This window comes from Giraffa tippelskirchi, chromosome 8, assembly GCF_054371585.1.
Source record: "Giraffa tippelskirchi isolate mGirTip1 chromosome 8, T2T-mGirTip1v1.2.pri, whole genome shotgun sequence".
NCBI lineage: Eukaryota > Metazoa > Chordata > Mammalia > Artiodactyla > Giraffidae > Giraffa > Giraffa tippelskirchi.
Genome location: NC_137282.1, coordinates 58,061,227 through 58,174,393, shown reverse-complemented (window position 1 = coordinate 58,174,393; position 113,167 = coordinate 58,061,227). Strand labels below are relative to the sequence as shown.

General features: G+C 48.6%; 2 protein-coding genes and 1 long non-coding RNA gene across 3 annotated transcripts; 1 reads left to right on the top strand and 2 right to left on the bottom strand.

Moving 5' to 3' along the window:
- Positions 1-24,048: 24,048 nt before the first annotated feature.
- Positions 24,049-38,462, bottom strand: LOC145517362 (uncharacterized). Its single transcript, XR_014061995.1, has 2 exons — positions 38,414-38,462; positions 24,049-28,366 (listed from the first exon to the last, which is right to left on the bottom strand). It is a non-coding gene; the product is annotated as an uncharacterized LOC145517362 (long non-coding RNA).
- LOC145516501 (tetrapeptide repeat homeobox protein 2-like) lies at positions 29,998-30,688 on the bottom strand. The gene is given in 2 exon segments (XM_081517730.1): positions 29,998-30,300; positions 30,302-30,688. Coding segments are annotated over 2 exon segments (690 nt in total).
- A 2,039-nt stretch (positions 38,463-40,501) lies between the features above and the next one.
- On the top strand, positions 40,502-95,643 carry UBE2QL1 (ubiquitin conjugating enzyme E2 QL1). The gene is made up of 2 exons (XM_081520980.1): positions 40,502-41,376; positions 94,301-95,643. Exons 1-2 carry the CDS (start codon positions 40,582-40,584, stop codon positions 94,430-94,432), a joined length of 927 nt encoding a protein of 308 aa, XP_081377106.1. The 5' UTR covers positions 40,502-40,581; the 3' UTR covers positions 94,433-95,643.
- The last annotated feature ends 17,524 nt before the right edge of the window (positions 95,644-113,167 follow it).

Genomic DNA, 113,167 nt, shown 5'->3' with positions numbered 1-113,167 from the left:
CCTCCACAGAAGCTCCTATCAGTGCTTTGAAATTGATATGGCGACTTACTTTCCTGGCACAAGCACCAGTGAGCAGGAAATCTCGGCCACAAAGCCCATTCCTCTTTGACCAAGTCCCAGTCAATAGGCTGCCTGCCTCCCTCACCCTCAAGGTCAACCACATGACGGCGGAGTTACAGAAATATAGCGATGTAACTCGTGACTCATGACGGCCAGGGCTGGGCGTTCGCCCCGGAGGTTACATAGCTGTGGTCACCTCGTCTGCTCAGCCGGGTCCCTCTCAGAGAGGCCGTCTAGTCTCTGGCCTCCTGCCCCTTCTCGATTCCAGCAGCCCCAGGAATGCCTGTTCCAAGCCAAGAGCTTCCCTGGAAAAACACAGGTTTACAGCAGAGCCAGCTGTTCTGGGCAGCGATCTGGTTCGGCAGGACGACCAAAGGCAAGGTCAGACAGGAGCCGGCGGTGAGCACAGGCCCTTGGCTCCCACTCCTTCTCTCCCCCCATCACTCTCCCCGCCTTAATTTTGTTCTGTGTTCACAGGGTCCTCTTTTAATAAAGGCAATCGAGTCTAAAGAGAACAGAGGATTTATTTAAATGTCAACCCAGGAAACTCTCAGGAATGAGCTGGCGGTCATAAGGAAGAAAGATGTGTGTTTTCACATGAAGGAACTGTAGACTGAAAAAAATACATGCAATCTAAAGGTTGAGAGTTCTGTTTTCTTTGGTGGGAATTTTTAGGACTCAGGCCCAGGAGGCAGCATCTCAAGTGATCCTGAGAGAACGGCTCCGAGGAGGTGAGGGGAGGAGCTAGGTTATAGAGAAGTTTTGCAGCAAAGGACAGGTAGTCTGAATATCAAAAGATTATTGGTAATTAAAGGAAACCATATATCCCAAGTTAAGGAATTTAGCACTTTCCTATTGTATGGAAGATGCAGGAGTCTGGGCTCACTGAAAGCTTTCCTTTCATAGGCATCTCAGCTCTCTGGAGCCAGTATCCTGTGTTTTTCACATCCTGAGCTTCCTTTGCTGTTGTTGTTGTTCAGTCCACTCAGTCGTGTCCGACTCTTTGTGACCCAATGGACTGCAGCACACCAGGCTTCCCTGTCCTTCACTATATCCCAGAGCTTATTCAAACTCATGTCCATCAAGTCGGTGATGCTATCAAAACATCTCACCCTCTGTTGCCCCCTTCTCCACCTGCCCTCAATCTTTCCCAGCATCAGAGTCTTTTCCAATGAAGTGGTCAAAGGATTGGAGCTTCAGCTTCAGCATCAGTCCTTCCAATGAATATTCAGGACTGATTTCCTTTAGGATTGAATGGTTTGATCTCCTTGCTATTCAAGGGACTCTCAAGAGTCTTCTCCAGCACCCCAGTTCGAAAGCATCAATTCTTCAGCACTCAGCCTTCTCTATGGTCCAGCTCTCACATCCATACACGACCACTGGAAAGACCATAGCTCTGACTCTGCTCACCCAAGGGAGTGCCTGTAGTCTGACGGCTGCTCGATGGCAGGTATTCTCCTTCCCGAACGTCCTCAGGGCTCACTGGTTCACGTCGGAGGGCTGGAATCACCGGTGACTGCAACATCCTTGTTTACTGATGTGGCAGGAAACCCTCCATCTCTCAGAATGGACACCATTCCAAGCACTGGTCTCCTTCTGAGCCTTCTCTCGAGCCACAAGTCAGCAGAGCCTGGGTACTCTGCACCTTCTGCCCCCAGCACCTGGAGGCCAGGAGAGAGCAGTGGCATGGTGGGGAGAGGGGCAGAGGGGCACGCCAGCCCCTTGATAAAAAGGATCCTGCAGAGGGAATAAGTCAACTGCCCAGGCCCTCTAATTTCAGATCCTTGGCTGATCTTACAGAGAAGTTCATTTCTTCCCCCCACACCCCCATCCAGTGACCCCTGTGAGGATTTCACATGGGCGTGTCTAGAATGGATCCCTCTCAATAGTCCAATTCCAGAGCAAGCGGACTTGAGGAAAAAAAAATCAGACCAGACTCTCGGGACCGGTTAAGCAGAAGTGGATACAGACCGTGGTCTCTGTGTGACTCTGATAAGACAGTGGGACGCCCACAGCATCACCAGCCCTGAGTGCTGTCCAGGCACATGCTCTGCCTCCTCACCCGGGACACCACCAGCTCACCACAAGCCCCGGGCTGACCCTCCCACATGAGTACCAGCCTTGTTTCCTTTTCTGCCTCCAAGAGAGCAAGGCCACAGCCAAGGCCATGTGGATCCCATGGGGGTAAACAGTGCTTCCTCTCCTGACTCAACAATAAGTCAGTATCATGAATAAAAGCTGCTGCATTGGAGGATTTTATTTTATTTTTCTCAGGGGGGTGAGAATATACCCTGAGAAAACCATAATTCTAAAAGACACACGTACCCCGATGTTCACAGCAGCACTGTTTACAACAGCCAGGACATGGAAGCAAGCTGGATGTCCATCAACTGATGAATCGGTAAAGGAGCTGTGGTGCATCTAGACAATGGAATATTACTCAGCCATAAAAAAGAACGAACTTGAGTTGGTTCCAGTGAGGTGGATGAACCTAGAGCCTGTTATACCGAGTGAAGTAAGTCAGAAAGAGAAAAATAAATACTGTCTATTAATGCATATATATAGACTCTAGAAAAATGGTATTGATGAATCTATTTGTGGGGCAGCAATGGAGACATGAAATTAAAAGACCCTTGCTCCTTGGAAGGAAAGCTATGACCAACCTAGACAGCATATTAAAAAGCAGAGTTATTACTTGGCCAACAAAGTCCGTCTAGTCAAGGCTATGGTTTTTCCAGTGGTCATGTATGGATGTGAGAGTTGGACGGTGAAGAAAGCTGAGTGCCAAAGAATTGATGCTTTTGAACTGTGGTGTTGGAGAAGACTCTTGAGAATCCCTTGGACTGCAAGGAGATCCAACCAGTCCATCCCAAAGGAGATCAGTCCTGGGTGTTCATTGGAAGGACTGATGTTGAAGCTGAAACTCCAATACTTTGGCCACCTCATGAGAAGAGTTGACTCATTGGAAAAGACCCTAATGCTGGGAAGGATTGGGGGCAGGAGGAGAAGGGGACAACAGAGGCTGAGATGGTTGGATGGCATCACAGACTCAATGGACATGAGTTTGAGTAAACTCTGGGAGTTGGCGATGGACATGGAGGCCTGGCATGCTGCAGTCCATGGGGTCGCAAAGAGTCAGACACGACTGAGCGACTGAACTGAACTGAACTGAATAGAGACAAAGATGTTGAGAATGGACTCATGGACATAGTAGTGGAAGGAGAGGGTGGGAAGAATGTCAAGAGTAGCATCAGCTTATATACACTATCATGTATAAAATGGATAGCTAGTGAGAAGTTGGGAGATTTTAAATCAGAGAAAAATCCAAAGCTCCCTGGGAAGAGCTCAATTAATAGCTTCCAGACCCCAATCTCTTTTTGATAACACTGTTGACATCCCATGCAAAAACCTAATAGGAAAAAAAATGCACCTAAAAAGGTTAGATTTTCAACAAGATTGTTCCCAGCATGAGTAACTGAAATAATTGATAGACAGAAAGTGGATTTGAACTGTCACAACCCAGCCCCCCAGATCTGGAGAGCCTTTTAAAGAAGTAAACTTCTGTTAGCGAACGCACTCAAGTGTAAATGATCTCAACAAGCAGGCTTTTGACACCGAAGAGGGAGTTTAACAATAGTTTGTGACAGGTAAGTTTGAATGTGCAGAATTGGAGAAGATAACATTTCTCCACTGTTTCTGTAATTACAGCTTTGAGAGAGGAGGTTGTCAGTTCCACCTCATTCAGGAAACTGTCTTGTGATCTCTCTGTTAATTAAGACTGTCTACCTATTGTCAGGCTTCCCTGGTAGCTCAGCTGGTAAAGAATCCGTCTGCAATGCAGGAGATCCTGGTTCGATTCCTGGTTCAGGAAGATCCACTGGAGGAGGGATAGCCTACCCATTCCAGTATTCTTGGGCTTCCCTTGTGGCTCAGCTGGTAAAGAATCTGTCTGCAATGCAGGGGACCTGGCTTCAATTCCTGGGTTGGGAAGATCCCCTGGAGAAGGGAAAGGCTACCCACTCCAGTATTCTGGCCTGGAGAATTCTGTGGACTGTATAATCCATAGGGTCACAAAGAGTCGGGCACGACTGGGCGACTTTCACCTCCACCTGTTGTCAGAAAGGCTCTTCCTCATTTCCCAGCCTTGCGGGAGATCTCAGGCTGGAGTGTTCAGTGCAGTTCTCCAAAACCGGGCGCAGAGGACAGGCCATTGACTCGGACTCACGTAGCCCACTCATGCCTTTGACAAGAAGTCCCTTTCAGCATGAGAGCCACAGCATGTTCATGGCATGATCCCCTGGGAACCAAGCACCAGTGTCTGTCATGGTCATCACTGAACGAGAACTGTTTGAGCCGCTGATTTTTTCATCACCTGTTGTCTGCAAAGGGATAAGGTCTGGGAACATCTGGACCCACCTCTCATAAAAGCTCTGCTCAGGAACTATTCCAGAAGGTCTGTATAACTATCCCCCCTCCAGCGGGTAGAACATAGCATCATTCTTGCCCCACCAAGCTGTGCGCTCAGCTCCACGACCCTTGATTCCAAAAGACAGAATATGGGAAGGGGAGGGAATAACATTATGGTGGAGAAATCTGGGAATGTCCACTCCTCATGATCAGGGTTATCCCGACCAGGGATGTCATGTCCATATCGGGTGCCCTGATGTGATGGGCTACAGGAGACCTCCCCTTCCTGGTGTGGTTCCCCCAAATATCCTCAATATCGACATGAGAGAAAACCTCCAAGAAGCTAAGTTGAAGGACATTCTACACAATTTCTAGGCTTCTCAGTTGGCTCCGTGGATAAAGAATCCACCTACACTGCAGGAGATGCAGGTTCGATCTCTGGGTAAGGAAGATCCCCTGGAGGAGAGCATGTCAACCCTCTCCAATGTTCTTGCCTGGAGAATCCCATGGACAGAAGAGCCTGGAGGGTTACAGTCCATGGGGTTGCAAAGAGTCAGACACGACTGAGCAACTGAGCACACACCTCACACAACGACTAATAAAATCCAGCAGGGGCTCCCCAGGTACCCAGCTGTGTTTAACAATACCCTAAAGGACCCCCGGACTCGCAGCTTTATAAACCCAAGGGATCTGCTGAGAATGTTGGCCCCACGCTATTAAAAGCATATCAATGGACTATACTTACAGCTCATAGCCTACTGGGCATGATATTTGGTGGATTCTGATAAGAACCCTCAAACAATTAACTCCAGCCCCAAGTCAGGATGGACACCATCCCAGTGGATGCAGACTGGTGAGACCCACGTTATTCTTCCCATGTGTGGTCTGGGCTGGTTGCGTGGCGCTATTACCTGGCGGACCCATGCCAGCTGGCCGTGTCTGCTCTCAGCCTTCACTGAGGAAGCCAGAGAGGGACCCGCATAAACTATGAGTCTCTCCCACCATCCTGTGATGTGGTCCCTCTGAATAGGGTACATTCCATCAGCTGTGTCCTTGACAGATCCCAGCGAGGAATGGGGCAGGATGGAGGGAGAGAGAGGAGATGTAAATTCTCATAGCGAAGAGCATCACCTTTTACTTGAATTGAGAGTTTAAAAAACGTTCTCCCATGTGTGTGGCACCACGGAACTTCCTGTGTAATGCCACCAAACACCCACCCATGGAACACAGATTCCAGTTCTTCCTCCTCCACTGCCCAGTGCCGGCGGAGGACCGAGAGGAGCTGACCCACCCCCGGAAGATGACACTGCTGATGCAGATGTTGGTACAACAATGAACAGCTAAGCAGTTTTAAAACTGACAATGTTGAAAGAAAAAAAAAAAACACAGGAAGATTGGACAATCTTGCCAGAGGAATAGCTGAATGTCAGCGAGGAAAAAGAACCCTGAATAAACCCAAAATATGTTTTAAGGAAACCCTGAAAATGCCTTCTGCATAACATTATCTCCCGCTGCTAGCACTGCCAATTTTTAGTTTTCTCACTATTTTTATTTTCTTGAGAAATGATCACTTTTATAAATAGCTTTCTGAATGTCAAACTAACTGCTGAATAATTTATCTCGCCTTATCCCGAATAACTCGTATTGTTCAGTCACTAAGGCTTGTGTGACTCTTTGCAACCCCATGGACGGCAGCGCACCAGGCTTCCCCGTCCTTCACCATCTCCTGGAGTTTGCTCAGATTCATGTCCACTGAGTCAGTGATGCCTTTCAACCACCTCATCCTCTGTCATCCCCTTCTCCTCCTGCCCTCAATCTTTCCCAGCATCAGGGTCTTTTCCAATGAGTCGGCTCTTCACATCCAAAGTACTGGAGCTCCAGCTTCAGCAGCAGTCCTCCCAATGAATATTCAGGACTGATTTCCTTTAGGATGGACTGGTTTGACACCTTGCAGTCCAAGGGACTCTCAAGAGTTTTCTCCAATACCACAATTCAATAGCATCAATTCTTTAGTGCTCAGCCTTCTTCATGGTCCAGCTCTCACATCCATACATGACTACTGGAAAGACCATAGCTTTGACTAACTTAATCCTTGCTTAATTTTCTTGGACATCATGAAGGGGTGGGGGAAAGGGATCATCAATGGCTGGAATACGGTCATCTCTTTGAATGTCCTGTTGGCTTTGGCCGTTCAACAGTGACAGCCCATGGCCAAATGCAGGTAAGATAGATTGAAGCCACCAAGGATCAAAGACAGGAGCCATGGGAGTGCTTCCTCTGTAGCGACAGTGAGCCTGTGACTCTGTTCCTCAAGGAGCAGAGTGTACATCGACCTGGTCTAGGGTACTGTGGACATTTGTCTACTTGGATGTTCTGGTCTCCTTTGTAGGGGCTGCAGAACCAGCCTGTGGCCTGGATGAAGTCCAGGAGACTTAGCTTGACCTAGAAGGAGGTTCTGCATGGGCGTGCTGTAGTATTTGCATCACCTGGTGTATTAGAGATCCACTGGCTGGATCAGGAGTTGGGGTGGAAGAGGGACAGTGACCCATGAGTTAGCACACCCTTGGGGTCACTTGGATACACCTTCATGGGTGAGGACTCCTGGTCTACATCCCTGGTTCTCAAACCTGGCTGAACATTAAAAAAAAATTTTTTTAATTGATGTGTCTATGGAGTTTATGGTCCATTGACATGGCATGTGGGATGGACACCAAGGTTTTCAAAACTCCTCCAGTGATTCTTATGGGCAGCAAAGTTGGGGGCTACTGGTCCGGGACAACCCAGAAGCTCTGAGTCCACGTCCTGTGCCCACTCATGCATTGTGGGAATCCTACAATGTCTTCTCGAGCCAAAATACTCCTTTTCTCCCGAAGGTTGTTGTAAAACAGGACTTATTCTTCTCCTGTATGTCAGAATCTTTGGAGGAAGTCTCAGAGATTTTCATTTAATTGCTTTTAAATTATTATTTCTTATGTCATTCTATTGTGCAACCAAGGTTAAGACGCAAGGGTTTATAGACGCATTCCACCTCCTCATCTGGAAGGATTTCTCCTTTCCCAAGACCTTGAGTCATCGCAGAAATGGGCTTGGTGGTGTGATGCTGTGGTTTGTAATGGATGAGCTGGGAGGTTGGGAGGACACATATGGTGATGGTAGTGCTCAGTCACTTCAGGCATGTCCAGCTCTTTGTGACTCCATGGACTCAGCCCGCCCGGCTCCTCTGTCCATGAAATTCTCTAGGCAACAATACTGGAGTGGGTTGCCATTTCCTCCTCCAGGGGATCTTCCCACCTGGGACTGACATATATACATTACTGCACATCAAACAGATGACAAATAAGAACCTACAGCATAGAACAGGGAGCTCAGCTCAATACTCTGTGATGACCTATATGGGAAAAGAATCGAAAAACATTTATGTGTATATATATAACTGATTCATGGTGCTGTACAGCTGAAGGGGACACAACATTGTCAATCAATTGTACGTCAATAAAAAGAAAAGAAAGAAAGAGATACTTGAGCCCTGGTTCTGGCACAGAGCTCCTGGAACCCTTGGCGAGTCCTGTGTCTGTTGTTCTGTTAATAAGATGATTTTGGAAAGCAGTAAGGAGGAGGGCGGGTGGGCAGGGACTCAACCTTTCAGAGTGCTTTAGATGGTGGACTTTGAGTCCCACCCCCAACTCACGGGAACAGGGGCTGGAGATTGAACGATGTAGCCAATCCTTCCTCTGTAATGAAGCCCCCATAAAAAGCCTGGGGTGGGAGGGCTTCTGGGTTGTGAACAGGTGAGAATCCAGAGACACTGGTGGTCAGATGCCCAGTGCCCCCTGCCCCTCCTCCGCGCCTTGTCCTCCGTGTCTCTGCCATCTGCCTCTTCCCAAGGTCTCTCCTTTTATAACGCACTGGAGAGCCAGGAAGTAAGATGTTGCAGCTCTGTGAGCCGCTCTAGCGAATTAGTCAAACCCAAGGAAGGGGGGGAATCACCGGACCCACCATCTATAACCGTAGGTAGGTCGGAAGCACAGGTGAGCGGGCCTTGGAAGTGGCCGAGGAGGGGGTGGGTCCTGTAGGAATGAGCCCTGAGTCTGGGGGACTGGACTCTGTCTCCAGGTGGGACCCCCAGCTGGTAACACAGAACTGCTTTCGTGGTGGTGCAGGGCGCTCCACACCCGGCAGGCAGAGTTAGAAGGGTCAGGTGGGAACTCCTGCCGGAACACAGCGGACTGCTTGGAACACAAACCTCTGTCAGAACACGGAGAGACTGGGAACGGAAGGGGGTCGGAGCTGGATAAAATACAAGTCGAAAACAGAAGACCTGGGAGCTCTGTACAGTCTCCTTTAAACAAACACATTGTTAAAGGAGACTGCTCAATATGCCAACTCATTCAAGTCCTGTTCCATTAAAAATAAACTCCTGTCTACTCTCCGCAGTAGTTTGAGACCCTTTGGCTCCTATTTGTTCACAAACCCACTCTCCTGAGTGGCATTTTAGATGAGCTCTGGGTTCCTGCACCTGCCTTGGGACCCGGGCACATCAGAGACGCCTGAGTGACACCTTCTAGGATCTCAGCTTCCTGGGCTGCCTCTCAGCAAAGCTCTTCCCTTCAAGGCATCCTCGATTGTATAAAGAAACGAAAAGATGCATCTCTTCCCCTTTAATTTAAGGAACATCCTTAATTAGGGCAATTTGATTAAAATCTTTTAAATAAATAATTCCAAATTTCATTTTAATGTAACCAGTTTCAAAGTAATTAAAATGCTCCAGAAGATGCGAATCACCCAGAGAAAATATCAAGGCCTCCATTTAAATTTGTAAAACAAGTGTGCAGATTCCTACATAAAATCATCTTGACTCAGCTACCACTTCCTCCAGGAAGCTCTCTGTGACTTACCCCCAAAGTAGACAAAGCCCTTGCTCGAAGGCTTCCCGACTCTCTGGACCTTTCTCCCTGTCACTCAGCATCCCCAGCCATTGATCCCCAGCTGATCGACCCCTCTCCATCGGCCGAGGATGTAGCCTTCTGGGTGGCTCTGTCTTGCACCCGTGATGCTTGGCCCAGTGGCTGGCGCAGGTAAACAGAGAGCTCTTCCTCAGGCTCCAATGAGCCTGTGCTCTTTCTCTCATCTTGCAGCCTCCTCCAAACAGTCGAGATGCCCAGCACTCGAAATCAGGAGGGATTCAGGAAAGTTCATCACCCAGCAGGGAAACTTAGCCCCAGGAGCAGGAGAGATCCTGTCACTTCAGCAGGGCAGCTGCAAAGCCCGGCAGGGCAGCTCGGTCTGGTTTATTCCATCCTGGCTCACTATCACTCCAGGTGATCAAACACAAAGCAGGGGACATGCCACAATTCGGAAGATCAAAGAGCCCCAAACAAGACGTTAATAAATGCTACCACGCCAAGGGAAGCCCTGGAGAAGGGCAGGAGTGATTCAAAGCTGAGGCTCTTCCTCCTGATTCCCTGGGACTAACTGTGTCCCAGGAATCTCTGGTCAGAGTTACACTTTCAGCATTTGTCCTGGACTGAATTGTGTCCTCCAAAACTCACAGTTTGAAGCCCCAGCCCTCCATGTCACTGTACTTGGAGGCGGGGCTTCTAAGGAGGTGAGGAAGGTCAAAGAGATCAGAGGGTGTGAGCCTGATCCAGGGATGTTCTTCATGGAAGAAGAGACACACAGGTGGTCTCTCTCTCCCTTCCCCCATCTTCCTCTCTCCCCTCATCTCTGTCTGAGCACACACAGAAGTGGCCATGTGAGGACACAGCAGGAAGCAGCCATGTGCAAGCTGAGGAAGGCGGTCCCACCAGACCCAGACTTGACCTCAGACTTCCAGACTCTAGAACATTCAGAAAATAAATTCCTGTTGTTTCAGCTGCCCTGTCTGTGATTTTTTTTTTTTTTTTTTTGGTTAGGAGAGCCCTAGCAAACTGATACAGCGTCGTTCATTTCTGCTTTATCAATAACTCTGTGTTTGATTTCATCATGCAAAGCTGGGAAAATAAACAAGATGACCACCTTTGGAAGGCGGAACCGTCCGGGGGTGAAAGGTGTACTTGGCTTCCTCAGTGCTCCAGCAGGAGACCTTGTGTGTTGGCAGCTCAGAGTTCACTCACATATGGCCCTAGGTCTTCCGTCCTTGCCAACTCCTTTACTCTCTTTCTGTAACCCAGAGGTTTGCCACAGGGGGCAATGTGTCCCTCCACAAGGTCACTTGGTAGTATCTGCAGACACTTCTGGTCCTCACAAGGGAGGCAGTTGCTGTAACATCCAGTAGCTATAGAACCAGAAGGCTGCTAAACACCCTGCAATACAGGGAAGGCCACCAAAGAACAAGCTCGCCCCAGGGACGATCGTGCTGAGAAACCTGCCTGCTCGCCCCCTGCCCCAGACTTCAATTCTAAGTTGTCACAGTGTTTTCAGATCCCACATTCATTCATCCAAACCAGTCATTATCAGTGCAAGAATGTAAATAATTATGAAACCAAAAGAAAGTCGTGGAAGAAAATAGAAAGCAAGCAAATAAGTCAAGATTAACCTTCCAGCTGGCACTGACTAACCTTAAACCATCAGTCTTATCACCCCATCGTGCAAATAAAACATCAGAGGCCAAATAAAAAGAGAATTCTTTCTTCACTCGCTTGTCACCTTGGCATGGTTTCTGACGGGTCTCATGTTTAGAACGGTGGCGGGAGCCTGTACGAACTTCGCCCTGTGAATCCAATGTCAGCTGACAGAGAGGCGTGTAATTATACCTGCGGGAGACTGAGTTCACTTTCCCAGCTTCACGTTTTATAATTTAATAATTTCTCATATAATTAGACATTGTTACGACACGTGATGTCACCGACACTCAGAACTCTTCTTGGGGGGGATTTTTCCATGCCTGTGCTGCACCCAAACGCTTTCCCAGTCCTCAAGATGTTCAGATCTTTTTATAGATCTCACTAATAAAAACAGAGAAAGAAATAGCAAGGCAGCTGCTAAAGGGGCCTCTTTACTGGGACTGTCTGGGTCCTCATGGTGATTGAGCGCCATGATGTTTACGGAGGTAACACTTATCTTCTCCTGGGCATCGTGTGGCTGCTATAGTGGAAATGGTCCCCACCTTGGGCAACATCTGGCAGATCAGAGGACTGATTCTTGCTTTTGTGGTGCCCCAACCACTGTCTGTGAGCTTCCTGGGGCTGTCATAGCAAAGTACTAGCAACTGCAGAGGCTTAAACGGCAGAAATGCATTGCTCAAAGGGGTGGAGGCCAGAAGTCCTAGATCAAGGTATGGACAGGGCCGAGTTCCCTCTGAAGGTGCTAGCGTGCTCCAGGCCTCTCCGCAGGACTGGTGAATGGCCACAGTGGCCTCTGTGTATGCTCCTCTCAGCATCTAAACGTCCCCCTTTTATGAGGACTCCAGTCATATTGGATTGGAACTCACTCTAATAATCCCTGCTACGGACTGAATGTTTTCAGTCTCAAAGTCATGTCCAACTCTTTATGCACACACACATGCATCATGCAAGGACTGCAGAATACCAGGCTTGTCTGTCCTTCACTAGCTCCCGGAGCTTGCTCAAACTCATGTCCATTGAGTCAGTGATGTCGACAATCTCATCTGCTGTCATCCCCTTTTCCTCCTGCCTTCAATCTTTCCCAGCATTCAAGTCTTTTCCAATGAGTCAGTTCTTCCTATCAGGTGGCCAAAGTATTGGAGTTTCAGCTTCAGCATCAATCCTTCCAATGAATATTCAGGACTGATTTCCTTTAGGATGGACTGGTGTGATCTCCTTGCAGTCCAAGGGACTCTCAAGAGTCTTCTCCTATGGACTGAATGTTTGCCCCTAAACTGATATGTTGAAGCTTTAGTCCCCAGTATGATGGCATGAGGAGGTGGGACCTTCAGAAGGTGATTAGGTCACCATCGTGGAGCCCTCACAAATGGGATTAGTGTCCTTACAAGAGGACTTCCTCAGGTGACATTAGTGGTTGGTAAAGAATCCACCTGCCAATGCAGGAGACCTGGTTCAACCCCTGGGTTGGGAAGATTCCCTGGAGGAGGAAATGGCAACCCACTCCAGTGTTCCTGCCTGCAGAATCCCATGAACAGAGGAGCCTGGCCAGCTACAGTCCATGGGGTCGCAGAGAGTCAGACATGAATGTGGACTAGGACTTTCACTGTCTTTCTTTTCTAAAGATCTCATCTGTAGGGAAGCTCCCATTCGGAGGCACTGCTTACATTGGTTCGTTCCTTGAGAAATGTGCTCAGGGTGTCACGCTTGTTGAGGGGCCACAGAACGCAGGCCTTGGGCAAAGTCCTTCATACACGTTTTCAGAGTGAATCCCTCCTCAACCCAAGGGGTAGGTTGAATTTACTCCCACTTGTACAAAGCAGACACTTAAATGAGCTGATCCACCATCACAGCTGGGCATCGTGCACTCAGGCTATGAATAATGTCTGACCAACTCTGAAGGCCACGCCCTTTCCCAGTCCAACCTGCTGCTCCCAACTGTTTCTCTGCATCCTGGTAGTTAGATAAATCAGCTTTAATTTAGCTCTTCTAAGGATCTGAGGGTCTTTGGAGCCCCTAGAGAAATCCCCTGTGTCACTCATGTGTCACCAGGAAATTCGCTTCCATGATTCTATATTTTCAACAAAGGGAACAACTACAGCCTTCCATTTTTGCATGATTTTTCTAAGTCTTGTCAGTAGGGTATCAGAGAGCCAGCAACTGATTAGACAGAATTTCTTGCCTTTGAGACAGGAAGCAGCTCTGCCCAGCTCCAGGTGGTCAGTTCATGCTGTAATGGCAGTGACAACAGCTCCCAGGTCAGTGGCCACCATCACAGGGGCATCGGATGGAGGGGCCCTCAGGACCTGGACTGATGTCAGGACTCAGCGTGATGTCATCGCTTCTTCCTTCCTTGCATCTGCAGGTTCGCCTGTCTCCCCACTCCCACCCCCGCCCCACGAGCCAGCCCAGCCTAATCATGACTTGAAAGACAGAGTGTGTACTTTGCTCCACAAACCAAGACGTTCACCTCCTGCTGTTTTAAAACATGTCCATGATGTAATGCAGGAGACCCTGGTTCGATTCCTGGGTCAGGAAGATCCCATGGAGAAGGGATAGGCTCTCCACTCCAGTATCCTTGGGCTTCCCTAGCAGCTCAGTTGGTAAAGAATCCGCCTGCAATGCAGGAGACCTGGGTTTGATCCCTGGGTTGGGAAGATCCCCTGGAGAAGGGCAACCCACCCCAGTAAGTATTCTTGCCTGGAGAATCCCCATGGACAGAGGAGCCTGACAGACTACAGTCCATGGGGTCACAAAGAGTCAGACACAACTGAGCGACAAAGCGCGCACGCGCACACACACACACACACACACACACACACAATGTAACACCATACTGACAAATGGAAACTAACTGTCCTGAGAGCTGGATGTATTTCATGGGACAGACGTAGCCAGTAGCGGACTTGTGGTGATCGGCATGTTCTTATAACAAAGAGCCCTCTCCCCGGCCCCCAAGGCTCTGTTCACCATTATTCCCATCTCCTTACTCCTCCTTCATTTTTCACCACCTCCCACAAAAGCGTGCTGCATTATTTTTTCTCACCTTCTGTTACAGATTAAATTGTGCCCCAGAAAAGATAAGTGCAGTCCTCACAGTGCAGGACAGGGAAGCCTGGCATGCCATAGTCCATGGGGTCGCCAAGAGTAGGACACGACTGAGCGACTGGACACCACCACCAACGACAACCCCTAGGAGCTGTGAATGTGCCCTTGGGCGTGATAGGTTTCCTGGTAGCTGTGATCAGGTTAGGAAGAAGCCATTAGGGTGAGTGCAAGCCCAAAGAGCAGGGTCTCAGAAGAGGAGAAGCCACGTGAACACACAGACTCGCGGGCAGGTCTCCCTGTGGAGACAGAGGCAGCTGGAGAGAGGCAGCTGCAAACCTCGGAGCCCCAAGGATTTCTGGGAGCCACCAGGAGCCAGAGGAGGTGAGGAAGGATTGACCTAGAGGATCAGAGGGAGCTCAGGCCTGTCGACATCTTGGTCTCCTATGTCTGCTCCCCCAGCAGAACATTATATTCCTTCCTGCAGCCAAATACCTCGCCTGTTATGAGTCAGTCAGGGTCCGGGGCAGTCTCAGACCACTTAAATAAAGTTCATCAGAGAACTTCTCCTAGTGGTAAGAAGCTGAGTTCATTTTAAACAAAAGCAAACAAACGAAAAACCTCCTTTAAAATTAAATGGGGCTCAGCGGTAAAGAATCTGCCTGCCAATGTGAGGGACCCAGGTTCATTCCCTGGGTCAGGAAGTTCCCCTGGAGGAGGAAATGGCAACCCACTCGAGTATTCTTGCCTGGGAAATCCCATGGACAGAGGAGCCTGGTGGGCTGCAGTCCAGGGGGTCGCAAAGATTCGGACAGGACTGAGCATGCATGCATGCAAAACCGAATGATTTCTGTTTTATGGGCAGAACACAATGTTCCCACCACTTCCTGCCTGGCTGCTTTGTTGGGAGCTGGGACTTGTCATGAGCTCATGCTCGGGGTTGTGGAGTCTCCAAAGGGTACCTGGGATGCCGGCACAGACCAGCAGCGGGTAGACTGCTGCCGGATCCTTGGTGGGACAGGGTCCGAGGGCACCCTTATCACCAGCCAGCTGGAGGCCCCTTCTCTCCTTCAGCACTTTGCTGAGTTATTGCCAACCAGCCTGGCTCAGCTTCTTCCATTAAGAAAAAGTACTCACTGGGGAGAGGTCTCATGGGCCATGAAAATGATTATGGACTCAGACCTGGAGGATCAAGGAGGGACAAAGAGAAGGTCAAACGGAAAACAGGCAAAACCTGTAATATATATGGTCACCCACAGCAATGCTTCTCCATCTCTCCCTGGACCCCCTGATGCTAAGAAGGCTTGGTTCTATGCAACACATGTGTAGCTATCAATCTTCTTTAAAGATGGCCATTAATTGCCCACAGTTTCAATCTAGAGGACAAAACAGATGAGGGAGAGAGTTCTGATTAATTCTGTTGCTAAGAATCTTCTGAATATTCATTGGAAGGACTGGTAATGAAGCTGAAGCTCCAATACTTTGACCATCTGATGGGAAGAGCCAACTCAAGACTGGAAAAGACTGTGGCAAAGACTGAGGGCAGGAGGAGGAAGGGATGACAGAGGATGGGATGGTTTGATGGCATCACCAACTCAATGGACATGAGTCTGAGTAAGCTCCGGGAGATGGTGATGGACAGGGAGGGCTGGCGTGCTGCAGTCCATGGGGTCGCAAAGAGTCAGACAAGAGAGAGCGACTGAACAAAGAAGCTGCTAACAGTTACCAAGCTGCCATCTCTGTAGCTCCTCTTCTCGGTGGAATTCCCATCTCAAGTCCATGGTCACCAGGGCAGTGCCCAGCAGCTCATTGCTCTGCCCAGCTGGGCATGTGAGTCCTGTGGGGGACCCTCTACACCCTCTGGAACCACTGTGTCTGACTCACCAGAGAGGCCTGGAGAACACACCAGGAGTGATCCTGTGCCGACACTTTACAGGACCACTGTGTCAAGCAACACAGACCACCCCTCTCAGAACCTGCCCTGGGACCAGCGAGTCACCTCTGGGCTTCCAGACCCAGTGTATAGCCCTGGGGGAGGACACTGTCCACTTGGGGCCACATTGGCTCCAGCTGCTCAACCGGCCACACTGGCCACTTAAGTCAGTGTGCATAGCACAGAGGGTGACGGTTTCCCGCTTGTCTTTCCAGACCAGCAAGCCCAGCCTGGCTAGAGGTGACACTGGGAAAGCAGTCAACTGCCTGAATCTGAGCCTCACCCAGGAGGCTCTGTGTAACTGGCCCTGGGGAAGTGAGCATCAGTTTAATTCCAAGATAGCCCCACACACCCACTCCCATGAGCCTGTATGTAGGTTAATATGGCTGAACTAGAATATTAACCCCTGCCATTCCGGCGTTGCAGTCTATACTTTTCTTTTAATTATAAAAGCCTAGCATAGTCTACCACATTTAACAAATACTTTTTGAATGCATGCATGAATGAATGAACAAATGAAACCTTATCTGACCTCCTGAGGTTCAGAAGAAGAGTTTTAATTTTTTATTTTTTTTAAATTTATTTATTTTAATTGGAGGCTAATTACTTTACAATATTGTAGTGGTTTTTGCCATACATTGACATGAATCAGCCACGGGTGTACATGTATTCCCTATCTTGAACCCCTCTCCCATCTCCCTGTCCATCCCATCCCTCAAGGTCATCCCAGTGCACCAGCCCTGAGCACCCTGTCTCATGCATCGAACCTGGACTGGCGATCTGTTGCACATATGATAATATACATGTTTCAATGCTATTCTCTCAAATCATCCCACCCTCGCCTTCTCCCAGAGTCCAGAAGACTGTTCTATACACCTGTGTCTCTTTTGCTATCTCTCATATAGGGGAAGAAGAGTTTTAAAAGTGATCTGCCAATTCTGAGACATAAAGATGAAGGTTACTTTCCTGCTCGACAGTGATTCAGTAGAATTTGTTATTTGGCAGGAAAAGGGCAATGCTCTATGAAAAGTGAATAATAAGTTTTTCACACCTGCAAAATTGCCTCACAGCAGACCTTGTTTGACCCAAATAAACCAAGAGTAATTTGACTTTGGAATTAGATTAAATAAGGAGAGTTGCAGACATAAGCCACAACTTAGAAAATGGAAGCAAATGGAAATTGATGAGTAAAAGGAGTTTCTAATAAACCATTTGCAAGTGTGACGGGGACAGTGAGCTGCCTGGGCCGTGCTGGAACTCGTTAAATTTCCTCATTCTTTGTATAGCAAAAGCTCTGGTTAAATGACGTCTTATTTATCAAGCGTCAAACAAACAACATCTCATTAAATTCAACTCTCGGCTCAAACATTTACACAGTAGGAAAAGCAATCTTTCAGAAAATTAAGAGATTGAGAAATAATTTTGAAATTACGTAAGTAATGAAGGAAAGCCTGTGTGTGTGTGCGTTCTTAGTCGCTAACTTGTGTCCGACTCTTTGCAACCCCATGGACTGTAGCCTGATAGGCTCCTTTGCCCATGGGATTTATCCAGGCAAGAATATTGGAGTGGTTGTCTTTTCCTCTTCCAGGGGATCTTCCCCACCCCGGGATCGGACTGGCCTCTTCCGTGTCTCCTGCCTTGGCAGGTATTTCTTTACCATTGAGCCACCTGGGAAGGCCAGTGAAGAAAAGCAGCAGTAGCCCAGTGTAGGCGTCCCAAAATCTTCATGGAATGAGGTCTAGCAGAGACTTTCAGCGACACACAGAAATGAGGGCCTTATACATGCATAAACAGAGGCTCAGCACAAAGACATCATTGACTGGAAGAACATGGGGAAATATATTTGCAAAGGAAAATAGTAATAACAGCCTCCTATTTACTAAGCCATTTTTTTTTACTTCGTAAGAAAATACATTTTTAATAATGTTCTCACGTTAAGCTACTTTTTTGTTAAAAAGATGCTGTGTTAATTCATATGCTGCGGTCGTCTGGATTAACATGACCTTGAGAACAGGAAGGAGGTCTTCTTTCTCCTGACCTCCATGTGCAAGCCCTATGCCTAATGCCATTTTACTGTAGAGCATACGTCCGGAGTATCTTCCACTAATCGTATCATTTATAATAACATAAAAGCAGGTAAAGAATCCGCCTGCAATGCAGGAGCCACAGGAGATGCAGGTTCAATCCCTGGGTCAGGAAGATCCACTGGAGAAGGAAATAGTAACCCACTCCAGTATTCTAGCCTGGAGAATCCCATGGACAGAGGAGCCTGGTGAGCTATGGTCCATGGGGTCACCAAGAGTCAGACACTACGGAGCACAGTCACCACATGTGTGTTTGTCAGGCTTTATCGCTGTCGTGTCCGACTCTTTGCGGCTCCTTGGACGGTAGCCCACCAGGTTCCTCTGTCCATGGGGATTTTCCAGGCAAGAATACTGGAGTGGGCTGCCATGCCCTCCTGTAGGGGATCTTCCCAACCCAGAGATTGAACCCAGGTCTTCCACATTGCAGGAGTTTTCTTTACTGTCTGAGCCACCAGGGAAGCCCACATGTATATATAATATATACAGATAGTACTGCATAATATTTGAACAAAACTAGTGGAGGTGATGGAATTCCAGTTGAGCTATTTCAAATCCTAAAAGATGATGCTGTGAAAGTGCTGCACTCAATATGCCAACAAATTTGGAAAACTCAGCAGTGGCCACACGACTAGAAAAGGTCAGTTTTCATTCCAATCCCAAAGAAAAGTAATGCCAGAGAATGTTCAAACTACTGCACAATTGCACTCATCTCACACACTAGCAAAGTCACGTTCAAAATTCTCCAAGGCTTCAGCAGTATGTGAACCATGAAATTCCAGATGTTCAAGCTGGATTTAGAAAAGGCAGAGGAACCAGAAATCAAATTGTCAACATCCGTTGGATCATCAAAAAAGAGAGAGAGTTCCAGAAAAACATCTACTTCTGCCTTATTGACTATGCCAAAGCCTTTGACTGTGTGGATCACAACAAACTGTGGAAAATTCTTAAAGAGATGGGAATACCAGACCACCTGACCTGCCTCCCGAGAAACCTGTATGCAGGTCAAGAAGCAACAGTTAGAATTGAACATGGATCAATAGGCTGGTTCCAAATCAGGAAAGGAGTATGTCAAGGCTGTATGTGGTCACCCTGCTTATTTAACTTATATGCAGATTACATCATGAGAAATGCTGGGCTGGATGAAGCACATGCTGGAATCAAGATTGCCGGGAGAAATATCAATAACCTCTGATATGCAGATAATATCACCCTTATGGCAGAAAGTGAAGAAAAACTAAAGAGCCTCTTGATGAAAGTGAAAGAGGAGAGTGAAAAAGGTGGCTTAAAGCTCAACGTTCAGAAAACTAGGATCATGGCATCTGGTCCCATCACTTCATGGCAAATAGATGGGGAAACAATGGAAACAGTGACGGACTTTATTTTCTTGGGCTCCAAAATCACTGCAGATGGTGACTGCAGCCATGCAATTAAAAGACGCTTACTTCTTGGAAGGAAAACTAGGACCAACCTAGACAGCATATTAAAAAGCAGAGACATCACTTTGCCAACAAGGTCCATCTAGTCAAACCTGTGGTTTTTCCAGTGGTCATGTATGGATATGTGAGAGTTGGACCATAAAGAAAGCTGAGCGCCAAAGAATTGATGCTTTTGAACTGTGGTGTTGGAGAAGACTCTTGAGAGTCCCTTGGACTGCAAGGAGATCCAACCAGTCCATCCTAAAGGAGATCAGTCCTGAGTGTTCCCTGGAAGGACTGATGTTGAAGCTGAAACTCCAATACTTTGGCCACCTGATGGGAAGAGCTGACTCATTGGAAAAGACCCTGATGCTGGGAAAAATTGAGGGCAGGAGGAGAAGGGGATGACAGAGGATGAGATGGTTGAATGGCATCACCAACTCAATGGACATGAGTTTGAATAAAATCCGGGAGTTGGTGATGGACAGGGAGGCCTGGCGTGCTGCAGTCCATGGAGTCGCAAAGAGTCGGACACGACTGAGTGACTGAACTGAACTGAGCTGAATATATAAATACTATATGTTATAAATTATAACTATTTATACTTAAATGTAATTATTTCTATTATGTTTAATTAGTATTAATAACCATAATAATTCTGTATGTATATATTAAATCTTTAAATATATATCACATTGGAGACCCTAAAGTCTCTTTGAACTTGCCTTTTTAGATAGGCTGTTGTTAAAAACAAATGCATTATTTTATAAATAAGTTCATTTGTATCATTTTTGTAAGACTCCGCTTATAAGCAATATCATAAAATACTTCTCTTTCTCTGTCTGACTTACTTCACTTGGTATGATAAATCTCTAGATCCATCCATGTTGCTTCAAATGGCATGATTTCATTCTTTTTAATGGCTGAGTTGTATTCCACTGTATATACACACCACATCTTCTCTATCTATTCTTCTGTCAACGGACATTTAGGTTGCTTCCGTGTTTCAGCTATTGTAAACAGCGCTGCAATGAACATTGGGGTGTCTATATCCTTTTGAACCATATTTACAAAACAAAAACAAACTCAAAGACTTAGAGAAGAACTTACAGTTACCAGCCGGGAAGGGTGGGAGGATGTATAGAAAGGGAGTTTGGGACTGACACGTACACACTGCTGTATGTAAAACAGATCATCAAAAAGGACCTGTTGTAAAGCACAGAGAACTCTACTGGATAACTCTGCTCATAACAACCTAAATGGGAAAAAAAATTTGAGAAAGAATAGATATATGGATATGTATAACTGAATCACTATGCTGTTCACCTGAAACTAACACAACATTGTTTATCAACTATGCTCCAATATAAAATAAAAAGTTAAAAAAAAAAAGCAGATGAATTCAGCTTAGGAAATGAGCAGCCCTGGGGCAGCTACATTGAGAAACACCTAACCTTGTTTCAGCTACCACCTCGGGGAACTCTCCTTGAAGACAGGGTAATATCTTCAGGATGACTTCAAGGCTGTCTCTATTTACATATTTCTAGTTTAACACTACTTTCCTACCTGAATAATTTAATGTCAGTCTCGAGCCTGAATATTTTTACATTTTCCTATTACAAAACTCAGCAAACCCTAGACTTTTAACAAGGCTGTTTGCACATGCCCTCGTGACCTCAGAGTCAGTGACGTCTGTAGATCATCAGCAGATGAATCATTATTCCACTTTGCAGGTAGATTGCTTCTACGTCACAGACACAGCTCTTGCGTGTTACTTTTAAAAATATCTCACTCTGGTTGCACGCCTGGGCTGTTCGTCCTTGCTTCTGCATTCCCTTGGAGAGGTTCCCAGGCTGGAGGCCCAGCAGGGCTGGGCTAGACTCCAGAGTCTCCTGCAGCCCAGGGCTCATCCACTAGGAGATGGGGGAGCAAGCAGCTCCTGGCTCAGGAAGCTGACGCCCCTACCCCTCAGGTGCCAGCCTCCCCTCCCCCATGGTGCCAGCCCCCTCCCCCATGGTGCCACCCCCCTCTCCCATGGTGCCAGCACCCTCCCCCATGGTGCCAGCCCCCCTCCCCCACGGGTGCCAGCACCCTCCCCCACGGGTGCCAGCCCCCCTCCCCCAGGGTGCCAGCCTCCCCACCCCCACATGTGCTAACCTCCGGTCGGCAGGCCGCTCCTCTCCCTGTACATCTCTGTCCCCTTCCTTCTCTTGTTGTTGTTCAGTCGCTCAGTCGTGTCTGACTCTTTCCGACCCCATGGACTACAGCAGGCCAGGCTCCCTTGTCCTTCACTATCTCCCAGAGTTTGCTCAAACTCAGGTCCTCTGAGTCAGTGATGCCATCCAACCACCTCATCCTCTGTCGTCCCCTTCTCCTCTCGCTTTCAATGTTTCCCAGCATCAAGGTCTTTCCCAATGAGTCAGTTCTTCACATCAGGTGGCCAAAGTGTTGGAGCTTCAGCTTCGGCATCAGTCCTTCCAATGAATATTCATGGTTGATTTCCCTTAGGGTTGACTGGTTGGATCTCCTTGCTGTCCAACCAACTCTCCAGAGTCCTCCAGCACCACAGTTTGCAAGCATCAATTCCCTACAGAGCCCCTAAGACCTGACCCTTCCCCCCTTCAACGATAGAGCATGGGGACCGAAGAGAAAAGAATACTGGGCATGACTGCCCACGTTAGGGGAGAAGAGCACAGACGGCCCCCTCTGCCCTCCACACCCTCCATCAGCACACTCCCCGGGCTCCAGGTGCACACCTCAGGTGCCAGGTGCTCTGCTGGGCACTGAGGGCTGCAGGGGAGAAAGTGAGGCCTCAGCTCACAGGCAGGCAGTTCATCACCCACGTGAAACAAGCAGAACCACCTGTTACAGCGACATGAATCTAAACAGCAGGATGAAGGGAGCCCTGCAGGACTCAGCTCCCCTCCCAGCCCAGCTGTCCCAGATTCCACCTGGGTGGTCCCAGAGCCCCAGCACCACCTCCCGGGACAAGTCCAGGGGAAGCTTCAGCAGTCCTAGGAAAAGGGAAAATGTGAGCCATCTGGGGCTGGGGGTCAAGCCATCTGCCTGAGGGTTGTAAGGAAAGACAGAAGGAATGGCCAGGAAATAGTTTCACATATTAAGGTTCCAAGGGCTTCCAGGTAGTTTAGCTGGTAAAGAATCCGCCTGTAATGCAGAAGAGCCCAGTTCAATCCCTGGGTAGGGAAGATCCCCTGGAGAAGGGATAGGCTACCCACTCTAGAATTCTTGGGCTTCCCTGGTGGCTCAGACAGTAAAGAATCCTCCTGTAATGCAGGAGACCTGGGTTCAATCCCTGGGTTGGGAAGATCCCCTGGAAGAGGGCATGGCCACCCACTCCAGTATTCTGGCCTGGAGAGTCCCCATGGACAGAGGAGCCTGGTGGGCTGCAGTCCATGAGGTCCCAGGGCCACTGTGCAGCAGTCTGGACACTAAATCACCACACAGGACAGTGTTTTAGGACAAATGAAATGTGTGCTCCAGCTGTCTTAAACGTGAGCCTTGCAACGTGAGCCAGTGCTTTGCAAACTAGCTGGAGAAGAAGGTTGGAACTAGAATCCAGGGCCATGCAGAGCAGGCCAGGACTCTGTGCACAAGGATCCCGGCCCTATGCAGGGCACCGCGGAGGCTCATTGGGCCAACACACTAGTGCAAAGGTGGGGGTGGGTATATTCCTTTACTAGGGCGGCCCCAACAAAGCACCATGTGTTCACAGTTCTGGAGGCTAGAAATCCACGGTGAAGGAGTCGGCAGGGCTGGTGTTTTCTGAGGCCTCCCTCCTGGGCTTGCAGATGGCCGTCTTCTCCCAGAGTCCTCACGTGGTCCTACCTCGGAGCCTCGGGTCTGTGTTCTAATCTCCTCCTCTTCTAGGGACACCAGGCCTGTTGGATTAGGCTCCACCCTCATAACCTCATTTTACTTTAATTGCCTCCAGAAAGGCCCATCTGAGGTACTGGGGGTTAGAACTTTAACACATGAAGCAGAGGGTTACAGGACCCAACTCTGTCTGTAACGGGTAAAAATTGTGAATGTATGTCTTGGGGTAAGGGGATGTCGACTTAAAAAATAGTCCCTACAGGGGATGACAGAGGGTGAGATGGTTGGATGGCATCACCAACTCAATGTCTCTGTATTAACAAGCAGAGACATCACAAAGGTCCATCTAGTCAAAGCTGTATTTTTTCCAGTGGGCACGTATGGATGTGAGAGTTGGACAATAAAGAAAGCTGAGCACCGAAGAATCGACGCTTTTGAACTGTGGTGTTGGAGAAGACTCTTGAGAGCCCCTTGGACTGCAAGGAGATCCAACCAGTCCATCCTAAAGGAGATCAGTCCTGAATATCCATTGGAAGGACTGATTCTGAGGCTGAAGCTCCAATCCTTTGGCCACCTGATAGGAAGAGCCAACTCATTGGGAAAGATTGAGGGCAGGAGGAAAAGGGGGTGACAGAGGATGAGATGGTTGGGTGGCATTGCTGACTCAATGGACATGAGTTTGAGTCGCAAAGAGTCAGACATGACTTAGAGACTGGACAACAACAATATTTTATTCGGTGGGAATGTTTAGGACTTTAAGCCCAGGAGACAGCATCTCAAGTAACTCTGAGAAAACTGCTCCAAGGCAAGGGGAGGGCAGGGAGGAGTCAAGTTATAGAGAAGTTTGCAACAAAGGGCAGGTCGTCTGAATGTCAGAGTGTTTTTGTGAATGAATGAAAACCAGACATCTCAAGGTAAGGAATTTAGTGCTTGTCCGTGTATGGGAAGAGGCAAAAGAGTCTGCGCTCACTGAAATCATTCCTTTGATTTGCCTCTCAGCTACCTGGGGCCAGTACGGCAGGTACTGCTCTCCTTCCTGTGTGCCCTGGAGGGCTGGAGATTGTGACATCCTTGTTTATTGACGTGGCAGGAAACCCTCCATCTCTCAGGGAGGATACGGGCTTCTCCCCATCCCCAGCCATGCTCAAGCAGACATTTTTGGCTAATTCAAATAACTGGCATCCTGTGTGGCACAGATAACTAAGAAAGGTGAGCTGAGGTGTGTCAGGGAGCTGTGAGCCTCTGGTGTGGGGGGCATCTTCCAGCACAGAGAACAGAAGCGGAGTAGGGGCAGGGATAAGGGACTGGGCAAACCTAGCACATGGAGGAATTTGTGAGAGGCAGGGGACCACCACGGGACCACAGGGTGGAAATAAGAGCTGGATCCCACCTCTCCTCCTTAGCCCAGAACCAGCCCTGCTGGGCGATAGAGGCCAGTAGTTCAACACACACATTTGATGTGAGCGAAATGTCAGAGCAACCAAGAAGGATCCACACCTCAGCTTCAGGGGTTCCTCCCCCTCTTGAAAAATATAGTCACAAAAATGTTCTGCCCTGCAAGACAGCAGTCTACGTATAAACTCCTCGATCCAAAACCCCAAACGTTGTTTATATAATGAGTTTGAAAATAAAAGAAAAATATTAGAAGCCCTTCTTCATGAATTCTGATAAGGCTATTATTCTGTTCGGAGGCTTCCTAATTATAAAGCTGCACAATAAACCCCAATTCCAGCAGAGTTATTCTTCTTTATCAGGCAGATGGTAATTGCTTTCAAAATATATATATATGTGTGCACGACTCATGGCTTATCTACTTAAGCTATCTGTTTGGAGGAAGTAATATCTATCTTCTTAAATTGCCTAATTTCTTATTCTGCAGAGGCTCACTCAGAATAAAATCTCTTTTCAAGAAAATATTGCTGTCTAGATGAAACAGCAGCACTAAAACTATAGAATATTTTCTCAGAAAAGATGAGATTGCAAAGTGATAGATTCAGAGGGAGGTCTCATAAACGTTTGCTCCCCAGCTAAAGTGAATGCAAAGAACAGCAAGGAGGTTTGAGTCTGTTCATACACATGGGCAGGTTGGGAGAGGGGTGGCTTCTGGGCTCATCCAGACCCCTGGAAGCAGGTGGGGGAGTTGTAGGCATTTTCGGAGTAATCCAGTGTTGATTACCCCCAGGATCACAGATGACCATCTTCTTTCTTCAAAAGTGACTTGACACTGAGTGGTCCAGCCATAGATGGAGATAATGCTTTCCTCCCTATAAGATGTTTCATGGCAACGAACACTTTATGATGTGTTGAGGGGGTGGCGGTTACATTGCACAAGCAGGAGATGGTGTAGGACACAATTTTAACACAGCAGACCAAAGCCCATTGAAAAAGAGCAAAGTCAATTCAGCATCATCTATAAAAGAAAACCATGGCTTCCCAGGTGGTGCTAGTGATAAAGAATCCAGCTGCCTGGACTTCCCTGGTGGTCCAGTGGCTAAGACTCTGAAGTCCCAATGCAGGGGGCCTGGATTCAATCCCTGGTCAGGGAACCAGATCCCACGTGTTGCAGCTAAGTGTTCACATACTGCAACTAACAATCCCCTGTTCCGCAACTAAGACCTGGTGCGGCCAAATAAATAAACAATTTAAAAAAAAAGAATCCACCTACCAATGCAGGAGATATAAGAGACTCAGGTTCGACCCGTGGGTCAGGAAGATCCCCTGGAGGGGGAAATGGCAACCCACTCTAGTATGCTTGCCTGAGAAATCCCCTGATCAGAGGAGCCTGGTGGGCTACAGTCCATGGGGTCGCAAAGAGCTGAACACACTAGTGCACGTACACACATACACACACAAAAGAAAATCACAGGAATCGACTAGCCTGGATTAAGACAGGACAAACAAGAAAATATCCCAGGGCCTTGTACATAGGAAGGATAAGCATGGTTGTGCAAACCTTGAACCCTCCCAGGGCTAAATAATAATTTACTCTGGGCGAGTCACCTGCTCTCTGGGCAGTGGGGGCTCGTGCTGCCCTGGAGCCATTTATGCTGAGACCAAAAGTACTGGAATTGCTGGAAGATGACCTAGGGAGCAAGAACCAGAAAGTTCCATGAGACATAGCGGCCACAGTCAGACGGAAATGTGTACCATCTCTGCTTTAGAACAACAAACAGGCCAATCTGTTTTTTGTTTGTTGGCTCGTGAGCCAGTGTCAACAGAGATCCAAGTCTGGGGCAAAGAGAAAAATGCTGCTCACAATATCCACGAGCACTAAAACATAAAACCTTCTCAAGTAGGAAAACAGGACATTTGAAATGTTTTCCAAAAGAGTTCCTGTTACTTCAAAAAGAGTTCATGAGCTTACTATAGATTCTTCCCATCAATGCCTGTATATATGCTACAGCCCACTCACACACCCCGTGGCCAAAACACATCAATTTCTTGCAGAAATACTCATAATTAAATCTTACATGTTAACAAGCTAAAGAACAAAATGAAACCCAAATGTGGGTTACAGAGGTAGAGTGGCATCTCAGAGTCATCCGGGGCAATTCAGACATATCATTCACAGACTTCACCCCTGGTCCAGTGGTTAAGAATCTGCTTGCCAATGCAGGGGACACGGGGTTGATCCCTGGTCTGGGAAGATTCCACATGCTGCAGGGCAGCGAAGCCTGAGAGCCGCAACTCCTGAAGCCCATGGTCCACAATGAGAGCAGCGCCTGCAAAGAGAAGCCGGAGCACTGCAACTTAAGAGTAACCCCCGCTCTCTGCAACTTACTCTCAAGAGTCTTCTCCAAAACCACAGTTCAAAAGTATCAATTCTTCGGCGTTCAGCTTTCTTTATAGAACAACTCTCACATCCATACATGACTACTGGAAAAACCATAGCCTTAACTAGATGGACGTTTGTTGGCAAAGTGATGTCTCTACTTTTTAATATGTTTTCTAGCTTGGTCATAACTTTCCTTCCAAGGAGTAAGAGTCTTTTAATTTCATGGCTGCAGTCACCATCTGCAGTCATTTTGGAGCCCCAAAAATAAAGTCTGACACTGTTTCCACTGTTTCCCCATCTATTTCCCATGAAGTGATGGCACCAGATGCCATGATCTTAGTTTTCTGAACGTTGAGCTTTAAGCCAAGTTTTTCACTCTCCTCTTTCACTTTCATCAAGAGGCTCTTTAGTTCTTCTTCACTTTCTGCCATAAGGGTGGTGTCATCTACCTATCTGAGGTTATTGATATTTCTCCCGGCAATCTTGATTCCAGCTTGTGCTTCCTCCAGCCCAGCGTTTCTCATGACGTACTCTGCGTATAAGTTAAATGAGCAGGGTGACAATATACAGCCTTGACTTACTCCTTTTCCTATTTGGAACCAGTCTGTTGTTCCAAGTCCAGTTCTAACTGTTGCTTCCTGACCTGCCTACAGGTTTCTCAAGAGGCAGGTCAGGTGGTTTGGTATTCCCACCTCTTGAAGAATTTTCCACAGTTTGTGGTGATCCACACAGTCAAGGGCTTTGGCACAGTCAATAAAGCAGAAATAGATGTTTTTCTGGAACTCTCTTGCTTTTTCGATGATCCAGCGGATGTTGGCAATTTGATCCCTGGTTCCTCTGCCTTTTCTAAAACCAGTTTGAACATCTGGAAGTTCGCAGTTCACGTACTGTTAAAGCCTGGCTTGGAGAATTTTGAGCATTTTTTACTGGCGTGTGAGATGAGTGCAGTTTGCGGTAGTTTGAGCATTCTTTGGCATTCGTGATCTTCATTCTGTCTCAAATAGTCGCAGCCTCTGTGGCAGAATGTTCATGTCATGGATTCACTGAACTGCTTTCCCTGACAATCTGCTTCGGTCTGCTCTTGTCTTTCAGGAATGCCTCCACATTTCAGGTCCACTGAGGATCCTCTTTCTTGTTTTCTAGCAGTTATGCTGGTGAGAGTGGAAAACAGTGCAACCAACTTGGAAAAGAGTTTAGTAGTTTCTTGCAGAATCAAACATAGATCTAGCCTTTGACGTACTCCTTGTCATAATCTGAAAGAAGTGAAAACATACATTTAAAAAGACTCACATTTCGGTGGGCACAGAAGCTATATACACAGTATCCAAAGCTGGAAACAGCCCCGAAGTCCTTCGATAGGAAACCGCATAAACACGCCGGGGTATATCCATTCCATGAATACTGTTGTCATTGTTCAGTCACTCAGTCGTGTCCGACTCTCTGCAACCCCATGAACTGCAGCACGCCAGGCGCCTCTGTCCTTCGCTATCTCCCAGAGTTTGCGCAAACTCATGTCCATTGAGTCAGTGCAAGGCATGCTACTGATCAAGAAAACAAACTACCGATACAGGCACGACATGGATGAATCTTACCATGAGACCATATATTGATTATATATCAACTGACAGAAGCCAGACACAAAAGAGGACCTATTGTATGATTCCATTAATATAAAGTTCAAAAACAAGCAAAGCCACTTTATGGTAACAGATACCAGAACAAAGGGTGCCTTTGGTGGAGGCTTAGGGTGGGCTTGACACATCATGGAGTGATGGTAATAGTCCGTATCTTAACTGAAGTCTAAGCTACACAAGTGCATACACGCTTGAAAACCCACTCAGTCATGCAGTAAAAATCTGTGCACTTCACTGAATGCAAATGAACCCTCTACTTCAAAAAGTTTGAAAATAAGATACTATTTGTGAGTACCAAATTTGCAGAGTTTATTTATTTATTTTTTTAAGTTGTTATGAATTTTTTTTAATTGAGTCAGGTCCCTAAATACAAAATAAATCTATCCACAGAATCCTATATACAAGGATGGGGAACACATGTACACCCATGGCTGATTTATGTCAATATATGGCAAAAACCACTACAATATTGCAAAGTAATTAGCCTCCAATCAAAATAAATAAATTAAATATATATATATACAAAAATATGAAAAAAAAGAATCCTATATACAGAACACAGATTTTAAAATAAAAATTTAAATTCATCTAAAATATCAGGTAATCACAAGACAAAACACTAGAAATAAACCTACAGAAATAATAACACTTAGCAGAGAATCTTTGTAAACAACCAAATGAATGATTAATAAGTAATATACCTAGATTGGAAAGCTCAGTATTGTAAAGATGGCAATTAGCTCCAAAACTATTTATGGATTTAATGCCCCCCTTTTTTATTCACAAACATTTATTTGAAACTACAAGTAAGGATAGAGACAAGTAAAAACAAAAATCTCTAGACATCAAGGGAAGGTAAAGATTTAAGGCAATGTTAATTAAATTCCCTATGAGGCTGGTGAAGGTCCTATAGCAAGTTCCCACGACTGTGAAACAGACGCTGTGAACAATAATTCCACCTCTGACATAGAAATTCACAAAAAAACCCAGGTGCGCCTCAAATACTGACGAGGACGGGGACATTCGGAGCTTCGAGACCTGAGATGGCCTCATAGTAACACAAAAAAACGTCCCCTCCAAAGGCTGGATCAAGGGAGGTGCGGTCCTTTGCGGACAGTAAACCAGATGTGAAGACCAAGCCATCACACCTTCCCGCGTCCCCATGGGCACCACATGCAGACTCACAAGGTCCTCATCCCCTTTGGCACCTCGGGGTCTGCAGGACTTTGTGAGGACAGATGACCACGACCCTATAAATTCATGAACTGCCGGGGGCCTGTGTCATTCTCATCCGCAAAGCTATCTCCCATTTGGTACCCAGACGTCGGGGAGGAGAGCTCCTGGGATGAGAACATCAGGGCACAGTTGGGAAGCAAAAGAGGCTCTGGGCGGTAGTTCGGGACGTAGGGGTCCTGAGGCCAGTCCGGGCCTGGGGCCGGGGCTGGAGCAGCCGGGCCGTACACGTGGACGCCTTGTGCCGGGACCCACGTGGCCCAGCCGCAGCTGGAGACGCCAGGCTCCGGAGCTGGGAGCACCCGCGCGGGGCCGGGGGGGAGGAGGGCGGCTGTAGAATCCAGGGCCGTCTGGAAAACGGGGGTTCGCAGCTGTGGCAGCATATTCCGGAGCGGGAGCCCGAGTCCGGGAGGCTCCGGGGTCCGTGGGCTCAAGGCCGGCCCTCTGGTGTCCGCCATCGGCCTGTCGTCGCTCCAGACGGGAGCGTTGGGTCCTGCGGTTCTTGAACCACACCTGCACTCTGCGCTCGTCCACGTGGAGCCTGGCCGCCAGGCGCAGGCGGGCCTGGTAGCTCGGGTACTCGTTCTTCAGGAAGGCTTCTTTGAGCGCCTCCAGCTGCTCTTTGCTGTACACCGTGCGCTCCTGCCGCTGCCTGTTTGGGGGCGCTGATCTCCCCGTGAGGCTCATGATGGACCCCGGTTCTTGCATCCTCCTGCTGTTTTGCTGTCGGAGTTTGAGGCTCTGCTCCAGAGTTTATTTTTAATTATTTTTTTCAAAGCTGACATGAGAGCACTAACACATTTATTGTCCTGCACTGCTGGGAAGATAAACAGCAAAAAGGGTTCAGAAGATCCCATTATATTCTAATGCTTTGAAAATGCATAGGATAAATATAATACACGTTCTCAGTTTCAGCTAATTACAATATTTCACTCACCACCCCTCAGCTGTGTCAGGAAGCAGGACTGACTTTCTCAGAATACTGTATTTGGACCTATATTTAAACCTAATATTTAAGGTAACAGTGAATAGAGACACGCCACCTTGACACACAATATCAGCTGTCATTTTACACTCTCATACAACCAGAAAGTAACTGTCTTTGCCTCCAGAAAAGATAAAAAGGGCAGGAAGAATGAGATGATTATCTCTGGAAACCTCTCCAGGACCAAGCAGCTTCTTCTTCAGAAAAGAATGCATGACTCATTTCATCAGTCAAGCATGCCTTCAACTGCCAAGAGGAAATCTAAATTCTATAATTACAAAAGCCATCTCAAGCTCTTTCTTCTCTGCCCCAAAAGCTAAGTATAGCCCAAGAGGAAGCCTTCGGCGACCGTCGTGGCGATGGTTCACGTGGTCTTCCAGGGGGTCCACACGCCGACCCCTCTGGATGGGACCACCTGACCTTTGGAGGTCATGAACAGACAAAGGCGTAGGGATGTTCTGCCAGCTCCTGAAAGATGTGGCGGTGAGGGCAGAGGGGAAGCAGCTGCGGCAGCGATGGGGACTGCCCTCTGCAGCCATTCCAGCACTCACACAACTCTGGGGGGGTGAGCAGCTAAAACCCAAGGGCCACCCCCCTTCCTGGCTTCCTCAGCACCCCTGTGTCTTCTTTGGTTTCTCAAACACCCCAGTACCTTTGTCACCAATTTTCTGGATTAAATATCAGCTGTTGAAACACTTGGCATATATCTGTGTTCCTGATTTGTTGTTGTTGTTATTCAGTAGCTAAGTCATGTCCAACTCTTTGAGACCCCATAAAATGCCAGCCTTCCCTGTCCTTTACTATTTCCTGGAGTTTGCTCAGACTCATCTCCACTGAGTCAGTGATGCCATCCAACCATCTCATCCTCTGTCACCCCCTTCTCCTCTGGCCCTCAGTCTTTCCCAGCATCAGGGTCTTTTCCAATGAGTCAGTTCTTCACATCAGGTGGCCAAAGTATTGGAGCTTCAACAACAGTCCTTCCAATGACTGTTCAGGACTGATTTCCTTTAGGATCGACTGGTTTGATCTCCTTGCTGTCCAAGGGACTCTCAAGAGTCTTCTCTAGCATCACAGTTCAAAAGCATCAAATCTTTGGTGTTCAGCCTTCTTTATGGTCCAACCCTCACATCCATACATGACTACTGGAAAAACCATAGCTTTGACTAGATGGACCTTTGTCAGCAAAGTGATATCTCTGCTTCTTAATATGTTGTCTAGGTTTGTCATAGCTTTTCTTCCAAGGAGCAAGCATCTTTTAATTTTATGGTTGCAGTCACCATCTACAGTGACTTTGGAGCCCAAGAAAATAAAGTCTGTCACTGTTTCCACTTTTCCCCCTCCTATTTGCCATGAAGTGATGGGACCAGATGCCATGATCTTAGTTTTTTGAATGTTGGGTTTTAAGCCAGCTTTTTCACTCTCCTCTTTCGCCTTCATCAAGAGCCTCTTTCGTTCCTCTCCACTTTCTGCCGTCAGGGTGGTGTCGTCTGCGTCTCTGAGATTGGCACTCTTGATTCCAGCTTGTGCGCTCCTGGTTGGACCCGGACTAATACAGGATTAGCACCAGGAGTGAGTCCAAAGATTGGGATGACCAGATAACAGCTTTGACTTGAGCGCAGTGATGGAATCAACGCTGGTGGAAAATGGAAAACTGGTAGTTAGTGCAAAGCAGCAGCATCAGTTCTGTCACGTTCACCACCCGTGCTGCCTGAGATGTGGGATGCACTAGAAAGGAAGGTTTGGGGAGAGCACACAGCTGTTGCACTTGACCCTGACGGTAGAGACACTGATGACAGTGCAAAGGCAGGAGATGGGGGGCTCTGCACAGTGGGGAGACAGCTGGGGGAAGGAAACCAACATCCTCAGAGATCAGAGTGCTCAGCTCAAGAAGAGTCAGAGCCGGCAGGACACTCCACCAGAACAGACCATCATAACTCTTAGAGTTGCAGGACTGGCACAGCTGAAACCAGTTTCCAAAGCTGCTTCTTGAGGCTGCAGAACCATAAAGGACACTGAATTCACAGCCTTGCTAGCACTCGGATGTGAGAGCCTGGTCGCGGATTGGGAAGAAACGGAACCTGGATGACTGAGACTAGCCCATCTGGGTGACTCCAAAAGCTTTGACAACCTAGAACCCTAACTGCCCTTGCCTGTCGAGGGAGCTTCACCACACCTGAATAAGGATACTAGCTCCTACACCTGGAAAGTGTTAGTCGCTCAGTCATATTCAACTCTGTTTGAGCCCGTGGACTGTAGCCCACCGGGCTTCTCTGTCCATGGGATTCTCCAGGCAAGAATACTGGAGTGGGTCGCCATTCCCTTCACGGGATCTTCCTGACCCAGGGATCAAACCCAGGTCTCCTGCATTGGCAGGTAGATCCTTTACCATCGGAGCCACTAGGGAAGCCATTCTATGCCTGGAGGCCCCATGTCAATCACACCCAAGGACGTCCTTCCCAACACTCATCTGCCACTCCTCCCTGCCCCCAAACCAGAGCCCAGCTCACCCCAAGGGAACAAGTGCCAGGTCTGACCCGAGAGGAGGGAGCCTGTACTCTGGGAGAGAGCAGCAAAGCCCTGCCCTGTTATGGCACAACCTACGGCATGAGGATGAGGTATCTGGATAAGGCATCAGGCCTGGGGATCCGAGCTCCCTCGCCACCACCTCCTGTGACTCTGGCTAAGAGCCTCACTGCTGTGACTTCAGATATCTGTGCTGTAAAATGATAAGCTGAGTTTTCAATTAAATAATAAATTCTTCCGCAGCCATCGTGGGTCTTGAGCAAGTGCAGAGCACCGTATGGAATATTCCTTGATGTCCTCAAGCTCTTTCCTTTAGAGCTTTCTAGAGCAACTTTCTAGGGAGTGCTCAGAGGGTGATAAAGATGTCCTCCCCAGAACCCCAGCTCCAGGAGGGCAGGACTCCTGCACTTGGTCTCTGCAGTGACTGCATGCAGTAGGTGCTCATAGAACAATGGTGCAGCACCATCTGTCCAGGGTTGACTCTTGGCTTCACTGACCATTCACTGCATCATTTTGGACCAGGTACTTAATTTCTCTGTAAAGTAAGGCTAAACATGCTGCCTACTTAAGAGCTGTTAGGTCCCATCACTTCATGACAAATAGATGGGGAAACAATGGAAACAGTGAGTGACTTTACTTTTGGGGGCTCCAAAATCACTGCAGATGGTGACTGCAGCCATGAAATCAAAAGATGCTTGCTCCTTGGAAGAAAAGCTATGACCAACCTAGACAGAGTATTAAAAAGCAGAGACATATTCCATTGTGTATATGTACCACAGCTTCCTTATCCATTCGTCTGCTGATGGACATCTAGGTTGCTTCCATGTCCTGGCTATTGTAAACAGTGCTGCGATGAACATTGGGGTACACGCGTCTCTTTCAATTCTGGTTTCCTCGGTGTGTATGCCCAGCAGTGGGATTGCTGGGTCATATGGCAGTTCTATTCCCAGTTTTTTAAGGAATCTCCACACTGTTCTCCATAGTGGCTGTACTAGTTTGCATTCCCACCAACAGTGTAGGAGGGTTCCCTTTTCTCCACACCCTCTCCAGCATTTATTGCTTGTAGACTTTTGGATAGCAGCCATTCTGGCTGGTGTGAAATGGTACCTCATTGTGGTTTTGATTTGCATTTCTCTAATAATGAGTGATGTTGAGCGTCTTTTCATGTGTTTGTTAGCCATCTGTATGTCTTCTTTGGAGAAATGTCTGTTTAGTTCTTTGGCCCATTTTTTGATTGGGTCGTTTATTTTTCTGGAATTCAGCTGCAGGAGTTGCTTGTATATTTTTGAGATTAATTGTTTGTCTGTTGCTTCGTTTGCTATTATTTTCTCCCATTCTGAAGGCTGTCTTTTCACCTTGCTTATAGTTTCCTTTGTTGTGCAAAAGCTTTTAATTTTAATTAGGTCCCATTTGTTTATTTTTGCTTTTATTTCCAATATTCTGGGAGGTGGGTCATGGAGGATCCTGCTGTGATTTATGTCGGAGAGTGTTTTGCCTATGTTTTCCTCTAGGAGTTTTATAGTTTCTGGTCTTACGTTTAGATCTTTAATCCATTTTGAGTTTATTTTTGTGTATGGTGTTAGGAAGTGTTCTAGTTTCATTCTTTTACAAGTGGTTGACCAGTTTTCCCAACACCACTTGTTAAAGAGATTGTCTTTTCTCCATTGTTTAAAAATAATACATTTGAATTGGTTCTATTGAGATGGATGAAACTGGAGCCCATTATACAGAATGAAGTAAGCCCAGAAAGAAAAATACCAATACAGTATACTAATGCATATATATGGAATTTGAAAGATGGTAACGATAACCCTATATGCAAGACAGAATAAGAGACACAGATGCATAGAACAGTCTTATGGACTCTGAGGGAGAAGGTAAGGGTGGGACATTCTGGGACAATAGCATTGAAACATGTATATTATCATATGTGAAACAGAACACCATTCCAGGTTCAATGCATGAGACAAATGCTCAGGGCTGGGGCAATGGGATGACCCAGAGGGATGGGATGGGGAGGGAGGTGGGAGGGGGGTTCAGGATGGGGAACACGTGTAAACCCATGGCTGATTCATGTCAATGTATGGCAAAAACCACTACAATATTGTAAAGTAATTAGCCCCCAACTAAAATAAATAAATTTATTAAAAATAAAAAATAAATAAATAAATAAATATTATGCTTATGAAAATAAAATAAAATAAAATAAAAATACTCAGGGAAGGCAGAAAAAAATAAACCAGGGAGAAACAAATGCAAGTAAATGTAAAAAAATAAAAAAATAAAATAAAAAGCAGAGACATTATTACTCTGTCAACAAAGGTCCATCTAGTCAAAGCTATGGTTTTTCCAGTACTCATATATGGATTTGAGAGTTGGACTATAGAGAAAGCTGAGCACTGAAGAACTGGTGCTTTGGAACTGTGGTGTTGGAGAAGACTCTTGAGAGTCCCTTGGACTGCAAGGAGATCCAACCAGTCAATCCTAAAGGAAATCAGTTCTGAATAGTCATTTGAAGGACTGATGCTGAAACTGAAACTCCAATACTTTGGCTACCTGATGCGAAGAACTGACTCATTGGAAAAGATCTTAATGCTGGGAAAGATTGAAGGCAGGAGGAGAAGGGGACAACAGAGGATGAGATGGTTGGATGGCATCACTAACTTGATGGACATGAGTTTGAGTAAGCTCCAGGAGTTGGTGATGGACAGGGAAGCCTGGCGTGCTGCAGTCTATGTGGTCACAAACAGTCGACATGACTGAGTGACTGAACTGAACTGATGAAGATTAAGTGAATTAAGATTCAGATCACATAGTGCTTGAGATGACATGCAATATGAATTGCCATGTAAGTGTTGGCTTTGATGATTGGTTGAAAAAAGAATGTCATCGTAGGTCATGTGACTGGTGACATCAGAGATCAACACTATGCTGCCTTGCAGTGAATTCTTTTAGCAGAAAAATGTTTTTGAATTTTGGTCATGATCTCAACACTTCCATTCAAGGGAATAAACAACGTGCATGACTCAGGGGTTGCATCTTGAACTGGTCTGGTTGATGCCTTTTTGAGACTAGACTCCAAAAGAAATAGGACCAGCTGGAAAAACTGGGACACAGCCCTTTGGGACAAAACAATACATGGTCAAACCCAGTTCTGCATCTCTTTATAAAAATCGCCACTGGAGGTTTATAAAAACCCGACATGACATGACTGATTCGAATGCTCACGGGAGCGTCATTGGCAGGTAAGACGCAATTCCCAGACGACCGATGAGGACTGTGATGACCAGCTTCCCTTCCTCCCTCCCTTTCTTCCCTTTGAGGCAGACTGGCCTCGGCGCTCTCTGCAGAGATTCCCTAGCCATTCCCCTCCCCACACCATCACTGCTTCCGAATGAAGAAGGAACTAGGGACCCGCAGTTGTCCTTAGAGATTATTTTCTTTTGCTAAATGCTCTCAGTTCAACCGTCCTAATGGTGCAAAGTTAATCTCTTATAAGGTAATTTTTAAAAACTTGCTAACTTTTTTTTCATTGTAACTGCAACGTATTCCTTTTCAGAGTATTGGAAAATCAAATAAAAGAGAAAAAATTTCACAACAAAGTGTAACTCTACACACTGCTAAGCTGGGTAGTTACCCACTCATTCTTCTAACATAGAACTTTCTAGAATCTCCTGGGATAAGAAGGCAAGGGTCCTTCTTCCCACTGCTGCCTTTACCATGCAGTCACTGAAGCAAGTCTCTGGGTCCATTGACTAGAGGGTTGAGGGGAGAGTAAGGTGAGAATACCTACCTGTACTAATGTAATAATTGTTACCATTTCAGTTTTCCTCCTTCAGTCTTTCTTCCTACACATAGCTTTATGTAGCTGTGGCTATAGTGTGGATCTAACTTTTCACTCTGCTTTCTTACTTGAAATTACTAAGTACATCATAAATGTTCTCATTTTGATATATAATCTTCATAGCTATAACGTTCTCGCTGCATACATAATATTCTCTCAAGTGGATGATGAATAATTTACCTTCCATTCTCCTGTTATAAATTTAGGTTGTTCCCAGTTTTTAACTAAGATTTGCCTTTAGCCTTTTAAAGGTCAGAGATGAAGGTCAGGAAGGAAATACGTACGATGACCACAATCTCACGTGTCAGTCAGCCCTGCTTTAGCCTCTTGCTTCAGCATCAGTATTTTATTTTCAAAAAAAAAAAAGCTGCATTCAGAGAATAAATTATATGATCACTCTAACAATCTTCCCAATCAGAAATAAAGGCCTTACAGACAGCTGCCTGGGATTTCAGTTAAACCATTCCCACACCACATAGGATGACACCCCTGCTTCAGGTAAGAAACATTTCTCTGAGGCCTCCCTCCAAGGTCCGCTAGTCTGTGGGGATGACAATCACACCTGCAGAGAGTTTCTCACTTCAGCTCCAGAGCAGAACCACTGCAAGGTACCATCTGGGGCAGCTGGTCAACCCTAGCACAAGACTCAGGGACACAGGGTCAGGGTGTAAGTCCCAGCACAGGGCTGAGCTGGGCCAGCTGCTGAGCTTCTTTGAAACAGCTTCTTCATCAATAAAATGGGTCAGATAAAACCTGAGATGGCTTCTCTGGCCGCAAAATGATAAAACATGTAATGCTTGCCTATTCCCAACAAGATCACCTCCGGATCTTCTAACATTCCGTCTTCCCACAGGTTAAATGAACTCAGCATATTTACAGACGGACCCTGTCATCTTCCTGCTCCACTTCTCTTTAAAAATCAGAGCTGGATAGAATGGGGGTCACAAAAATGTCCAGGAGACCCGGACAACTACATTGCACCGAGTTACAGCCGAGACTTGGTCAGCAGCCACTGGTCTTGCCTGGGCAGAAGTTCTGCCCGGTCCCACCCACTGGAAAAACAGCCTCCACGGAGACCCACCTTTGTGCCTCGTCTCCGATCCAGGGACCATGTCCCAGGGTGCGTGCACTTGCCACAAGCCAGCGAGGACTGGCCAGCACCCTGCTCTGCTGGGAGACAACCCCAGAAAACGAAGCCGCAGACCATCCCATCTGTACTTATTTCCGCGGTGGGCTGAAGAGTTATTTTTCACTGTGAAGATTTTTAACAATTTGGAAAAAATGAAAATGGTAAAGACATTTGGAAACAATCGTCACGGTGACATCAGAATGAGCACGCTGGGCAGATGAATTTAGAGGGTCCTCGAGATGGATGAAAGCCAAAACAGAAACGGCGGCAAAGTCTGCAGTCAGCCCTGAGCCGTCTGGGTTTTCGGAGGGGATTCCTCCTACTTTCATAGCTCAGTCGGTAAAGAGACTGCCTGCAACGCAGGAGACATGAGTTTGATTCCTGGGTCGAGACAGACATTTCCTGATCCCCTGGAGCAGGAAATGGCAACCAACCCACTCCAGTATCCTTGCCTGGAGAATCCCATGGACAGAGGAGCCTGGCAGGCTACCGTCTACGAGGGTCGCAAGAGTTAGGCACGACTGAGCGACTAGGCACACACACAGTTCCTACACCGCGGCGCTCGCTCATCACCACCCCACCCGGTTCCCCGTTGCGCAACTGGGCCACGTACACCAGACCCGGACCGTATCTCTGCAAACATTGCCTCCACGGTTCCTCTAGTTGGTCCAGCTTTGGGGGCTTTTTGCTTTAAATTTCACCAGATAAAAATAATTTTCAATGGGTTCGAGGCAGAAAGAGACGGGAAGATGAAAGCGCCCAAGTTGAGGGAGGCTTCCCACCCTTCCCGCTGCCGGTCCGGAGGTCGCCCGCGGGTACCGGAGTCCGGGGCCCGCCCGGAGCACCCGCGGGCGCCAGCGTCGGACGCAAAAGCCAGTGCTCAGAGGTCCCTTCCTTCCCCTTTCGGAACGCAGGGCACCTCTGGCGTGGCGGGGAGGAGAGGAGCCAGGCAGCGACGCAGGGGTCAATTCATGAAACGGTCATCTTCTGAAGTCCTGACTTGGGGAAGGGGGGCTATTCTTTAGGGGGTTGCGGCGCGCACGCTTCCCGAGTGCTCCTTCCCAGGCCCCGATTCTTTGATCGGTCTTTGGGAAAGCTCTGGTTCCGCAGACCCGGGCCCCGGATTGCCGTGTGAGACCCCAGGCTCCATCTGGGACAAGGCAATCAGTAAACAGGTTGCTTTCCTTCCTTTCTCCGACGCCCCCTTCCCCTCCGGATTGTTCGAATCAGGTGAAGCGAGGTCGGAGGCCCGGCCGGCGGCAGAGCCTGGATCCCGAGGGCGGAAGGACTGGGGTCCTCCGAGACCCCGAGTGCGCGCCCACACACGCCCCTTGTGTCCCTACTTTGCATCCTTGTTCCGCGTCTGCCCGGCCCCGCGCGCGGCGCCCCCGCAGCAGGGGGCCCGGCGTGGCCGGCGCGCGCCGTTGTCTCCCCCCAGCGGCCGTGCGCCCGTATCCGCCGGAGCCGGGCGGGCGGCTGGGCGGAGCTGAGAGGCTCGGCGCTGGCAGGCCCACGGCCCCGCCCCGCGCCCTCCCGCCCGGGCCGGCAGGACCGCCCCCTCCGCGCCGCGCGCCGCTCAGAGGGAGCAGCCGCCTCTGCAATGTCAGCAGCCGCAGCGGCAGCGGCGGCGGCGGCAGAGACGCGAGCGGCAGCGGTCGGAGCCCCGCGGTAGCGGCCCGCGCAGCACGGCACGGCCCGGCGGGTGCGCACGGCCCGAGCCCGCAGCCCCCCTCGCTGCCTCCGGGGCGCGGCGGCCGGTTCTGCGCGCCCCGGCGCGGCGCTCCGACTCTAAGCCAGCCCCGGCTGTGGCCACGCACAAAGGACCGCGGACGCCGGGCTCCGGGGACCGGCCGGGGGGGACGGACTACCGCGCCGCGCGCCCTCCACTCCTCCGCTTCCCCGGCGGCCGGAGCCCGAACCCGAGCCGGCCCCATCATATGACAGCAGCGACCCAGCGGCCGGCGAGAGCGCGTGCTGCCCGCTTGCCTACGCCACGGCCGCCGGCGCCGGGGGTGGCCCGCGCCGCGCCCCGCTGAGTGGTCGCCGGTCGCCGCCCCGCGCGCCCCTCGGGCTCCGGGCGCCGGAGCCGAGGGGAGCCCCCCGCCCGCGCCGAGTCTAAGATGGCCACGCTGCTCCGCAAAATCGGGCTCATACGCCTGCACAACCGGGACACCGAGGACCCCAAGCACCACCACAACAACCACCGCGCCGGCGGCGGCGGCGGCGGCCAGCAGAGCGCGGCACTGCGCGGCAAGGGCGGCGCCAAGAGCGGCGGCCACAAGCCCCCGCAGCAGCCGCACCCGGCCGGGGGCGCGGGCGACGCCAGCCCCGGGCCCGGCAAGGGCAAGGGCAAGCGCGCGGCGGAGCTGGCCCCGCGCGACAAGGCGCCGCCGCCGGCGGCGGGGGCGGCGGGGGCGGCGGGCGCCGGGGGCCCCCGGGAGCGGGGAGCGGGCGCCAGGGCGGGGCCGGGCCCGGCGGCGGCGGCGGCGGCGGCGGCGGGCGGCAGCCTGGTGCCCGCGGCGCGCCAACAGCACTGCGCGCAGGTGCGCAGCCGGCGCCTCATGAAGGAGCTGCGGGACATCGCGCGCCTCAGCGACCGCTTCATCTCCGTGGAGCTGGTGGACGAGAGCCTGTTCGACTGGAACGTGAAGCTGCACCAGGTGGACAAGGACTCGGTGCTGTGGCAGGACATGAAGGAGACCAACACCGAGTTCATCCTGCTCAACCTCACCTTCCCCGACAACTTCCCCTTCTCGCCTCCCTTCATGCGGGTGCTCAGCCCGCGCCTGGAGAACGGCTACGTGCTGGACGGCGGCGCCATCTGCATGGAGCTGCTCACGCCGCGCGGCTGGTCCAGCGCCTACACGGTGGAGGCCGTCATGCGCCAGTTCGCCGCCAGCCTGGTCAAGGGCCAGGTAAGCGGGCGGGCGGGCGGGCGGGCGGCTCGGGGGGCGCGCGGGGCGGGCCCCTCGGGCTCCCGGGGCGCGCAGGGCGCCCTCGAAACCTGCCTCCAAAGGGGAGACGTCCCCCGGGCGCCTCCGCTCGACTTGCCTGAGCGTTTTCTCCCTTGCCCGCCTTTCCATCCGTCTCTCCGGGTCCCCGCCTCTCCAGAATTCGGGTTCTCCCTCCCGCACACCCTCCTGTCTCTCCTCCTCTGTTCCTTCTCGAAGATCGTTCCTCGGGCTCTTCCCGTCCACCTCCGGTCCTCGCCTCTAACCCTCTGCCTCCATGCGCTCCTGCCTTTTAACCCCTTGCCCCTCTACCATCTCCGTCCCCTCCCTCCCTCTCTGCTCCCTGAATCCCCCTCTCTCCTCCCCTTCCATCCCACCCCCCCCAGCCCATCCCACCCACCCAGGTCTCCTTCTCCGAGGCCTCCCCATCCCCTGTAGCCATAATCTCCCGGAAGGTGAAACTTTATATGGACCTCAGCATCTAAATGTCCAGCCCAGTTTATCGCCCCCTCGCCCGCCACACACACAGAGCCCCACCCCCCAATAGCTCAGGGATGCCCTGCGAGTTGGGGAGGGGGGGTGGTTCTCTGCAGAGGGCCAGCTGCCTGCTGCCGAATCTACCGGCCCTGCTTCGTCCTGACCAGCATCTAATGCAAGGTGAAAATTCTGCTCTTGACAAATTTCGCTGGAGAGGCAGAGGTGTGCTGTGAGTTGTTCTGTAAGTGACAAGGCCAGACTCCCTCCAGGAAACGCCTGGGACCTGCCTCTCACCAGGACCATCAGCTCCCCAGAGATCTAGCTCTCTCTCTCAGACCTGTGAACTTCCTTCTGTTTCCTCATGCCCCCAGGGCTTAAATCCATCATCAGGGTTAAAGATTTTTGACTACTGAAATCAGGGGCAAGCTTGAGGTCTGAGTCTTCTCGCCTACTGCCCCAGATGGCAGCTTTACTGCAAAGAACCCCCAGAGAACCTGAGAGCAGAAAAGGAATGAACCTCCCGAAATCCCTTCCCCTAGCTGCAGGCAGAGGAGTGATGGTTTTCTCTTCCCACGCTATATGCTCTTGATCATGTTCAAGTTGGCTGATAATTTCCTAAACCACTATTGAACATTACTTAAAAAAAAAAAAAAAAGCATAGTTTTATGTGGGTGTGTTTTAGATGTATGGAGAATCACTGTTTCCTTTAGGAGACCCCGAATGACCTCGATGTGATCTTTCTACAGCCAGCATCTTAGAAGCCATCAGTCCCCTGTCACCTGCCTCTTCAGGATCTTTCACACTAATCAAATAATGCTTGTTCTGCCAATTTCACTAGAGGTGGAGCCCCTGGGATTCCACGCCAATTGCCTTGGCACTTAAGTCTTGACTGAGGTCTGTTTTCACCAAGTAACTATCCTGCTAGTCCAGCTTTCCGGGGGTTTAGCTTCCGCTTGTCTCTCCAGTTCGAAACAGTATGGATGTGGCAGCTTTAGAAAGGCGAGGTTTAACGCTTTGACATCAGAAATTCACCCTGAAGCTTGTGGTTTAGTGCTGGTTCTGATGTAAAGAGCCTGTGATGGGATACAAGCCACGGGAGGAGTGGGGGGCGTTTATATTAACAGTATTCGTACAAATGATGGGGAAGAATTTTTCGCAGAAATGCATCTGTTATTGGTATCAGAAAGCTCTGCTAATCAGAACTCTCTAGAACACTCTCTTACCATCTTTTATCCTTCGCGGGGATGACTTTGGGGACCAGGGGCAGAGGAATATCATTTTGCCTTATAATCATAGAATGATAGCATTTAGATTTGGAAACGATCCCAGAGGTCACGTGGACCTCAGCTTGCATTTTGAAAGATGCAGGAAAATAAAGATTTCAAATGACAAGTAAGGACTTTTTTCTAAGAAGAGATCTATCTTAGTACATTATTAATAAATATTTTCCATGCTCACATCAGTGCTGTGAATGATCGTTCTGTTGGTGCCTGGGCACTTCTATTAAATTGGGCAAGTCCTTGGGTATATATTTCTTTTCTCTGTAATCCAAATTGAGAATCTTCATACAGTTGGCAAGCTAGAGACCTCATTGTTGAAAGTAATTATCAACATTTTTATTTATTAGTTTCAAAATCTTAGTTGAACTCAGGGCCTCCCCCACCTAGCATATTATGTTATACTACCTGTTCTAAAGTCTAGTGTGTAAAATGTCTGAAAGGAAGAGGAGCACTCAGAAATTTATAAAAATACCAATTCAGTTCCTTTGCACTTTTCCTGCTGACTTCAACATCCAAAAGAGAGTCATGTAGGATACTCACAGACCACTCGAAATGCAGTGTAAGGACCGGAGGAATGGTCGCTCACCAGTGTCTCAGGCTTCTGTGCAGGACAAGGTCCGGGTAGTGTTTGGGGGCCCTGTGTGTTAGGTACCTTTCCTGCTTTTGAAAATTTCCTACCTACAGGTTGTTCATCGCACGTACCTTGGTTACCAAATTATTTCCATAGTTAAAGGTAATAGGCTTTGGGAAAGCAATCAAAATACCTGATGAGGTTTTCAAAGAGAACCAAGAGTGCTACCAAACCAATCATTACTCTAAAAGGCAGAACGGTTCCATTCTAGTTACCTTCCTCCCTCTGTTGGCACTTTCTTTTTTCAGGATTTGGGTTTTTTACTCGACAATGTTAGAAAAACCTCCTTTTCCTCTTTCGCAACTACTAAGCTTAACTTTCTGAATTGGGGATACCCTAAAGTCAATTTTGGTTCTCTGCCTTTAGACACATCATAAAATACTTTTAGCATAGCATAGCATAGTGAAGTCACTCAGTCATGTGTTACTCCATAGCCTGTAACCTACCAGGCTCCTCCGTCCATGGGATTTTCCAGGCAAGAGTACTGGAGTGGGTTGCCATTTCCTTCTCCAGGGGATCTGCCTGACCCAGGGATCGAACCTGGGTCTCCCACATTGTAGGCAGATGCTTTACCGTCTGAGCCACCAGGGAAGACAAAATACTTTTAAGGGTCATATTAAATAGAAGAGATTGGTCTTCTTAATCAACTGATCATATAAAGAAGAGATCTGCTTCACCATTTTGTGTTGAGCATTAAATGTTTGGGTTTATCACTCAGTGTGACAGATTAGTCATTTCACGTTACCTAACTCTTGGGGGCCCCATGTTATCATCATCTCTGGTGTGCAGCTTTAGGAATTTTGTTTGTTTTCAATTAACTTACCAAATATTTCTTCTGTATATATTCTGTGTAGAGATGATGACATACAAACCTTGCCTGTTTATTACCAAATCCTCTTCTGACTACAAAGAGACATTTTAGGTAACTCTTTGTTTGTGGAATTGAAAATCTCCATGCCTTGGAGGGTCCTACCTAGGCCATGCCCTGTGTGTACTGGGTCTCACTCCCCGAATAATTGATGATTCTACAGATGCTCTCTACTTGCCCTTGTCTGAGCAGAAGCCTCCCCAGAGTGACTTGCTGTTGTTGTTCAGTTGCTCAGTTGTGTCCAACTCTTTGTGACCCCATGGCCTGCAGCACACCAGACTTCCCTGTCCTTCACCATCTCCCAGAGCTTACTAAAATTCATGTCCCTTGAGTCAGTGACGCCATCCAGCCATCTCATCCTCTGTTGTCCCCTTCTCCTCCCGCCCTCAATCTTTCCCAGCATCAGGGTCTTTTCAGGCGAGTTGGCTCTTCACATCAAGTGGCCAAAGTACTGGAGCTTCAGCTTCAGCAGTACTGGAGTCAAAGTGGCTACAGGGAGCATTAAGTCGGGGTTCTATTTTCACATCAGTGCGCCTCCTGAGTGTCCCCTTTTTATTTAGTGAGACATTACCCTGGGCAGGGGAACCAGATGGCACTTGAAAGAGAGTTTCTTACTCCTCCTCTGTCCCCTTGGTGCCAACCACGGGACTCAACCCAGCAGGAGGTCGATGCATTGACAGCAGTGGCAGCTAGCATGTACTGTTTGCTCTGTGCCAAGCTCTGGGCAGCTGAGCCTTAGGGCGATCAGCTTACCTGGTTCCGCTGTTCCGGTGGTCACTGTACAGGTGAGGGAACCTCAGCTCCTCACGGTCAGGGGAAGTGAATGCAGCTTTGTCTGCTAATGCCAGCACTGACCGCGAGGCTCTGAGCACCAGCCGCTGTTGGTGATGGTTGTCTGTGATGGCAGAGCTAGGCCCCGGGTGTCTCCAGCCAGTGGTTGGATATGACCTATGTGGTCATCATTTATGTCCACAGAGGACAGGGACACAGCCAGCCGTCAGCAGAAGAATGAGAACAGCTGGACTGAAACACCTTCAGTCCTTAGTGTTTGAACTAGAAATAGGTAAGCGATTCTGGGACAGTTGAGTTTCCTGACAGCAATCGTTTCTGGAATTTTGGAACACAGCAAAGTGGCAGGTGTCCAAACTTGTGAACGTGTGAAGAAGGAGCAAGCCCTGCAGATCGGCTTTGTTTGATGATAAAGTGCATCTCGGAGGTTGACTTTAGGGCTTCAAGGATTCTGCATCGTGGGTGTTCCTGAGTCTTGCACACACACACAGAGCCCATCTTCAGGACTTCTTCCAAAGTACTAGGCTTGGAAATAGCTTTTTACTTATCACTGCACCATCTCCATGGCTTCCCAGGTGGCTCAGTGGTAAAGAACCCATTTGCCAGTGCAGGAGTCTCGGGTTCAGTCTCTGGGTGGGAAAGATCCCCCGGAGGAGGGCATGGCAACTCACTCCAGTATCCTTGCCTGGGAAATCCCATGGACAGAGGAGCCTGGCGGGCTACAGTCCGTGGGGTCACAAATGAGTCAAACACAGCTCGATGACTAGAAACAAGCAAACACAATCTCAAAAAGTAACGAAGGACAGCCCTGTGGGTTCCGAAAGTGTATTGGCTCCTGAGCTATCGTAATTCACACAACATTCTGAAAGCGCCATATTGGGTTTGCTAAGGCTCTGACCCAAAGTACCGCAGTCTGGGGCGCTCAAACAACAGGCGTTTACTTCTCGCTTTCTGGAGACCAGAAGTCTGAGACCAAGGTGACAGCAGGCTTGGCTTCTCCTGAGGGGAGGAGGATGTCCTCAGCTCTCCTGCTTGGCTCGTAGACGGCCGTCTGCTCGCGTGTCCTCGCGTGGCCTGCCTTCTGCCTCTGTGTCCTCCCCTCCCCTTCTTGTAAGGACACTGGTCTTACTGGATCAGTGAAAGTGAAGGTCGCCCAGTCGTGTCTGACTCTTTGCAAACCCTTGGACTATACAGTCCATGGAATGCTCCAGGCCAGAATGCTGGAGTGGGTAGCCTCTCCCTTCTCCAGGGAATCTTCCCAACCCAGGTCTCCCACATTGCAGGTGGATTCTTTACCAGCTCAGCCACAAGGGAAGCCCAGGAATACTGGAGTGGGTAGCCTATCCCTTCTCCAGAGGATCTTCCTGACCCAGAAATCGAACCCATGTCTCCTAGCATTGCAGGCAGAGTCTTTACTAACTGAGCTATGAGGGAAGCCTGTGTGTTACTGGATCAGGGCCCACACTAATGACCTCAGTTTGACATGATCACCTCTGTAAAGACCCTCCACACACGTTAGTTACCTTCTGAAGTGCTCGGGGGTAGGATTCCATCCTATGCGTTAAGGTGGGATCATCACACAGCCCATAACAAGCCCAAACAGGAATTTCTTAACCAGTTCAACCTCTCAGTTTCTCCCGAGGCTGTTGCTGGTTTTCAGAGTAACATAAATGAAGCCCACCTGTGTCCACACAGGACCGCACTCAGGGGGGCCAGCTGGGGACAGAGATGGTGGCCCCTTCAAAGGGAAGCTGGGAGAACCGGGCATGTAAACAGTGACAGCCGGGGCGTGGGTCATGCCACGTGACTCACCCAGGAGAGCGGATTTGTGTGTTTCGGGGCGGGTGTTGGGGGTGGGTTGTCTTATGAGTCACTGTGTCGTTGTATTCTGTGCCCACGTGTAGGTGACAGAGGTCATCACCCATGCCGGATGACTCTGCGGCTTGAGGGCTCCATGTGTTCGATGGTTCAGAGGAAAAAATAGCTTGTTCCGCTATCAAGTAGGGCGGGCGGGAGGCAGCGGACCCGGCTCTGCATCCTAAAATAGTCCCCCGCCAACTTGGCGAGCTCCCACACGCCGGCTCCGCAGCGAGGCTGCTCATCCCGGGGCTGACGGTGCAGTTCATAGCAGTAATAACTCACTTTACCGTGAGTTGTAGCCTTTTGAGGATCAGCACTTACAAAAAGAGGATGTAAATGCCTTTCCGTTTACTTGTCTGATTTACAGTAAAGGGTGTGAAAGGTTTGCTTTCATTTTTCAGGGTCAGGAGAGTTTAGGGGCTTTTGTGTGGTTTTTAGTGGAACGTGCCAATGCAAACAAGAAGTTTGGTTTAACCCAGAGTCCTGCCCTTTCTCATCCCCAGGAACAGGCATGTGTGGGTGCAGGTTTGGAAGGAAAGCAGCCTCAGTGATACCACTCTGGGGGCAGTGAAGGGACCAGACAAATGACTTTCATGTCTACTTAAAAGAAAAAATTAAGAAAAAAAAAAAAAACCCAGCCACTAATAGTGGGTTCTTTGAGCCACTTCAAATCTTGAATCCTAGATTCTTACTGGGTTGATGAGGTGGTGGGAAGGGCTCCGCCGGTGTTTCAGTGGTAAAGAATCTGCCTGCCAACGCAGGAGCTGAAGGAGATGCTAGTTCAGTCCCTGGGTGGGGAAGATCCCCGGGAGGAGGGCATGGCAACCCACCAGCATTCTTGCCTGGAGAATCCCATGGACGGAGGAGCTTGGTGGGCTACAGCCCATAGGGTTGCAAAGAGTCAGACACAACTGACATGACTTTGCACACCCACGCATGCAAAGGAGTGGGGAGATGGGACGGGATGGGGGAGGGGTGACTCCTGTCCCCTCTGCGGGAGGTCGTCAGCCCCGGGTTCATCAGATGCTCTGGGAAGCCTTTCAGTTACCCCAGTGGTGATGTGTGTGCTCATTCGCTGAGCAGTGTCTGACTCTTTGCGACCCCACAGACTGTAGCCCGCCAGGCTCCTCTGTCCATGGGATTCTCCAGGCAAAAATACTGGATTGGGTTGCCATTTGCTCCTCCAGAGGATCTTCCCGACCCACACCTCCTGCATTGGCAGGCAGATTCTTTACCACTGTGCCACCTGGGAAGCCCACATTATTCCAATGCCAGGTCCCCATCCTCAAAGATTCAGATTTCTCGTGGATAAGATCAGGCCCTAGTAGAGTCCTGCTGGAAGATCTACTTGATTGTAGTGGACGACCAGAGCTGGACCAGAACTGCTCATTTATTCCACATCCATCATCTGTGGTCCCTCCTCCCACCAGCAGCCAGAGCTTCAGGCAGTGGTGGGTGTAATGAACTCTTTACCTGCCCCCCTCCCACCTTGCTTGAACTCACTGTCCTGTGTCCACCCTGACCAGCCCTCTGAAAGCCCTACTTGTGTAGAGGAAGCCATCACATAACCCAGGCCTGCCTCCCTGGACTAAGAAGTGGAAACACTTCCACCCTTCCAAAAAGGGAGTGTGAGTGACAGGAGAGTCCTCACCTCGGATCAGACACAGCTCCGAGGGCTCAGGTGCAGGACCACCCAGAACTGTGGATAACTAGCTGGTTCATGCACTGCATGCTTTGAGTGCCCACTCTGTGCCAGGCACACACTGGGCACACAGTGAATGAAATTTGTGGAAAGTGCCCATCACCAAGAACTATCTGTCGTGTCTGACCAAGGACCCCAGATGGAGACCGTCAGGGGAAGAAACAGAATTGGGACCAACCAGGTGGCGTTGGTTAGGAGAGGAGGGCAGGGGGGGATCTGGGAGCTGGAGGAAGTGGCCAGAAGGTGCCACTCCCTACCTGGCAGGTCTGGGTGTGGTCTAGCTCCTCCTTCCTGTCTCCCAGCCTGGCTTCTCCCCACCCTGCCCCTCTGTCTCCCTACAGGTATCTCATCCCCTGCTTGGGTTCCTGCGGTGCCCCGTCCAGCTTCTCTGTCCCCTTCCATCCTCCCTGCTGGCGTTGCTCTGGTTCCTCTAAATCCTCACCTGGCTTTCTCACGCCCTTGGTTACGACCATTATGGAATACATCCAAACCCCCAATCACCGCCCGCCCGGGGTGTGGCTCTTCCCACCAGGGCCCCCCTCCCAGGGCACACCGGCAGGTCTCCCCCTTTGCTGAGCTCACAGGCCCACCCCCATCTGGAAAGCTCCCCCATTCATCAGTTGAGCCCCTTCCATCCTCCAAAACTCTGCTGAGATGTCTGAGCTCCCGCAGAAGATTCCTCCATCATCCCTCCAATAACACGAGGGCTCTGTTCTCTTAATACCTCCGTGTGGCCAGGAAAATGTTGATTTCTACACTGGTCCTGCTAGACTGTGTTACCTATTTGCAGCTCTGTTTCCCATTACCATCACCCAGTTCCCAGCATATCATATGTGCCGAACAAATGTGTCCGTTACGTTTGCTCACTTGAGCGCACACCCCATCTGCTCCGCCCGTGGCTGTTTGAGAATCCAGTACAGTTGTGGACTGGCCAGGTGCTCCCTGTGGGCCAGCCACTGTGCAAATGCTTTAGTGGGCCATGTGATTAAGTCTTTGCAACCACCCATGGCGTAGGTGCTATGGTTATTCCCATCTTACAGAGGAGGAAACAGGCTCACTGAGGTTGAATCTGTGCCCGAGGCAGATGGCTAGTAAAACGGCAGCGCTGAATTGAAACATGTATATTATCATATGTGAAACAGATCGCCAGTCCAGGTTCGATGCCTGAGACCGGATGCTCAGGGCTGGTGCACTGGGATGACCCAGAGGGATGGGATGAGGAGGGAGGTGAAAGGGGGTTCAGGATGGGGAACACATGTACACCCATGGCTGATTCATGTCATTGTATGGCAAAAACCACTACAGTATTGTAAAGTAATTAGCCTCCAACTAAAATTAAAAAAAAAAAAGGGCAGAGCTGGGATGTCACAGGCACTCTGTCACAGCCACCTGGCTCCCATGGGCTGTCACATTGGCAGGTGGCAGCCCCCTCCCCCGCCCCGACCAGGTAGCACGGTCAGCTTGGTGGTTCCTACTGGGTCCCCACACTCCTCAGGGATAGCTTTGCAAGAATATTGGGCTTGGTTTTGCTACAACTCAGAATCAATACACAAGGGGTGGGATGATGTATCCATCAAATCTAATCTAAAATTCTGTAGTTTGTGGTACAGAATTATCCACAAACTTGAACAACTGTATTGGCCCAAATTCAACAGTCAGCAGCTTGTATCTATTATGTGAAATGGAAGAATATTTTAATTCTTCCAAACTATAGGAGAGAGATAATTATTGCTGCATTATTTCTTCTATACACAAAAGGGAAAGACATTTTAAAGATTCTGAAAATACTGGAGAAAGAAATGCTTTCTGAACCTAATGGTTACATTGGTAAAGCCACACAGGTTGAAGAAATTACTACTTTAAAAATAGTTTCTGTAAAATAATAATTCTCCATCACAATATTTAGCAAGTATCCCCAAGATTTTTTATTACTATTAAGAGTTCTTGATGAGAGAAGGAAATCCTGTCTTTTAATGGATTAGATTACATTTTAAAAGTGTATTCAGCTCACTTGGGAATTGAAGGAGAAATTTCCCAGAAAAATATTGTTAAGGGGGTACTTGCCATTTTTTGATGGTGAAAATCAGACATTTCCAAACATCAGAATATGAAATTACAAAATGTATTATATGGTGATTATAATAAAAAGCAGCTATTCTTGTTTTGTAAAGTTGGTCATTTTGTGCGCTCACACACATACACACAATAATTGCTTTTGCCTTACCAATACATATGAATGAGGGTGATTTTGACTATCAGGCTGGGAGCTGGTTTTGCTTCCCAAGAGACACCAGCTAGCAATTGCATGTAACTGTACAAAATAAGCTTTCATTGCAGTGAGGATTAACCTGTGTCGGTCTTCCACAGTTAGAGGCATACCCTACCCCTCTCTGCTCCCCTGCCAGTGGAAATATCATGAAGGAAACCTGAAACTGAATTTGTTACAAGCTTAAATTAATTGTAACAAGATGACATGCGCTTTTACAATGTAACTTTTAAAAGTCATCCGAATACTAAATTAATCATAATTTACTTTGTACAAGAGGACTGAGCCTCAGGGAAGCTTCCTCTGTAGGGTGCATGTGTGGGGACACACTCCCCTGAGGTCGGAGCCTCTCCACCTTGGCCTAGGGAAGGCAGAGCCCCGCAAATATGCAGGTTAGGGTCCTCAGGAAGCCCTTCATCCAGTGAACACCTGAAACTAATACAGATGAGCTGCCCATAGTGGCCCCTGTGGTCCTTCCCCTCACAGAACTGCTTGTTTTTCCTTTGATCACTTTTATAATGCATATTAGGAAACATCGTAATCTTAGCCCATAAAAGACAAAGTTTCTCTATAAGGATCAACCAGTAAAATTACATAAAGCATAAAGGAAATTATTTTAATTCATAACTAAAACTAATCTAATAAAAAGTGACTTCGAACTCTACTGGATTGAATTACAGTGATTTTTGTTTCGGTAATTTTATTTAAAAGGAGATCCTGGCATCCGCCTTTTCATAGACAAGAGAGATGGATGCCTTTTGGTTATTCTTGCAGATCAGAGAAGGAACTAGAGGCCCCAGGAGCCCCTTCCTGCAACCTCAAAACCCACGAGGCCACCCTTAGCATCTGTGGACATCTGGAGACCCCTCCTCAGAACAGGGCATCAAATGCATAAAATAAAATTCACAGGAAAACAGAAATATAGTTATCACCTTTTTAAAATGATGAACTAAAATATGAAATTAAAAAGCATGACTTTATTAACACATTTAGTATCAAGACCTAGTTAGTGGGGTCCAGTGGCTAAGACTCCATGCTCCCAATGCAGGGGCCCAAGTTCGATCCCTAGTCAGGGAGCTAGAGCCCACAGCCAAATAAATAAATAAAAATAAATATTAAGAAGAAATCTATTTATTGTCCTAAGTGGACATAGAAACTGATGATACGTCAAGCTATCTACAACTGTCATTGGAAGGACTGATGTTGAAGCTGAAACTCCAATACTTTGGCCATCTGATTCAAAGAGCTAACTCATTTGAAAAGACCCTGATGCTGGGAAAGGTTGAGGGCAGGAGGAGAAGGGGATGACAGAGGATGAGATGGTTGGATGGCATCACCGACTCAATGGACGTGAGTTTGCGTGAACTCCGGGAGTTGGTGGTGGACAGGCAGGCCTGGTGTGCTGCAGTTCATGGGGTTGCAAAGAGTCGGACACGACTGAGCGACTGAACTGAACAACCGTCACGTGAGTTTTAAATGTCTGGGATTTCTCTTGGTAACAAAATGAAAGCAATGCTAAATCTGCTTTGCTTTGTTACTTCCAAGCACAACTAAATGAAGTGCTGAACTGCAGTTAGGAGTTAATGAAAATAAGGACAGCTTTTGCATCTAAGTTTATGTTCCCTTGCGGATGCATGGGCCCTGGGAACCCGTGGCTCTAGGTGTTGACAGCTGTCTTGGGAAAGAACTTAAATCTTACCATGCAGCTCATGGCCAGAACCTTTGGGGGTGAGGTTCAGGACCCCAGGATGTAGCTCAGTCATAGTCTTGTTGGGTGGGGTTGGGATAAAACCATGGACCTCAAGCGGGGGCCAGCCGCACCCCAGCCCCTCCTCCCAAGCCTGCTTCCCACCTGAGCCTCAGTTGCCTCACCTAAAAATAGGCACAAAACCTCACATCACAGGTGTATTATGACGCTCAAAGGAAATGATGGCCTCAGGTGCCTTGCATACAGGAGGTGATCAATAGATGCTCCTTCTTATAAAAGTAGAATTTTATTGAAATAAATACTTAAGAAAAGTACAACCGAAGATCCAGAATTGGTTTTACATTCAATATCCATCATAGGAAGCAATCTGCTTTCATAAGTATTAGTGTTTCAGAGTGACATTGACATTGAGTTGGTTCAATTTTTTTTTTTATATATTTGACCATAATTTTATAATATTCACAAAAATCACAGTGTAGCCTCCTCTTTGCCCTTTCAGAACTGTCACCTGTCCTTGTGGACTATTGTCATCACCTGTTGACTCTTCATCATCAAGTCATTTTTTATTGTTAGGAGTTGATTTCTGATAAAAACCCTGATTGTGTTATTATCCAACACAAGAGCTGCTTTTTCAGCTTTACAACCTTGCTCTCCAAGAACCCTATTTGTTAGCAGTATCTTTAAATTACCTTAATTTCTGCTGCTGCCAAGTTAGAAAATCACATTGAAGAATATAATTATTTCACACATTTATCTTCTCTCAATCACACCTTGGTACCCTTCCATATTGTTGAGATGCTTTCTTTATTACAGAATATGAAGTCCACTTGAAAACTTTTGGGCTTCCATTTTGTTTCAAGATGAAAAGCTGAGTCAGAAATCAAATTTTAAATATTTTCAAATGCTGTGGTTTCCAGTAGTTATCACAGGTCACACAGAATGAACATAAATTGCCTCAGTACAACTGAAAGAGAGTTTCACTTAGTCAGTGGTCCTTTGCCTGACTGATACCTTTAGGGAAAGTCTTTTTTTTGTTTGTTTGTTTTTTTTTAGAATGTATATACATGTATATTTGTGTATATATATATATATGTATATATAAAAGAATAAGTATACATATGTATTTATATATATATACACAATATGTATATACATTCTTTTCCCTCATTGGTTATTATAAAATATTGATTGTAGTTTCCTGTGCTATATGTTAAATCCTTGTTTTTTATCTGTTTTAACTGTGGTGTTGGAGACGACTCTTGAGAGTCCCTTGGACTGCAAGAAGATCCAACCAGTCCATCCTAAAGGAGATCATGTGACAAGGGCTCGGGGCCGGGGCAGTGGGATGATCCAGAGGGATGGGAGGGGGAGGGAGGTGGGTGGGGGGTTCGGGAAGGGGAACACATGTAAACCCATGGCTGATTCTTGTCAATGTATGGCAAAAACTATTACAATACTGTAAAGTAATTAGCCCCCAAGTAAAATAAATAAATTTATAAAAAAAAAAAAAAAAATAAAGGAGATCAGTCCTGGTTGTTCATTGGAAGGACTGATGTTGAAGCTGAAACTCCAATACTTTGGCCACCTCATGCAAAGAGTTGACTCATTGGAAAAGACCCTAATGCTGGGTAGGATTGGGGGCAGGAGGAGAAGGGGACGACAGAGGATGAGATGGTTGGATGGCATCACCGACTCGATGGACATGGGTTTGGGTAAACTCCGGGAGTTGGTGATGGACAGGGAGGCCTGGCGAGCTGCGATTCATGGGGTCTCAAATAGTCTGACACAGCTGAGCGACTGAGCTGAACTGATATGTAGTAGCGGTATCGATGCTAATCCCAAACTCAAGGAAAAGTCTTTCTTTGATGAAATTCATGAGAAGTGTAGTTGAAATGTTCAACCTACCTATGTATACAATATATTACAATAATTGGAGGATAATCAGCAATAAACTCCAATCTTCTCTTATTGCTTAGTCAGCTAAGGCTCTGAGCATTGGCCTGGAAACTGGGGTAAGGCTTCCTGCATTTGACAGAAGAGTGACTAGATGTCTTCAGGATTTTTTCCAACTCTTAAGACTCAGATGAATGGAACCACTATTCTCACAAGGAGAGGGAATAGTATATGGTTCATTGGTCCTCCAGGATTTTTATGTTGTTTCTGTTGTACTCCCACTGATTTCCCCCAAGGTTAGCAACACTGAAATCTGAAATTTAACCTCTGGATCACCAGAGACGTGAAACACCCTTTTGTCCCCAGGGGCTCTCAGCTTGCAGGGTGCATCAGTCCAAGAAGGGGTGTGAGCTGCTTCGTGGAAGTGGAGTCTGTAACAACATATAAATCAGTGTGTGGGCCTGGGTGGTGCTGCCATAACTACCCCTGTAGGTTGGTAACGTTTTCAGCACCGTAGTCAGCAAATAAAAACGATTCTACCCAGCACTGCTCAGATTGTTTATTTCACGGGCATTTATGCCTGTTTTCCCCTCCTGTAAACTCATTATCTGGCTATCATTGAACCTCCTAGTTGAGATCATTTCAGTTGCCCTACCCTAAGAAAGGCTTTGCTGGTGGCATTAGTGGTAAAGAACTCACCTGCCAATGCAGGAGATGAGAGCTTAGGGTTCAGTCCCTGGGTTGGGGAGGTCCCCTGGAGGAGGAAATGGAAACCCACTCCAGGATTCTTGCCTGGAGAATCCCATGGATAGAGGAGCCTGGTGGGCTACAGTCCATAGGGTCGCAAGGAGTTGGATGTGACTGAAGCGATTTAGCATGCACCCCAAGGAAAAATATCAGTGGTCCTCAATCTACAGCTTGGCCCCAACCATGTACCACTTAGAGTCTCAGAGGACAGCCGATCACCCCATTCAGATGAGGATGAGCCTAGCAGCTGTTGGTCAACCCTGACTTGATTGCCTTTGTGGCCAGGATGCTGCACAAGATCAGGCGACCATTGTTTAACCTTTTCAGGGGGTTTGAAGAAGGGATAGACGGTCTCATGCCACCTCTGTGGCCAGGAGAAACCCAGGGTCTTCAGAACTGGGTCTTGATCAGCGCCCAACCCAGAAAGACACCCATAGCCCAGAACTCTGAACTCAAATGTGGGAGGAAGTGTAGGAGGGATACAGCCAATGGGAGGAGGTAAGAGCCACGGGTCTGCGCGGAGGAAGGAGTGAGCATGCTGGCCAGCAGAGGGTCTCTGATGGAGGTGGACAAGCCAGATCCCCACCCCAGAGCAGTGCATGCATTCAGCATTGCTGCTTACAGAGCACTTCTACTCATGTGGCTTCCTGGGGATCTGAGATAAGAGGAAGTTCACCCTGAGGAGCAGGACAGACTGGCAGACCCAAGGGTACAGTAAATGCCTGTTTTCTTGAGCTCCCAAGGGCAACATGATTGAACCAGACCATTACTCCTCAAGTGGTGACTGGAGGCTTAGTGATAATTTCCAAGAGGGATCTCCTTTCCCTATTGTCTCATTCTGTAGCATCATTAAGTAGGTGTTGTCAAATATTCAAGTTTGAGGACCACTAATTAGAAAGATCACTTCTTAACAAATAGATGGGGAAAAGTGGAAACAGTGACAGATTTTATTTTCTTGGGCTCCAAAATTATTATGGGCTGTGACTGCAGCCATGAAATTAAAACACACTTGCTCCTTGGCCAAAAAGCTATGACAAACCTAAAGTGAAAGTGTAAGTCGCTCGGTCATGTCCAACTCTTCGCAACCCCATGGACTATACAGTCATGGAATTCTCCAGGCCAGAATACTGGAGTGGGTAGCCTTTCCCTTCTCCAGGGGATCTTCCCAACCCAGGGTGGATTCTTTACCAGCTGAGCCACAAGGGAAGCATGACAAACCTAAAGAGCGTATCAAAAAGCAGACACATCACTGTCCCTACAAAGGTCTGTGTAGTCAAAGCTATGGTTTTTCCAGTAGCCATGCCCAGATATGCGCTGGACCATAAAGAAAGCTGAGTACCGAAGAAATGATGCTTTTGAACTGTGGTGCTGGAGAAGACTCTTGAGAGACCTTTGGACTTCAAGGAGATCAACCCTGAATATTCACTGGAAGGACTGATGCTGAAGCTGAAACTCCAATACTTTGGCCACCTGATGCAAAGAGCTGACTCATTGGAAAAGACCCTGATGCTGCAGAAGATTGAAGGCAGGAGGAGAAGGGGACGACAGAGGATGAGATGGTTGGGTGGCATCGCCAACTCGATGGACATGAGTTTGAGCAAATTCTGAAAGATAGTGGAGGACAGGGAAGCCTGGCGTGCTGCAGTCCCTGGGGCTGCAAAGAGTCAGACACAACTTAGTGACTGAACAGCAACAATAACAATTCGGAAGAAGACAGTCTGCCAGGAAGGGCTGGACAGATTTAACTTGTTATAGGACTCCTCATGGTAAAAGACCACCCTGCTAGTGTGCCTTGTCCAGAATTCCTGTGGGTCGATCCCCAGAGTCAATGGAAACTTTCATACTGTGCCGTTGAATTAAGTTGTCCCAAAAGGTTAAGGGAAAAGTTAAGGTTTTTGCCACAAGGAAACAGTTCTGACATGTCAGCTTTCTAAACCTATGGTGAATTTCATAATTTGTTTGATTTTCATAAAAACAGTGCAGTGTTATTAACTAGTTTTACAGGTCAAGCATAGTTTGAGTGATAAAAAGAAAGAATTTTTCCTAAGTCATCTTTCAGAAGTGTGAATGTCTAAATCACCCATTCATTTGCTCCTTAGTATTTCCCTTTCTTTTTCATGTTATTTTCTCTACATAATTACAGTGAATATTGGTGCATTGTACCCAATCTTCATTTTCCCCATTTCCTGCTCGTCTCATTTATCCCACTACTCTCTGTGAGGCTTTTACATCAGTAAGTCACAATATTTACAGATAGGTAGCGTATTAGAGAACATTTCAGAATGCTCTAGGAGGTTTCACTCTGAGATTGGCTGAGTGAATCCTTTAAAACGTATTCCTTGCAAACCTTAAGCATGTACTGTGTGTTAAGTTTAACATACAGTGATTCCAGTATTATTTTGACTTAATAAAACTTTTACTGTTGTACAAACCAGAAAATGTACAGCAGACAGTCTGGGGAAAGGGTCTGGTAGCGACTGGAAGAGGAGAGAAGGCCACCAGTGAAGAGAAGGGTGGTTTCCCCCGTGTTGGGCCTTGGGTAGGGCACCCCTCCATTTCATTATGCTGCCTGTTGCTGCTGCTGCTAAGATGCTTCAGTCCTGTCTGACTCTTTCCAACCCTATGGACTGTAGCTGGCCAGACTCCTCTGTCCATGGGATTCTCCAGGCAAGAATACCGGAGTGGGTTGCCATTTCCTCCTCCAGGGGATCTTCCCGACTCAGGGATTGAACCTGTGTCTCTTACATCTCCTGCATTGGCAGGTGGGTTTTTTACCACTAGCGCCACCTGGGAAACCCTCTTTATGCTGGTAGAGACTGCAAGATTACCCATTCTGACACTGCCCTGGCCTCAAGCCATGATCCAGCCAGGGGAACCAGATGCCAGGCCTTAATCCAAAGATCTCCTCAAACCCAGTTAGGCTTAGTTAGCATTTGTATTATGATTTTATACTGAATTTTTTTTCCAGAAGATTCTAAGTTTTTTTTAATCAAATCTGTGGAATCTCAGGATAAAGCGGAGTTGGGGAAACACCCTCACCTGTAGACCCAGATTTCAGTGATGCTTACTGAGCTGTGATGACATTTGGTATTCCCTTGGCATGCAACCAAATTCTCTCCCCAATATAGCATGGTTTAAAATCCTGTGCTAGGAACACTGAAGGGCTTCCCTGGTGGCTCAGACGGTAAAGAATTCAACTGCAGTACAGGAGATCTAGCTTCAGTCCCTGGTTTGGGGAGATCCCCTGGAGCAGGGAATAGCTACCCACTCCAGTATTCTTGCCTGGAGAATCCCATGGACAGAGGAGCCTGGTGGGCTACAGTCCTTGAGGTCACAGAGAGTCAGACACAACTAAGCACAAGGCACAAGCATAGGAACCAAAGCTACGAGAGACTCGAAATCCTGCATCTCACGGAATTCCAAAGTCAAGGTGGTGAGCCATCTCATCAATGGGAAATCACCCCAGTCAGTTCCTGTAGGACTGCTCAGCACGCAGACTGCTCGTGTTTGTAGGGCTCTGAAGGCCTTTATCAGAAGCAGCTGATTTCACCATCCCCTGTGTGAGGGTTCTTGTCCAATTCTGGCTGCCTTTCTTAGTCGGAGCTGAACAGGATTGGTTATATGAGAGTCAGAACAAACTCCTGCCAGCCCTCCCCGAGGGCTCGGAGGCTCTGGGGTCTGCGAAGGCGGACTTTGCAGGCCTTCCCGCTAGGCTGCACAACCCCACCCCAAGTGCGCACGCAAGCCTCAGGTCACCCTGAGTCAGATGCTAGCACCCCCCCAGTGGGAGCATCTCCCCAGAGGAGGAGTACCTTCCGCCAGGAGGGAGCACTTTGGTGCAGCTCCCAGGGGGCTTGTGGGGCCATGGGGACTAGCCCAGCCCTTCCCCATGGTACACACCCCACAGCTATTACAGAATGAAGTCGAGTTGGTGACCTCCCAGTACCCAAGACCGTGAATCCTCAAAGAAAGATTAAAGGTGTTGAGTGCGCTGTAATTACAGTGTCAGTAAAGTGGACATTTTTAGCAACAGACGCTCCATCAAGATGGAGTTTCTGGTTGACACTGAGTATCGAAATAATTTCACCCCCTGCAGTGTGAGCCTCCCAGGTGATTTGAATTTTTTGTTTCTCCTCTAAACACTGAATGTACTGATCCTGGTGTCTCAGTAAATGAGAATTCCTCTTACGAGCTTCTTAATCACGTGCCCTTGAAGAGTCCTCATTCGATTTGCCAGAAAGCCCACCAGGGGGACGCTCATGAAGGCTAGTGTTTAGAGTCCAGGAAAGAGTGAGCGAGCAGCCTGCCACTGTCCTCAGATGATCAGTCCACACGGAGGGCTGGCTCTTTATTTGGTCAAGTAAGATTACTGTGAAAGAGCTTCCCTGTAAACATCTGTTTGTCTGCGGTCCTAGCCTGATTGGGGTTTCTATGAGGCCAGATAAATGCATTCTGTCCTCTCCCCCTCCTTCCTTTCCTTACTAGAGCCTGCACTGGGCTGTATTGGTATGGGAGAGCTGCTGCAGCCACCAAGTGCCACAGTCTGGGTGGCTACGCAGCAGACGTTTATTTGTCACAGTCCTGGAGGCTGGAAGTCAGATCACGGTGTCCGCCGGGCTGGTTTCCTTGGAGGCCTCTCTTCTTGGTGTGTAGACGGCCGTCTCCTCCCAGTGTCCTCACGTGCGTGTCCCTCTGTGTGTGTCTGTGTCCTGATCTCCTCCTCCTGGTAATATAGCACGTGAAGTGAGTCACTCAGTCGTGTCCCCATGGACTATACAGTCCATAGAGTTCTCCAGGCCAGAATCCTGGAGTGGGTAGCTGTTCCCTTCTCCAGGGGAATCTTCTCAACCCAGGGATCGAACCCAGGTCTCCAACATTGCAGGCAGGTTCTGAGCCACAGGGGAAGCCCAAGAATACTGGAGTAGCATAACCATGTTTATTTAAGAATGTATTCCAATTTCAAATGGCACTGTTCAGCAATGCAAAGCCGCAATTACGTTTGCACCCACGTAATACAAGACACTGGTCAGGTGGGATAGAGCCCCTCAAGTGACCTCACTTTCCCTTGCTTAGCTCTGTACAGACCTTGTCTGCAGACAGTCACGTTCTTAGGTCCTGGGGGTGACGGCTTCCACATAGAAATGTTGGGGGACACGGCTGAGCCCGGAGCAGGGTCTTTCTTTCACATCGTATTGGCTTTGGCCACTTGTTCTCTTCTCATGACGCAGATTTCCGGTTTCCCGTCTTCCTGTCGTTGTCCGGGGGCCCCAGCACCTCGTCCGTGGCTGCCTCCAGGCCCCTGGAGTGAGTGTCTGGATGTTTCTCATCTCACAGGCCCTGTTCCTCCTGCAGCATCCCATGCACACGTTCCTCCTCATAGGCAGGAAGTTCCTGTTTTCTTCACTTTTTCAGAATGCCTTGCTTTTTTTACTTTCCGTAAAGATCATAATTGCCTTGATTTTTTTTTTCATGCTTTTCTTCTCTTCCTGAAAGATTCTTTCTGGCCCTGTTGGCTGCGGGCTTCTCCCCCTACTTTTATCAAAACCAGGGATTGGGGGCTCACCATGTCCCCTGGTGCTCACCCCAGCCCCCTGTTATTCTCACGCACCTGTGACTTTTGACCCCCTTTTCTTTTCACAATGTTTATACATCTCCCCACCCCTGCTCCCACATGGCTCCCACTCCTCCGCTTGGTCCCTGCTTGACCAGAATGTGCTTTTCCCTCCTGTCTGTCCAGCCATCACTGCCTCCCTTGTCCCCATCCACCCTGGACCAGCCCCTCATCCTGTTTCTCTCTGGGTCAGGGTTTCCTCTCCTCCACTTCGCCCAAGTGCTGGGCCTGCTTCTCTTTCTGAGCATCTCAGTCAGCCCTGGGAGCAGGTGTCTCAGAAAAGGGGTGCTGTGCTCTGTGCATCTGTCGTGGGGGGGGAGCGATCTGCAGAGGCAGAGGACCATGGGCAAAGCCAGGGCAGAGCGTTTGGTCGGTAAGGCAGTGTAGACATGCTGGGTGGACCGAAAGGGAGAGATGCTGATGGGCTGATGATTTATTTGAAACAACAGCTTGAGATTCAGCCATCCTGGAAGGCCATATTAATGGACCAATTGAGGTCAAAATTATAGTGAGTATGCTTTAATCACATTGATTTTTATGCTGATACACCCAAGTCATTGCATTTGTTTTAATCAAAAGTAATATTTATCATTCTAGATATCTTGACCAAACTTAGATGTAGGATGCTTTCTGAAAACCCTCATTTCCATTTTTATGGTAATTCTATTCACTCAGTCTATGAGAAAACAATTCTTCACTGGTAAATTTATTGATCGTGTCTGAAGCAAGCCCCTAAGAGTTTGAGGAGATACATCAGATGCAGGGTTTATCAGGGAGAACTGTTTATTCAACCATTTGCACTGTGCATGCATTCTTGTTTTATTCAAAAATAGAGAAATTCATTAAAAGATCCCCAAGTATCTCTACCAGCCTGAGAACAGGCTAGGACAACCCTTCTTGGTGACAATTCCTGGCAGAAGCGAATATAATTTACACACAGAGCCACGCTTCTCCTCCCAGTGTCCTGAATGCCTCGTTCAGCTCCAGGCTGACTAAACAAGCCCTCCCATCTCTGGTTCTCTTGAAGCGTGGAACTCTGTAGGGCAAGGCAGGCTTGGTTTCATCGCCAGCATTGACAGAGGTCAGGAACACTGTTCAGACTCTTCCTGAATGAATTTCTTCAACCACAATTATGTTCGTCTGCGTGTCCAGATGAAATGCTTTGCAGATGACAGACACTCAGCGTCTTCTCCACGACTGATTGCCAAGACCAACTGACCCCAGATGTTACACAAGCAGAGGGATTTTTCCGTAAACTTCACAAATATCAGAGTCTAACAAAATGTCGTAAGACTGAACCTTTAATACATATAATCCAAGTTGTCTTATAAAATAAAAATTCATGTTTAAAGTATTACGGTAATTTTCTTACTCAAACAGCATACACTTAGATATTTACATTTTAATTTGGGGATGATATTGCTGACTTTCACAGGATCATAGTTAAAATGATCTGTGGGCTTTTTTTCCTTCCACTTAATGCAGTTAACCACAAAAAGCCAATTAAATGAAAAACAACAAATGGGTGTTCTCTGTTGCAACCAGCTTTGATCTTTCCCCATGATATCATGATTTATTAGAGAAGTAGATGGCTCTAATTCAGTTCAATTTAACAACAGTTATTGAGTTGGAGTCAAATGCCCTTCTGAGATTAAAGTAGGACCAGGAAATGTTTTATTTTTTATTTTTAATTTATTGTAGTGAAATATGGTTGATTTACAATGTTGTGCTAGTTTCTGCTGTACAGCAAAGTGATTTACATGTATATATACATATATTCTGTATGTATATTCTATTTCATATTCTTTCCCACTATAGTTTATCAGAGGATATTGAATATAGTTCCCTGTAGGACCTCGTTGTTTATCTGCCCTATGTATACTAGTTTGAATTGCTAATCCCAAACCCCCAATCCATCCCTCCCTCATCCCTCCGCCCCTTTCGCAACCACAAGTCTGTTCTCTATGTCTGTGAGTCTGTTTCTGTTACACACATAAGTTCATTTGTGTTGTATTTATCCCATAGGGCTTCCCCAATAGCTCAGTTAGTAAAGAATCCACCTGCAATGCAGGAGACCCCAGTTCAGTTCCTGGGTCGAGAAGAGACACTGAAGAAGGGATAGGCCACCCACTCCAGTATTCTTGGGCTTCCCTTGTGGCTCAGCTGGGAAAGAATCTGCCTGTAATGTGGGGGACCTGGGTTTGATCCCTGGGTTGGGAAGATCCCTTGGAGAAAGGAAAGACTACCCACTCCAGTATTCTGGCCTGGAGAATTCCATGGACTGTATAGTCCATGGGGTCACAAAGAGTCGGACACGACTGAGCGACTTTAGCTTCAGATCCCACATATAGGTGATATCATATGGTATTTGTCATTCTCTGTCTGACTTACTTCATTTAGTATGATCATCTCTAGATCCATCCTTGTTACTGCAAATGGCATTATTGTTTTTATGGCTGAGTAATAAGCTGGTTTTAGAAAAGGCAGAGGAACCAGAGATCAAATTGCCAACATCCGCTGGATCATCAAAAAAGCAAGAGAGTTCCAGAAAAACATCTATTTCTGCCTTATTGACTATGCTAAAGCCTTTGACTGTGTGGATCACAATAAACTGTGGAAAATTCTGAAAGAGATGGAAATACCAGACCATCTGACCTGTCTCTTGAGAAACCTGTATGCAGGTCAGGAAGCAACAGTTAGAACTGGACATGGAACAACAGACTGGTTCCAAATAGGAAAAGGAGCACGTCAAGGCAGTATATTGTCACACTGCTTATTTAACTTATATGCAGATTACATCATGAGAAACACTGGGCTGGAAGAAACACAAGCTGGAATCAAGATTGCTGGGAGAAATATCAATAACCTCAGATATGCAGATGACACCACCCTTATGGCAGAAAGTGAAGAACTAAAGAGCCTCTTGATGAAAGTGAAAGAGGAGAGTGAAAAAGTTGGCTTAAAGCTCAACGTTCAGAAAACTAAGATTATGACATCTGTTCCCATCACTTCATGGCAAATAGATGGGGAAACAGTGGAAACAGTGTGAGACTTTATTTTTGGGGGGGCTCCAAAATCACTGCTGATGGTGATTGCAGCCATGAAATTAAAAGACGCTTACTCCTTGGAAGGAAGGTTATGACCAACCTAGATAGCATGTTTAAAAGCAGAGAGATTACTTTGCCAACAAAGGTCCATCTAGTCAAAGCTATGGTTTTTCCAGTGGTCATGTGTGGATGTGAGAGTTGGACGGTGAAGAAAGCTGAGCGCCGAAGAATTGTTGCTTTTGAACTGTGGTGTTGAAGAAGACTCTTGAGAGTCCCTTGGACTGCAAGAAGATCCAACCAGTCCATCCTAAAGGAGATCAGTCCTGGTTGTTCATTGGAAGGACTGATGTTGAAGCTGAAACTCTAGTACTTTGGCCACCTCATGCAAATAGTTGACTCACTGGAAAAGACCCTAATGCTGGGAAGGATTGGGGGCAGGAGGAGAAGGGGACGACAGAGGGTGAGATGGTTGGATGGCATCACCGACTCAATGGACATGGGTTTGGGTAAACTCCGGGAGTTGGTGATGGACAAGGAGGCCTGGCGTGCTGCGATTCATGGGGTCGCAAAGAGTCGGACACAACTGAGTGACTGAACTGAACTGAATATTTTATTGCATATACGAACCACATTTTCTTTATCCATTCACCTGTGGATGAATGGGCTTCCCAGGCGGTGCTGGTGATAAAGAATCTGCCTGCCAATGGAGGAGACATACGAGATGTGGGTTTGATGCCTGGGTTGGGAAGATCCTTTGCAGGAGGGCATGGCAACCCACTCCAGTCTTCTTGCCTGGAGAATCCCATGGACAGAGGAGCCTGGTGGGCTACAGTCCACGGGGCCTCAACAGTCAGACACGACTGAAGCGACTTGCACAGCACAGCGTCTTCTTTATCCGTTCATCTGTCGATGAGCACTTAGGTAGCTTCCGTATCTCGGGTATATAAATAGTGCTTCTATGATCATAGGGGTGCGTGCATCTTTTCAAATTAGAATTTTCATCTTTTCCAGATGTATGCGCAGGAGTGGGATTGCTGTATCATATGGTAGCTCTATTTTAGCTTTTTAAGGAACCTCCAGGCTGTCCACCAGACTGCCCTCCAGAGCAGCTGCACTAATTTGCACTTCCACCAACAGCGTAGGTGTGCTCCTTAGTCCAGGAGACATTTTATGAGACTCAGGCAAGAGCCCAAGTCGGTCCATGGCAATCAGAGGCCAACAATGAGTGAGCTGCCGAGGGGAGCCAAGATTCAGGTGTGTTTCTGTGCCCAGCGCTGAGTCCAGAGATTCGAAGGTCCTTACAAGCTAGCACACAGCCTGATGCCTGTGTCCCGTACCTGAAAAGCGACCTCTCAGAAGACTGCCGTTCCCCAGAAGGCAGTCAGCTATGGCCTTTGTCCACTCAAGGCAAGACTTGTGATGATACGCTTATATGACGCTATTACAGTTTTTATCATCATCTTTTTTTTTTTTATTCTTACCATGAATGTCAAGGACAGTATTTCCTGAAGGGGCCAGGAAAAGCATAGATTTTGTGATAATGCGTGAGATTTTAATGTTATAGATTGTTTTATCTAACATGTAAAATCTGAGCTTTTTTCTGATTATAGAAAGTAGTACATACTTATTGCACAAAATCCATCCAATAGCAGAATGTACAAAATAGGGAATGAACAGATCCAGAATTCTACCTGCCAGAAATAACAATTTTTTAACATACACGCACACACACACACATGAGCTCACATGCACACACACACGTGCGCACACACACACAGTTGCACCAGTGTAACAGCTTTCACAGTAATGGCACGCACACACACATGAGCTCACACACGGACATGCGCACACACACACAGATGAGCTCACACACACACATGCAGACACACACACAGTTGCACCAGTGTAACAGCTTTCACAGTAATGGCACACACACACACATGAGCTCACACACACACACATACATGCACACACACACACGAGCTCACATGCACACATGCACACACACACGAGCTCACACACATGCATGCACACACATGAGCTCACACACACATGAGCTCACATACACACATGCACACACACACATGAGCTCACACACACATATGAGCTCACACACACATGCACACACACACGAGCGCGTGCACACACACACGAGCTCACATACATGTGCACACACACACAAGCTCACACATGCGCACGTGCACACACACACATGAGCTCACGCGCGCGCGCACACACACATGAGCTCACGCACACATACACTCACACACATGCACACACACATGAGCTCGCGCGCACACATATGAGCTCACACACGTGCGCGCGCGCACACACGAGCTCGCACACATGCACACATGCACGCGCACACACATGAGCTCACACATACATGCACACACACACATGAGTTCACACACGCATGCACACGTGCACACACAGTTGCACCAGTGTAACAGCTTTCACAGTAACGGCATCGTGCTGTGTGTGATGTGCTGAAGTCTGCACGTCTTTTCTCACCAGTGCACCTGGCACGTCTGAACATCAGGTCGGCTGAGCCTGATCAGGTCGCTCTACAAGGTTGCCAAGCCCCCCAGGTGTGGAGTCGTGGACTCCGGAGCCGTCCACAGTGCAGCCTTCTCTCTTATCCTTCTTGTACATCACAGTCACTCACCTGTGCTTGTGTTATTCTGGAAGACCCTCCCAGAAGCAGGTCACTGGATCTGAGGGGGTGGACACACATTGATGGGTCAGTGTTGTCAAATTGCCTGTCATCAAGGTCACTCCAGGTTGCATCCCACCAACAGCATGAGCTTGAAGCCTCTCCACACCCTGTACTTGTTATTCCAGTGCATACTTCTGGTCTCACTGACAAAACAGATCTGGTTCTTTCTTAAACCCTACACTGAACTGCCTCCCTATTTATTTATTTGTCTCTGTATTTGTCTTTTTTAATCGAGGTCTAGTTCATTTGCAATGCCGTGTTAGTTTCAGGTTATAACACAGTGATGCAGCTATGCAGATACATGTATATTCTTTTTCAGATTCTTTTTCCTCATAAACTATTATGAAATATTGAATATACTCCCCTGTGCTGTACAGTAGGTCCTGGTTGTTTATTTTATATATTGTTGTTCAGTTGCTCAGTTGTGTCCAACTCTTTTTGACCCTGTGGACTGCAGCACGCCAGACTTTCCTGTCCTTCACTATCTCCCGGAGTTTGCTCAAACTCATATCCATTGAATCAGTGATGCCATCCAACCATCTCATCCTCTGTCGTCCCCTTCTCCTCCTGCCCTCAATCTTTCCCAGCATTAGAGTCCTTTCTAATGAGTCGGCTCTTCCCATCGTGTGACCAAAGTATTGGAGCTTCAACATCAAGTGTGTATTTGTTCATCTCAAGCTCCTAATTTATCCGCCCTCCCTTTTCCCCTTTTCTAACCATATTTTTTTTTCTATGTCTGTGGGTCCATTTCTGTTTTGTAAATACATTCATTTGTATCTGTTTTTTGGGTTTTTTTATTTCATTTCTAAGAGATATCATATGATATTTGTCTTTCTCTGTCTGACTTTATTAAGTATGAAAATCTCTAGGTCCTGCAAAAACATTTCTTTCTTTAAACTGAGGTATAGCATCTGTACTCATTTGCTAGGGCTGCCATAACAACGTACCACAGGCTGGGCGGCATTTATTTTCCCATCGTTCTGGAGGCTGCAAGTTCAAGATCAAGGTCTGGGCAGGGTCAGTTTCTTCTGAGGCCACTCTCCCTGTAGGTGGGCATCTCCTCCATGCCCTCATGTGGTCATCCCTCTGTGCCTGTCTGCACCCTAATGTCCTCTTCCCATAAGGACCCCAGACCTAAAGGACTAGGCCTTGCTTATGGGCCTCCCAGTTTTTCCCAGGTGGCGCTACTGGTAAAGAACCTGCCACCAGTTCAGGTAGATGTAAGAGACAGGTTCAACCCCTGGGTCAGGAAGATCTCCTGGAAAAGGAAATGGCAACCGACTCCAGTATTCTTGCCTAGAGAATCCCATGAACAGAGGAGCCTGGCGGGCTACAGTCCATGGGGTCACAAAGAGTTGGACACAACTGAACAACTAACACTTAACGCTTCACTAGTGGCCTCATTAACCTTGTGCGTGCTGTGTGCTTAGTTGCTCAGTCATGTTCCACTCTTGCGACCTCACAGACTGTAGCCCACCAGGCTCCTGTCCATGGGATTTTCCAGGCAAGAATACTGGGTTGGGTTGCCATTTCCTTCTCCAGGGTATCTTCCCCACCCAGGGATCGAACCTGGGTCTCTTGCATTGCAGGCAGACTCTTTACCGACTGAACTATGAAGGAAGCCCTGATTAACTTTAATTACCACTGTAAAGGCCCAATTTCTCAGTAGAAATAAGGGCCTAGATTGGCTGAGGAGCTGAAGACCTGACAGGGCGAGGACCTGCTTCCCGGATCGCTCACATTCTGGCCCCTGGTGGCTGCTGGCTGGGCCTCCCCTGTCCCCTGGGCTCTCTGGGGGGCATCTGGCCTCCCTCGGAGGGAGCTAGAGAGAGAGCAAGAGAGCATGCTGGCAGCAGAGGCCCCATCCCAGAAGGGACATCCCATCAGCTCTGCCGTGATCTGTTCACATGACAGGCGACAAGTCCTGCCCACACTCACATCGCAGCTCACCAGGGGCAGGAACCCCAGGAACGGGGACTTGGGGCCACCTCAGAGGCTGCCCATTACAGGATGGGCTGTGTTTGCTGATCTTGTCAGTAAGGCTTGTTTTCGTTACGTTTTCTAGACAGTTATTATTGACGTATAGGAAAGCTATCAAATTTTCACATATCCATAATGTATTCACATAGATGTATGTCCATTTCCATCTCATTTTTACTGTGACTTTTTTCTTTCAGCCTCACGTGCAGAGAGAATTGGGTTAATCATGGCCCACCAGTCCTTCTCTCTGTCTCTCATCTTTTATTGAAGAAAAGATGGCTAATTTTGCAGCATGGCTAATTTTGCAGTAGTTCGGTTCATCCGTCTTTTCACAGCAAGCACTGTGTGTGAAGACCCATCTCCTCACGCTTACATCACAAGATACACCCCTGTATGTTCTTGCAGTAGCTTTATAACTCTTACCTTTTGCATTTTAAGTGTGCTCCGTTTGCTTTGTGGGCGATGAGAAACCCAGCTTCTCCATGTACTGCAGGGGCCTGGCCATCTTCCACTCTCCTTTACTTTTTTGCCTTCATTATTATATACAAATGCCCACATACAGAGAGTCCTCTTCAGCTCCACTCACCCATCTCGCTGCTCTTGCATGAACATTGTTCTGTCTTAGGAACACAACCTCCTAGTCTGCTACTCTGTCCAACGTCAGGGAGGGCAAGACCCCCTCTTTGCTCTTCTCAGCTCTTTGTGGATCATTCATGTTGCGCGTAAATCATTTTCAACTGTTTGTCAAGAATTTTATCACAGTAGGGAGCTCTCGTTGCTGCAACAGAGCACACCTGGAGGTCTCAGTGTCCACGATGAGTGTGCATTTCCTGCACACGGTCTGATGGGAGCTGGCGCCTCTTCCCACCGTGCAGCTTCTCCATCGAGAGCACGTGAAGCACATTGTCAGATTCCCAGCCACGGAGGACGAGGATGGCTGAGCACAGCAGCTCTTACTGGCCCGCCCACAATGGACGTGCGCACCTGTCACCGTCCGCTGGCCAGGACTAGCCACACGGCCACCATCTGATGTGCAGGAGGTGGGAACACAGGGCAGCAAGGCCCCCTACCCCATCAAGTTCCTCAAAAACAGCCACATCTCAGACTTAGCAAGTTGTACACCTTAAATACAAACAGCACTGGCCTGTCAATCATGCCTCACAGGGGTTGAAAAAAATTGCTAAGCCTTTAGGATTTTCTGCATAGGCAATTCTATCATCTGCAAATAACGAGGTCAACAGACGATTGCATCCTGGTGGCATGAAAAAACTCTTAATACCATGCTACTTCTGCTGCTGCTAAGTCGCTTTAGTCGTGTCTGACTCTGTGCAACCCCACAGACGGCAGCCCACCAGGCTCCCCGGTCCCTGGGACTCTCCAGGCAAGAACACTGGAGTGGGGTGCCATTGCCTTCTCCAATGCATGAAAGTGAAAAGTGAAAGTGAAGTCGCTCAGTCGTGTCCGACTCTTAGCAACCCCATGGACTGTAGCCTACCAGGCTCCTCCATCCATGGGATTTTCCAGGCAAGAGTACTGGACTGGGGTGCCATTGCCTTCTCCGAGAGAGGCAGGCAAACAAAGCTGGAGCCAAATGATCGTTTTTTGCCACTTCAAATATCAAGATCGAATAAGCTTGATTTTTGTATATTTGCATCACAACACAAGCCAACATGAACATCACATGACAGAGCCAGGAAATTGTGAAAATTGCCCTGTAACGTTTAAAATATCACTGCAAAACGTACCTGGGATTACCTTTCCCATTCCCAGGAAAAGGGCAGTTTTGATAATTTAATTCTTTCACTCCCTTTGATATCTAATTAGCACCTCCAAAATAAACCCTATCCCAAATTGTCTACTGTAAACATAACCATTGCATGAGCTGTTTTCGGTAAAAGTAAAAGAAATGTGTCTTCTGTAAATGTTGACTTTGTTAAAGATGCTTATTGGAAACCTCTGATCAGAACTGGTGTGCTGGTTGGTTTTAAGTCTTCAGGGGCTTCCCTGGTGACTCAGATAATAGTGAATCTGCCTGCAATAAGGGAGACCTAGGTTTGATCCCTGGGTTGGGAAGATCCCCTGGAGGAGGAAATGCCAACCCATTCCAGTATTCTTGTCTAGAGAAACCCATGGACAGAGGAGCGTGGTGGGCTAAAGTCCATGGGGTTGCAAAGAATCAGACACGACTGAGTGACCAACACTTCACTGCAGGGCTAAGAGCATGTTGGTCTGTGCTCACGGTTTCTGGGTGGGACCAGCCACCACTGCCATCTGTGACACCGTGGAGATGACCCCTCCAGCAGGAGCACTAGTTCTTAGGCTGTTACTTAGGAGAAGAGCAGGCAGGCGGTGGTATGGTGAGCACAAGGTCTTCTATCATCAGATAAGGTTGGTATATCTTGGCTTACTCAGAGCCATTAAATTTCTTATGCTGATGATATGGTGATGTTTCTTGTGAAAGCTGAGATGCATATCGGTTCTACGATGCCAAGTTTGGCGCGATGAGCTCCAAGTCTAATTCCAGCATCTGGCTTGGGTCGCTGAGGATGCATGCTCAGTTGCTCAGTTGGTCCACCCCTTTGCGACCCCGTGGACTGTAGCTTTTGGGTTGCTGACGAACACTTGGCTACCTCTGCTGATACAGAGAAGCGATTCGCCCCTTCATTCTCCACGGGATCATTTGCAAAATTATGACCGTGTCCACCTCCCAGGGGAGGATTAGATGAGCTAATGTGTGAAACGCCATGTGGGGCACCCACATCCCACTTCCCTCTGGCGTTCTGACCAGGACGCAAGGGAACCTTCACCACATCAGTGCTGATGACTCTGCCGGATCCCTGCTTCCCCCTCGGGAAGCGGCTGGACCACACACGGGGCGCTGGGTGCGTGGTCCTGTGATGCCTCCATGGAGGCCTTGGGTACCTGAGACCATGATCGGGATGCCTCAGCCTCCTGTGTCCCTCCCGACACACAGTGAGAAGTGGTTTGTTCCCCTCCAGTCTGTGCCGTGTGTTCACAGGTGTATGAAAATATATCCATGGGCATAAAATACATAATCACAGCTGACCTGAACTTGCCATACAGACTAACTCCATACATTTTATCCATGGTTAAAATTAGGTGTCCAGGGGACTTTCCGGGTGGTCCAGGGGTTAAGGCACTGTGCTTCCACTGCAAGGGGCCTGGGTTCAATCCCTGGTCATGGGACTAAGATCCCACGTGCTGGGAGATGAGGCCAAAACATGAATAAACAGGCTCCTCTGTCCATGGGATTCTCCAGGCAAGGATACTGGAGTGGGTTGCCATTCCCTTCCCCAAGGGATCTTCCTGACTCAGGCATTGAAGCTGGGGTCTCCCACATCACAAGCAGATTCTTTAATGGTCCCAGCCACCAAAGAAGCCCATTAGAAACTTAGGTTTCCAAAATGGAAATATAATTCTGTTAAGTTACAGTAGACTAGCAACTGACAGCCAATATGGCTTTCTTTTCATGCTTCCCACAAAATGTTACCAAACCAAACTTAGGTCCACAGTAAAGCCCATCTGCTGACACCACATTGTGGTGAAGGACAGTTACAGTGTTTTTTGCAAGGCATCCAACATGGGGCAAGGAGAATGGGCATCCCATGGTCAAAAGACCCAAAGTCCCCAGTGGCATTTGGGGAAGGGTTTTAAAGACAGTGTTTAGGGTGAGGGTCAAAGGTGCCCTCACCATGATCAGCTGTATGATCAGCTCATGGACATTTTTTTTGATTGGTTGGTGGTGAGGTTGTTGTTGTTGTCCAGTTGCTATGTTGTGCCCAACTCTTGGTCCCTTCATGGACTGCAGCACACCAGGCCTCCCTGTCCTTCACTGTCTCCCAGAGTTTACTCAAACTCATGTCCATTGAGTTGGTGATGCCATCCAACCATTTCATCCTCTGTGGCCCCCTTCTCCTCCTGGCCTCAATCTTTCCCAGTATCACGGTCTTTCCTAATGAGTCAGCTCTTCGCATCAGGTGGCCAAAGGAGTGGAGCTTCAGCTTCAGCATCAGTCCTTCCAGTGAATAGTCAGGACTGATCTCCTTTAGGATGGACTGGTTTGATCTCCTTGCAGTCCAAGGGACTCTTGGTGGTGAGGTAACCAGGTATCAGGAGTTAACATCATCAACCTTCTGGTTCCAGCGGGTCTGGGGTCTCCACGCTGGTGGGGAGCGTACAGTTAACTTCTTCCATGTGGTAGGGGTTTTAGTATCTGAAAAGCAGCTCAAGGGTACGGCTCAGAATATTATCTACGGTCCTCGAGGAGGAACTAAAGGCCCTTGACTTTGTTTTATGGCCAAGCTGTTATTGTTTTGTCTTGCTTGACGGTTTTCCTTTGTGTCCTCATTTTTTGACTTCTCTGATTAAATTTCTTCTTTGGAACTCTGAGAAGGCCAAGAAGGCTAAAGTTTTTCTACAGACAAGAGGCAGGGGACACAGAGAGGTGGGGGTCAGCCTGTCCCTGGGAAGGCCCCGCGGAGTCCTCGTTCTTCAGTCACTCAGTCGTGTCCGACTCTTTGTGGGTCCTGCTTGGTTTCAAGAACTTAAAACGATGATTCTTTGAAACATTTGGTTATGCTGTTGTCTACTCAGAAATCTTATCTTCAAGAATTACTTTATTTAATTTGTATTACATTTTAGATGTCTTGAGAATATATTTGGGTTCAATTTGTATAGTTTTTAATTAGGCTTAATACCAAGTTTATCATATAAAAAGTTCATGTATCTGCAAAACACACTGTTTGCATTGGGTGCGCAAACATTTTCTCTAGAATTCGTTTTTCCTCAAATGCTATGTCTTTATGAAAAGTATGAAAGTGTTAGTGGCTCAGTCATGTCCAACTCTTTACCACCCTATGGACTGTAGCCTCCAGGCTCCTCTGTCCATGGAATTCACCAGATAAGAATACTGGAGTGGGTAGCCATTCCCTTCTCCAGGGGATCTTCCCTACCCAGGGATAGATCCAGGGTCTCCTGCACTGCAGGCAGATTCTTTACTGTCTGAGCATTCAGATTCCAGCTCCACTACTTACCTGCAGTGTGACCACAGGCTGATTAAGTCTGGGCCTATTTCCTCCTCATGAGGGCCGGTATCAAGATGTCTCTATGGTGTGGATTAAGCGAATTGGTACATGTCACTCTGTCAGAACTGTGACCAGCCCAAGCTTTATGTTGTTGTTCATTGTTCAGTCACTAAGTCACGCCCAACTCTTTGTGACCCATGGACTGCAGCACACCAGGCTTCCCTGTCCTCCACCATCTCCCGGAGTTTGCTCAAGCTCATTTCCATTGAGTCAGTGATGCCATCCAACCATCTCATCCTATGTCACCCCCTTCTCCTCCCGCCTTCAACCTTTCCCAGCATCAGGGTCTTTTCAAATGAGTCAGCTCTTCACATCAGGTGGCCAAAGTATTGGAGTTCCAGTTTTAGCATCAGTCCTTCCACAGAACACTCAGGACTGATCTCCTTTAGGATGGACTGGTTGGATCTCCTTGCAGTCCAAGGGACTCTCAAGGGTCTTCTCCAGCACCACAGTTTGAAAGCATCAATTCTTCAGTGCTCAGCCTTCTTTATGGTCCAACTCTCCATACATGACTACTGGAAAAACCATAGCTTTGACTATATGGACCTTTGTCAGCAAAGTGATGTCTCTGCTTTTTAATACACTGTCTAGCTTTGTCATAGGTTTTCTTCCAAGGAGCAAGCATCTTTCATGTTTGTGGCTGAAGTCACCATCCTCATTGATTTTGGAGCCCAAGAAAATGAAATCTGATACTATTTCCACTTTTCTCTGTCTATTTGCCATGTAGTGATATGACTGGATGCCATAATCTTAGTTTTCTGAACGTTGAGTTTTAAGCCAACTTTTTCACTCTCCTCTTTCACTTTCATCAAGAGGCTCTTTAGTTCTTCTTCACTTTCTGCCATAAGGGTGGTGTCATCTGCATATCTGAGGTTATTGATATTTCTCCCAGCAATCTTGATTCCACCTTGTGCTTCATCCAGCCCAGCGTTTCTCATGATGTACTCTGCATATAAGTTAAATAAGCAGGGTGACAGTACACGCCTTTATGTACTCCTTTCTCAATTTTGAATCAGTCCATTGTTCCATGTCCCATTTTAACTGTTGCTTCTTGTCCTGCATACAGATTTCTCAGGAGGCAGATAAGGTGGTCTGGTATTCCCATCTCTGTGTTTATTATATTACAAAGCATGTGTTGGTTGAAGATTCCCAGTGATGTTTATAAAAATCACTGATTGAATTCATTTCTCTACTTACTATAGTTCTGACTTAATCAAAAAGAAAAGATTCTGTAGCACCACCCTTATACAAATAAAGAGCTGAAATCAGACATCCCTAAAGTAATGACCTGAAAGCAATAATAGCCATCCCAGGTGCTTATAGAAAATCACTTTTTAAATTTTTATTAGGTCAGAATCAGCCCGTCAGTTTCCTAAGCTTTTCAGGCAGAGATGAGAAATTTGAGTTTGGAACAGACTTCCTTTCTTGATTACAATCTTGAGACTGTTTTCTGGTGACAGAACATGGTGTTTTCTAGAAAGATCCTCGCCCCTTCCTTCTCAGCACTGAGTAAGCTATTTCATGTGTTATCTTTGCCCTGCATTTTCTTGCAAACAGAAAAAGCAGGTGTTGGGTTTCCCCTGCACTGGACCCAGCACCTGTGTGACACCCGCATATGGTTGGATGGCAGTATGTAGCCCTGATGCTTGCAAGCCTTGCCTTGGTCCAGGCGTTCATAGCACGTGGTCAGAATACTGAGCGCTGTGCAGTAGGGCTGTTCATACTCCTAGCGCTTTCTTCATTTAACGAGAAAACAGTGTAAGGAAGGCAGTGTAGGGGGCTGGAGGGCAGGGTGGTGGTGAGGGATGGGGAGGCATGGGACATAATGCCGGGGACAGAGAACCCCAGTGGTGGAAGTGAGACACTGGCTTGCGATGGACGCTCACGGGGCGGAAATGCACAGGCTTCGAGCACCCACCTGGTTATGGGTACCGCACCCCAGTTACGGGTGCTGGATTTCACCCCAAGACCCTCCAAAAAGTACCCCTGATGAAACACTCTTAGTTTTTGAGGTAAGGTGCACTAGGATTCCTGTGTTAGGAAGTCTTCAAACCATTGACATGGCTCAGAACAACCCGGGGTCCTCGGAAGTCAGGGTGGGGAAATGCCTGCTCCGGTAGGGTACTGGGGGGGGTGGTGCAGTCTGGGTGGGGAGGGGGGAGGGGGTCTGGATGGGGAGGGAAGGCAGGGGGCTGATCCCACTCTCACCTCCCTTCCTCCCAGCCTCCCTTCCTCTGCCTCTGTCCCCAGCACCACACCTCATTAGCACCTCATTACCAGCCAGCACACAAAACTGTCAAGTCAAGTTCTCCGGGCAAATACACCAGGCGTGATTCAAGTTTACTACAAGGTGCTTGCTTATTCAAGGTTTTTCACACATAGATGGCCACTTTTCCCAGGAAAGAAAGCTCCCCATTTTTTAAAATTGAAGTATAGTTGATTTACAGTGTCATGTTAGATTCAGGTGTACACACAATGACTCAGTCCACATTTCATATATATATATATATATATATGTAAATTATATATATATATATATGTATATATGGAAAATAGATGGGGAAACAGTGGAAACAGTGTCAGACTTTATTTTGGGGGGCTCTAAAATCAATGCTGATGGTGATTGCAGCCATGAAATTAAAAGACGTTTACTCCTTGGAAGGAAGGTTATAGCCAACCTAGATAGCATATTTAAAAGCAGAGACATTACTTTGCCAACAAAAGTCTGTCTAGTCAAGGCTATGGTTTTTCCAGTGGTCATGTATGGATGTGAGAGTTGGACGGTGAAGAAAGCTGAGCGCCGCAGAACTGATGCTTTTGAACTGTGGTGTTGGAGAAGACTCTTGAGAGTCCCTTGGACTGCAAGGAGATCCAATCAATCCATCCTAAAGGAGATCAATCCTGGGTGTTCATTGGAAGGACTGATGTTGAAGCTGAAACTCCAATACTTTGGCCACCTCATGCAAAGAGTTGACTCACTGGAAAAGACCCTGATGCTGGGTAGGATTGGGGGCAGGAGGAGAAGGGAACGATAGAGGATGAGATGGTTGGATGGCATCACTGACTCAATGGACATGGGTTTGGGTAGACTCCGGGAGTTGGTGTTGGACAGAGAGGCCTGGCATGCTGCAATTCATGGGGTCGCAAAGAGTTGGACACGACTGAGCGACTGAACTGAACTGAACTGGTACATACATATTCTTTTTCAGATTCTCCCCCTTATAGGTTATTACAAAATTTTGAGTGCTATCCAATAGGCTCTTGTTAGTTATCTATTTTATACATAGTTGTGTGTATCTGTTAATCCCATCCTTCTAATTTATCCCCACCCGCCTTCCCCTTTGGTAAACATCAGTTGGTTTTTCTTTAAATTTTTATTGTAGTAGAGGTGATTTACAATGTTGTGTTAGTTTCAGGTGTGCAGCAAAGTGATTCAGTTGTACATATACCTGTATCCACTCTTTTTTAGATTCTTTTCCCATATAGGTCAAGCAGAGGATTGAGCAGAGTCCCATGTGCTTTCCAGCAGGTCTTTACTAGCTATATATTTTATATATAGTCGGGTGTAGATGTCAGTCCCAATCTCCCAGTTTATCCCTCCCTCCTGCCCCCAGTAACCATAAGTTTATTTTCTACATCTGTAACTCTGTTTCTGTTTTGTAGATAAGTCCATTTATGAGGGAGGTTAAGTCAGGACAGAAAAAGACAGATACCAAGTGATACCTCATGTGGAATCTGAACTATGGCTACATAAGTTTGTTTTCTGTCTGTGGGTCTATTTTGAAAACACCCCATTTTAAGACCATGGAGGTGGGACAGGGCTCAGGGAGCTGCTGTTTGGCCGGGGGTCCCCATGTTGACTCATTATGGGATGGAACGGAAACTTGGGCCCCCCCCCAAAAAAGACACAGGTCCACCCTGAAACCGTGCAAAGCCCGCCCCAAACCTCCGCCAGCGTGCGGACATGCCGAGAAGCAAAGGTGGCCCGCGCGTGACCCGTTCCTGCTGACTCTTGCCTGGCTCTTTCCGTTACCGAGAGCAGTGTTTCAAGGCTCACCCTGTTAGCGATGCCCACCCACCCACGAGTCTCCTTATTTTCCATTTTTACAACCAAAGCACCATTGTCTTCGGCCGGACTTAGGTGCCTCCGTGATGGTTGCCATTCCTGGGGCAGGAGCGCCCCACCCCCCTTGGTGTAGGGACAGGTGAGGAGTCAGAAATCGCCCCGTGACCATCCTCAGGGGTGGCCTCACCCGTGAGCCCGGGGACCACCGGCTCACACCAGTGCTGGAGGTCCGTGGTCGCGCGAGGGGGTGGGGCCAGCAGGACAGAGCCTCCCACACGGCCCCCCACCCCGGTCAGCCCCCACGGCCTTCTGCCTCAGACTGAGTCACCTTCTGCCACCCCCTGGACTTCCCCCACTGCCTCTGAGCACCCTCCGGGAGAGCTCGGCCTCACAAACAGAGCCCGGCTCAGGCCACGCCCCCCGCCCCGAGCCAGAGCGATGTCGCAGGAGCCAGCATCCTAGGCCAAGTTCAGGGGCTCCTGGTTTCAGCCCTGTTAGGGATTCTTGGTGCGCTGACCCCGGGTCCCAGCCCTCACCGGGCTTCCCTGGTGGCTGACGGTAAAGTGTCTGCCTGCAATGCAGGAGACCCGGGTTCCATCCCTGGGTCAGGAAGATCCCCTGGAGAAGGAAATGGCAACCCACTCCAGGACTCTTGCCTGGAAAATCCCATGGACGGAGGAGCCTGGTGGGCTACAGTCCATAGGGTCGCAAAAAGTCAAGAGTCAGACACGACTGAGCGACTTCACTTTCACTTTCTCCCAGCCCTCACTTGGGGGGACCTGCAGTTGCGCTGGGCTGGGGTGGTGGGGGTGGAGCTTGCAAGGAGCCGCCCACTTTCTCCCCCCAGGACAGAAGGGCCCCGCCCCAACTCACCTCCCCCCCACCTTAAAAACCGGAAGGGCTGGCCCAGCAGGCCTCCTTGGCTGAGCAAGGGACTCTTCTGGACGTTCCAGACTTTGAGAAACAGCTGCCTAGAAAGTTGGTAGTTCAGTCCCTCAGTCCTGTCCAACACTTGTGACCCCGTAGGCTGTAGCCCGACAGGCTCCTCTGTCCATGGTATTTCCCAGGCAAGAACACTGGAGTGGGTTGTCATTCCCTTCTCCAGGGGAGCTTCCCAGCCCTTCTCCAGGGATCGAACCCAGGTCTCCTGCACTGCTGGCAGATTCTTTACCGACTGAGGCACCAGAGAAGCACCAGAAAGGTGGTGGGCTTTGTGCAACACAGGAGGGTGGGAGGTACACACTGTTGGGTATGGGGTAGGTGCAGGAATGTATATGATACAAGGAGTGTAGCCAGTGTTTTGCAATAACTGTCAATGGAAAATAACCTTTAAATTGTATGAACAATAAAAAATTCTTTTAAACTTATGCAGAAATACAAAGTCAAAGAGAAAATGGGGAAGTTAGAGAAAAACACTGATCAGAAGGTTGATAAGTCGGATCCCCGTGGTGTCCACACAGAGGCTGCAGTGGCCAGCCCGGTGACCATGTCCAGCAGGAAGTGACCGGCCCCTGGGAGGCGTTGGGGGGGCTGAGGTGTGGACTCCAGGGTTCCCGCTCAGGGCATGATGTGTGAACCAGGACCTGTGCACTGGAGACCCAGTCTGCGTGGCTCTTCAGAGACAAACCGTGTTCTGGGCTGTCGTCCGAGGCTTCATCAAGTCCCCATCACAATGGCTTCCATCCTTACCTGGCACTTTAAGAAAGAAAACCCAGCTGACCACAGACCCTGCCTTCTCAGACTGGTCCCATTGGAAGCAGGTGGAAGGCAGGTGTGGGGTCTCTCCAGTGGGCAGGATTGAAATTTCACATCGTTAGAAACACCACCGCTTTCCTGAAATTCAGTGAAGTGGTGAAGAACACGGAGAAGGCAGTGGCACCCCACTCCAGTACTCTTGCCTGGAAAATCCCATGGACAGAGGAACCTGGTAGAGTACAGTCCATGGGGTTGCTAAGAGTCAGACACGACTGAGCGACTTCACTTTCACTTTTCCCTTTCATGCACTGGAGAAGGAAATGGCAACCCACTCAACTATTCTTGCCTGGAGAATCCCAGGGATGGCGGAGCCTGGTGGGCTGCTGTCTATGGGGTTGCACAGAGTCGGACATGACTGAAGCGACTTAGCAGCAGCAGCAGCAGCAGCAGCAGTGAAGAACAGGGCTTCCTGAGTAGCTCAAGTGGTAAAGAATCTGCCTGCCATTCAGGAGACCCCAAGATCCCCTGGAGAAGGGATAGGCTACCCATTCCAGTATTCTTGGGCTTCCCTGGTGGCTCAAATGGTAGAGAATCCATCCGCCTGCGATGTGGGAGACCTGGGTTCTATCCCTGGGTGGGGAAGATCCCCTGGAGGAGGAAATAGCAACCCGCTCCGGTATTCTTGCCTGGAGAATCCCATGGACAGAGGAGCCTGGCGGGCTACAGTCCCTGGGTTAGAGTCGGACATGACTAAGTGAGTAAGCACACACCCACAGTAAAGAATAAAGTAATACAGAGTCTTCATCTTGCGATGTCACGAGTCGGGGGTGGGGGCAGAGGGTTGGCTCGATCCTGACCCGAGAGGTCTGGTGGGTAGGACAACATACCTGAGCCCTGTTCACTCGCCAGGATGCAGAGCTGACCCTGTGAAAAGGCTGCTGAGCGTGATGGAGCCAGGTCGGGGGGAGCATGACTGAGCTGATGAAGAGCCCCCACAGGGCTCTCCCGGCAGGGCAGAGGGTCTGCTCTCTGGCTTCTCCAGGCACCAGGATCCGCTCAGAAGTAGCAGACCCAGAAGCAGCGGCTGTGCTGTGTTAAACGGGCCCTCCAGCTTGCAAACGGGAACACGCCATCCGCGGCTGGCCTGTGGCCAGCAGCTCCTCCCGCACCCTGTGTGGAGCAGATGGAAACCACGGATGCCGGCGTCCCAGGGAACAGGGCCCCGGGGTGAAGGCGCCCGGCTGACCAAGGTCCCCAGAGTCAGGCAGGGGCCAAGGTCCCCATGATGGTGGCCAGAGGGCCAGACACTTGGTGCTGAAGGCAGATTCGACACCCTGATCAGCTCAGAGCGTGCACCTGGGGTGAGCTCCAGGTGGGAAGAAGGGTGCGGTGGGGAGGGGACAGAGGAGCTCAGGGGGCCCGGCGCCCTGCGTCCAGTGAGAGCAGCCAGGCTGCAGCGTCCTGTGCAGCGAAGGGTCGGTATCCGGTTCCCTTGCGACTCCTGGGAGCTGCTCCGTGTTCTGAGAGCCGGCCTGGCCTGGGATTCAGCTGGGGGATCCTGTGTGACTTTGAGCACATGGTTGGCTTCTCTCTGTCTGTTTCCTCACCTGTGAATCAGGGTTGATGGGTTGACGATAGCAGGGACCACCCCCCACCCCACTTAAGGAGTCTATGCAAGCAGGGTCCTGAGAACTGTGTCCGGCACAGCAAGGACAAGCCCCCATCACCACGACTGCCTTTAAAGAGGGAAGTCCAGCTGCCACTGCCTGTGTCCCACGCAGCTGGTGAAACCCACCGGGACTCAGTTGCTTAAGCAGAAGTATTGGCAGAGTCTCCAGAAAAAAATAATTCTGAAGTGATTATCTTACATAATTTAAAGTCTTATCATCACATTCCTTTTTCCGTGTTTGCTTCGTCTAAGAAAATGCAATCTGTCTTAAAACAGATCCCATAATTGCTAGAACTTTATTTAAAATGTAGAAGAAAGAGATGCTTATGTTTTGCAAGATTCAAAAATATCCATGAACTGTGCCTTTGGTGCTGCCAGTGGCTTGAGGATGGTTTAACGGTGATCAGGTTGTCCCTTCTCATCTTCGGGGAACACACTCTAAGCCCCCCAGCAGATGTGTGAAACCATGGATAGTACTGAACGCTACGCTGTACGTTTTTCTCTATGTGGAAACGCTGGACAAGGGAGGATTTACGTCCCAGGTGGGACTGAGGGCAATGGTCAGGCACATCTCATTTTACTGTACATCATAGATAATGTGTTTTGTTTTTTAACAAATTCAAGGTTGTGGCAACCCTTCATCAAACAAGTCTATTAGTGCCATTTTTTCAACAGCATTATTTTGTACTTGGGCTTCCCAGGTAGCTCAGACAGTAAAGAATTTGCCTGCAATGCAGGAGACCTGACTTCAACCCCTGGGAGGGAAAGATCCCCTGGAGAGGGAATGGGGACCCACTCCAGTATTCTTGCCTGGAGAATCCCAGAGACAGAGGAGACTGGAGGGCTACAGTCCATGGCGTCACAAAAAGTCGGACACAACTGAGTGACTAACGTTTTGCACTTAATGCTGGTTTTTAAATGTTTCCATTGTTTTTTTTTTTAACACACAATGCAATTGCGCACTTAATTTACCAGAGTGGTGTGTAAACGTAGCCTTTATATGCACTGGGAAACCAGAGTATTCGTGTGACTCGCTTTAATGAAATACCCACTTTATGTCAATGGCCTGGAACCAAACCTGCAGTGTACCCTAGATCTGCCTGGGCATGAGATTTCATCTTGCTGTTCAGAACAGTGTGCGATTTAAAACTTGTGAATTTTTATTTCTGGAATTTTCCATTTAGAAGTTTCGGACCGTAGTTGACCAAGGGTAACTGAAATCACAGAAAGGGGAACAGTAGCTAAGGAGCGCCACTGGGTTAAATAACGTCGTGGCTTCACGTTAATTTTTATTAGTTATTATCCAGGTTTATATGAAAGTGATGCTGACTTTGTCATCCTGAGAGGTTCACAAAAATCGAGAGAGACTATCTGAAGACGTTGATCACTTAATAATTAGGAAACCACTTTAGAGACTGTAGTGGAGAGTCTTCCTGCTCAGAAAACCTTCCTTCCTGACGGCAATGGCCACGCATCCTTGGCCCTGATGAGGGTCAGTGCTGTGGAAAGCGGGCCTGTGGTCCTGCCAGGGAGGGGACGCAAGTCTGGCCAATTGCATTCATGCATCCACTCCTCCAGGGCTTCCCTGTGGCTCAGATGGTAAAGAATCCGCCTGCAGTGTGGGAGACCTGGGTTCGATCCCTGAGTGGGGAAGATTCCCTGGAGGAGGGCATGGCAACCCACTCCAATATTGTTGCCTGGAGAACCCCATGGACAGAGGAGCCTGGCGGGCTATAATCCATGGGATCACAAAGAGTCGGACACGACTGAGCGACTAAACACAGCACAGGGCATCCACTCCTCCAGGCATTCCCACTGCTGCCACCCACCAGGCCCGTCCCAGGTCCTGGCCATCTCCCTCCCCTGGCATCTCCAGCAACCCTCACAAGGTCTGCTCTGTGGCAGGCACCTAGTTTATCCATGGGAAAATACAGTCCTTTGCACGTCAGCAACTTTGATAGACCAGGAGTGTCTTTAAGCAGGGATTCTCAATGTCTGGCATCTAATGCCTGATGATCTGAGCTGGCGCTGATGTCATAATAACAGAAGGAAAGGGCACAATAAATGGAATGCACTTGAAGCATCCCAAAACCATACCCCACCCTAGTCCGTGAAAAAATTGTCTTCCACAGAATTAGTCCCTGGTGCCAGACAGGTTGGGGACTAGTATCTTTCAGGGTGGGTTGACCGCAAGAGCGATGCTCCTGCTGTGCAGCGAAAGGCTGTGTGCTGATGGGGAGAGTCTCAGCTTCCGCCTAGGTGTCCCCAGGTTCACCCAGTTATCTTTCCTAGACACAGCATCAGCTGCTGGCGCTCTCACTGCCTCAGGTGGACGCGTGCAGCCCTCCGATGCTCTGTGAGGACGTTTCCGATAGAGGGACCATGGCGCCTTTCTGCAGCAGACGGTATATCCACGTGTGCACCCGCACAAAGCTTCATGCCGCGGAGGAGTCTGGGCGTCCCACCTACAGCCCCCAAGGGCAGCTCCATTCCGGCCCAGTGCCGTGAGCATACCGCTCCCCGCATCCCCTGCTGCAGTGGAATGTTCTAGCAGCCTGCTGTGAAACGCGCTTTCCTAATAGGCTTTGTATGTCTTAACTATGGATTAGTACCCGGTGTCAGATGAGAAGACAGACCTTGTGTCCTCAAGGTGTAACTTCCAGAAAGATAGACAGCTTTTTTGTTTCTTAGATGAAAATTTTGAGTTGATCATTTCTAGAGTCTGCCTCATAGTCTATTTTTTTTTTTGGTGGTTTATATTATAAAAAATAAGACCTTTAATATATAGTAGAATCTTTATGGGCTTCCCAGGTGACACTAGTGGTAAAGAACCTGCCTGCTAATGCAAGAGACGTAAGAGATGCGGGTTTGATCCCTGGGTTGGGAAGATCCCCTGGAGGAGAGCATGGCAACCCATTCCAGTATTCTTGCCTGGAGAATCCCATGGACAGAGGGGCCTGGTGGGCTACAGTCCATGGGGTCGCAAAGAGTCAGACACGACTGAAGTGACTTAGCAGCAGCAGAATCTTTATAGTATTTTGCAATGAGGATATAGAGGTTTGATTTTTTAATTGAAGTATACTTGATGTAAAATATTATTTAAGTTATAGGCATACAATATAGTGATTTGCAAATTTTAGATGTTGTACTTCATTTATAGTTATTATAAAGAATTGACTGTATTCCCCGTGATGCACAATATGTCCTTGTAGCTTATTTTATACCTAGCAGTTTATATCTCTTACTCCCTCACCCTTATACTGCCCCCCCTTCCCATTGGTAACCACTAGTTTGTTCTCTTATATCTATGAGTCTGTTGTTTTTGTGTGCACGTTCACCAATTTGTTTTGCTTTTTAGATTCCACATATAAGTGATACCATACGGCATTTGTCTTTCTCTGTCTGACTTACTTCACTTAGCACAGTGTTTTCCAAGTCCATCCATGTTACTACAAATGGCAAAATTTCATTCCTTTTTATGGCTGAAGATCCTGATGCTGGAAAAGATTGAAGGCGGGAGGAGAAGGGGACAACAGAGGATGAGATGGTTGGATGGCATCACCAACTCAATGGACATGGGTTTGAGTAAACTCCGGGAGTTGGTGATGGACAGGGAAGCCTGATGTGTCCATGGGGTCACAAAGAGTCGGACACAACTGAGCGACTGTACTGACTGACTGAATATTCCATTGTTTATGTATACCACGTCTTTATCCGTTCAACTGTTGATGGAAACTTAGATTGTTTCCGTGTCTTGGCGATTGTAAACAATGCTGCTATGAACTTTGCGGTACATGTATCTTTTCGAATTAGTGGTTTGGTTTTTTTTTTATTTTGGATATATACCCAGGAGTGTATTTGTACGGTAGGTCTATTTTTAGTTTTTTTGTGTCTCACCAAAGATGTTCCCAATAAGATCTGAGACTGAATTACAAGTAGCTGGAGTGGGCTGTGAGGATGGTGTGATAGGAGCCATGTTGGGCATGAATTCTGGTAGAAACCCAAAAGGAGCCCACAGGGACCTGAATGCCCAGCACAGGGACAGGACTCAGGGAGGGGCTGAGCCTCTATGTCCTCGGACACATTGGCTGCCGGGAGGGAGCACCGCAGGTCCGGCAAAGCCCTTTCCCGGTGGGTTCTGCGTGTCCCGCGGGCCCAGCCATGGGGCCATCTCCCTTGGTCCCATGCCCTCCCGGGCCTGCTGGTCCTCACCTGGTGGTCTGCAGGAAGCAGCTGTGCTTGGTGGAGATTCAGCCGATCTGTGGAAGCCCACTGACCAGCCCTGATGACCAAGCTGAAGTGAAGCGTTGTCTGTGGAGGTTTAATGAGATGCAGTGTGTGAAAGTGGCCACACCACTGCAGCACGGGCGCTGACGTCGCCTGGACACAGAGCGGATGCCTCTGCACTTGCGGCAGAGGCCATGTGGGCACTCAGGGGCTCGCATGGCTGTCAAAACCCAACACTGGGCAGTCCAGCGGTTAGGACTCGGTGCTCTCATTGCCAAGGGCCTGGGTTCAATTTCTGGTCTGGGAGCTAAGATCCTGCAAGCCATGGGGTCCAGCCAAAGGGAAAAAAAAGAACCATTTCCAGCACCAGCTCGTTACCCGCTCAGGTGGCCACATGGCACAGGCCCACTGCCTCATTCTGCCCCCTCACTGCTGCCCTTCTGAGCCTCTCTCCCCTCGCTCCCCTGCCTTGGCTGGTGCTAGGTGGGGTCCCTGACGGGCAGCGGGCTCCCCCTGTAAGCTGACCATCCTCCCAGTCCAGGTATGAGGCCTGAGGCTTCCCTCCAGGTGACCCTTGGATTCCAGTCAGCTCAGGGACACTCATATCTCCTCTCTCCCCGCAGTTTAAACGACATCACTCTAGCCACACACATACACATGTGCAAGCACACCCGTGAGTGTTCATGTACAAACACACATACATATGTGCATTCGTATGTACATGTACACGTGCATACACACACACATTCTCAGACCCACGGTCAAGGCTGCGGAATCAACTCGGTGCGTTTCCAGCCTGTATAAGCCTCTCCCTGCTGCCTCACTGGACAACATCCAGCGGGAGTGCCTTCCTCGCTGGTCAGCGGTTTCAGAGTCGCCCTTTGATTTGGGAAAGCGTTGCTTTGAAGCAGTCTCGTTCACTGCAGAGTCTTATCTGTTCTTTAGAACTTGTAAGCTGACCTGCTTTGAACAGCAGAGCTTCAGAGAGAGGTGAGATCACTGCCGTCTTTCCAAGCGGACCTCCTTCCAAATCCGTGTGTGCCTGTTTTCCTCGAGCTGAGCTCGGGTCCGTTCTGAGCCTCTGCTCCATGTGCAGGGTCCTCGAGAAAGTCTACACTGAGCACAACACACGCTGGAAGCACACATCAGAGGGGTGGGGTGTGCGAGTGCTTTTAGACGAACAGTCAGACGTTCTAAGACTTTAAAACCAAATTAATTCAACGCAGGAAATGAGTAAAGGAGCCTCAAAACTTTGCATGAAGAGTCTGTAAGTTCCTACTAGTTTTAAAGGAGCAAAGCTTGTAATTCATGGGCAAGTGAACCACAAAAATGTCATGAAAGTATGTTTGCAAAGAAGAAAAATAGAAGAAAATCTAATCAAGTGAGAAATACCAAAAGAATACGTTTATGTCAACCAGTTAAAATGTTGTTACTGAAAGGGCTAGGAAAGCAGCCCTACAAATACAAATCCTGAAGATGTCTTTGTGAGTGAATAAGCCATCATAATACCCACACATTTTTTTTCCCAAGAGGGCAGAACAAAAATAACTTTGCCAAAGAATAGTGATAAGATAGTCTGTGATCATTTCAAAGATGAAAATCCACATTTATTGTGTTCATCTTGTGCCTGGCACTGAGCTGAGCATCTTACACCTGTTAACACATTAAGTCCCTATAAAACCTCAGTGTCATATAGTACTGTTATTATGCTTATTTTCCAGGTCAGGAAGTTGCGATTCAGAGAGGTTAAGTAACACACCCAAGGTCACACAGCCAGGAGGTATTGGAGCAGGACTTTGGAGCCACGTGTGTTGAATTCTTCACCCTCGCCCGACACACACACACACGCACACATGCACAAACACACACACGCACATGCATGGACACATGCATGCACATGCACATGCACACACGTGCACACGCATGCACACACACGCACACGCCCTAGCTTCACCAAGCCAGGTGTATTTTCTGAATACAGCCATGTCTTTCAGCCTCCTCTTGGTGTCCCTTATCCTCACCCACCGTGGCCTGGCAAACACTTTCCACCCATATTTCAAGGCTCAGTTCAAGTGTCTTGAAACGTGGAAATCTTTCTGAACTCACAGACAACGAACACTGCCTCTTCTCTTTCCCTCTCCCCACAAGGTAGAACCCATCCTCCCTTCTGACCTATAAGTTCCATGAGGATCAGAATCATTTCCAACTTAGAAAGCCCTGCAGTCCCAGTTGGAGAAGGAAATGGCAACCCACTCCTGTATTCTTGCCTGGAGAATCCCATGGACAGAGGAGCCTGCTGGGCTGCAGTCCATGTGGTTACAAAGAGTCAGACATGACTGAAGTGACTTAGCACGCACGCACGCAGTCCCAGTAACCAGCACAGTTCGTAACTCCAGGAGGATTTGGAGCGATCATTTGCTGCATGAATGGAGATGGACTGTCTACCCCTTGCTCAGGGCCATCTTTATTCCATACACCAGTGGCTGTCATTTGGGAGTGATTTTATCTCTCAGGGGATGTCTGGCGATATCTGGGGATGCTTTGGATGTCACAGCTCACATAGTGCTACTAGCATCTCCACGGACACTGCTAATCATCCTCCAGGGCATGGGACACCCCCCAGCAAAGAATCACCCAGCCTGTGTTGTCGGTGATGCTGGGGTTGAGAGACCCTGACGTACCCTCTGCTGTCTCAGCAGTGACAACACACTCAATTCTCTCCCCGTAATGAATCTAAGGTCCTGCAGCAGGGGCCAAGTCACTGTCTTTCTACACCCAGGATTCAACATACTGAGTGAGTGAATGAATGAACAAGAGATGAGTAAGAGACAGAGACAGACTGAGATTAAGTGTCACGCTGCGGATAACAGACGCCGCGGCAGACCCGGCGGCTGGTGCAAGGCCCTGAGTCTGGGGTCATCGTGAGCTCTGTGGAAATGTTTTCATGTTGTTCATTGTGATTGACAACACCCCGTCCAAAATTAAAAAGCCGTGAGCAAAATAGAAAGTTCAAACCAAGCACCAACGAATGGCTCTGTTTGGCAGATGCAGCCCCAGGGAACTGCTCGGTGCCAATATTACAGTGAGATTTTGAGCTTTTTAAGGACCCTATGGTTACATATAACTGTACATTTACAATCTGGAACAAGGCTGACGGTCTTCAGGAAAGAGAGGGTACTTTTCTGAGCTCTTAGTGAGAGCACAGAGCTATCACGTGGGCTGAGTAAACTGTCAGATCAGGTCCTTTAACATTAAAGTGGAGGTGTTTTAGGGAAAACAAGAGTTATTTGAAGGGAAATCTCCAGGAAAGACTCTCTGAGTATTAGTTACATGGAAACGGATAGGAGAAACTATCAGTGTTAGGAAAATAAGAAAAACTGTTCTTAATTCATTGTATACACCTTAAAACTCTCAACATGTTTTGAAATTCAGTATCTTACCTGACATTCATAATGATGCTGTGAAGTGGGTTTTGTCCCTGATTTATAGAGGGAAATACAGAGGGTCAGGGAGAAGGAAATGGCAACCCACTCCAGTATTCTTGCCTGGGAAATCCCGTGGATGGGAGCCTGGTGGGCGACAGTCCATGGGATTGCACAGAGTTGGACATGCCTGAAGCGACATAGCATGCACAGAGGGTCAGAGAAGTTAGGCTGCAGTTTTCCCCAGAGTCCAGACTCCAGGAGACTGCAGAGTGGGAGGTGCAGCATCACCAAGTATTAGAGAAACAGAAAGCAAAACCACAGTGAGGGGTCCCCTCACACTGGCCGAAATGGCCATCATGAGACTGTCCACAAACAAATGCAGGAGAGGATGTGGAGGAAAGGCAGCCCCCCACACTGCTGGTGGGGATGCAGACCAGTGCAGCCATTAGGGACCAGGATGAGTGAGTGAGTGAAGGGCTCTCGGTCGTGTCCGCTCTTTGTGACCCTGTGGACTATATATACAGTCCATGGAATTCTCCAGGACAGAATACTGGAGTGGGTAGCCGTTCCCTTCTCCAGGGGATCTTCCCGAATCAAGGATCGAACCCAGGTCTCCTGCATTGCAGGCAGATTCTTTACCATCTGAGCCACCGGGGAAGCCCATGCAACAGTATAGAGGTTCCTTAAAAAACTGAAACTAGAGCTACCATGTGATCCAGCAATTTCATTCCTGGGCATATATCTGGAGCAAACTCTATATCAAAAACTCTTTAATTCATGCACCCCAATGTTCATAGCAGCACTGTTCACAATAGCCAAGACATGGAAACAACCTAAATGTCTATCCACAGGTGAATGAATACAGAAGATTATATATATAAATTAATATATGTATGTGTGTGCATGCCAAGGCACTTCACTCATGTCTGACTCTTTGCAACCGCATGGACTATAGCCCACCAGGCTCCTCTGTCCATGGAATTTTCCAGGCAAGAATACTGGAGTGGGTTGCCATTCCCTCCTCCATGGGTTCTTCCCAACCCTGGGATGGAACCCACGTCTCTTGCGTCTCCTGTTTTGGCAGGTGGGTTCTTTACCACTGGTGTCACCTGGGAAGCCTGATGTATGCACATATATTACTATAATACATATATTACTATATACATATAGTAATATATATATATATATATATATATATACACGATGGAATATTACTCAACCACAAAAATGAATGAAATATTGCCATTTGTAGCCACATAGATGGACCTAGATATTACCATTCTAAATGAAGTCAGAAAGAGAAAGACAAATACTAACAGCATATAATATCATTCATATGTGGAATCTAAAAAAGGTGATACAAATGAGCTTATTTCCAAAACAGAAACAGACTCACAGACACAGGAAACAAACTTATGGTTACCAAAGCAGGTGAGGGATAAAATTAAGAATATGGGATTTACATATACACACTCAGTTCAGTTCAGTCGCTCAGTCGTGTCCGACTCTTTGCGACCCCATGAATTGCAGCACGCCAAGCCTCCCTGTCCATCACCAACTCCCTGAGTCCACCCAAACCCATGTCCATCGAGTCAGTGATGCTCAACATCAGTCCTTCCAATGAACACCCAGGGCTGATCTCCTTTAGGATGGACTGGCTGGATCTCCTTGCAGTCCAAGTGACTCTCAAGAGTCTTCTCCAACACCACAGTTCAAAAGCATCGATTCTTCGGTGCTCAGCTTTCTTCACAGTCCAACTCTCACATCCATACATGACTACTGGAAAAACCACAGCCTTGACTAGACGGACCTTTGTTGGCAAAGTAATGTCTTTGCTTTTTAATATGCTATCTAGGTTGGCCATAACTTTCCTTCCAAGGAGTAAGCATCCTTTAATTTCATGGCTGCAGTCACCATCTGCAGTGATTTTGGAGCCCCAAAAATAAAGTCTGACACTACTATATATAAAATATATAATAAACAAGAACCTACAGTATAGCACAGGGAACTGTACTCAATATCTTGTAATAACATAAAATGGAGAAAATATATATACATAATATATGTATTCAGAGAATATAAATGTGTAGGACATATATATGTATATATGCATATATAATTGAATCACTTTGCCATACACCTGAAACTAACACAACATTGTTAATCAGCTATACTTCAATTAAAAAACTAAAGAAGTCCCCTGGCAGTCTAGTGGTTGGGATTCATTGCTTTCACTGCCTTGGCCTGGGTTCAATCCCTTGTTGGAAAACTAAGATCCCACAAACCACATGGCACTGTCAAGAAAATAAAAAGAATGGGAGTCGGTTCAACGTCAGAGTGGCCTGGATCGTCAAGGGGACCGAGGTGGGCAGAGTGCACCTGACCTTCTCAGTGCAGTGGGCACCTCATGGGCATCTCAGCAAGCGTAGCTCAGCCGCCCTGGTTTTCAAGCCCAGTGTGTCACTGGGCGATGCTTCAATAGCCAATCAGAGGAGGACAGGTGGTCTGTGCTGCGATATCTGTTAGCTGCAAACTCGGGCGTAAGACGCCAGGCCAGAGGGGAGGTGCTGGCGGCCAGCTGAGAGCAGTGGAGGTGCCGAGACCCCGGCCACCACACACGGCCTCTGTCTCCCACGGGCTCTGTCTCCCAGCTGCTGAATTGACTGGGTGCTGGTGTTTTATGTTCATAATTCTTCTCGGGGAGAAGAGGCCACAAAGACTGGTCTGTTCATTTGAGGGGTTGTCTGTTGTTTTCTGTAACAATTGGGACTTTCACAGAGAATAAGCCAAGTAAACATTCATGCCAAGAGCACAGGAATATTCCAAGATTATTGCGAGCTTGTATTTGTCCGGCTGCTGTCAGTTCAGAATTCTTAAGTCATATCATAAATTTTCAGTGTCATAGAAAAGAATGATAGACATGGTTAGAATTTGCATTTTATGCAAAAGAAATTAGCTCTTGATACTTGCTCCCACTTATGTAGAAATTGATGCCGACATCCCTGCAAAGATACATTTGCCTGTGTTTAATGAAATAATGCTGGACTTTGATCTTGGCTCACACAGTGATGATTACAAATGTATTAGCTTCTCGTGGTCCCTCTGTATCTAGTATAACTACATCCCATAAGCAAAGCAGGAGAGGCATGGGGCCATTTCTAGAAGTCAGTAAATGGTGGTTTCCTGTCTTCTTTTCCAGTTTTCCTTCACTGTTCAGCAGCTCATTTGACATGGTTATTGTTGTTCAGTCATCCAGTCATGTCTGACTCTTTGTGACCCCATGGACTGCAGCACGCCAGGCTTCCCTGTCTTTCACCATCTCATCCTCTTTCGCCTCCTTCTCCTCTTGGCTTCGGTCTTTCCCAGATTCAGGGTCTTTTCCAATGAGTCAGCATCAGGTGGCCAAAGTATTGGAGCTTCAGCTTCAGGATCAGTCCTTCCGATGAATAGTCAGGGTTGATTTCCTTTAGGATGGACTGCTTTGATCTCCTATTTGATGTGGACCAAGAAGCTAATTAGAAGAGGTGGTCTTGCCCTTGACTGGCAGAGGGAAAAGTTCAGCCAGAGAGATGGCCAGAGGAGACAGAGCAAAACCGGAGCTCCAAGTGTCTGACTTCTCGGCTGGGCGTGGCTCTGAGTCCGCACTGTTGAAAAGACAAGTGTTGAAAAGGAACGAGAAGCCCTGAATTTAAATGTGTGACACAGCCTCCCATTCTCAGTTCATAGGGATCAGTGCCATTTTCCCTATGGATTTAGATGTCTTCCCAGGGGAGTTGTCAGTGGGTTATCAGAGAGAGCTCGGATGGGGGATCTCAGCCACCCAGCCACGCCGACCTGGGGGGCTGCCTTTGCGGGGGGACAGGTATGCGGTGAGGCCCAGTGAGACCCTGGGGATGAGGTCTGGTTCCTGTCCGGGTCCCCTTACACAGGTGGCACATGCCCGTGTTGTGTATCACATGTCGGCAATGCAGAGAGCCTGTCCAGAGCGCATTGTTAGTGAACGTTCTCCTGTTGAGAACAGCGTGCGTGTGTTCACTAGTGGGTGAAACTGAGAGTGTTTGCATCCCACCTACAAAATGTGTGTATGAGATGCTCGGGATGAGAAGTGGATCTTCCAGGACAGGTGAGTGAAGGGAAGTCGGGTGCAAGGACGTGTGCCCGGGAGGCTCAGGCAGCGTTTCCGCTAATGGGCTGTCACGTGGGCACTGGCTGAACCCGGGGCAGTAAGAAGAGCAACAGCTCCTCTGACGGCGAGTCTGGCCCTTCATCCACCCATCGCCACCACCGCCAAGTTAAACCTCCGTCCCCAGGGCTCCCTGAGGGGTGTGATGGCCAGAGACACGGCCACTCAGTGGGGCCTTCTGGTTCCTTCTTGCTTGTGGTCCAGAGCCTGTGGCCGTGCCGAGATGAGCCAGACCGTCTGTTCTCTGCAGCCTCAAACGCTCCGTCCCCCAGACCATGGGCCGCCTGGTCACTGAGAGCTGGGCAGACCTCTCCCCTCGCCCCCCACCACCAGGGACTGTGTGGGGAAGAGCTGGCCTCACCTGAACCCCTCCCTGGGCACTCAGGGCCAGGCTTCTACCTCCATGTCAATGGGCCCTCTGTCTTCTCGGGAGCTGCTTCCCTCACGGCATGAAATACAAGAAAGTTGCTTGTTGCTCCTGAGCTTGAATGGGAAAAGTCAGAGTTTTCGAGTGTGTGTGTATGTGAATGTATAAATATACACATTATACATAAACGCATATCTCTAAGTTGTAATTAAAGGCACCCTGAGGTGGGAGAGAAGAGAAGTTAGAATAGCATTTTTGCCTCCAGGGCGACACGCTGCGTTCTGCATGGATGCTCTTTTGATAAAGCTGGTCCTCCCAGGGACCGCCTGCCAGCATCCAAGGATGAGCACCTTCCAAGGATGCCAGCAGCACGCATGTCTCTCCCTCCCCCAAAAGCTTGCCTGCCACTGGACTCCTGCATCTGTTTGGTACCAAAGCTGTGATGTTCCATATCTCTCCTTTCATCGAGGACTTCAGAAATCCCTGCCTCTGTGAGTGTTCTTAACAAAGAGGGCGGTAATCGGGATCACTGCTGGGCTCTAACCTGGTTTTTATCTTTTTCCTCTCACACAGGGGCGGATCTGTAGAAAAGCTGGCAAGTCGAAAAAGTCCTTCAGTCGCAAGGAAGCCGAAGCCACCTTTAAGAGTTTGGTGAAGACTCATGAAAAGTACGGCTGGGTCACCCCGCCCGTCTCTGACGGCTGATGTTTGCAACGTGCACTAGACGCTTAAGCTGCCTCTTCACACACATGGACACCTGACATCCCCTCTCCACGCTGAGCATCCTTCATCCTTTTTATACTCCAGCCTTCGGAACGGAATCCTGAATGCCAAGGAGACGCCTAAGTTATTTATGATCAGATGTGTTTACAGAGAGAAGGAGGGGGAGCCAACGCTGTTTGGGATTAGGTTTCGATTATAAATGAATGATCATCTCTAGGTCACTTTAGAACACATGTCGAGATGGTGACGTTCCCCCGCCCGCCTGCCCCCCCCACCCCATCATTTGGCCCCTAGCTTCTTCTCATGACAGCAGCTCCAAAGAGCAGGCAGGAAATTCAGCACCCCTCGCTCGACCCGTCGACACGTCAGTGGCACCGTTCGTAGCCCCTGGGAACACCGTGCCCCAGCCAGTACCCGTTTGCTGTGCCCCGAGTCCATTTCTCTCCCCGACAGGTCAACGTAACTTGAAGATGCGTCTTTCTGTGGCCCCGTGTCATGACATGTAGACCTCATTTGTGCTCTATGACCGCTAGTTCATGAGAACAAAAGTTTAATATGGCCAGGTTCTCGGGATGGAAAACAGCAACCGCCCTCTTGGCTAGACCGTGCTCCCAAGACTGATGCCGAAACGTGTGCAGTCTGCAGCTCAGCCCGCACCCATGGGTGAAGGTGGGGTGCTGTGGCCGCAACAGGGCACACAGGTGCAGATGCCGGGGGGGGCTCAGAGCAACGGTGGTGGGGTGCGGACGGGGTCTCTTCCGACATCCTCAGATGCTCCTACGACATTCGTGTTCCTGTCTTCTCTCTGCTGGTCGACCCACCGCCGAAAGCAAAAGACAGTGTCCCATTCGCTGAAGTCTCCTGATCCACGTCCTTCTGTGCGCTCGTGACAGGGAATGCCAGAGCTGCCTTCGGAGGCCCGGTGACGGCAGGACGAATTGCATGGCCCAGCAGTCACTCGTGTGTCCCCGAGGCCGCGACGCGTGAGCACCCTCACTAGAATATAAACTTCTGTTATTTAATCTCCCCACGATTTCAGTTTTCTCTTCTGTTAAGTTACTTAGACCTTTCCAAGAAGTTCCATGAAATGAGGAAACCACTGTTTCTTATAACATGCGGAAAGAGGTAAAATGTTCATTCCAAGTGGAAAAATCTTATTGGACACATTTTAAATAAAATCACGCATACCTGAATCTGGTCATTGTGGGCTCTCCTTCCACTGAAAGTATTTAATCTATTTTCGGGCTTTCCAGGTGGCGCTAATGGGAAGGAATCCACCTGCCAATGCGGGAGATACCAGAGATGTAGGTTTGATCCCTGGGTTAATTTAATAGTTCAAATACTACACGTACCAGGAAGGCATTCTGCCACGAGTTGCAGGAAAGGAGTCTCAGGAACCCATGGTCTTTGCAAAAATCCAGTGGATTGAAATGGTCCCCAGAAGCAGCCAGAAAGACAATAGAAAACTACCTGGAAGGACTGATGGATTATTTGCCCAAATCCGGATATTGCCAGTTATAGTTTAGCACCATGAAGGAAGAGGAGACGTCTTTGCTCATTATATTAAATCCTTCAGGCAGTTTTGGGTACTTGGAGACCCATTCACCTGTCCCAGGTGGTCAGAGATCTGAGACACCAAACCTTAAAGCCAAGGACCAGCTCCTCCCAGCAGAGTTTGTCTTTACCCAAATCTACTCTTCATTGCTACTTTTATTTGTTTAACCACGTTCTTATGGCCCCGGATACACATGCAGTTCTGTGCAGCTAAAATGCTTGACCTCTTGTTCAAGTTCCCTCTGAGTAAGAGTAGTCATGAAATTCGATGACAATGAACTTGAAGCGTCCACTCACCCGATCCTCCACAGCGGAATTCTCCATCCTTGAAGCATGACATTCAGCCGACGGTCCCTGGGCCCCTGGGCTCCAGTCTGTAATGGAATTACATGTGGGAGAGTGAGGACCTAAGGCAGAAACACTGGTCAGGGAGAGCACTTCGGTTTCTTTCTTTCCAGAAGTCCCCTCTTCCAATTGAAAAATAAAAGTAACTTTCTGTTAGGAACGTAAGCACATATTTGACCCAAAGTTGGGTCACTTCAGTGCTGCTCCTTAGCTGATCGAACAGCTTGGCCACGGTTGGTTCACGTGGTGGGCAAGGTGACTGCCAACAGCTGGGGGAGGGAGACTGTTGGCTTGGCTCAATTCCAACCTGTACATCCTTGACTTCTTGTGCGTGGCGTTTCCATTAGGTTTGTTAGAAACCAGAAGTTATAGAAGAAACACCTCTTTGTTAAAAAAAAAAAAAATGCTAGTCTTCACTTAAATTGGGAAGACTTTTTTATTTTAAAAGCCACAGGGAATAATTTAAAACTCAACTATTACTCTGACTCTTAGAAGCAAGAATTCCTCTTTCTGGGGGCTGGAGGCAAATATGGCAGGCTTGGTCAAACAGCAGAGCCTGGAGGGGGTGTTTCATGATGACCCTGCGTGTGGGTCCTGCCTGCCCTCTGAGTCGGGCTGGCTGGGCTCATGTTCCCACGCAGGCCAAGGAGCCCATCCCTCCGCAGGCAGACAGCAAGGGAGGAACTGGACAGGCCAGCACGTGTTCAAGGCCCACCATCTCCACACCCCCAGTCACGGACAGGAACTTGAATCCAGCCAGTGCCCACAGAACCAAGGGAAGAAAAATGCAAACCCCCACGTGCCTCCTTTCCAGTCAGCCGTTTTCCTGGACTGACTGCCCAAGCCCCTGGGTGTCCCCTCCACAGCAGACCAGGGGCTGTGCATGGGACCTGCATATAGCTTATGGTCTTTCTGAAAATCAACTACTACTGCTTAGAAAGTTCTTGGGCTTCCCTGGTGTCTCAGGTGGTAAAGAATCTGCCTGCGATGCAGGAGACCCAGATTCAATCCCTGGGTCAGGAAGATCTCTCTGGAGAAGGGAATGGCCACCCACTCCAGTATTCTTGCCTGGAGAATCCCATGGACAGAGGAGCCTGGTGAGTTACAGTCCATGGGGTTGCAAAGAGTCAGACACAATTGATTGACTAACACTTTTACTTTCAGTAAGTTCTCTGTAATCAGTAAGGTTCCCCACACACACACAGTCTCTGGAAGACTAACAATTTCTGAAGTTTATTACTCGGAAGAAAAAAACAGGGTTTAGACCTCAATTTTTCAGCCCCCAACTTCATTCCATTTATCACAATTCAACCTTATTCATGAGAGGAAACTTGGGCCTCATGAAAAAGACCCGGTATAGGAAGACAAACACCCTCAGTGTCTGTGTGACTGGCGAGTCCTGTCATCTGTTTGAGCCTCAGCTCCCTGGGCTGTAGCTTCCCTCATAGCTCCGTCATAGGGTTGGGAAGATCCGCTGGAGAAGGGATAGGCTACCTACTCCAGTATTCTTGGGCTTCCCTTGTGGCTCAGCTGGTAAAGAATCTGCCTGCAATGCGGGAGACCTGGGTTCAATCCCTGGGTCGGGCAGATCCCCTGGAGAAGGAAAAGGCTACCCACCCCAGTATTCTGGCCTGGAGAATCCCCTGGACAGAGGAGCCTGGTGAGCTACAGTCCATGGGGTCACAAAGAGTCAGACATGACTGAGTGACTAACACAACTTTATTCCATGAGAAGGGAATGGCCTCACGAAAAAGACCTAGTATAGAAAGACAAACACCCGCAGTGTCTGTGTGACTGGCGAGTCACATCGCCTGTTTGAGCCTCAGCTTTCTGGGCTGTAACCTCCTACCAGGTTGGCGTGAGAATGGACTTAAACAATGAGGGAAAGTGCTTGGGAAGCAAAAAACTGTCATGTGAACTTGAAGTGTCATTTTTAGAGTACGAGGAAATGTATATTACAACACACTTAGGTGAAGGCTCAGGTTGAGCAGTTACAGCGGCTCGAATGCAATCATCTTGAAATTCCACGCTGGCTTTCTGTCCTCAGCCCCTTCCTTTAAGTCAGTCAAGCAGTCAGTGAGCATCTCTCTACCCACTCAGATACAGCGAATGTAGAAGTTAAAGATGTGGCTCCTTCATGGAGGACTTCAGCAGACAAGAATAGCACGCAGACAGCTAAATGCTAAATTGCATTACAGCAGTTGTGGCTCAGAGGGTTCCTGGCCGATCACGGGGGAAGATTTCGGGGTGAGTCAGCCTTGAGCTACGGCTGGGCAAGAGGGAAGGCCATGGTGGGGCAGGGTCTCCTTCCACACTGGCCCAGGAGCGGGGACTGGGCAGCCACTTGTCCCTTCTCGCTGCAGGGACCCTGTCTGCAGATCTGAGTTCTGGAGGCAGGACAGCCTCATGGCCTTGGGGGCTGCCCCCTTCCCTAACAACTGGATTCGCATGTTTCATCTGAACCCTCCCAAAAGCGTACAGAATTTTCATCGAATTTGCTTGCTAGAGAAGCAGAGCTGATCCCAACTGTAGTGAGGGCAGATCCACTGAATCTAGGAGGAACTTAAGTCTAACTTGATACACCATACAGTGTAGGCAACAAGCCCAGTGTGGCTTTTCCAAAGTCAACTACAGAGGTGACACCAAGGCCACTGTCTTGGTGGTGCTTTCTGGTCCTCCATGGTGCTTCCCACAGACCATTCGGCCATTCACATGACTCACATCCCGGTGCACGCCTTTTAGTTCACCCTTGGGTCCAAAGAGCCACAGACCTTCCAAAGTTGGGTGGAAATCACCCAAAGTCAACCACTCTGCATTGAAAGCAAGTTGCTGCCAAAGACAGTTTGTACTCCCTCCTGCTTTGGGAAGCCATGGTGAGACTTGGAGCTCAGTCCATGTGGTCACAGTACTTTTCTTCCCCTCCCAAGACATTAAAATCATATCCAGCTTCATTCCTTAACTTTCAGCTATGATGCTATTGTCTGACTCAACTGTTTGATTTTTGCCGCCTCCGGTTTACATAGTATTGAGTATCCCTCGATCCCAGGGCCCGTCTGACCTGTAAGATAGGACCAACCAATGAACTGGGACAGCCAAACACACTCTGTTGTCATCAGGGCCGGCAGCAAGCACTGTCGGCTTAGTTCCAGAAGAAACATAGGCGCCCAGTGTGCTGGCCAAAAACACATGATCGAGGCAGAATGTTTAAAGAGAACGCAGATCCAAGAGCACCAGCGTTTGTCACCAGGTCATAATAGGGCTAAGTGAGTAGGAGAGTGGACAGGGGTGGGGGAGGTGGCTCCAAGGTCCTCCTCTTGGGTCAGGAAGGCAGTATGTGGTGAGGAGACAAACTCTGTACCCCTTCTCACTTCAGACTCACCACCGTTTCCTGCAGAGTTCCAACAAGGAGGCGGTTCCCCGTTTCTTCTGCCGGAGGTGAATTAAGACACGTAACTGCTTCATGTGTCTAGGTCTTGGGAATCACTGCTGGTGATACTCCTTGAGCTCAAGTAGAGCTGCCGTGGCCCGATGTGCTGGCTTTCGTGTCCCGCTCGTCCCTTTTACTGACGACACGTTATCTCATGAACACTATCACCATGGTGACCATGGTAGGATGCCATCTACAGCTGGGGGCTTTCAGACTGTTACCACGAAGCACACTGAGGCTTTGCTGTGTACCCCTTCCAAAACTGTCTTAGTCCATGATCCACAAATGAGAGAGGGGAAACCGCGTGTGCCATAAAATAAATAGCAAAGAAATGCTAACTGTTAGAAGAGGTTGAATGCCCGAGTCACATAATTGAGAGGCAAGGTCCTAACAGGGAAAATCATGATTCTGAAAAGAAAGACTTTAAAACCAATAAATGTCTTTCCGTGGAATGTTTGTTGCGTCCTTGCGTGCTGTGTGTTCGTATTTGTCAGAATTCCTCTGGATTTCCACATACGTTACCCTCTGTCGTCCGCCGTGGGCAGCTGTCACGTGGCCTCCTCTGGTTCTTCTGTGCTTTGATTTACTTGTGGTTTGCCAAATGAAAACTCTGAAGCATGTCACAGGTATTCTCTATAAAAATCAATGAAATGTGAACCAAATCTAAGCATTTGTGTGATTCAGATTTCTCCTTCAGTTGTCATGTGCATTGTAAACGGGTTTGCCAAAGATCCCCATTAAAGCTTCTCAACATAACTGGCATTGTGTGCTTAGCACAATAGTGTCGCCTAAACTAATACTGAAGGACAGAGATAGTTCTCTAGAAAACTCTTATGGAATGGTAATTCTGGAAAGTGACCGTTTTCATGTAACACGAGCTCACTTTGGGGACTTCCCTGATGGCTCAGTTTTGTGAAGAATCTGCCTGCCAATGCAGGAGACGATCCATGGATTGGGAAGACCCCTTGGAGGAGGAAATGGCAACCCACTCCAGTATTCTTGCTTGGAAAACCCCACGGACAGAAGAGTCTGGTGGGCCACAGGCCGTGGGGTCACAAAGAGTCGAACGATTGAACCACGGAGCACACAAGCTCACTTTATTTAAAAGATGCTTCAGCCAACTTCTCACACCAGTCTATAAGCTGGCTTTTAGTTTTAAATTTTTTATCAGAGAAGTTTCTCAGCCCTGGTGTCAATATTTGAGATTGTTTTCCAATCAAGAGCACATTTTTCTTTTAAAAAAAAAATCTCTAAATGTGATTTGGTATTAACAGGTGAAGGTTTTGGAATCAAACAGCCTTGAGTCCCCTCTGCCTTTCATCACGTGTGAATAAGAAATTTAGCCCCCCAGACGATGTTTCCACTTTCTAAATGAAAATTAGGAAGTGATTATTTACAGTGGAGATTGCTGTGACAAGACCAGCACTAAATAGGAAACAGGGCGCCCCCTCCCTGGCATGTAACTGGTACTCAGAGCATTTTGAGGAAATAACAATGAGACTGACATGGAATGGTCAAGCTGACAGCCTGAGCTGGCTGTTGGAATCTACTTTAAGTTGTTCATTTCCTTCTGGGTGAACTCACAGCCTTTCCTTTGAGCAAAGGCAGGGAAGGTCCTCCATCAGCTCGGCGTTGGCTCTGCCTTTCTCTCGGGCGATGCAGATGGCAGAGTCCTACTCTCTTCCCTGAAGCGTGTCCACGTCCAGCTGGTGGGGGAGCTGAGGTGGTGTCCTGAGTATCCTGTGTCCAGGGACCTTGCTTCCTTAAGGCAAAATCTAAAGGCCCAACAGGACTGCAGCTGACCCCTGACCCTAAGACGTGCGGTCTACGTCTATACCCGGATGGATCAAGATTACGTAAGATTCGTGCCCTTGGCCTCTGCTGTGTTTGCCACTTAGGTGTTTGTCTTGAGTTCTATTTCCATGCTAGAATAACTGTTTAATGTTAATCAAAACAAGTTACTTTTACTTAAACACAAGGATAGGGTAGAGGTATGGAGGTAGATGTGTACACCATCTGGTTGCAAAAATGAAGTTTAAATAGACTGTGTTTACTCTGCTCAGTCTCCAAGTGTAGCGATTGTGTATAATCTGGCAGGGATTGGTCCTTATAGAAGCAACAGGGTCAGAACATGGTGAGTTTTGAAAGCAAAGCATGTTTTGTTGTTTAAATTTATCCCAGAGAAGGTGTTTTTTTTTTTTAATTTTTTTTTTTAATTTACAATATTGTATTGGTTCTGCCATACATTGACATGAATCCACCATGGGTGTACATGTTTTCCCCTTCCAGAACCTCCCTCCCACCTCCCTCCCCATCCCATCCCTCTGGGTCATCCCAGTGCACCAGCCCCGAGCACCCTGTCTCATGCATCGAACCTGGACTGGCGATTCGTTTCACGTATGATAATTTACATGCTTCAGTGCCATTCTCCCATATCATCCTGCCCTCGCCCTTTCCCATAGAGTCCAAAAGACTGTTCTAAACATCTCTTTTTCTGCCTTGCATACAGGGTTATCTTTACCAACTTTCTAAATTTCATATATATGCGTTATCATACTGTATTGGTGTTTTTCTTTCTGGATTACTTCACTCTGTACAATAGGCTCCAGTTTCATCCAGAGAAGGTTTTTAAAGATTTTTTTTTTTTTGAGTCATGAAAGGTTTTTCAGTAAGTATTTTGAAGATTGTTGTTGTTTAGTTGTTAAGTCATGTCAGACTCTTTGCGACCCCATGGACTGCAACACACCGGGCTCCTCTGTCCTTCACTGTCTCCCAGAGTTTGCTCAAATTCCTGCCCATTAAGTTGGTGATGCCATCCAACCATCTCATCCTCTGTCAAATCTAATCACGTAACTGTAAGCAACTTGAATGAACCTTCTCATAGGAACTATTCCTTTTTTTTTTCTTCCTGTTCTTCTACATTGCCAACGTTTTTAATTTCTCAAAGACCTTTCAGAACTGTCTTCTCATGTCATCTCCATGAGCAGCATTTTGAGGTGGACTCATGGGCAGTACTTTGCTGAGGTTGAAGATAGAAAGCAGGAGTTAGAAGCTTAATTGATTTTTCTAATCTGATTTCACTTAAACGTGGCCAATTACTGCCCAGTGTCACTTAAGCTTTACATTATGTTGATCCTAAAACACCTTTTAAGTCTGTAACTTCAAAGGATACTCCTAGCTACAACTTTCCAAAGTTTACCGATTTTAAATAATACAGATAATTTTGCAGATAATCTCTTACAGATAATCTCTTCTAGGACCTGGAGGCTCCCAGGGTCTCCCTTCTCACCTGCTGAGGGTCTTGAGTCCTCTGTCCATTGTCCTCAGAGCCCTGGACTTCAACAGCATCCAGCGTCCACCTTTCCCACATTCAAATGGTAGGGATAGAAACCATTCTTAGTAAGCTTGCTCAAATTTACTCCAGAAAGTTAGTGTTGAAAATAAAAGCAAAGGCTCTGACTTCAAATCTTCATGCCAAGTGTTTATTTAATAAATGAACTGGAAAGGGCCTCAGTGGTCACTGGAAATGAATGACCCGGTCATTTAATTTGGTTCAGTCTGCCCCAGGGGAAGTCCTCAGCCTAGAGCCTGTTCTCATCACATGGAGGGTTTTGAAACTAGCCTGTCCCAGTGATTTCTCATAATGATAGGACTCTGCAACAGAAGAAGCGTAATGTAAAGATCTCACTTTTCAGAAGGGTGTTTTTTAGTCATAGAAAAAAAGTGAAGTCGCTCAATCATGTCCAGCTCTTTGTGATCCCTTGGACTGTAGCCTAACAGGCTCCTCCATCCATGGGATTTTCCAGGCAAGAGTACTGGAGTGGGTCACCATTCCCTTTCTCAGGGGATCTTCCCAACCCAGGGATCAAACCTGGGTCTCCCGCATTGCAGGCAGAAGCTTTACCGTCTGAACCCAGGGAAGCTCATTTTAAATTAAATTCAGAGCACAGGGTTCTCACCCAATATATTAAGAAGCTGGAACCAGAGGTGGGAGCCTGGCTATTCGAGTCATGTTTTCCTAGATGTATAAATATATCTGGGGCTTCCCTGGTGGCTCAGACGGTAAAAAGGATGCCTGCAATGTGGGAGACCTGGGTTCGATCCCAGAGTGGGGAAGATCCCCTGGAGAAGGAAATGGCAACCCACTCCAGTGTTCTTGCCTAGAGAATCCCATGGACAGAGGAGCCTGGCGGGCTACAGCCCACGGGGTCGCAAGAGTCAGACACGACTGAGCGACTAACACTTCCATCTACAGGAGCACATGTGTTTGATGCATCCATTGTCTTGGAACATAAAGAATACGTATATATGCCAACAGGCACATAAAATATAAATAATAGTTTCCCAGGGCTGCCATAACAGGTCATCACAAGCTGGATGGATCAAAACAGCAGCAGAATTTATGCTCAACAGCTCTAGAAGCCAGAAGCCCGGTGCTGGCAGGACCACGCGCCCCATCACGGGTCTGGGGAGGATTCCTCTTGCCTCTTCCAGCCTCTGGTGTCTTCTGGGGTCCCCTGGCTGTGGCTACATCTTGCCAATCTCTGCCTCGATCTGTGTGAAAGCCCGCTCTGCCTCTTCTTATCAGGGCACTTGTCGTTTTGGGGGGGCAGACCTAGATAATCCAGGATGATCTCATCTCAAGATCTTTAATCACACCTGCAAAGACTTTTTCCAATAAGGTTGGGACGAGCGGTGAGCGGCAGGTGTCAGCTCGCCCCAGGTGTCACTGCCAGCGATGCTGAAACTGGCCCGTCCACCCATGTCCCAGCCCGGCCTGCCCCTGACTCTGGGGCCGAGCCCCCCACCTCTGAGTCTGCAGGTCACGCCGTCCAGAGAGCACCGTCCATGCCCGCTCCCCCGCCACCCACCTTCCACACCAGAAGCCCGAGCAGGAGTCCCTCTTCTTGGTATCCCGGCCCTGGGGTGGGGGGCAGTGGGAGGGACGGGGGCCCGAAGCTTCTCCAAGGAGAAGAGGAAGCAGGAGGAAGCCCATCGTGGGTCCACTGGGTCTGAGGATCTGCAGAGGGCACCATGGGTCGGCACGTCTCATTAGGAAAACTACGCCCAAGTGACTCCCTCGGACAAGTGAGTCACAACTTCCGAAGGGCACCTTTCCCCTTGAACTGAATTCTCCCCTCTCAGACTCGCTCTACGAACACCTGCGAGCAGCTGAGTGCTGAGTCACCAGCCGACAGGACAGCACGGGTCCTGCTGTGGCGCCCGCAGACCGCCCCCTACAGCCCTGACTCATCACCCTCTGCCCTCCTGGATGTGAACAGACACACGTCTTCCGGGACCACAGCGCACGCAGAAGAGAAAGGGGAGGTACCTCTTCTCCGGGAAGGAGCGCCCGCAGCCCCGTAAATTCATCACCAACAACTGTCAGGAAAGACCACCGCCCTCGGGAAAGCGGCCCGGCCTAGAGCCACAGAGAAAAGCCCCCGCCCTCCTCTGAGCTTCTCCTGGCCACCTTGGGCATCTCTCCGCTCTCTCCGCTGGCTGAAGGTTCAGACTGCTCCCAGACGAGTCAGTGTGGGATTTGCCCCCAGCACGAAACTGAAAAAGTAAAAGTGTTGGTTGCTCAGGCATGTCCAACACCTTTCGACCTCATGGACTATATGTAGCTCACCAGGTTCCTCTTTCCATGAAATTCTCCAGGCAAGAATACAGGAGTGGGTAGCCATTCCCTTCTCCAAGGGATCTTCGCAACCCAGGGATTGAACCCGGAGACCCAGGTTTGATCCCTGGGTCGGGAAGATGCCCTGGAGGGGGAAATGGTAGCCCACTCCAGTATTCTTGCCTGGGAAATCCCATGGACAGAGGAGCCTGGGGGGCTACAGTCCATGGGGTCACAAAGAGTCGGACACGACTGAGCGACTACACTTTCTTTCTTTTCTTCCTCCTGCATTGCAGGCGGATTCTTTACCCTCTGAGACACCAGGGAAGCCCTGCACAGAATTGCCCTGTGTTAGTTATCCCCCAACCAGCTACAGTGCAGCCCGCTTTCTGCTCCGTCTGCCAGGCACAAAGCAGATGCTCTAAGGTCTGCTGGTGGGTTAACTAGCAAGAGAGAGCCTTTTAACTAGAGGGAGATGGGGAACAGGGAGCAGACACAGAGAGGCTCAGCATCACCCCCTTTCCTGGCCGCTAGCTTCGGAACGCCATGTTCAAGCGTGTGGGTGGTTCCAGGCCGTGCTAATCACTTTGCTTTCCGAAGCTCATCTAGGCTGGGACTCAATGAGACACCAAGCGGTACACGAAGTCATCTGTCTGCCCTCAGATCAGATTCTCTGCAGGGGTAAGTTGGACCTGGTTCTGACCATTTCCACCAGAACCAATGACCCTGGAGACCAGGCCTGCTCAGAGCCCTGGGGGAGGGTGTATTGCTACAAAGGATTCAACAGGTCAGCCAGTGAGATGAGACTGCAGGAGAAGCTGGCCCTTCCGATTCCAAACCTAAAACAGAAGACTGCATTTCTCAACCACAAATAGCACACCAATCAGCCAAATAGGCAGGACCTATACAGAAATATCTGTCTACAGTTCACCCTATAATTTACTTCGTCATAGGAAGAACTATATTTTCTTCTTTTGAAGCTTCCTTCCCTTCCCCATAATTCTGAATGTTGGATGGAACCAGGAGATGTACCAATAAAAGATTCCTGTCCTGCCCAGAGGCCTGGTCAGGGTCCCCGTTTCAGCAGGCCCAGAGGGACCATCAGAAAAAAGAGGCCTCGGCAGGGGACCTCCATGGGCCCAGGAGGCATAGGATTCACACAGATGGGCCCAAACTTCCCACTTGAGCTTCCTAACACGCTATTGGTGTGGGTTCTTGTTGGTTTTTTTTTCCATTTTGGTAGATAGGAAAGCCAAATATCTCCTATAATTTTTTACTTAAAAGAAAAATATGAGAAGGCAGGAATGAAAAGGGAAACTCATGGTCAGAGAGAGTCCCTGTGAGCAAGAAGGGTGAGACAGAAATGAAAATATTTGAAGTGCTATGGCTAAGTCATAGCATTGGCCTTCCTTGGTGGCTCAGTGGTAAAGAATCCACCTCCAACGCAGGAGATGTGAGTTCGATCCCAAGGTTGGGAAGACACCCTGGAGAAGGAAATGGCAACCCACTCCAGTGTTCTTGCCTAGAGAATCCCATGGACAGAGCAACCTGGCAGGCTACAGTCCATGGGGTCAGAAAAGAGGCGGATATGACTTAGCGACTAAAGACCAACATGGTAGTGTCAGGCCAACAGAGGAGACAGTGTGTGTGTGTGTGTGTGTATGTTAGTCACTCAGTTGTGTCTGACTCTTTTCGACCCCATGTCTGTAGCCTGCCAGGCTCCTCTGTCCATGGAATCCTCCAGGCAAGAACACTGGAGTAGGTTGGCATTTCCTTCTCCAGATGATCTTCCTGACCCTCTGGATTGAACCCAGGTCTCCTGCATTGCAGGCAGAATCTTTACTGTTTGAGCCACCAGACTCCTGGTTTACTTGGAGGCTGGGATGGGGTGGGACCTGGGAATCCAGAAAGGCTCCAGCCAGGCCCCCATTACCCACCCCCATCACCAGCCCCCCATCACCAGGCCCCCATCACCGGGCCCCCATCACTAGCCCCCATCACCAGGCCTCATTACGGGGCCCCCATCACCACACTCTCTGCAGGAAAGCAGCAGCCCTCTGTGTGGTTTTCTCAGCTCTGGGGTCAACCGGGGGATCTCCTCAAATCTCAAACTAGAGGCTCAGGCTGGCTGGGGAACTGCCCGTCTCAGCGCCCCGTGGACCAGGAGCGCTGTCCTTCAGGGGACCAGGAGCAGAGCTCAGTGGTGAGGATGAATCAGACAAGGTGGCCGGGCTCACTCCAGAGGGCGTGGTGCTGGGCCCAGACACATGGGTACTAGGGGTCAGGTGTCCCCTGCCCGCAGATGGAGAGCCAGCACCGCACGGGGGAAACACAGCCCTGACCTAGCGTGGCCGGCAGACCAGTGGCCCCCAAAGATGTCCGAAGAGGCGTCACAAACCGGTGACTGTGTGACCTTCCTTCCAAGGCAAAAAAAAAAAAAAAAAAAAAAAACAGCTTTGCCGGTGTGATCCAGTTAAGGAGATTGAGAAGGGGAGACGGCCCTGCACCGTCTGGGTGGGCTCGAGGTCATCACAAGGGTCCTTATAAGAGGGAGGTGGCAGGGGCAGGATCAGAGAAGGAGCTGTGATAGCAGGCAGAGTCACCCCAGAAGGAGCCCCGGGGTGAGGGACGCAGCACCACTAGAACCTGGACCCCAAGTCCCCCCACCCCTGCTTCCAGCAGACGCAGCCGAGCTAGGAGCTTCTCAGATGAGCCGAGGCGGTGGATGACTCGCGAGCGTGTCTGGCTCACGATGCTTGGAGCAGAAGTCAGCCCAGCCCCGCTTCCCTCCCCTGGTGCCCTCAACTCCATGGAGTGCCCGAGACCCCCATCCCTGGAAGATGGCAGGACTCAAGAGGCTGAGCCCCCCGGCAGTGTCTGCGGCGCAGAGCAGCGGTGAAGCTGGGATTCTTCTTGCTCAGAAAGGATTCGATTTCCCACAGCCCCAGAGCCCAGCCACCCTGCCCACCCCAGCCTGCAGACCCCCTGGGCCTCCCAGCAGGACCCTCATGCCGCCCGACCACCCTGGGAGTGAGGGTCTCCAAAGAGCCTCCTTGCCTGCTCAGGTAGCATCTGAGAATCAGGAGCAGTGGGAGAGGCCATCCCGGGAAGGGAGCGGTGAGTGCACCCTGCCTCCAGGATCCCCCGGAACATTCCAGAAACAGCAGGCAGCAATTGCAGAGCACAAGGCTGAAGCCAGGCCGGCCACCACCACTCCTGATCTCCAGGGGCCAGCATGATCAGCCTGAAATGGACCCCACAGTCTCCTCTCCCCGTGTGGACGTGTGTCCAGGGGCGCAGCAGAGGCCAGCGCGGGGCCTAGACGCTCACCCCAGGCCGCTTTCCTTCTCACAGTGTCCGTGGGCAGGATTGCAGAATCCGGAGTGGGCAGCTGCCTCCCCCAGGGGATTTAAAGAGTTACCGAAAGCGGGGTCCGGTTGCTCACGGCTCAAAATCCGATAAACAGGTCAGGTTGATGGAAAGGAAAACTTGTTTTATTTCAGATGCCAGCAACTGGCAGGCGGGGGGCGGTGGGGAGGGCAGACTTCTGTCCAATGGCTGAGCCCCCACCCCAGACAATCAGAGGCGACAGACAGAAACAGCACATGCATGCAGAAACAGCACGGTCGGCTCTGACGGTCACCTTGAAATTGGTCATCAGTTGTCTGATCAGCGTCATCTTGATTGTTTTAGGTACAGTTAATCTTCAGCTCCAGGGTCAGTTTATTTCCATTTCTTTGAGGCCAGTTCTCAGAATTAATGGCAGTTTACATCGTGGCTAAGTCTGGTCTCGTGTAGTTAACCCCTTCCACCTGGTGGTGTTTTCAGTATAAGACAGCTCACAGGATATGGCTCAGAATACTGTCTACAGCCCTTGAGAAAGAGCTAAAGGTCCTTGACTGTGCTTAATGACTACATTATTAGCATTTGGTCTCCTTTGACTGTTTTATTTTGTTTCTGCATGTTCTCAAGTCTCTGATTAAACTTATTCTTTGGCTGAAGTTTTTTCACAGACAAAAGTCAGACTAAGGACCTCAAGGGGAGGGCAGGGGAAAGGGCCTGCTCTGTTTCAAAACCACTGTCCCCCAAGAGTGTTTCTCACTGACAAGATGTCCACCCGATGGGAGATGCCCCCCGGCGGCATGTCCACATTACTGAGTCTTTCTCTATCCCAACGCCAGGACGCGACCGGGACGCCTAGAGGCTTGGCGGAACCATGCCCCGAGAATCACCTCTGCAAACGTCTCCCCCAGCTGACATCTTGGCCGGTGGCTGGGAGTGCTATGGCTGGAATGCTTATGAGGTTTGCAGACAGCCGGAGTCTGGAGGAAGCACTAATTCCACACGTCACGGGATGAAGGCCCACAGGCAAAGTCAGGAAGCTGAAGTGCTGGCCCAAGCAAGCGAGGTGAAATTAAACCCACAGCGCCATAAAATCCTGGATCCGGGTTCCATGGACAGAGGCTGAGAGGCCATCTCTGTAATCCACGAAGCAGAGGACCTGGGATGGAGCAGGGTGACATGCTTGCCGCCATCAGCGCTGACGCAGGAGGCCTCGTTTAGATCTGGCCCACGGCCGTCTGGGGACAGCTGCTGTGTGGGCGATGCTGGGACCACAAGAAGCAAAATTATTTTAATTCCAGACTTGGCATTTCTCTGTTTGACGAAGTCTGGGAGAAGTGAAAAATGGGAAAATCCTCCCATTCCAATAGACCTATGAAGCCTGGGTTGTGTAAATAGTGCTTAAATTTGATTAATGTTTAAGTACACAGTGTGGGACTCCCTTGGTGGCCCAGTGGTTAAGAATCTGCCTTGCAATGCAAGGGACATGGGTTCGATCCCTGGTCCAGAAAGATCCCACATGCCTTGGAGCAGGTAAGCCCACGCACCACACTGCTGAGCCCAAGCTCTGGAGTCCATGCTCTGCAACAAGAGAAGCCACTGCAATGAGAAGCCCATGTACAGCCACTAAAGGGTAGCCTCTACTGCTGGCACCTAGAGAGAGCCCCCACGCAGCAGTGAAGACCCAGTATCGCCACAAATAAATAGATAAATGCATAGTGAACATATAAGAAAGTAAGGAAGGTTCTCCGAAGACAGAACCCCAAGTCCAGCCAGAGACGTGAACAGAGTGAGCCTTGAGGCCAGAGGCTGAGCCTGGACTCTCGGTGGTTCGTGTCCCCAGGCGTGTCCATTTGACTGGATACATGGGGACAGGACAGGAGCTCTTAATGAGATGTGCCCATACTTCCAAGACACTCAAGGACTCAGCTCCAGTTACAGGTAAAGGAGGAAAGCTTGTTTAATTTTATAAATATTACTATGGCTGGGTATGGATGTGACAGTTGGACCATAAAGAAAGCTGAGCGCTGAAGAATTGATGCTTTTGAACTGTGGTGTTGGAGAAGACTCATGAGAGTCAGTCCCTTGGACTGCAAGGAGATCCAGCCAGTCCATCCTAAAGGAGATCAGTCCTCAGTGTTCATTGGAAGGACAGATGCTGAAGCTGAAACTCCAATACTTTGGCCACCTGATGCAAAGAACTGACTCATTTGAAAAGACCCTGATGCTGGGAAAGATTGAGGGCAGGAGAAGGGGACAACAGAGGATGAGATGGTTGGATGGCATCACCGACTCAGTGGACAGGAGTTTGAGTAAACTCTGGAAGCTGGTGATAGACAGGGAGGCCTGGCGTCCTGCAGTCCATGGGGTAGCAAAGAGTCGGACATGACTGAGCAACTGAACTGAACAGAACTGAACTATTGCTGATTTAGTGACATATAGTAACAGCCTAAAACAGAAAGCGAATAAAAGATGATTTTACAGTACTAGAAACAAACAAAAAAACATATCTGGAGGCTTAGGGAGATTTCATTCCCCTGAGGCCCCTCCTGCAGCCGTCATCCATTCCTAGGATTTTGAAAGGCCTTAATTAAGTCCTGGCCATGTTAGGACCAGAAAGTGCAAAGATCAGGAAATTTTGGACTCTTTGCTCCTAGAGCTTGCATTCTACACCCTTCTCTTAAATTTGGTGAGAAAGTCAGTATAGACGGGATTGAGGAAGAGAATCTGCATAAGATGGGTGGCAAACAAGCCTGTGTGGGTTTTAGGAGACACCGTGGAGGGCAGGTTGTTTGTTATGGGACCTGCGAGATCCTCCAGTCAAGTGAGCGTTTAGGATCTCCCGGCGAGGCAGGCATTATGGAGTCAGTACTGGGGCAGCATTTGCCAAAGTGCACAACAACCATGAGCACCAGAGCAGGCGGCAGGGACTCGGCCTGGACACAAGAGGTGAGCTTGGCTCCTGCAGCGGGGAGATGGAAGAGCCCGCAGGTCCCGGACAGGCAGCATCCTGGCACCTCCGTCACAAACGCATCAGTGTTTTAACGAAGAACCACACCTGCCCTTTTCTTGAAATGTAAACTGGACCGGACCATCCAAGCAGGTTTGCGATCAGGTCAGTCCCTCTTCTGGGGGTCCCAAGCTCACTAGGACCTCCTTGGGCCTTAGGTGATTCCAAGTTGGCAGAAAGGGAACCTCCACCAAGCAAAGAGCAGCAATTAGGCCAAAGGCACAAAGTCTGAAACAGAGAGAGAGAGGTGAGTGCCTGCCAGGTGAGTGCATGATGGTGGGGCTGGCATGGGCACCAGGGGCAGAGGTCAAGAATGAGCTCTCCCAGGGAGGGTCCCCTCAGGGCTGAGGACCTAGGCCCTCTCCTGGGTCCCTGGATCCTGCCTCAGCCCACTGAGCGCTGAACCCCTGGATGAAGCCTGGTATAGGTTGCACCATCCAACATGGCATCACTTTGGCCAATCCAAACTGAGATGCTGCAGGTTTCAGAGCCTGAGTGTGCCAGGAGGAATGTGAAATATCCTAACGACAATCTTGATCCTGATTACATGTTGAAATCATATTTTAAAATTGTTTACTCATTTATTTATTTGCCTGCACTGAGTCTTGATTGCAGCACCCCGGATCTCTGCTGCATCAGGCAGGACCTTCTGTTTCGGCGCACAGGTTCTCCAGCTGTGGCTCAAAGGCTTAGTGCCTCCAAAGCATGTAGGATCTTAGTTCCCCACCAAGGGATCGAACCCGTGTTCCTTGCCTTGCAAGGCAGATTCTTCACCACTGGCCACCAGGGAAGTCCCTGAAATCATATTTTAGATACATTTGATTAAATAAATAGTTCAAACTAATTTTACCAGTTTATTCTTACTACTTTAACTATTTCTGATGGACAGTATCACTCTAAGGCTCGTGTCAGCAGCCTGGAGGATGGTCCTAGGATGCCTCCCCGCCCCAGTACCCACGGTCTTGTGTAATCAACCCCCACTTCCCACCCCACTCATGTGACTGCTTCAAGCCTGAGAACATGGCAACTTTGATGGAAAGTCACTTCCATGACTGGGTTACAAAAGCTGGTGACTCCGTCTTGCTGGCCGCCTCTCCCTTTGGGTTCTGTAGGGGCCCACGTGGCAAGGACGTGAAGGCAGTCCTATCGAGCAACTGACCCTGCCCACCACTAATGAGGTCCTTCTCCATTGCAAGTTAGAGGGGGCTAAGGCCTCATGAACATCTTGATGACATAAAAGGACCCAGAAAAGCCAGGCCCGATTCCCAGCCCAAAGAGACTGTCATGAAACGAGCGCATGTCGCTTTAAGCCACTAAGTGTGTGTGCTTAGTCATTCAGTTGTGTCCAGCTTATTGTGATCCCAAGAACGGCAGCCCTCTCCAGATAAGAACACTGGAGTGGGTTGCCATTTCCTTCTC

Bases quoted from the DNA above. Each gene is read 5' to 3' on its own strand.
- UBE2QL1 (XM_081520980.1), top strand. From the start codon at position 40,582: ATGGCCACGCTGCTCCGCAAAATCGGGCTCATACGCCTGCACAACCGG. The intron at 41,377-94,300 runs GTAAGCGGGCGG...CCTCTCACACAG, and splicing joins CCAGCCTGGTCAAGGGCCAG to GGGCGGATCTGTAGAAAAGC.